We start from the raw sequence: 144,179 nt of genomic DNA on the forward strand, positions 1-144,179 counted from the left end.
ATGCTATATATAAGTATAAGAAACAAATTAATGAAAACCCAAAGTAACATACTTGTTGAACAATAGCCACACGGCTTCCACAACGCTGTACAACAACCATGAAAGATCTTAAACTACTTTCACCAGCAGCAGCAGCAGCTTCTGCCTACATCATTTTCTCAAATATTTTAAACATCTCTAGAGAACCTTTTGTGGGAAAAACAAACAGGGCAAGCATCCTTATGTTTTTTTTGGTGGCATATGTGAAAGTATGAACACAAATGGCAAACACAATGCAATGAAATGCTAATCACCATTTAATTCACCATTCATAAAGTCTTTATATCTATTTTAGATGACATGCTTTGTGCATGACTTGAGCACCTAGTTCCAGAAACAACACCAGTGAAGAGAGCACAAGTCTCTGCAATTCGCCTGTGCAACTTCCATGGACAGATATTCTAAATAAACCAGTTATGCATCATTTCATTAGTTAGCATCTTACAGAATATCAATATATATATATATATATATATATATATATATATATATATATATATATATATATATATATATATATATATATATAATCATGTTATGGAAGCATATTGCAGTTTAATCGCCAAAAACAACTGACAAGCACACCAAATGCATGTTCTTGTAGCTATACAATAAAAAGACTTAACTGAGTTTGATATATTTAACAATATGTTAGTGAAGCGTTCTGATAAGCACATTAGACAAACCCACAAAGTGACAGCCGACAACAAATCAAAACCACCCCAACTTTTGTAATTCCAACAACCTTGAGCGAAAGCACATTAGACGCCGGCGTCCAATATTTGCTTCCATTCAATCACCTCAGATGATGAGTAGAGGGGGAGAGAAAGTAATGGTGGGTTGATAGTACCCGAAAGTGTGTGCAAAAAGGACCAAGGCGCTTTCCCTTTTTCTCTTCTGAGCATCGAAAACGGGGTGAGCGTGTATTTGGGTTTTCTGCAAAAGACGGAAACAAAGGAATTTGATGTCAGGTGAGCATGAGATCGTCAATGAGGAGAAGTGAGCAAGGGCATAGTGAAATCGTTACGCTCTTACCAAAATGCCCAAATAGTGAATTAAATACAGGCGATTAGGGAAGGAAAGATGTGAAGATTAGGGAAGGAAAGATGTGAAAGCGTAAAAGGCAAGACTTAGGGTTCAATGGTGGTGGCGATGGCTTAGGGTTCACAGAGAGAAGGAAGGGAGATACATAGAAGAGAGTGAAGCGGGGTAGTTCAAAATTTTAGAATTTGAGAGGATTTCATTTCCCCCTTTAAAAACGTGCGTTCCAGTAAAAAATTATAAAGCGGCACTTGTAGATGACACACATTTAAGATAAGCGTCTTCCGTGTTTGTATTTTTTTGGACATTAATTTGAGGGCACGCAAAAATGCGTGTCCTCTATCCTTCAAATTTTGCAAACCTGACATTATTTTTTAGGGCACGCACAAATGCGTGTCCTCTATCAGCGCGTGTCATTGTTGCGCGTCATTAAAGGGCTGTTTTCTAGTAGTGTGGGGAAAATTTTTATTGAATCGATAACCATTTTCATGCAATTGTACATTCTATTTATACCCTCAAAATGTTACTAAAAACTTTCATCTATATTGACATTTACATTTATGCCCCTCTTGTAACTAACTTTATAACAACTAGCCATGTATCATACTTTCCCCCCTAAAACATGACTTGCCTACAAGTCATACAGATGCAAGAAAAAAAATCAGGAAATTTATTTTTTTATATGATCTGCAAATTCCCAAGATGCTTCACTCAGAGGGAAATCATTCTACTGTATAAGGTATTGTACAACTGCCTTGTTTTGTCTTTTCACAATTCGTCTATCGAGAATTTTACTTGGCTTGATATCGATATCTGTATTTTGTCCTTTCCACCATGCTGGAATATGAGGAAGGTCAGGTAAACTTCCTTTAAATGTTTTCAGTTGAGACACATGAAACACATTATGCATTTTTTGCAGATTCACGTAGTTGTAATCTATATGCGACTTTCCCGATTTTTGACAGAACTTGGATGGGTCCAAAATACTTAGCACTTGTCTTAAGATTGCTCCGAGATTGCACCGAATTTTGCCTGTAAATTTGCAATTTAAGCAATACCCAATCGCCCTCTTGAAACTGTCTCTCAGATCTTTTCTAGTCGGCTAAAACCTTCATTCTGTTTTGAGCAAATTGTAACTACTTTTTAAATTGCTAATCATGTTTTCTCTTCTTTGAAGTGATCTTTCAACAGCTTCATTGTTGCACTACTAGAAACTTGAGTTTCAGCTACGGATTTTGCTACGGATTTATTCTCTAGCAAAATTTAGACTTATAGCTAGGGAAATACGACAGATCTACCATGTTTTTGATAATTATTTTATTTATTTAACATATGGAATATTAGTGAGGATTTACCGAGGGATCAACTACGGATCTCACAAGTATTTACCGATGCACCACTATTCCTCGCTAATCACTCGAAAAATGAAGGCGCTTAGCTAGGGTTCAACGAGGGATAAAAATTGTGCCATCTGGTACCCGTTTAGCGAGAGAACGACGACGGAAACGATATTTGGGATACGCGCATTTTGTTTTTTCTATTGCCAATCTCTCGCGCTGAAATTGGCACAACCCAGTTCCATCTTCACGAAGGTGGTGTAACTTTCCTTCCCTCCAGCTTTATCATTCTTGACTCTGGAGTAAGTTACCTTCATCTATGTTCCGGTTCTGCTTTATCTCACCATCTCTGTTCGAACAGATGACGACGACGCTACTCACCCGATTCCGGCAACCTCCACATCTTTAAATCTGAAAGTATTCTTAATTTACCTTCGTTAGGGTTTAATTTACCTTCCGGTTCAGGTAAATCTCATCCCTCTTAGGTTAGTTTTAGTTCAATTTCACAATATACTTCGTTAGGGTTTAATTTACCTTGAAACTTTATGGTTATTGTGTTAGGGCTACCATCGATTGCATCTATATAAGAATAGACACTTAGAATTAGAACTTGAGTTAGGGCTTGATTCATCTAGTTTCTCAATTTTCATGCAATTCCGAAGAGCTACAGCAACATCATTCTCCCCAGATTTAATCATCACAACACCAGGACAATCCAACAATTTGATATTTTTGTCTAATTGAACTTCTTGCATTGTTCTTGTTAGACCTGGTGTAGCCCCAACATTGGCAACATGACATCTTTTCAAGCTATTAATTAGACTGCTCTTGCCTACATTAGGCAAGCCAACTACACCCACAGTAATCGACTTTTAATCTGCATCAAATTTGGAGTACGCCATCAGTAAAAAACTTATAAGTTAACATCACATGAAAAAACAAGATAAAAAGGTTGAAATGTCTACATCATGGCTTCTTGAGTAATTCTTGACTTTTTAATCGACTTTAAAAGAGTTTCTGCTCCTAGACAATCACTTGTTTGTAAAAAGATTAGTCGTCTTTCTTTTTTTTTTGCAGCCTTTGAGGATTTCCATCCCAGATTAGATTTCTGCTCTTGAGTGCTACACTTAAAAGCAACTACTGGCAACTCCTCTTTTAGTGACTTTCTTTTGATTTTCCGTTTAATTTTTTGGTGAAGCAAAAAAAGCTATACCTGATTAGTTATTTTTCAACCATCACACATAAAGAGTTCTTTATGTATGATTTTGGTTTTTATTTCCTTTTTCATGCTTAGTTGATTGATGATATTCACCAAAGTATTAATTACTTGTAATTTATTATAATTTTCTTTATGGGTTTCTCTAGACAAAACTAATTATCGGTTTTAGATTTATCATACGCTTTTATATTATGATTCTTTTCTATAGACATTACACTAATTATCAGTTCTTTTCTTGAAGTGATCTCAAAAGGCTATCTTTGGAAGGAATACTCACACCTGAGACGTCTGTAAGTGTCATGTTCTCTCACATAACCATTTTCTAACTTGAATCACTTTTGCCTTTGTTATATTGTCATACTTGTGTTGGTTTTTGGCTTTGTTTCCACTGTGTCATTAGATTTGTCTTGTATTTTAGGTTTTTTTGTGGTTTTTTTTGCAGGTGTTACTCATTGTAGTTGGTTTTTGTGGACTTCTCTTGACTTTTCTTGACTTTGGGGGTCGGCTTCTTTTTCGCTTTTGTTTTAGGCAACTGGCTTTCATTGTTAACAAGATTCACTTCTATCTTGCCATCTTCAACAGGTGAATCTTTCAAAGCAAATGTATCATCTTTTTTAACAACTTTTATAGATTTAGCATATGTTATTCCTCTAACTTCTAATGGCTTCCTATGAGTCAATCTCTTGACTTTTCTTGACTTTGGGGTCGGCTTCTTTTTCCAATGTCTATTGAATGAAAGGAACATTTCTAATCCTCATTTCCTGTTTCCTTATTGTTTTTCATTTTGGTTTTCTGGTATATGTAACTTAGTTTTAAATTGAATTACAAAATGGAACCTGTGCTTTCTAAGATTTACTATGTTTGGCGTTTAGTCCACAATGGATTGTTAAATTAGTGTTGCCTCCATATATACAACACATAGCAGATGTCATATATGAATTTGTCAATCCTCACCATATATGAATTTGTCAATTGTCATGTCACAATATAATTATACACATTCATTTATCATCAATGGCTTCTTTAGTTCTTTAAAAAAAGGATCGTATGATATGACATTAAGCATGATAGTTATATGAGAATATTGAGTCATGTATGTTTTTGAGCTTAGAAATAAGATAAAAAATATTCAAAACTGGGAATAAGTAAAGCTCTCACCTTTCCAGCTGGAGTTGAACAACATCTTTCCCCCTTTAAATCAATGAATGGACACAGTTAGAAGATTTCTTACTTTTCTAGTGTTTATAAATTATGAAGATAATTTAATAAGTATATGGGAAAATAAATTACAAGTTGATAATGAAAATTATTAATAATTGAGTAGATTATTATTATTTATAAAAGAATTGTTAAATAATTAGATGGGTACCTAAATTTGAACTTTAAGGTGTCCTTGAGCCCTTGATGTGTGAAATTTGTATTTGATTTTGGGGATGGGTTTTTGACATGTAAATCACTTAATAATAATGATAATTTTATATTAGAAATTTCATCACTTATGTCTTCCAATTAATATGTGTAGTACCCACAGTTTCAAGCCATTGCAATTCCACTATCAAATCTGAATTTCCCAAGTTAAATGGGTAGAAATTCTTCTAACAATTTAAGACCTTGCATACTTAATCTAACACACCGAGTTCCATTCCTTTAAACAGTGAATGCTCAAGTTTCCTGCCTTTAATCAACAAAGAATCGATTGGGCTCACGATTGTAAGTGTTTTTGCTTCCAGACTTCTATTACTTCCTAAATTTTCCCAAAAGTTGCAATCTTTTAAAAAGCTTTTGCTGATCTTTATGAGTTTTGGACATTTACAGCCTCTTTTTGCTGGTGAAAGTGGTGTAGATCAGCTGGTATGCTCTGCTCTGTTATGTTTTTTTATATCTTTTACTGATCATATAAGAATAGACACTGTTTTTGTATATCTTTTGGTGAATAGACATTGTTTTTATGCTAGTTGAATTTAACAGGTTAATTGAGAATTAGATGATAGTTTGAAACAAAAAGATAGGGCATACCTAATAATAAAGGCCAATTGCACAGAAAAGAAATGCATTTCAGTCAAACTATTGTGCAGGTTATAAGTTTATAATCAGATAAGGGATCACTTCAAAAGAAATATTAAAAAACAATCAAACACTTGTCCAATAACATATAAAAATGCAGATTTTTTTAAGATGTTAACATCTAAAAATAAAGATGTTCAAATGATGCAGTATATTTGAAGAGATTGTAAATGCATTTCAAAGATTCCTCCGATCCCAAAACTTGAAAATGGGAACTTTTTTTTTATTTCATTTTCATGATACGAATATGGGAATTTCATATGCTTTCGTTTCCCTCTCAATCTGTGTTGTTTTGGGTGGTCTCTAAAAGAATTTTGTCCCTGTGCTATATTGTTTTTCAGATATGGTCCCTAAAAGAATTTTGTGTGTTTTTTATCCATATGGCTTCATTTTGCTTTAAATTTGGCCCCTCTGTAATCCTTTTTTTTTTTGTTTTTTTTCTCCCTATGGTTTCATTTTGTTTTGGAATTATATGGTAAAATGACGAATTTGCCCAAAATTTTTTAATAAACCACAATGACAAAGTTTTGTAATATATTTTTGGTCAAATCAAAACTAATAAGTTATACCAAATTAATAATGTATATAGATATTATCATATATTAAACTTAAAAGTAATATACTAAACTGTAATCACAAATGTGCCCTTATCTTCTAAAGTATTTTCTAAACACCACTTACACACAGACAACATTTAGGAAAAAAAAATAAACATGACAAATAACTAAAATTACAAGAATAACTATTATCCATCTCCAACATTTACCTCCACAATACAATAAGCACAATGAATATACTTTGAAATGTTAATGACACAACATTTATTAATAGATTATATAGCATAGTCACTTGTGTAAGCATATTGAAGCTCTATCTTATTCTTTGCTATATGTCTATCACTTAGAATTTATTTGATTACTTTCTCTCCCTTCCAGTTCTTGTTTATTCTAAAGGATTTATTGTAATCCACTTCTTACTTGGTTATAGCTAGACATTATCTAAGTTCTTAATAGTAGTTATATATTTGGTTGTAGCTAGTCATTATGTCAACACGTAGTGATAGAGACCGGATGTACAAAAGGTTAGATCATGGGTATCTTAGCACAACATATCATGCATCAGTCAAAGGATTTATAGATGTTGCTTTTTATAATGAAGCAACCGTTGATGAGGATTATATTAGATGTCCTTGTTCTAAATGCAAGAACAAGTCTTATAAAACAAGAGGTGATGTAGAGCTTCACTTGTTAAAAAACGGTTTCACTCCTAATTACACAACTTGGTGGGCACATGGTGAAAGAAATATGATATCTCAGCATGAGGAAGAATCTTCTAATCCGATGCAAAATCCGATGGAAGATGATGATGATGATGATGTTAATGGGTGTACACAAATGTTGATGGATGTAATGGAGGAACTCCCGAATCCAACTGCCAAGGGGTTCTATGATATGTTAGAAGACGCTGATGAACCTTTGTGGGATGGATGTGAAAATTATTCAAAATTATAAGCTGCAAGAGAGTTGTTGCATTGGAACTCAGAATACAATAGAAAACAATATAACTGAGGCTTCCTATGATCACATACTTCCTATAATTAAGCGGATGCTACCCAAAGGTGAGAAACTAGTTGAGAACTTCTATGAGACGAAGAAGCTTTTGAAAATAATTAGACTCCCAGAAAAAAAGATTCATGCTTGCAAAAGCCATTGCATGATATTCTATGGGGCAGATTCTGATTTGACTAAGTGTCGACTATTTGATCATGATCGGTACAAGAGTGGCGGACTGCCTTATCTGCTTATGAGGTACTTGCCGATGGCTCCTAGACTCCAAAGGTTGTATTTGACAAAAAAGACGGCAAAGCAAATGACATGGCACTATGAACATCAGACAGAACCGGGTTTGATGGTCCGTCCAAGTGATGGTGAGGCTTGGAAGCATTTCGACTCAATGCATCCAGAATTTTCAAGTGAACCACGGAATGTTCGCCTTGGGCTATGCACCGATGGGTTCAGTCCAAATAATTCAAATACAACCCTGTATTCATGTTAGCCTGTTTTCCTTTCAATTTATAACTTGCCTCCTTGGATGTGCTTAAAAGAACCATATGTTCAATTAAGCATAGTTATTCCTGGAAAAAAGAGCCCATGTCAAAATATAGATGTGTTTCTCAAGCCACTAATTGACGAGTTAAAGATGCTATATACAGACGGTGTTGTCTCTTATGATGCTTCGACTAAATGCAGTTTCACAATGAAAGCTATACTTCTTTGGACAGTTAGTGACTTTCCTGCTTATGCAATGTTATCGGGATGGAGCACACATGGCAATTTAGCATGTCCGTATTGTATGGGTGATTCGGGGTCGTTTCGGTTACACCATGGTAGTAAACCATGTTGGTTTGACTGCCATCGAAAATTATTACCTGGACAACACACATATAGGGTTGACAAAACAGGATTTCTGGCTAATAAGGTTGAACGATCTAGCCCCCCACCAATATTAACCGGTGATCAGATTTGGGAGCAAGTACGACACTTTCCAACTGTTTGCGAAGGCAGACCTTTTAGAGCGAAGAATGCAAAATTGCCTGGTTTCGGAATTACTCATAATTGGGTTAAGAGGAGCATCTTTTGGGAGCTACCATATTGGCGGAAGTTGTTGATACGACACCACCTTGATCCCATGCACATTGAGAAAAATGTGTTTGAAAATATTTTCAACACCGTGATGGACACTCCAAAAAGCAAAGACAACATGAATGCAAGAAAAGATATAGAAATGTATTGCAATCGAGTGCAATGGCATACATGGAAGAAGGGAAATAAGGATGTGAGAAAGAGAGCATCGTTTGCTTTGAGCAAAGAACAAGTAACTAAAATATGCCAATGGTTGATTAAACTTAAATTCCAGGATGGATACGCCTCAAACTTGGGGGGGGGGGTGCGTTAATGTAGATGATAATATCTTTTACAAATTCAAGAGTCACGAGTGCCATGTATTTCTTCAAAGAATGTTGCCTATTTCTCTAAGAGGTATGGTGCTAAACTCAACATGAGATGCAATTAGAGAGTTGTGTACATTCTTTCATGTAATATGTTCACAGGTGTTACGCATAGATGACTTACAGCGCTTGCAAACGACAATTGTTGAAACCATTTGCAAGTTGGAAAAAATATTTCAACCTGGATTCTTTGACTCAATGGAGCATCTTGTTATCCACTTAGCTCGAGAAGCTATGCTTGGTGGTCCGGTTCAATATAGGTGGATGTATCTTTATGAAAGGTATATTTTTTACCATAGAAAAGATTTTACCATAAAACCTATGGAATTTCTAATAAGCCTTTTCCAACATCTTTTTAGGAAGTTGGGAAAAGAAAGATAAAAAACCATGCGAATGTTGAGGGGTCCATTGTTGAGGCTTACATGATTGGAGAAATATCGACTTTTTGCTCACAATACTTTTTGCCTACAATCGAAACCCGGTTGAATCGTGAGTCACGTAATTTTGCCCCAGACATTCCTATTTATACAATGGTCGACTCTCGATTAAGCATTTTCAAAGTTCCATCTCGAAGATTATTCGAATAAAGTGGTCAACGGAGCCCTTTGACAGATGATGAGATGCGTATTGCTCATAATTACATCTTGATCAATTGTGTTGAGGTTCTACCATTTTTAAGGTATGTCAAGTTATCTATTTTTCCTGGATGTCGTGAATCTCTAAAATGTTTGCTATTTTTTAAGGTTGTTTGAAAATTATGTGATCTAAAGACAACCTGATATGGATGATGGAGCATTTGAAAGATTTAGGGATCAACATTTTGCTAAGTGGTTTAAAGATCATGTGAGTATGATACGAGCAAAATTTGTATTACCAAAGTGTCTTGCCCTGTGAATTAGTTAACAAATGAATTTATCAATGTAGGTTTTTCAACAATCAAATGATATCAGTCAACATCTGAAATGCCTTGCATGAGGACCATTACGACATGTTAGGTCCTATAAAGGATACTTTGTCAATGGTTACAAGTTTCATACTGAAAAATATGGCGGTGGACGGGTCACACACAATAGTGGGGTATGTGTAAGAGGGACTTGTTACAATGAGACTGAGTGTGACTATTATGGGTTGTTGGATGAGGTCTTGGAAGTAGAATATCAATGCATAAGGCGTTGTGTTGTAGTATTGTTCAAGTGTACATGGTTTAACCCTACTGAAGGGGTACGTGTGGATCGAAAGCATAATTTGGTTGATATTAAATACAAATCAAGGCTAAGAAATGAAGATTCGTTTATCCTAGCGTCACAAGCACAACAAGTGTATTATGCACCATATCCTGCAATGAAGGATTTGAAAGATTGGTGGGCTGTCGTCAAGACGAAGCCAAGGGGTGTATATGATCTACGACAATGTGTTACTGAAGAAGATGATGATGAGGATGAAGAGGACCAATTCTTTCAAGAAAGTGAAGCGACTTTACCTTCTACAAGTAGCGGTGCAAATGAGGTGGCATGACCCCTTTCTCATGTAATTGAAGGAGAAATAGAAGAAGTTAATGACAATGACATTAGAGAGAAGAGGATGAAGAAGTTGATGATAACTTGGATGATTCATCCGAAGATGATATTGAAGATGAAGACAACATATGTGATGATAATTCTGATGATGAGTAATTACTAAAAATGTAGAATGAAACAATGTATTTGGAACTATATATTGCCTAATGGACCTTATTAATAACTTTTTAGCTAAAATGATCGTTTTCTTTTTCTATATACATTGTACTTTCATTTATTTGTGTATTATAGCATGTTACCTTCTCTTACTTCTATAATTTTCTATTATAATACATACTTGTTCTAACCAATAGTTTATTAATTCTTGATTTTAAGGGTTGTTTTTTTGCTAATGGCGTCACGAGGAGCCCGTGGTAGTGGTCGCAGTGGTAGTCACATCGGTGGTCGTGATGTTGGAGATAGAAATGCATCTCAATCACACAATAATGCAGAAAGTCAACCTTCTTCTTCAGTTAGAGGATCAAACATCTTGGAACAAGTTCAAGTAACCCATCAAAAAGGAAGTTCATTGAAGTAGAGTCTGAAAACGAGTACTAATGTTAATTTTACAATTGTTTATGAAAATGAATTTACTTGTTAATGATAATACTAATGCTAATTTTTTAATTATTTATTGTTTGCAAGATTTACGGATCAGATTTCAGTGATCAGAGACATCATATGTATACTAAAGACGATGTTTGACGGCCCATGGACCTCATGGAAGAAGGTTGACAAAGAACATCGTGATGCAATGTGGGAACACTTCAAGGTTTGTACTTATTATTTTTATGATTTATTAAAGTAAACTTGGTGTAAAATGAAAAAGATAATTGTATGCGTGATCTACATGTAGGGTTTGTATGTCTGGCCCGAAGAGACTGATGTTCTTGCTCGCAAGGTATGGGAAGATTGTATGAAGAAACGATTTCCTGACACAACGCGAAGAACACGTGAAGAATCTTTTAAACTTGCCCAAGCTGCAAATGTGAATGCCTCACTAGAAGGCGATTTAAATTTGCTAAAGGACTATCGCCCAAATTGGATAAAAAAAGGAGTATTGGGAAAAAATGATCAATGAAGTGTGGACCATATCCAAATGGAAACGTTTATCCCAATCAGGAAAAAAAAATAGAAATAAATTAGAAGATGGCTCTGTTTCCAAACATACTGGGGTTCTATATCTATTCGTCAACATAAGAAAAGAATGGTAAGATGTTTGCATCTCACCTTAGTTTCCACTTAGACTATTGATTTTTTGTTTTGTTTTTTAATGTATTACTAATGGATTTTGTAGCAAGCAACACTTAAATGCCCTCCTACATGAGTTGAACTTTATGCAAGGTTGCACACTAAACAGCCTACTCAATAGTACATTACACCAAAAGCAGCTAAAGTTCAGGTATTTACAATTCTTTTGTAGGAAACAAAACTTCCTACTACTCGGGTTAATGACTTTGTTAAAGCAACAAATTGACATAAAACAAATCTTTCGTAAGTAGTAATCAACTTACAAAAGAAAAGAAACAAATTATTATCTCTAAATGTTTGATCCTCTGCCTAGTTGTAATTAAGTGTTTTGTAAGTAGTAATCAACTTTATGCAAGGTTTGAGTATTAATTAATAGGAGGCTTTTTAAGTGGTTCATTCCATTCCTTGATTATGATTTTAATTGAATGGAATGAACCATTCGATTCCTTCTTTCATGCTTCTGTTTTTTCATGTTTTTTTGTTATAATAGGAGGCTTATGAAAGTGCTATGGTGGCTAAGTTTGGTTATGATACTAGTTTCCACCCCCTCTTGGATAATGAAACATGGTGTGATGTTTCCGGAGGAGTCAATAAAGGAAGAATATATGGATTCAGATATGTGTCTGATCCAACGAGCTTTTTGGAAGGAACATCTAGTACAATAACATCCAAAGAGGTTAGTTTAATTTTGTACTTTATAAAAATTTCCTATCATAGCATTGTACATACAAAGTTTCATATCATGGCATTGTACTTACAAAGTTTCCTATCATGACATTGTACTTACAAAGTTTCCTATCATGGCATTGTACTTACAAAGTTTCCTATCGTAGCATTGTACTTACAAAGTTCCATATCATGGCATTGTACTTTAGGTTTTCTTGAACGTGTACGAAACGAGATGCGTGGGGAAATGGATGCTAAAGGTGCAGATATGGAAGCTGAACATCAACAAATGCGAGAGGAAATGGATGCCAAAGTTGCAGCGATAGATGCCAAACAACAACAAATTGATGCAAAATATGAAGCAATGGAGAAGATGTATGCAGCCATGCAAAATATGATGGGAAATTGAAAATTAAAGGTAATATGATGTTAACCATTAGTATTTGATGTTTTTGAATGACTTGTTAACCTTTTGTATTTGATGTTTTTGATTGTTTTGAATAATGTTTTATAGGAATGAGAACCGAAGATGATTGGATGAACATGAAATGAAGAGAGCGGCTAAAATGTTATTTTGAAGTTATGTTTTGTGAAAACTCATTTCCCGATGCTTATTTTGAAGGTTAAACTTTTTTATGTTTGTACCTCTTTTGCATACTTTGGATTTCTTGGTGTTAAAATGTTCTCAACCGTTGGGAGTTCGATGTTATGTGGACAGTTTTGTTTTTGGATGTTATTTGAATGATACTTTGGTAACTTTGATAGTTTTTGTATTATAATGTTTGGTTGTATCATTATTTGATGTTTTTTAGTATAATAATTTGATGATTGTAGTATTTTTTTCTTTTAGAATCATAATAAAAAAATGATATTACAAGTTCGCGACGGATTAGTGACAAAAAAAAAATAATGCATGAATTTTGTGAGGGATTAGCTACGGAAAAAAATCATGTCTAAATTTTGCGACGGATCAGCGACGGAAAAAGAAAAAAAAATTAATTTATGAATTTTACAAGGGATTAGCTATGGAAAAAAATCATATCTAAAATTTGCGACAGATCAGGGACGGAAAAAAAATTAGTATATGAACTTTGCAAGGGATTAGCTACGGAAAAAAAACTGATCACAGAAATTTGTGACAGAACAGCGACGAAATGTCTTTAACAAATTTTGTCGCTAATGTCCTGGGTAAATGTATTGAGTGACATTTAGCGACAGATATTCAGTCGCTAAATTTGTCGCAAGGAAAAACCGGTCCGTCGCTAAAATCCTCGCTGAGTCATTAGCCACCTTTTAATTACCTATGGAGTGAATCTGTCGCTGATCCATCGCAAACAATATTTAGCGACGGAATAGCGACGAATTCGTCTGTCGCTAAAACCCCTGTTTCTAGTAGTGAGGGTGCAAAATCCTAAAAATTAGGGTTTCCTTCCCAGCTGCCAACTCGTTGAGTTGAGGCTCCCCAACTCGTCGAGTTGGTTCATTAAACCCTCACGATCCATCCATCTTCAACACGACGAGTTGGTCCCTCCAACTCGTCGAGTTGACTTAGAAATGGGGTTATTCTCAACAATTTCTCTATATATTTCAGATGTTACAGTTACGTTTTTTAAACATAAAATCGGTTACTTGACAATTTTAAGATATTCTAAAAAGTTAATTTTCAAAAAACAGTGATTACCATTTTTAATTAAGGACATTTAAAAAGTGAAGTCACAACTGGTTTTAAAAGAAGTCATACCGAAATATATGATAATTTATATAAAAATAAAATAAAAAATGCTTATTTTGTTAGATGTTCCCTTATTTCTTGTATTTTTTGTGATTTTCTCGATAAGGGATATTTGCAAAAACAGCTATTTGGAATCTTGGAGCATAAGGAAATAACCTAAATTTTCAAGGTTTTACCAAATCCTACCATGTCCGAAATGGGGGCATTTCGAGCTATTTCTAAGTAAATTTATGTTTTACCTAAAAATACTTTTTCTGATCAACAAGTATATTTTTAGAGTCGAATTTCATACTCATATTTCAGGTTTTGGATTCCTAATTGCAGACATAAAAAATAAGTTTCCTGGAATTTCAAGAACACGCCAAATTTTTTGAAACAAATATATTATTTTTTACTAGAATTCAACAAAATGTTAAAGGAATATAGCAAATGGAAAGTGGATACCATACAAGAGAATAAAATGAGATATTCATTGATAAATTGGTGATACTATATATTTTGAAAACTAACCATTTCCAAAAATGGTAGGTAGAGTTTTTGAAATGTGATTGATGCAAACGAGAATAAAAAATACACTATATAGTTATTGAAGGGATAATAAGTTGAGAGGGTAACATATTTTAACTTTTGATCACATTTGGTCACTAAACTTTTTTTTTGTGCTGTATTAACCCTTGAACTTGTTGAAACGTGTAAATGTTACCCTTAAGATTGCTTTTAGCCGGTTCCATAGATTTTGGTTATCCTAGTTGGCAGTTTTATCTGATATGGAAAATGACGTGACATATAGGTCCACTATTATTAAAAGAGGGACGAAGGTGGTTCTTTTTTGTGCCCTAATCGTTCGATAGCTTCCTCCACTATTTCCTCCTCCTTCCATTGATCTACCATGAAATCAAATGTCAATAAAAATAAAAAAAAATTGTAATTGTGGTTCCCTACACGTATTTAAACCTCAACAACACCAAAGAACCCAGGAAGACAATTCATGGTGTGCAATGAGGTAAGTTGTAACGACGTGAATTTTCAAAACAATTTTTCATTCTTAATCATATAATCTTCATAGCACATTTCAGAAAACATCATTCATTTAGTTACATAACATAACTTTGAGTTTAATCAGTTAATAATCCAGGATCCTTGAAACATAATTCTTTCTCAGGTGTGTACAATCAAGCTGGTGCCGTCCCGCGATCTGAGAAAACCTGAAACACATAACATATAACACGGTAAGCATGAAGTTTAGTGAGTTCCCCAAAATACCACACACAAGTAATTAGCCACTCGAGGCTATAGCTCTGTAAGACCTTCCGGTCACTGTGTCTCAGTGGAACCCTCCAGTCCCACAGCTCGTTGGACCCTCTGGTCCGGTCATAGCTCGTTGGACCCTCCGGTCCGGTCTAGCTCGTTGGACCCTCCGGTCCGGTCTGGTTAAGAGCCTTCCGGCCTCATAGTTCGTTGGACCCTCCGGTCCGGTCTATATAGCACATAGCATAAAATCATGCAGACAAAATGCATAACTCAAGCAAGCACATAAGACCCTCTGGTCACACATAATTACCACTCTAGGTAAAGTATAGTGAGAAGACTCACCTCGGGTAAACTCGGATGATCTCGTACTCGAAACACTGATCTAGCCTCCGCCTAATCACATACAGAAATTACCTCTAGTTAATAATGGCTCTCAAAGGCTAGACTATACCCTTCATATGCTCTCTCTCAGAAGGGTAAAAGACCATTCTATCCTTTCCTGACCTCTTACACTCATCTTGACCAAACCCTAAGGTCAACAAAAGTCAACTCCAGTCAATAGTCCAACTTTTGACCAGACTCGTCGAGGGCACTCGGGCGACTCGTCGAGTCCAGTCGATTCATGGCAATCCCAACAAGCTCCAACTCGACGAGCTAACCCCTAACTCATCGGGTCACCACCTGACTCAGTTCATCGGGATAAAACCATGGGCTACTCGCCGAGTCAGCGGCTCGAGTCAGCGAGTCTATTCAGACTCTTTTGCATTCAGCCATTTTAGTGCAAGACACTTTCCCAAACTTCAGATCTATGCACTCAAGGCTCATTAATCACGTAAAGGTTCGACCTTTATGACCATGCATCACTCATCTAGCTCTAATTGACAAAATAACCCTCAAAATGGTGTCTTTGGTTCAATATTCTTATGTAACTGCATAAAGCTGGGTTCTTGGGACTCTCTGGACCTATCAAGGTGCAGATCTGATGTCTAAGCCTCAAAGGGATTTCACATGCTTCATATCTCAACTTAGAAGAGGGTAAAGAAGCCCTAAATTCATGAGATCTACTAATCATATGAAAACATGTATGGATTCATACCTCCAACGGCAGCCTTGGATGAAATAGTGGAAGATCTGAGCCCCTCTAGACAGTCAAGCTTGAACCTTCTCCTTCTTCCTTGCAAGAATGCACCAAAATGAAGCAATTAGCTCCCTCTATCTCCTTAAGCTCTGTGGATCGATTTGGGGTCTCTCAAGGGGAAGTGTGGCCACAAATGAAGGCCATAAGAGCCTTTAAATAGGTCACAAACCCGGGCAATTAGGGTTTTCTTCAGCAGCGCTGACTCGGCGAGTCAGATACCCGACTCGTAGAGTCTATTCATTAAACACGTCACCAAGTCGCGACCCTACTCGACGAGTTGAGGCACCAATTCGTCGAGTCACCCAAGCAAACTCATACTTGCATATAGAAATGTTATACCTCGGAAATCAAGATGTTACATAAGTCCATGTTTGTTTCAGGGTTTCCTGTTTTGATTACTTGTTTTTGTTTGATTCCACCCTCTTTTTTGATTTGTCATCCTTAAAGGTTCCTTACACATATTCTAACATCATTTGTTTTGAAGAATAAATGCAAATTTTGGAAGTGGTTGAATGTCGAACATGTACAGGTTCCTCTAAGGGATGTAGTGGACGAAATGAAATTTGAATAAGAAGCATTGAAGAGGAAAACAAAGGAGATGAAGGAAGACTCGGAAGAAATAAAGAAGATAAAGGTTGTTCATTTTTCATTAAAGACAAAACTGGACAAGGTGAAAGAAGACATGGAACAAATGAAGAAGGAAAAGTATCTTGATGCTATTGCAATGAAGGAAAATTTGTATAAGTTTAACATATGGTTTCTTATTTTGATCGTTATGTATATGATGAAATGATGGAATGAAATGTAACTTAACTTGTTGGAATGGAATGGGATGTAAAGTAACTTGTTTTAATGGAGTGCAATCAGTGAAATTTGTTTGAATGACATTGAAGTAACAATACAATATATATAACAAAGATTAGAAATCATTTAAAATACGTGGTGGTTGGGCTGCAGGTTGTGGTGGTGGAGGTGGTTAGGTTGTAGGTGGTGGTCCTCCTCTGCCCCCTGGATGAACTTGGGCCTACTCCACTACCTCTGGCTGAACTTGGGCCCCTGGTAAATGATGTGCACAAGTATACCTACTCGTTTTAAATTTATAACCTAACCTAACTTAACTGATGATGCACTTATAGGCAGTGTACATAGTCAGTTTATAATATAGAAAAGTAAGTCGGATATCGAACACTAGGAACATTATTAAGCTAATAAAATAACTACTGAAAATTAATCTAAAAACAATAACTAATTAGGGTTTTTTATTTGATTTTGCAAGTTTATATTAACTTAACTACTCAATTATCTAAAATCTAAGCAAACAACTAATTAAAGACGATTGTAATCAGATTATGAAGACACTTTCGTTTAGCTTTGAATCCCCCTTTTTCCTGTGGTTAGTTTCAAAACATGGATTTATTCAGTTGGTTACCAATATAAATATTATTAAGAATCATGATCTTATCTTCTAATGTATAGTGGGTCATGTGTCCTCTTTCGATTATGATATCGGAGAGTGTGGGTTCCGTATTTAAGTGGTGTGCATTAGGTTTTGATGGAGGAGGCACACAAGTCAAGGTTCTCTATTCAACCTGGAGCAACAAAAATGTATATAGACCTATGACTGGATTATTGGTGGCCCTACATGAAGCGGGATATGGCATGGTATGTGGAGAGGTGCTTAACTTGTAAGAAAATCAAGGTCGAGCATCAGCAACCTCACGGCCAGTTGGATCCGTTGGGCATTCCCGTTTGGAAATGGGAAGAGATCACGATGGACTTCATTACGAAGTTACCACGGACAACGCGATAAGTGGATTCGATATGGGTCATCATGGATTGATTGACCAAGAGCGCACACTTTATCCCGATTTAGGAAATCATCTTTATGGAGAAGCTGGCAAACATCAACATCTGGGAGGTTAAGGCAGGACATGGGGTTCCAGTTTCAGTTGTTTCAGATAGGGATGTTTGGTTTACTTCTAGGTTCTTGAAGATATTTCATGAGGAATTTGGTACTCGTCTACACTTCATCACGACTTTCCACCTGCGAACGGATGGTCAGAGTGAGCAGACTATTTGGAATTTGGAGGACATGCTTCGGGCGTGTGTACTGGATTTTGGCAGGAGTTAGGATACGCACCTCTCTTTGGCATAGTTTTCGTATAACAATAGTTATCACGCTAGCATTGATCGACCTCCTTTTGAGATTGTCTATGGGAGGAAGTGTAGGATACCCGATACGTTAGGGTGCGGTCGGTCAGCGGGTCATGGGGAGTATGGAGGTGGTGCTTAAGACGACGAAATTGATTCGGAAGGTTCGCGGGTTGCTTCAAAAGGTTCGCGACCGACTTCAAACAACACAGAGTCGATAGAAGAGTTATGCTAACAGACGCCGGTCAGACTTAGGTGTTGTTTGTTTTTTCGAAGCGAAAATGTTTGAAGTCTGCGGACCACCTCTACAACCCTCTGTAACAGAAAAGGGGGACCAAACAGCTGCAACATGTAATAAAAAGTCTGTTTGTTTTTTAACCTCTGCAGATTGCTGCAAAAAGTTAAAGTAAGGTGTGAAGAGGTTTGAAGCACAGGTCCAGTGCTGCATCACGCAGCACACGCACAACAGTTTTTAAGTCAGAAGTCTTATGAACAACAAACAGCTGTGAATGGCCAAGTGTTACGCGACACAACAATAAGTGGTCAGATGTGGTTTTTTAGAAAAAAACAAACAACACCTTAGATTTCCAGGTTGGGGACATGGGGACTATTATATTGTTTTTTCAATTTATTGCAAGACTAAAGGCGTTTGAAGAATCTTTTATTTATTAAATGGGATTAAAGAAATAAAACATTTATAAAAGAATAAAGAAGGGTAAACTAACCATTTCATAAACAAAATTTTTTAACAAAGTTAGCCAAAAAGACTATCCATGCAAGTTTTTAAAATCACAAAGACTGGTGGCCAGTTTCGTGACGTTTTTTTATATGTGTCCTTAAATTAAGACTTTTTGGAAACCATAAGGACCAGTTTTGAAATTTTATCTGATTTTTATTATGTGTTTTCTAATAAAAAAAAGTGATCCTCTGTAATAAATGAAGGTTTTTTTTACCCACTTGTCAATCTCTCATTTAATTTGTCAAATGTCATTTTGTGGTTATTTTGAATTAATTTCTTTTTCACATGTCATTTTATGGGTTTTTTATTTTAATAGATTCCACATAATACTTTAATATAATAATTACAATAAATGTAGTAATAAATGAATATCAATTTCATTAATGAAATTAGCTTCTTATTTCAAAATTCTCAAATTAAAGCTCATTAGTTTATTTGGTTTTATTTATTTAAATTTAAAAGATAAAAAAGAAAATCAATTTAATAATTATCTATTTTTCTTATTTTCTTATAAATCCAAAGTTCTTAAATATTTAGACATTTATATTTAATTTTTTTTAATTAACCCATATAATACATGGGTCTTACACCTAGTATATTAACAAAGAACAGTTTATGACGGTTTATGGAGAACGCTGCCAATGTGACCCGCTCAACAGAGCACTTCCTCCTAACCACCCAACCTGCTGCTCACTCCGATCGAGATAAAGAATTCCCTTGCTGTACAAAACGAGTCTCTTTAATCTAGTAAGAAATGGTTCCTTCTCCTCACAAACATCATTGATATATTAGGGTTCGGTTTGGGTTATATATAGGTTTGTTTTGATTTCAATGTGGTTAAAATCTAGTTTTAATTTTTCAATTTTCCTAAATAGACGTTCGATTTTAACACTCGGTTTGGGTTATATATAGATTTTGGGTGGGTTTACATATACATTTGCATGTCTTTTAGTAGTAGGTATATATACTTGTTCTATCTCTCATTCCTATGACTCTATGAGTACAAAATGTTCGATAAATTCTTCAACAAGAGTTCTCTTATCTCTATCTTCTTATTCTGGACTTATTTTAGTATTAAAAAAACTACATAAATAGAAGTGAAATCTGGTAATCTGTTCTCCAAAATGGATGCTCCCATCTATTTTTAGACATACAGATAACTTGCAGATGATATTGTTTCCAAGAAGTACTATATGTGTGGTACTCTTCAGTTTCCGTATGTTAAAAATTTAAGCATTGACCACTAGTTTGGCACATAGTCACATGGTTCGCTAAACTGGCCACGAATTACGAACTGGATCGTGGTACAAAAGCGTACCAATCGTCGGCGGTTCGCGATCTGGATCGTGATGGAAGGCGTACCCAATTTTGTACCAATATTCGGTGGGTCGATGTACCGGTTAATTATTTCTCGTTCATGATTTAAATAGTTTGGAAACACAAACTGGCCATCGCGCCTTAGATTCTTGGTTCGATGTATCATTAATTACTAACTTCAATTCTCACCTTTCACATTATATAAATAGTTCCAACTTCAATTTTCAATTTTCACATAGTTCACTTCATACGAAAAGTCATTAGAATTAATTTATTATTTCAAATTTTAGTTTTACACTTTTAGTCACTGTATATACAGACTTCAAAATCCTCGTCAGAACATCCCAAATTCCAGTATTACTTTCTCAATATCGTAGTGGGAAAATTTAGTTGAAGAGGTTGTTGATGATGGGAACGGAAAAAGGCATAGGAAAGACTAATTTTGAGTGGTTATGTGTCTTAATTATTTTTAATTTTTTTTGTCTAATGGGTTATATATGTATTAAAGAATTTTAAATAATATTTAATATTTGATTATTAATATCAATATAATTTTATTGGAATTTGGAGTCTTAGACTTAATGATTTTTTTATGTGGTATATTGTACCACTTTAATTCGTACATCGCACCCATTCGAACCGAAATGAACCTACCCCCCTTCGCTCCAATATCTACTTCATTGTAATTGTAACCCTACCCAAATTAATTGCTAGTCCACCTGTTAGTAGCTTTGCCACGATGGATAGGAGGATGATACTTCAAAATTGGGGATAATTCAAATTGGGGACTAGTTGGTAGATTGTGGTGAAGTATCTAGAAGATGAAGTTACTTTGAACATTAAGTGTTTTCTCCGGTGATCACTTCTATATCTATTTGGTTACAAGCTTGGTTAGTGAGGGTTTAATTGAATTAGCATGTGATCTTTGTGGTTCTCAAGGTGAAACAACAGTTCACATGTTGAGATACTTTATATCTGCAATGTGTTCTGTTTTTCTTATTCATTATTGTCATATCCAATGATTTTAATGGAACTTATAGGGAAATATTCTTTATATTATAAACAAATATAGTTGGATTACTCAGTAATCAATGCTCTTTCATGGATTATATCTAGGGTAATGGAAGAATTTGAAGCATGCATCACAAAATAAAACAGGAATAAGCAGAGCAGGAGGAGCTGAAACATGCATTATGCCATTATGCTTTATTCATTTAAAACTATAGCATGTTTCCATTTCACAACTGGGTATTTAGATTGGTTTGATGGTCAAATTACAGTCTTACCACTTAAAATTCAAATGAATCTAATCTTGGTCAAAAACCTTAGTTGTAATCACTTTATTTCCCAAACCTGAGTATGCTAATTTAATTTTAAAGGTGGAATAAACTCTTTTGCTATGGAGCAACCTTGCTTCATGTAATTTAGAGAAGACTGGGCTACATCAGCACACCCACATACACAGAAACATATGTTGGTAACTAGTGATTGGGATGCTTTAATAATTAAAATGTTTCTGTTACCAAGACATAGTTCTCCTTCCAATAACCTATTACGTTTTCTAAATCTTCCTTTCTGTTGACAAATTAGTAATGGCCAGACATGCTTCCAACAATCGAAGTTTTTATTATTTCAACTGGGAAGCAGGAAATTACTGAATTAAATGTTTAAAGTTGTGTCCATTTGTACATGTACAAATACGGAACTGTTGTTTATTACAAGTGATGTGATGTCTAGATATATAATACGAATTGATCATCTGTAACGTAATACTTATATTCTTTCTTCCTTTTAGGTTTAAAACCACATTTGTTCTACAAGCGCCTAGTCAATGAGCATGCTAAAAAGTTGAAGCCACTCCCATTATATCAAACTCATAATGAAGGATGTGAATGCCTACCTAAGTTGAAACCCACTCTGTTGATTGATGACATGAGCTATACATCTTCAAACACATTGCATCAGCGTAGATGGCTAAAATGGTGTGTCCAAGATTGCATATTTGTTTTTGGTATATAAAGAGAAAAAAAAAATTAAATATGATATCTTTGACACATCCATCTTAGCCATGATGTAGAAGTCAAAGAAGGAAACATCACATCATAACTCACTCATGAATAATCAAACACATTTCAAGAGGTTTGGTGCTTATATATTGCAGTATTACTTGGATGGCCCCTTGGAGTTTTAGTGTCAAGTATAGCCCTTTTATTTTTGTTAATTTAATTGAATAATCAATCGTAACTCATTCAAGTACTTTTATATTATATCGACGCCTAGTCCCACAAACTGAAATAAAAAATGAGGCGAGAATTATATGTAGTTAGGCTAGGGCCCATCCTAGTTGACAATGCAAAAGGTTTTTAATCTATATTTAACAACTACCCACTTATTATGTGATTGTTTGACAAAGTTAAGCCTTCAATTAGTCACATGAAAGATAATAATAATTAGTGGCAGTTTGGAGTTTGAAACTCATTGTCCTTGATGTTTAGCATAAATTTCCTCTTGATATAGTTCATAGAATCATGGTTTCTCTTTTGGGTTTTGATGTTATCCTCTTTCCTGATATGTATAGATATCATCCTCTTACCTTATATGTACAGATAAATTCTGGAATTGATCACTTGACTCGAATGAACTTGTGATAACGTTGATAACCTTGTAAACTATGAATGGAAGAGCACAAGATTTTTGAGGAACTCTTAGTGGTGGAATTAGAAACTATTAGGCAGCTTCTTAGGTGTCTAAGAAAGAGTTGTGTAATGGATACAAGTGCGAGATAATGTGGGGAAGGCTCATTGTATTTATCTTATGGGGGAGGCATCAATTATATTTAAGGTGAAAATGGTTTATGAAGTTATTGGGTGTGGAAAAATGTTCAAACATCGATCCCTGAAAAGTACAAATCGATAAAGTTGTCATCTTAAGTGGTTTTCTTATCCTTCCACCCCTTCGCCAGGTCCCTTGATCCTTTAATTATGGTGAATCTATTGGAATTTTTTAGGTGACTATTAATTGCAGTTATATTGAAATGGTATAAGCTTATGTGAATAGCCTGTTCACATGATTCATTTGTTAAAGATCATCACTAGCCCAATAGAACAAATATTATCTAGAAGACTTTAGCTTGTTCTAGAACGCTCTAGAAGATTCTAGAACATTATGGAAGACTATGGAAGACTCCGGAATATACCGGAAGAGTCTAGAATACTCTAGAACGACATGAAAGACCCTGGAAGGTTATGGATCATTCTAGAAGACACTGGAGCAACCTAGACCTCTCCAGAACATGGTAGAATATTCTAGAAACATATGGAAGCATATAGAGTATGTTAGATAGTTCTAGAGTTATCTAGTAGGTAGTAAGTGTATACTAGTATCTAGAACCTTCCTAAGAGGCCTATAAATAGGTGTGGAGCTCATTTGCTCCAAACCATCCAAGAAAGCCTCAAAGAGAGCAAAGTGTGTAGTAGTCTCACAAAGTGTAAGGTCTTCTTAAGTGTCTTAATAAAAGTCTTTTTGTTTCCCATACAAAGAGTCGTGTTCAACAATCTGGTATCAGAGCAAGGTTTCTTGATAGTGAGAACGAGTGATTCTCGTTGTATCGTGAGTAGTTTGTGACTCTGCAAGTTTAGTGTCGAAACTAGCTTGTTTGGTATTACCGAGGTACTGCCAACACGATGGGTGATCTCCAAGTCGTCGGAGGAATCAAGAAACTCAACAACAACAACTACAAAACATGGGAAACATGTATGAAGTCCTACTTACAAGGACAAGATCTATGGGAGGTCGTTGGCGGAAGCGAAACCACGCCTCCGGAGGAAGATGTTAATGGCGCTCTACGCAAATGGAAAATCAAAGCAGGCAAAGCAATGTTTGCCTTGAAGACCACAATCGAAGAAGAGATGTTGGAGCATATTCGGGACGAGAACACACCGAAAGAAGCTTGGGACACGTTTGTGACGCTTTTCTCAAAGAAGAATGATACAAGACTACAACTTTTGGAGAACGAGCTATTACCAATCTCACAACGTGACATGACGATTGCTCAATATTTCCACAAGGTCAAGTCGATATGTCGGGAGATTACTGAACTAGATCCGCAATCCGTCATTACAGAAGCTCGAATGAAGAGGATCATCATCCATGGACTGAGGCCGGAATATAGAAGCTTCGTTACGGCTGTACAAGGATGGCCCGTTCAACCATCACTTGTAGAGTTTGAGAATTTGTTGGCCAGCCAAGAAGCTATGGCTAAGCAAATGGGAGGCATCACGCTGAAGAGTGAAGAAGAAGCACTCTACACAAGTAAAAGTCGGAGGAATTTCAAGCCACCTTCTAAAGAAGGATACAAAAATGCTGACAAAGGGAAGAGTCAGCCAGGAACCTCACAACCATGGAGATCTCAAAAGACCGACAATAAGAGTTCTCGGGGGAGGAGGTTCGAAGGCAACTGCAACAATTGTGGAAAGTGGGGCCACATGTCCAAAGATTGTTGGTCAAAGAAAAAGTCTGTGGAAAGCAATGTCGTAACTTCCAAAAAGGAAATAGAGGATGAATGGGATGCTGAGGCATTATGCGCCATAGAAGAAAACGAGTTGGCGCTCATGGCAATGATGGGAGAGCGTATCAACTATGAGAATGACTGGATCATTGATTCAGGATGCTTCAATCACATGACTGGTGATCAGAACAAACTACAAGACGTGAAGGAGTACAAAGGGAGTCGCATGGTACTTACAGCCAACAATGCACGACTTCCAATTGCTCAGATTGGCAAAACAACGATCATGCCTGGTAATAAATCTGACATGGTGTCACTACATAATGTCTATCACGTGCCAGGTATGAAGAAGAACTTGTTATCGGTATCGCAACTAACATCATCAGGAAACTACGTCTTGTTTGGCCCACAAGATGTGAAGGTCTATCGAGATCTTAAAATATCAGAAAAGCCAACAATGGAAGGACGGAGAGTGGAGTCCGTCTATGTTCTCTCCGCAGAGTCTGCCTATGTAGATAAGACTCGTAAGAACGAGACAGCAGATCTATGGCATGCACGGCTGGGACATGTTGGTTATCACAAGTTGAAGGTAATAATGGAGAAATCCATGCTCAGTGGCTTACCTCAACTTGAAGTTAAAACAGATGTTGTTTGTGCTGGATGTCAGTATGGTAAAGCTCATTAATTACCATACAAGGAGTCAAATTTTAGAGCAAAGAAGCCACTAGAGTTAATTCACTCGGATGTGTTCGGTCCAGTCAAGCAGACATCAATTAGCGGGATGCGGTACATGGTGACATTCATTGATGATTATTCGAGATATGTGTGGGTTTTCTTCATGAAAGAAAAATCTGAAACATTCTCAAAGTTTCTAGAATTCAAGACAACGGTCGAAGGAGAAGTGAGAAAGAAGATTCGGTGTCTACGCTCAGACAATGGAGGAGAATACACCTCGGAAGAATTCAATAGCTATCTAAAAGAATGTGGTATACGTCATCAATTCACATGTGCCAACACACCTCAACAAAATGGTGTAGCTGAGAGAAAGAATCGACATCTTGCAGAAATTTGTCGAAGCATGCTACACGCGAAGAATGTCCCAGGAAGATTTTGGGCTGAAGCAATGCGAACTGCTGCCCATGTGATCAATAAACTTCCCCAACCAAGGTTAGGTTTCATCTCACCATTTGAGACACTATGGAACATGAAACCTACTGTTAGCTACTTTCGAGTATTTGGTTGTGTCTGCTACGTATTTGTACCTAGTCATTTACGTAGCAAGTTTGACAAGAAAGCAGTCAGGTGTATATTTGTTGGATATGACAATCAAAGAAAAGGATGGAGGTGTTGTGATCCAACAAGCGGAAGATGCTACACTTCAAGAGATGTAGTGTTCGATGAAGCATCTTCATGGTGGTCCTTAGAGAAGAAAGTATTACCAGACTCGGAAAATATTGAAGAAGTTTTAAAACAAAAGATGGGGGAGCAAACTGCACACATTTGGTCAAGTGTTGATACACCTGAAGATCCGAGCGACACTGATGTCATTAAGCAAGAAGTAACTCAAACAAGTAATGCCGGTGAAAGGGAGACGCCGCCTCCACAACTTCGAAGGACGGAAAGAATCCGAAAGCCTAATCCCAAGTATGCTAATGCGGCTATTTTAGAAGACGGTGTTAAAGAGCCGGAGACATATGAAGAAGCAATTAAGAATAAAGCTTGGCAGAAGGCAATGGAAGAAGAAGTTACAGCCTTAAAGCAGAATCAAACGTGGGAACTGGTACCAAGACCAAGAGATATAAAACCCATTTCCTACAAGTGGGTTTATAAATTAAAGCGACGCACAGATGGATCAATTGAAAGATACAAGGCTCGTTTGGTGGCTCGAGGGTTCTCACAACAATATGGACTGGACTATGATGAAACATTTAGTCCAGTGGCGAAGATAACTACTGTACGGGTGCTGCTAGCTCTTGCAGCTAGTAAAGACTGGAAATTATGGCAGATGGATGTGAAGAATGCTTTCCTGCATGGAGAATTAGATCGGGAGATCTACATGAACCAACCAAAGGGATTTGAGGATGCAGTTAATCCCACTCATGTGTGCAAGCTGAGAAAAGCTCTTTACGGATTGAAGCAGGCACCAAGAGCCTGGTATGGTAAGATTGCTGAATTTCTTACCCGAAGTGGTTATTCAGTTGCACATGCAGACTCAAGCCTGTTCGTCAAAGAAAAAGAAGGGAAGTTGGCAATTGTGTTGGTTTATGTAGATGACTTGATCATCACCGGGGATGACGAAAGAGAAATCCATCAAACAAGAGAAAATCTATCGGTGCGATTCCAAATGAAAGAGCTGGGGGAGCTTAAACACTTCTTGGGGTTAGAAGTTGATCGTACAAAGGAAGGGTTGTTCCTCTGCCAACAAAAGTATACAAGAGATATACTTCAAAAGTTTGGCATGTTGGAGTGTAAGCCAGTATCAACACCAATAGAGCCAAATACCAAGATATGTGCTAATGAAGGAAAAGAGTTGGACGATGGAACGATGTATCGACAACTAGTAGGTAGTCTTATCTACCTAACTTTATCTCGGCCTGACATTGCTTATGCAGTTGGAGTTATGAGTCGATACATGCAAAATCCGAAGAAACCTCATTTGGATGCTGCCCGACGGATCTTAAGATATGTCAAAGGTACAATTGACTATGGTCTCTTGTATAAAAAAGGAGAAGACTGCAAGTTGGTTGGATATTGTGATGCTGACTATGCAGGAGACCATGATACCCGAAGATCAACCACTGGGTATGTGTTCAAGCTTGGGTCGGGGCCAATATCATGGTGTAGTAAAAGACAACCAACCGTATCATTGTCAACCACAGAAGCGGAGTACAAAGCAGCGGCCGTAGCAGCTCAAGAAAGTACATGGTTGGTACTCCTAATGGAGGACTTACATAAAAAAGTTGACTATGCGGTACCACTTCACTGCGATAACCAATCTGCAATTCGGCTGGCAGAAAATCCAGTATTTCATGCTAGAACAAAGCATGTGGAAGTGCATTATCACTTTATCAGAGAGAAAGTCTTGATGGAAGAAATTGAGATGCGACAGATCAAGACCGATGACCAAATAGCAGACTTGTTCACCAAAGGACTGAGTATTGGAAAATGTGAAGGTTTTCGTTGTCAGCTTAACATGGTACGAAGAATGAGGGCTAGTGCTGAGGGGGAGTGTTAAAGATCATCACTAGCCCAATAGAACAAATATTATCTAGAAGACTTTAGCTTGTTCTAGAACGCTCTAGAAGATTCTAGAACATTATGGAAGACTATGGAAGACTCCGGAATATACCGGAAGAGTCTAGAATACTCTAGAACGACATGGAAGACCCTAGAAGGTTATGGATCATTCTAGAAGACACTGGAGCAACCTAGACCTCTCCAGAACATGGTAGAATATTCTAGAAACATATGGAAGCATATAGAGTATGTTAGATAGTTCTAGAGTTATCTAGTAGGTAGTAAGTGTATACTAGTATCTAGAACCTTCCTAAGAGGCCTATAAATAGGTGTGGAGCTCATTTGCTCCAAACCATCCAAGAAAGCCTCAAAGAGAGCAAAGTGTGTAGTAGTCTCACAAAGTGTAAGGTCTTCTTAAGTGTCTTAATAAAAGTCTTTTTGTTTCCCATACAAAGAGTCGTGTTCAACATCATTAGTCAAAAAAGCAATGTTTGAAGGCTTACCTTCTGCCTTTAAATTTTTTGATAAATTAAATGAATTCTTCAAATTCACATTTAAACATCATTGATACTCCGCATTAAAAAATAAAAAAATATTTCTCTTGTCCCATATGTCCCAATATCAAAGAGTGGATCACTAAGATTTTAACAAAAGAGTTCTCATGTTTCTGTAATTCTTGTTTCATCATTCTATCTTTTAATTGGTTACTTAAGTTAACCTTTAGGCCCACTCTCCGTAATTGTCCTATGAAAATTTTAGACCAAGTTATACTGATTTGACTTGGTTTAGATCTTGACAGGGATATTAGGTTTTTGTATCTATGCTTTTGGGTGTGTGCATACACACAATCACACAGGCACATGCACACACACAGACATAGTGCATGGGCCTAAAATGTAAACAAAGTATATTTGGTAAAATCATGAAATTCCTCAGTTTAAATAGGTCAATAACCATTTATATACATATGATTTTCCATGGTTTATGTAATATAGTTTGGATATTAATGGTGAATTCACAATTAATGGTGGTTAGAAATTTTTTGGTGATAGTTATTTATATTTCAAAGAATGCCTTGGATACATTTTATTTTGGATCGTAAAGTTTAATTTTAGTTTAGTGATGTTATATTCTTGGGTATGCCATTTCCATCCATACCTAAGCAGGTGAATTCACATCACCATAAAGTTACTTGTGGTTGGGTTAGTGAGACTAACAGTAATTTTTACTTGAAAATCCAGAGTTGAAATTTTTAGTCACACATAATGGTTGCCTGTTGTACCTTGTGTATAACGGGTTGGTGGGTGGGTGTGGATAGAGGTTTCAATAGAAGCATGTGTGGGATAACCAGGAGAAACTAGATACCCCTGCTTATGCTCAGGTAAGTTTGGTTACAACCTTTCTTTCTTTTTATTTATTTTTCATTCTTTTTCCTTTCCTTTTGAAGGAAAGTCAAAACACAAAAATATTCGGTATTGATTAGAAACTAACATGAGTTAGTTACTGATGCTCAAAGTAAGTAAAAGAATCAATGCTTTATATTTCATGTTGGATCACAGGCCCTCAAGTGGTCTCTCAAATAACACACACTCACATGTATATATGTATACAGAAAGCAAATATGGAGAGATGGAAGTATTTTGGACTCAAAGCTGCTGCACACCCCACTAATATTCAGAAAACAAAGGGCTATATATATAGCCTACAAGTACCTAACCGAAGCCAACAAAAACAATCTAAAAACTATCTAACTACTCCTTAAGACTAGGATGCTTTAAAGACCAAGTACATTCACGTGCATTTCCCATGAACTGGTCAACTACCTTTATTCTAAAGCTAAATAAAACAAATACTAAATATTAACCCATATGCATCAAGATTATCCAACATTTCATATATTTAAATCTAATCATCTTTGTCTTGAAAGTATATTGTGAGTACATGTAATTTAGTTCACCAACTGTTTACAACAAAATTGAGGATATAGAAAGTCGCATAGTTATGTCTTGAACAATTGAAAACAACTTTTCACATAAAATGTAAATCAGAGACAATTATTTAAGCCCTATAATTACAAAAATGGAAGATCATAGTTTATATATTCTTATATGTTTCTTGACAAAATAATAGCACAAATTCTAAAAATAAGTTTTATATATTTGTATTTTCTGTAAAAAGTCAACCATCCATTTAAAAAGAATAATTAAAAGAATCTAAAGTCTAAACTTCAAAAATATAGAATGCCACTCAGCTATAGCTATATTTTATATAAGAAAATGAACCAACCAGTAAAAAGGATAAAAATAATCAGTTGTCTAAACTTAAAAAATATGGAATACCACGTGATCAGTGATAGCTGTATTTCTTTAAAAAGTCAACCATTCGATAAAAAAGAAAAAATAAGTGAATCCAATGTCTGAACCTAAAAGATATGGAATAAAACTCAGATGTTAGCTGTTCATATTTAGTTTATTATGTAGGTAATATATTCTTCATCTTTTATTTAGACCAGGTTTAAGTGAGTAGTGATTTTGTTTACGACGTTTCTTTAATTAATTCAACTGTTCACAAAAATTGAATATATAAGAAGTCAACAAAGTTAGGTCAAGAATAGGACAAAACAAATTTCACAAGAAAAATGTAAATCAGAGATCATTATTTGATTCCTATAATTAAAAAGTTGGAAAATCATATATTTGTTTATGTTTCTTGACAAAATAATGACACATTCTAAAAATGAGTTTCATATTATTTTCTCTAACAAGTCAACCAACCATTAAAAAAGAAAAGATAGAAAGAGTCTATTGTCTATACATAAAAAACAGGGAATACAACTCAGCTGATAGCTGCTGTTTATATCTAGTTTATTAGGTAGGTTAAAAAAAATTCATCTTTTATTTTAAACTGGTTTAAGTTGATAGGGATTTTGGTTACCGCCTTTCTTTAATAACTGTCTACATAAAATGAATATATAAGAAGTCTCAAAGTTAGGCGTTGCACATATCAAAATAATTATTCACAAAAAATGTAGATAAGAGACTATTTTCCGAGCCATATAATTACAAAAGATGAAAGATCATAAGTTATATATTCTTTTATGTTTCTTGACAAAGTAATGGCACATATCTTAAAATGAGTTCCATATATATATTTTTTTATAAAAGTCAACCAACCAATTAAAACAGAAGATAGATAGAATCTAATGTCTAAACTTAAAAAATATTGATAGTAATATCCTCACGCAACATATTCTCATTTACATTTCATTTTAAAAGAAAAGTCATGATGGTGGATGATAATCATTAATTAATCAACAATTATATATGTTGACATCACGTCCAATGATTTAGTCAAATTTCATTACATAAACATATTGAGTGAAATGTGTTTTTTGTCCTTTTGCTTATATAAAAATTATGGATTCCGCCCCATAAGGTTTTTATTGTGTGGAGGATCCTTGTACTTTTGGTGTATTATATATTTAACAATATATGAAGACATGTTTTTATTTTTTTTATTTTTTTTAATTATTACTCTTTGGTGGAAATGATCATTTAACAAATGTGAAATTCATAGCAAAGGATAAATTTACACGGTCTCAATAAAATATGTGATCATTTATGTAAAAAATAAAACAATGTTAATTTTATTAAAAAACTTTTTTCTAATTTGGGCATTTTTGTGATCTTTTTGATACTTTAAGGGCTTATGTTGATAGTGTGGAGAAGTGTGATGACTGATAATGAAACGCTGAAACTAGTAAATATACACAGGGATTATAATTACTTTCTTTGTTTGCTTCACTCCCTCGTTAATCGATCTGAAGAATTGAGAGAAAAGAGTCTACAGTGAAGGAAAGGTACCCACCTACTCGAATCAATCCTTGCTGAAAGAAGAAATAAAGGAAGAAATCTTATGGAAATTGAAGTATAAGCTTGCAGAGTAAAGAGCTTAGAAAGTGTGCCTCCTGAGTTTGGTGTTGCTGGGAATCTGAGGTACGTTCCTCAAGCTGATATACTGATTAATTATAAGTACTTACCTAGAAAGAAATGGAAGTGTTAATGAAGTTTTATATAAGTTATTGAATAAATTTATCAAAGAGTTCAAAAAATGTCGATCCGGAATGTGAGAAATCGTATACTGACCTAAATTTGTCAAAGCTGTCAAGTTTTTGAATTAGTGTAGTTAGATGATCAAACTAAGCAATTTGTGAAGTTAATATGTTGTTGTACATGTATGTTATAAACTAATGGGATTTGGAGCAAAATGAGTCTAATGGTGTGTACGTGTTGTGGATCCAAATAAAAAATCTAACAGGGGGACGAGTTGTAATGCCTGGGAATTTCGAAATGCTGATTATTCAAATACAGTGTAAGTTGATAATTGATGAAATTTCGGTGTATAAGTTATTTGACAAATAGCATAACTGATGAAATAAATTTTGGGGTGAGAATGTGCAATATAAGAATAAGAAGTTTGGTGGCTAAATGTTCAGACTCCAAAACTCAAGTAAATTTACTTTTGTTTAGTACATAACAAAAAAACATGTTTAAATAACTCATTCCATTCCTTCGAGCAAATCTAACATGACAATGAAATGGAATCATCTATTCTATTACCTCTTTCATTCTATTCCTTCGAGATTCCATCCATCATACAAACAGACCCTATGGGAAGTATTATACTTTTTCGTTATTTTCACTATGTGGTGAAATAAATCCTGTGGAAATTGGAGTATGAGCTTGCAAAGTAAAGAGTTCGGACAGGGCGTTTGCTTTAGTTCAGTTTTGCTGGAAAATATTCTCCACTTCTTTTAAGAAATATCTCAATCTAGAATATAGAGTAAAACATTACTTTGTATGATGTGATTGTGGAAAAACTAAGTAGCTAACTCACATTGCCTACGTCAATTCATTCCTACCTTTAGAATTGTGAATTGTATTGTACTTTCAAATGAGTTTCTATAACCAAAAAATGAAAAAGAAAATGTGAGGACTAGTTATGAGATTTTCTACATGTTAACCTGTTACTTGAGTAGTGAGTTATGAGTTCTGACATGGTTTTGCTACATGGTAACAGGTTTTATTGGCAACTCACATCTCTTTGTATAAAGTTCTTATCATTGAGGTTCTCAAACCGGTTGTATTCTATCCCAACAAATCAACACATTGATGGCATCTTCATCATCTTCTCCTTCTGTTCCGGCCTTTTCTACTCAACCGTGGAAGTACCATGTTTTTCTTAGCTTTAGAGGCGAAGATACTCGCAGGACTTTTGTGGATCATCTCTACACAGCTCTTGAACAACAAGGGATCTACACTTACAAGGACGACGAAACACTTCCACGGGGCGAATCGATAGGTCCATCCCTTGTGAAGGCTATAGAAGAATCTCAAATTGCTGTCATCATATTCTCAGAGAACTATGCCGACTCTTCATGGTGCTTAGATGAACTTGCATGTATTATCAAATGCAAGGATGTGAAAGGCCAAATCGCTATGCCCATATTCTACGGTGTGGATCCCTCTGAAATACGAAAACAAAAACGAAAAATAGGAGAAGCATTTTCCAATCATGAGCTGGAGAACAAGAGCAAGGTTGATTCTTGGAGAAAAGCACTTGTGGACGTAAGTAACATAGCTGGATGGGAACCCAAGCACGTTGCCAATGGGTGATGCTCTTTTTTATTTTTACACTTATGCCTAGAATATGCATGTTCTACAACACATTTATGCTTGTACCTTGTTAGCTTTTTATTCAAATATAATTCTTCTTGATGATGTTGATGACAGTGATAAAAAAAATACTTGACTAGATCAATTGATAAGTTATGTATAGGCTTAATTAATGTTATGATGGACTTCATTGACTTCTAATTCTAGTTTAATACCTAATGCCTTGCTGATCAAGCTATGAAAAAAAATCCATCTTGCTTTGTTTTTTGCTATTTGAAAATATTCAATGTTTCCCAAGAATATTGCTACTACATTTACTTGTGATATGAACTTTACAAGTCCAATTTTGAATCTGAAATTTCTTGGAGCATGAAACACATTACTCTTTTCTCCATTCAGTTACGTGTTAATTAGCCGTGTATATCCAACATGTAGGCATGAATCAAAGGTTATCAAAGAAATTGCTGACACAATTTCACAGACTTTGAAGCTAGTAACTTCAAGTGCAAACGAGAACCTAGTTGGAATAGTGGCCCGCATGGAAAGTTTGAAATTAGAGTTACAAATTGGGTCCGGAGGTGTGCGCATGATTGGTATATGGGGGGTTGGGGGTGGTGGTAAGACTACACTTGCATCTTCTATTTATGATGAAATCTCTAGCAAGTTTGATGGCTGTTTCTTTGTAAAAAATATCCGGGAGGAATCAAGCAAGAATGGTTTGGTAAGCTTGCAAAAAAAAATTATTTCCGGTGTTTCGAAACAAAAGGAAGTGCAGGGAATAGAGAGAGTTGAGGAAGGAAGACGCATGATAATGGGTAGGCTATGCCATAGAAAGGTCCTCATTGTTCTTGATGATGTCGATCGGCTTGACCAACTAGAAGCCTTAGTTGGATCACATGATTGGTTCGGTGAAGGAAGCCGAATAATAATCACAACTAGAGATGAGCATGTATTAAATGCACACAGAGTCAATGTGACACACAATATTAGCTTGTTAAACAATGATGAGGCTATTAAGCTCTTTTGGAAGCATGCACGCTGGGATTACGCACCCATGGAAGCTTATGAGCAGCTCTCAAAAGAGGTGGTCTCTTATGCCGGTGGGCTTCCATTGGCACTTACAATTCTCGGTTCTTTTCTGTGTGACAAGAACATTAAGGAGTGGAGGAGTGCATTAGCTAGACTGAAAGAGATTCCAAATGATAATATTTTGGAAACGCTAAAAATCAGCTTTGATGGACTTGCAAAGGTTGAGAAAGAGTTGTTCCTTGATATTGCATGTTTCTTTAGGGCGGAAGAGAAAGACAAGGCAATGGAGATACTCGAGGCTTGTGGTTTTCATCCAGTTATAGGAGTGAAGGTGTTGGTGCAAAAGACTCTCATAACCATTTCAGATGGAAGGTTTGATATGCATGATCTGGTGCAAGAAATGGGACACCACATTATTAGAGGAGAACACCCTAATAATCCTGGAAAACATAGTAGAGTTTGGAAGAATGAAGATGTTCTGAAAATATGTGCTATGGATGCAACCATGGTAATGTTTAAGCTAAGCTTTGTATGATATATCCTGTATGTATAAACAAACACTTTTGAATCAATCCTGACACCATTTTGTTCCTCTATCTTAAGGGACTTGACAAGATCAAAGCAATAAATATGAGTTTCCAGTCTGAGACAGAAGAAGAAGAGGAAGATCTTCCTTCGGTTGCTGCAAACATGAAGAACCTACGGTACATGGATTCGAGAGGTGATCCTGCAAAATCATTATTTCATGACCTTCCACCAAGGGAGCTTTGCTGTCTTATATTGTCCTCAGGATTGCAAAAACAACTTTGGGAGGGTTGTAAGGTAATTCATATTGTTTATCACTTTATCTAATTAACAGATGAAAACAAAGTTGATGATGAATTACAGACATGACTAATCCTGAGTAAATTTCAATTGTCTATAGTATTGAAATGCATGTCCATGGACCTTTATTCTGTGAATGTCCTTTGTCTTATTAACTATAATTTTTTCAAAATATAACTAGTTTCTTGACTTATTATTCATTGTAATCCATGTTATTTATGTAAAGCCCATCTTCAATCTAAATATCCTCATGTCTTAACATACATACAAATTTCTTTTTGTTTTTTGCGAAAATAAATACCATGTCTATTTACATGAAATTTTAATCTATTTTTTGTTGATTAAAAAACATTAGATCATTGATATGGGTTTAAAGATCTTTTAGTATCTTGTTTTTCTTAAGTGATATATAGATATTTTATTAAACAGTTGAACTCTTCAAATGATTTCCATTTGTGGATGGAAGGAACTATTATCTCAAGTGAAACCGTGTATATCTGATTATTCATAAAAGATTACAACGATCCTAATATATATATTGAAAGATGCTATTAGCTAAATACAATTAGGTACCCTCTAATATAAAACAATGTATTAAACTAAACTAATTAACTTAGTCTAACATTCCCCCGCAAGCTAAGGGCGGGAAACAACCTGTAGCTTGGATCGCAAGAACAGAAATCTTTGAGAGGGCAACGGCTTTGTAAAAACATCAGCGATCTGATCAGCAGTGGAAATGAACTGAACACGGAGTTGACCGGAAGCAACTCGTTCACGAACAAAGTGAAAATCCACTTCAACATGTTTAGTGCGTGCATGAAATACCGGATTAGCAGAGAGATAAGTAGCACCAAGATTGTCACAGCAAAGAGTGGAACGCAAGAACAGAAATCTTTGAGAGGGCAACGGCTTTGTAAAAACATCAACGATCTGATCAGCAGTGGAAATGAACTGAACACGGAGTTGACCGGAAGCAACTCGTTCACGAACAAAGTGAAAATCCACTTCAACATGTTTAGTGCGTGCATGAAATACCGGATTAGCAGAGAGATAAGTAGCACCAAGATTGTCACACCAAAGAGTGGAACGGAAATCCATTTTATGTCTGTTATAGGGGCGTAGGTGAGGAAAACACTCACAACCAAAAACCCGAAGAAAAGTGTAGTCTGGCTTTCGATTGAATGTATGTTGATAAGGTGATCTGTTTGATGAGGTTCGAGATGGTAGGCGATTTATAAGGTATACTGCTGTCTCAAATGCAAATTGCCAAAAACGTTGGGGAAGATTGGCATGAGCAAGAAGTGTGAGACCAGTTTCAACCACATGACGATGACGTCTCTCAACAAAACCATTTTGCTCGCTAGTATGAGGGCATGACCGACGATGAATGATTCCAAGGGATGAGAAATACGAAGAGAGATTGCGAAATCCCCCTCCCCAATCAGTTTGAACACTTTTGACTTTAGAATTGAATTGTCGTTCAACCATTTTAACAAAATTGATGAAGGTTTGAAAAACATCAGATTTATGTGGTAACGGGTAAAACCACATATAACGAGTGTGATGATCAACACAAAGCATAAAGAAACGACAACCATCAAAAGATAAAGTTGGTGCAGGACCCCAAACATCACAATAAATTAAGTCTAAAATGTTATTACTTCGAAAAGATGAACTAGGTAATGAAAGTTTGGAAGATTTCCCTAATTGACAAGAAGAACATAAATCTAAACATTGTTTTGTGGAAACAGGAAGCGAACAACTAGAAACAATGGTATTAAAAACTTGTTCATGTGGGTGACCAAGGCGGTGATGCCAGACACTTGAAGGAGCTTTAATTGCTGTGAGAGCGATCTTTGGTATTGGCTTCAGACTGGGAAGACACAGAGAGTAGAGACCATTATTACTTGGTCCCGTGAGAAGAGTGGTGCGAGTAAGTTCGTCCTTCACAATAAAGAAAGAAGAGTGAAATTCAAAGAAAACATTGTTGTCATTACAAAATTGTTGGACAGATAAAAGATTTTTCTTAACTTCAGGAACATGAAGGATATTAGAAAGATCAAAGGTTTTATTGGAAGAATAAATTTTTGAAGATCCAATATGAAGAATAGGGAGAGAATTACCATCACCAACATGAAGAGAGTCTGAACCATGATAAAACTCAGAAGTGTCAAGATTGGACAAGTCTGGTGTGGTATGAGAGTTTGCACCTGTATCAGGGAACCAGGTAGTGTTTGAAGTGGCGAAATTGGCTTGTAGGTTCGATCTTGTAGGGTTGCTAGCACCTTGATTATTTGGACACTGAGATGGTAAATGGCCAATGCCACATCGATTGCAATGACCAAACACAGTGTTTTGTGTGGAGGCCCAAGCAAATTGCCTAGAAGAGCTCGAGTTGTTGTTATCACGGGATCGATTTTGGAAATTTCCACGTGAGTTATTTCCACGCGAGTTTCCTCGACGATTGCCTCGATAGTTGTTTGCGGGTCGTGAAGCATAAAACGCTTGAGGAGTGCACTTTGTGGGGCAATCGGGTTAAGTTGGAAGCCAAGTTGGGACGCCATATTATGTAGAGATTGAAGTTGGCTTTGAAGGTTGATTGTGTTCCTGTTGAGGCAGTAAATACATGTGGCTGTGAAGCAGGGACAGCAGCAAGGTTTTTATTGATCATGTAGTCATGATCACTAAGCAAAGCATGCAACTCGATGAAGGTAATAGGTGGGTGACGGGCTAGAAGGGTGGACTTGAGTCCATTGTATTCTTCACGTAGCTCGGATATAACAAGAAGGACCAGATCCTTGTCTTTAACATGCTCACCAATGTTGGCAAGTGCAGTAGCATATTCTTGTGCACGTGCAAGGTAGGTAAGAGGAGTTTCATCACCTTTCATGGCAAGTTTTAGCAACTGAGTTTTCAGAGTGTACTCTCTGGAGGAGTTGTTTGGAGCATAAACACGTTCTAAATGTAACCAGAGATCTCGTGAGGTACTACCTTGGACGTGTTGGAAGGAAGATTCTGATATGGTGGAGATAATGATCATACGAACATGAGCATCGTTAGAGATCCAACGAGGGTAACTAGGGTTGTCTGTAATTGCATCTCCTATGCCGACTTTGGGCTCTGGGCATAGTATTGTACCGTCAACATAACCAAACAGATTGTTGGAGATAAGAAAAGGTTCGATCATAGCCTTCCAATACCCATAATTCGTGGGTGAGAGGGTAAAAGCAAACTTGTGAGAGTTATGAGAGTTTTTCTCTTGTGTAGTGAAGGCAGCTATGGTTGCCATGAAGCTTCTTGATTGACCAGCGATTAGGGTTTAGGCCGTGTCTTGGACTGCAGACGTGAGGGATGGCTGATAATAGCGTTTTAGGTTTACTTGGCTCTGATACCAAGTGAAACCGTGTATATCTGATTATTCATAAAAGATTACAACGATCCTAATATATATATTGAAAGATACTATTAGCTAAATACAATTAGGTACCCTCTAATATAAAACAATGTATTAAACTAAACTAATTAACTTAGTCTAACATCTCATATATAAATAGTGTATAATTGTGTCTGTCTTTTTGTGTGTGTGTGTGTGTGCCATTTTCTTCAAAATCTTGTCACCATGATACATTTTTGACTTGTTTGCACTTGTATTTAACAGTTTCTGCCAAGTCTGAAGTTACTGAAACTTCACTTTATGAATAACCTAATCATGACACCAGATTTTAATGGACTTCCAAATCTTGAAAGATTCAATCTTTACGGATGTTGGTGTTTAAAAGAGATTGATCCATCGATTGGATGCTTGGAAAAGCTTGTTTTCTTATCTATAGAAGATTGTCCTAGTCTTGAGATGTTTCCACCCATTAGTGGAATAAAGAAACTCGAGACCCTTTCATTCTCAGGTCACATCAAACTTGTTAAGTTTCCCAAGATCCAACAACAGAAGATTGGGAGAGAAGTTGCATCCCATAAAAAATCTTGTCTAAACTCTTTTGTTAATTGTTTGAGGTGTAGTTGCAGCAATCTTCCTGGTGTAGAATGTTGTGTAGATGAGCCTGGTTTATGTCACAACATAAGGTTAGGGTTTTTTCACAACTTGCAAGAACTCAGCTTCTTAAGGAAATTGAATCTCAGACACCGCCATTTGGAAGATGAAGACTTAGGCTCTGATGTTTTAGAGTTTCCCAACTTGCAAGAACTCAATCTAGAAGGAAATGACTTTTCACGATTAAGTTTTAGTTGCTTGCGACTTCCTCGGCTCAAATGGCTCAACGTGTCATCTAACGAAGACCTTGTAGAATTGTCAGAGCTGCCACAAACTATAGCTGTTGTTAAGGCGAATTATTGTAGATCACTTGAAACCCTTGGAGACATTTCAAACTGTAAATGGTTGTGGAAAGTCTCACTTCTGGAGGATTACAAAGTAGATCCACTTGTTGGTGAGTTATTATTAGACTGCATGCTCCAGGTTTGGCTCTACGTACCTTTTGAATTTTGATCTTTATCACATTAACGCAAACATACAAATAAATGAATGTGTTTTCCATGGCAGGGGAATGCTATTGAAGATCATTTTATCAGTTTCAGTATTCCACATCAGATTCCAAAGGGGTTTGTAGGTAGCTTCTTTAGGGGAAAAACATTTACAAAGCATCTCCGACATCTTAATTACTACCCCGTGCATAATAAATCTGATGACGACACGTTTAGACTGCATCTTCCAGATGATTGGTGCAATGACTTTTGTGGGTTCTTAATACGCATTATTAGCCAAGGCCTATGTATGTGGATGGATATAAGCATCAAGCAGGATCCAGATGAAGAAGATTCTCGGTTTGAGATTTGGCAGGATCATAATGAATCACCAGAGCATGAATATGGGGGAGATGTAAGGACACACGTGGGATATGTTTCCTTTAGTTCGTTGAGGCAAACCACATCATTGAATTCATCATGCAGTATTATTTCATTTTCCATAAAGGGGTATATAACTTCATTTGCAGCTGAACTTGTTCCTAGAAAAAGTAAAGATAATTTGGTGCAAACAACAAAAGTTGCAACAGATTCCTCAGAATTTTGGGATGGGGAGAAGGATCTTTATAAGGCATTTATGATCCAAGATGATTCAAAATCTTCTATCAATATTATATGGCAATAAAACATCGCAGTCTGAACTTATATATGATTGTGATTACACTGCAACATACATGGAGAAACAAACTGCTAAGGGAGGAGAATGGATGACCTGAAGATGATGTTGCTTTGAACATTAAGTCTCTACTAGAATAAAAGGTATCAGCAACGGATATTTCCCGTAGGTAATTTAGCGACGGAACTACGAGGGTTCAAAAACGAAAATACACATATTTTATTGATTGTAGCCTTTTAGCGAAGGGCTAACGAGAGATTAACGAGGAAATGGCGACAGGTTTGCAATGGGCTTAATCCCTCGCTGAAAGATTTTCAGAAATAAAACCCAGTCGGTCACTGATTTTCATTTCTCTCCTTAGATTTTTCATTCCCCCAAATTTCACACAAAAAATAATTGGTTCCCTCTTAAGTCCACAGACTTCTTCTCCCTCCCAAATTGAGGTTGTCAACACTCACCCTATCGATCAATCGCTTGCTCACCATCACCTAGAAGACCAACTCTATCCTCACCAAGATACGAAAAGGGAAGGTTCATGCTCCATCCCTAACACCGACGATTTCATCACAGGTAAGCCCTCGTTTCCTCTGATTTCTTGGAATTGTTTCGTATAGGGATTTGAAGTTGTTTATTTTATAGATTTGGACCTGATTCTTTTCTACAAAAGAGTTCGATTGAGAATCAGTTTGAAACACATTCCAAGAAAATACTACTGGTTCCACTTCTTTCTTTTTTTTTTTTTTTTTTTTTCATAAAAGCCTATTAATTTGGTTATGTTTGTTAGTAATCAGTTCACCAAATTCTGTTATATGTTTTCACCTCATTGTTTTGTGGTGTATATGGAAAAGCTCACATTTTGTAGCTGGACTTGTGTCCTTTCCCCACTTGTAACTTGTCTCCTTCCCCTTTGTTCTTAGAAAAAACGAATGAGGGCATATAATTTGAACAAAAACACAAGGTTGCTTTAACAACCAATTTCAAAGAATATATATTCAATTTATAAACAGATATCAGGCTTTACCACAAAGTAGGTGTTTATAAAAAATAGGTTTTTCTTCGGATTCTCTGGCTTGATGTTTAGCGTATGTTCAACAAATTATGTATTCTCGGTATGCAAAAGAAGATGTAAAATTGTAAAGGAACCTTATCAAATTTAAAGCATTCCTAAATATGATTAAAATTCATAATATAACTGCTTTTCCAAGAGTATGAAAAAATGTAAAACAATAAACTAAAATGTACATGTTTGCAAAGGTCTTCAAGAAATTCCGAATAAACAAAGGGCTTTACTTCATTGAATTTAGCAATGAAAGAATGTTTGATTAAATCAGTCATTTATTTGCATATGTCAACCACAATGGCATTATGCAACATCAAAAGTTAAAGAAATTCATAATTGAAAAACCATCTAAAATTCAATCCTTTTGAAACTTATCAGAACCAATTTTCCTGTTCAGGGGAAATATGTCCAAATATATAAAACATAAATAAAATACATTATAATTTTGACATACATACAGATACATAAAATATATAACATATATTACATACATGTTTATCTTAATTTTTTAAGAATTCAATGGTTAAGTTCTTGTTCAGGGGCAAATCTGTCTAAAATTAAAGATCATATAAAACATACAAAGAACAAGCCCAAAATGGCAATGTAATTTCAAACCTCAACCCATAATGATAATGTACTTCCATTGCTGGTGAAAAGTAAAAATGATAACAAATGCAGGGGAAAAGAAAAAAAAAAAGCACTGAATAAAGAAACATAAAGAAAAAGCAAACAAGCCATAAAGTCAAACCAATTATACATACAATGAAGACAAAAGTTGAAGACAGATACAAGAGAATATTATCAAAGAAAAGAGTTGACCACTTAAATTGTCCAGTTGCATTTGTTATATTTTTTTTGGCACCTATAAGTTTTGTATTTATGTGTAGTTGCATTTTTTAAGTATTTAAAAGTTACCAAATTGTGCAGATTACCCTTTTTTGTGCAGGTGTAGTCTATGATTTTTTTTTATTTTTTTTTACCATTAATGTATAGATTTCTCATGGTTCAATTCAACAAGAAGAAATAAAGATATTTGGATTTTATTTGAGTTATAAGAGTATTGATGTGCTAATCTAATTAAATATTTAATACCAGAACACAAAAGGGTTGTTATTTTGATAAACCCTGTTAAAAGTTCTTCCAGCTGATCAATAGAGAGGCACATAACAGATTAAACGATGTATAGATAGGAAAACCCATGATGAATGGAAAATCTGACCTTTGTTTTCCATTTTGTGCAGGTATCAAAAGCTGTTATAGCAAGGAAAAGTTGACAACCGAGACATTAGCCAAGGACTACTATCTAGGAGTTGGCATCTAGGTATGTTCATTAACAATTTGGTATTTCATTTAGTTAAAAATCAAATTATGGACTGCTTAGATGCCTGATTTTGATTGTGTTTGTAACATGAAACTTGTATAATGCTTACAAGTATGATTTTACCTATTATTATTTTCTGTTAAGAAATGAAAGTATATTGTTATTCTGAGTAATATATTGTAAATGTGTTTGCTATTCTCGCATAAATAGTTGTAGTATATTTATATCATTTGTCAAAAAATGTAAGTGAGTTGATGTGGTGGGTTATAGAAATATATTATGTTGCATTATGGGTGAAAATGAAGTACAATGCTATATGTGTAGCAAGAGTACGCATGTTGTTAATCTTGTATTTTTTTTTTTTTTTGGTTTAAAGTAATGGGTTATTCCATTGGCCTTTTTTTAGATGGACAAAGTCTTGCTTCTCATTGATGATGTTTTGTACCACAGTGAGTCGTTTTTAATGGTTATGGTTAATTGAAAAACCTTCCTTCATTTCTTTATATTTGAGCATTGTACTTTCATTTCTTTGTATTTGAACATTATTATACTTCCATATCTTTGTATTTAAGCATTGTACCTTTAAAAAACTTACCCATTATAGTGATGTACAAATAAAAATCAATTTCAATGCTATGCTTTGGTATATTTTTAAAGTTTAATGTATTAAGAGGCCATATAAATTTTCTTTTGATGTTGATTCAAGTTGAAAGTATGTTGTTACAAATTGTTTGCTTTGTAGGTTATTGTTGATCGTGTTCATGAGGAGGAGATAAAGAATGAGTTTAAGGTGGAACGTGAAGAAATTGAGGCCAAAAAGCAAGAAATTGTCAAGATGTATGACACTTTGAAATTGAATATTAATCTTCATTTAGCTAGTCAAATATTGTTATTTAATTTAGTAGTTGAATTTTAATTTTAGTTTGATATATACATTGAATTTCATTTTGTAAATTCTTATTATAGATTTGGAACAACAAAACTAATGATATAAATGTCATCAACGACCAAAATGTGACGAAATCCATTGGTTTTCTGAGCTTTCCGACAAGTGATTATGTAGCCAAATAAATCAATAGCGACGGATTAGCGACGGAATAGAGGTTCCCTAAGCAGTTTATGTCATCGCTAATCCGTCGGTAATTCGTCGCTAAAGCCCTCGATAATCCATCGTTGACAATTAGCGACAAGGGTTTTTTCGACTGACCAATTCCGTCGCTGATAAAAAGCTGATAGAAAAAGCTAAGCTTGGGGAGGATGAGGAAAATGTGATTTCTGATACGAAGTTGAAAAAGAAAAATTATAAAAATGAGAAGATTTCCGGAAAGAAAATGAGAAAAAGAGAATAAAAAATCCGAAAAAAAAACTTTTTGTCCGATAAAAATCTAAAGTCTTTTCAGTTTGCTATACAACCATCAGATGCACCCATTATGCCACATCTGAAGGGATATGTAGTGAGGAGAACGAGTTGAACTTCAGAGAAGTCTCAACCACTCCTTGGTTGGACAAAGTCGAGCCAACGACTTTATAAATGGGCGGCGTTCTGGGAGGCAATTCGATGAGTAGTTTATTTTTCTGCTTTCAATAAAGAGATAGTCGCAGTTCCAAGCAAGCTTAGGGAAAGCAGAGAATCGACAGAGTTGCTGAAATTTAATTTTTTTGCTAACATCTTCGTCAAAATCAGAAATTTCTGCAAACTTATCAGGTACATTTTTTCTTTGCTGCACCATTTTGTTTTTATATGCCTTATTAAACTGTTCATTCCTCTCTTTGAACATTGAGGACAATGCATCATTTTAAGCTTGGGGAGAAGGTTAGTGTAAAAATTTGCATTTTTTGTTAAAATTTTTTGAATTTTCTGTTTTTTTAGTAAAATTTTCAATTTTCCTTTTTGCATTTTATTTTCTGTACTGCATTCGCATAAAAAATTTGAAAATTCCAAAAAATGTTTTATTTTTTTATTTTTCTGCATTCATAAAAAAAACCCAAAAAGATATTTTATTTTTTTATTTTTCTGCATTCATAAACAATTGTGTTATTATAAATTTGGTGTTTAACTTGTGCATAATCATTGCTTTGTCATTTATAAATTGGTAGGCCTAGATATTTGATCATAATAGCTAGTAAATTGGTAATCAATATAATCTATCCATTAAAAATCAACCACAGGAGAAGGTGAAATCAGATCTAGGCAGAAGTATTCTTTTAATTTTTGAAGTTATTTTGTTTTAGTTTCTTGCTTACTGGTTAGGTGATATTAAGTTATTCTGATCTTGAAAAAATCAGTAAAAACCCCCCAAATCATAGTTTGTTTCATAGTTTAATTAGAAGTAGTTAATTTAATTAATTGAATTATGTTCTCTGTGATCGACACCCGACTTACCTGAGCTACACTATAATCTGAATAGGTATACTGCCTATAGGTGCATAGTTAGTAAGAGTTTGTTAGGTTATAAATTTAAAACTAAGTAGGTACTTTTGCACCGCATCAATGGGCATTTGATCGCATAAATCATATTGATTAAATACATATAATCACATTTCACTAAGTACACGTGAAAACGAATCTTGTCCGTATATATATATATATATATATATATATATATATATATATATATATATATATATATATATATATATATATATATATATATATATATATATATAGGAAGGATCATTTGAGAACCTATAGTTTCCCGAGAACCCGAGAACTAAAAGTGGAACGTTCGACTAAAATTTTTAATGGCTTAGATTGATTGTGGCGTAATTGTAATTATCACTTGTTTAAATGGTATCTTAGACATTTTATAAATAATCACAAGGGCATATTAGGAATTAAAAATATCATTCATAATAATCAATTTAATAAACTAAAGAAACCCACACTCTCACACACAAAAACACGTCTTTTTTTCCCTTCCTCTCTTATCTCTCAAGTTCTTCACAACAGCCTCCCCACTTCTTCATCTGCCTCCTTCCGATGAATCTCTCCCCGTGGCGATCTCTCCACCTTCGATTTCCGCCAAAAATACTACCATATTGAGGATCAAATCGACGCACAGACTAACGATCACTTCGATTTGGCGAGGATCTCATACGAATCTAAGAATCAACCGATCTGTAATATTAACGCAGTGAACTAGATCGACGAAGCTTTGTTCTTGGTTGCGTTTATAAATGGTCGATTCGTTTGAAAAATCTCTTATTAATTTAAACAAGTCAACTACAATCAATGATATTCTTGTTTGATCTTTCAAATAATCGCAGTCATGATTCCATTATGCTCCGATCGATTCATGCATAACAAGTATTTCTAATTCTAGATTAATCGATGTTGCTCAAATCTATTTGCAATTTTCTCTTTACACACAACTAGTGATTCTCTGTTTATGTATAATTCCCGTTCTTCGTCATCTGTGCACTGTTTTGCCGGATTTTGATGCTACTTCTGGATTAATAAGAATAGGTTTTCTGTTTTAGTTATACTATATTTGAGTTTGATTGGTTATTAAGGTGATTTAGTAGCAATTATATTATTTTCGTGTAGGAATTTGTTTTTTCAATGCTAATTGTGCTATCTAACAGCTTCTGAATAGGAATCACCATCGATTCTTATGTGTTTTATTCGATCATCATCATTGTTGCACCTGCATATCTTAAACGCCTGTTTTCCTGTTTTATTTGACTGGACTGTATTTTTTAATGAAATAATATGAAGTTTTTGAATGATAGCATAGAAATTGCTTTTGTTTCTTACATGAACTAATTAGTGAAATTGTTGGATATCCCAATCCAAATCCAGTTACCCACATTAACCAATCTGAATAGCTTAAATGGTTTGAACTATAAAATTGGTATTTAGGTAATTCAGTTTTCCAAATAAGTAAAAGAATCTTTTTTTTGTGTGTTTACTTAAATCTAATCTACCTATTCAAGGTTTTTGATAGTTGCTGCACAAAGAAAACCAGTGCTTCTTATTGCATCAAATTCATCACCGAGTTCTTCCACCTAATAGTTTCTTAAATCTGTAAAACAATAAGCATGGATTTTTTTCTTGATACATAATGTGGAATTGTCAATAAAACAACCCGTATGAATTATTGCTGCAGCAGTTTGGAATTGTCTTATGAAGTATAAAGCTCTCAAAAACTTCAACTTTCCTCCAACAGAAACCTGCGAGTTGCTCATTCTGGATAGAATAATCGACCAGGTTCATACTTCATACATTATTATATATTCCTATTGCAAATCTGTTGTTTTGAATTTGTCTTGTTTTTTTTTTCTAGATTGCTCATGTTATTCACGAATGGAGATCTGGTGCCACGTGCCATGAGTTACTTAACATGGATAGGAATAAATATGTTCATGAGGTTAGTCTCTGTTTCTAGGCATGGATTGTTCATCGATTTTTTTTACCTTTATTTTATGGTGAGTCATGTTGTATTCTCTTGGCTTCTAATATCTTATTTAAAATTGGTTTATAACTTTGAAAGTATATTTGAATCTTTGATCTCTATTTTCTTTCTTAATACAACTCATGGGCAGTTTTCTTTTTTACTTAATGGGCTTAATGAGTTCAACACTTAAATTTGGACAACTATGGTTGTTTCTTTTTTACTTATCTAAATTTATAAAAAGTTCAACATTGTAATTACATGTGATTCACATGTAAATCACATATGAATTACATGTGATTCACATGTAAATCACATTTAATTCACATGTGATTCAAAAAATACTTGTTTTAAAAAAATCTGAAAATTTGAAAATTTTGCACTTTTTTTAAAAAAAAAATTGAAAAATACTTTTTTTAAAAAAATATGAAAATTTGATTAATTATGTAATTTTTTAGACATTTCTATTAATATTTCCAATAACACAAAAAATTAAACATTAAATGATATTGGTATGATTACGATCATGCCCTCAATGAATTAGTTTTGATCTAACACTCAACTTTTAGTTATCGGGAAACTATGAGTTCTCAACCGATCTCACCCCTATATATATATATATATATATATATATATATATATATATATATATATATATATATATATATATATATATATATATATATATATATATGGGTGAGATCGGTTGAGAACTCATAGTTTCCCGAGAACCCGAGAACTAAAAAGTGGAGCGTTAGATCAAAACTAATTCATTAAGGGCATGATCGTAATCATACCAATATCATTTAATGTTTAATTTTTTGTGTTATTGGAAATATTTATAGAAATGTCTAAAAAATTACATAATTAACCAAATTTTCAAATTTAAAAAAAAAAAAAGTATTTTTCAATTTTTTTTAAAAAGTGCAAATTTTTCAATTCCGGTGTTGGTGGTTGGTGGTGGGTAGTCGGTAGTGGTGGTGGTGGAGGTGATGAGTATTGGATGGTAGATGGTGAATAGTGGTGGTGGTGGGTGGTGGTGATGTCCAATAATGGATGAAGAGGGTGGTGGTTGTGGGTGGTGGGGTATGGGTGGTGGGGTATGGGTGGGTAGTGGGTGGTGGTGGTGGTGGGTGGGAGGTGGTGATGATGAATGGAAGTGGGTGGTGGTAGGGGTGGTGGTAGGGGTGATGGTTGGATGGTGGATGTGGTGGTGGGTGGTAGGTAGTCGGTAGTATTAGGGGTGGTAGATGGATGGTGCATGGGGGTAGTGGTGGTGTTGGGAGGTGGTAGTGGGTGGTGGGGTGGATAGGGGTGGGTAATGGGGATGATAGGGATAGTGGGTGGGTGGTGGGTAGTCGGTAGTGGTGGTGGGACTCGGGTGGTGGTGGTTTTGGTGATAGGTGGTGGTTAGAGGTGGGTGATAGGTTGTAACCCCCGCAGATTCGGGCTATTCATTTTAGAGACAATAAGCATCAAAAATGAGTTTTTGATGGAATATTATTTAGAAGGATTAATCTTAACCAAGTTGTAGTATATGTTACAAGGGTTCCGTACATATAAAGAACGCCGAAATCCGAGTTACAACGAAGAAGTTATGGCCCGTCGAAGTTTCGCGATAAAACCGGCACAGCACTGCACGACGTAAATAGTAAATTTTTGATAAAGGAATTTTTAGCCTTAGCAATCTAAACAAAATTCGTAGTATACGTTAAACCGAGAGCGTGCATAAAAAGAACGCCCAAATCTGACTTCGTATGAGGAAGTTATGATTTTTCTAAGATTTGGCTTAGCAGTGCACAGCCCGAAACCCGAATTTTAGATCGAGCGGTTTTTGGCCAACGTGACCTAAATGAGAGTTGAAGATCTCATTAATAGGAGCTCAACGATAAAAACACAGACAAAAACGGAGTCCGTACGTAGAAGTTATGAATTTTATGCAGCCATTTAACAGTATAATTTTCTCATACTGTTAAATTTAAAATCGGTTGAGAATTAACCGATGGAGTCAAAAGGAAAGTTGTAGATCTTGTCTTTACCTATGCGTGGATATAAAGAACGTCAAAAACGGAGTTCGTATGCGAAAGTTATGAATTTTCAAAGATTGGTTGTTTTACCTAATGTGCTCGGCGCCACGTGTCAGCACCAGGCGAAGCCTTGGAGCCTACGCAAGTTCACGACGTGAGTTGAAGTTGCACGATGCGAATTCGCCACAGACAGCCTATAAATAGAGGGCCGGGGGAAGCTCATTCCTCACACCTTTTACCCTCTCTTTCTCTCTCTATACTCTCTCTCTCTCTCTAACCCCCCAAACCCCCCAACCCCCCCCCCCCCCAAAGCCAAGGGTAACTCCCTAGCACGAGAAGGAAGCCCCGGAGCTCCCGTCGGCTCCGAGAAAAAGAGCTTTTCGGCTCGGAAACGCTGCTCCAGCGAAGCCCGGTTTTTAATAAAAACCCGCTGTAAGTGAGATACGCCTACCATACTTTAAATATAGCTTATATATAAATATAGTATTGTTATTATGAACCTATAAATAAAATTTATCAATGATTCAAACTCGTTATACTGATTGATCTACTTATGGGGATGATGTCTAGGCTGTGATTTAGTGAGGTGTTTAAAATGGGATTTCCAAACAGTATACTCCGTATACCAAACGGACCCTACCTCCGATATGATCCTACCTGATTGTTCCTTACTTGATAGATCATGAAGTAAACTTTGAGTTAATGATGAATCTAGACTAATAATTAGTCGCAATAAAGATTAGACTAAAAATTAGCGATAATAATGCTAGGTTTCGTCGAAGGAAAATAGAATCGTTAAAAGCGAAGCGCTGCCCGAGTTTGGAATCATCACTTTAACAAGTGAGTGCATAGTTACTTTCATCTTACACATAGATATGAAGTATTTTATATAAATTACGTGCTATGTGTGCATATAACCTGTATACTTGCTATCTATGTTGGATGAACGATTTTATACATGTTTAAATAATTTAAACTATATATGTACTTTATATCTACGAATATGTTGGGTAAAACATGGGTAGATGAATGATGAGAGATGAAAGATGATATGAGTGAACATTGGCAGCTATAGACTTAGTGCCTAATAAATAAAATCGGCAGCTATGGACTTTGTGCCTATTGGATAAACGTTGGTAGCTATGGACTTAGTACCTGTTAGATAAACGTTGGTAGCTATGGACTTAGTACCTATTAGATAAACACTGGTAGCTATGGATTTAGTACCCGATGAATGAACTTTAGCAACTATGGCAGCTATGGACTTAGTGCATGTCGTATAAATCGTGGAAGCAATGGACTTTAGATTGAAGGAATGTAGGATAAATAATTCTTAGGGTAGACCCGGAAGAATAAAGAAGATATTGGGGATGGGTAATTGGGTTAATTGTTTGATGATTAAACATAATAATTATATTATTGTGGGTTGAAACCCCTATGTACTCACCAGGTTTCCCAACCTGACCCACTCAAGCTTATTTGTATCACAGGTGACGATATGAAGCTACTTTACACTGAGAGATTTAAAAGAGACATAGATCACTAGTGTAAATGAATGTAAGTTATGTTTATGCTTATGTTTCTGTATTGACGATGACATCCCAAATGTTTTAAAATGAATAAAAATACAATTCTTTGGAAATGCTTTGATAATATATTTATCATGTTTTTCTGGGAACAAATTCCGCAACATTTTTATTAAAAGAGATACTCTGATTTTTATAAAGCATAAATGAAATCGGTCTTTTCTGACCATGAAAATGGGGATGTCACATAGGTGGTGGTGGAGAGTGATGAGTGGGTAGTGGGTGGTGGTTGGTAGATGGTGGATGTGTTGGATTAGTGTCTAAGTCCATAACTATTTGGGTATATACTTGACCCGATTATGAGCATGGTCCTTTTGGGTTGCCTTCACCATAGCAATATGTAGGATGAATTAAGGAGAGAGAGGTTTAATTATGATTTATTAATATATTATAAGAATAATATATTAAAGGAGAAATCATAATGTTTAATTGATATTAGTCAAGAATTAATTAAGAATTAATTTTGTGGCTAAAAGAGATTAATTAAACTTAAGGGGTTTGTTGTGAACCTATAAGATAATTATATAATTGGGCTATGGATCACCTTGGAATAATAGGTTGGACGAATTCTAAGGGGAAGCTCATTAGAAATCGTCCAAGGCATGTTCCAGAAGGGGTCCATGGGCTGCTTAGGGCTTAAGCAGCCATATTAGGGCTTCCTAGTTGTAAACCCTAATAGCCTACATGTATATAAAGGACCCTTAAGCCCCAAAAATGAAAACAAGAGTTCCTCTAGGGTTTCCAGCCATTTTTGGTGCCTCCTCTCTCCTCCCTCTTCATCCAAGTTGCTTAGTGGTGTTTGTGACTCCATTAGAGGTGCAACACTTGAGGCACTAAGCTTTCTGAAGCCAATCAAAGCAAGGATTGATTGTTATTGCTATATAATAATCAAAGGTAATTACTAAACCCTTATTTCAGTTCTTATTTGATAGATCTAGGGTTTGTAAGTCTTGGATTCATTGCATGTACAATAGAGAAACCTAGATCCAAGCATTAGGGTTTGTATGAGCACATAGGATTGTTCTTATGCTTAAAACCCATCAGGATGGTGGTGGGTTGTGGGTTGTGGCAGTGATGTTGGGTGGTCGGTAGTAGTGATGGTGGAGGTGGTGGGTCATAATGGGTGGTGGTGGTGGGTTGTAGATTTTGGTGATGGGTGTTTGGTGGTGGTGGTGGCTGGATGGTGGTGTCGATGGGTTGTAGGTGCTTGATAAGATATTGTTGTGGACGTCTTATGCAAATAAAATTCCACTGCTCGAATGCACTAAAGGATAACACAAGGAAGCAGGTCAAATCCTCAGGGACACAATCATAATGGTTATTGTTTATTTGCATATGGCACATACTAGTCAAAAACAAATAAATATAAAAAGGGGGATTTTGATTATTAATTAAATTTAGAAATTGCAGTGAAATAAAGTGAAAAAAATTCAATAATAAAAAGTGAATTCAGTTCTGCTGTGACTTTGCTAATCATGCAATCAACATTGACCGAGTTATTCAAAATGTGTTCTATCTAAGCTGGTACTGAAAACTACTAACAAGCTTTAGTAAGTTCTCTTTTACTTAGTTAAATTAACCAAAACAAGCTCTTCAGTTAACCCAAACTTTTTACTAACTTACTTAAACAAACTCTTAATTAAATTAAAAAAATAACATTATGATCTGTGTAAAATACTTCTCACAAGCTCGGAAGCATAAAAATATGAAATTTCAGTTTATATCAAAGTTAAATCCCAACACGGAACCAATCTGATACTTGTTACTTATTACTAGTTGATTAGAACAATTACGGATTCCATTAACGAGATTAAGTAGAGTGATTTAATCCTAAATTATGTGATCAAACTAAAAAGAATCAAAATCAAACATTCATTAAGTGCAAAACTGAAATTACTAGATACAATCACAAATCAAAAACCAAGTGTAATGATTGATTACATAAAAAAAGTACTAATCTTGAAGAACTGAAATCTAGGGTTCTAGGCAGACATGGCTAAAATCTAATGAAAACTGATAAAACTAGAAAGCATACGATTAAATCTTACTAAACTAATAGAAAGAGACTGTCGATAGTCTCTAGATCTTCAAAAATTGATGGAAACGGAGAAAAATCACCAAAAATCGTCGGAAAAAGGGTTTCTTTTTGTCTCTGGTCGTCTAGGGTTCAATTGAGAGGATATCTAGTATTTATATAGCAGACTTGGCAGCAAATAAGGGTTCTGGCAAGAAGCACGACCCGTGCTTGGGCTACACAACTTAAAATATCCAAAGTAATGCACTGGTTTGGATCGGGAGGTAGGCACTGTAAACAGGGCAACTAAAATAGATTAGGATAACTTGTTTAACATATCTTTTTTGTAGATAAGATCCAAGATATTAGGATCTATTGTTATCTTTATCTATGTATTCTTGTTCCTATATATATATATATATATATATATATATATATATATATATATATATATATATATATATATAATAGAATGAATCCCAATGGGATCTGTTACGCCTAATACAATCTTCAACTTGGTATTAGAGCCCATCCTAGGGTTCCAATGTTATCACCTTCTCCGGTTTTCTGGTCTTCTTCCAGATACGCCATTACTATGTCTTCCACCATCAACTCTTCTAAGATCGCTACCGCCATCTCCCTTAAGCTAACCAGAACCAATTTTCTGCTTTGGAAGGCACAAGTTGTTCCCATCCTACGAGGTGTACAACTCTTTGGTTATCTTGATGGCACAAAGCGGTCACCACTTGCCAAGCTAACCACTGGAACATGTGCAGATACTAGGGAAAACCCTAACCCTGAGTGTGATGCGTGGGCTGTTCAAGATCAGGCCATCCTCGGTGGTCTTTTGTCCTCTATGACAGAAGATGTGCTTCCCCAGCTTACCCGATGCACAAATACATCCAAGCAATTATGGACCTCTCTCCATACAATGTTTGCTGCTCAACACAGAGGGAATCCAATCCAGATACGCACACAACTTTCAACTACAAAAAAAGGAGACATGAGTGCATCAGAATATTATCAGAAGATGAATAGTTTTGTGGATACCATGGCTAATATTGGTTATCCAATGGCTGATGAAGAGGTAATCAACTATATTTTAGCAGGTTTGGGGCCAGGTCACGATGATTTATTCACTGCTGTCACCGTTTTAAGCAACCAACATGAGGTAACCTTGCCTGAGTTTTACTCTTATCTAGTTGCCCATGAAACACAAGATAGTGCAATTAACAACGTGACAGAATTCACATCCTCAGCCAACAGTGTGAGTTGTCAGGATTCACAAAACCCCCGTCGGAACATCAACAATGCTCCCCATAATAACCACCGAAACAACTATCATGGTGGAGGTGGCAGCCGCAGTCGTGGTCGTGGCCGTTGCAGGAACAATGGTGGCCCACAATGTCAAGTGTGTAGGATTCTCGGTCACACAACTTTAAATTGCCGTAATAGATTTAATCATGCATATCAGGCTGAGGAATACCGTGGGGGTAATAGTGCTATTACAGGAGGAGGTTACAACAATGACACAAACTGGTACATAGATACTGGAGCTACAGACCATCTCACTAGCGATCTTGTCGGCTCTCCGTCCAAGAGCAATATCATGGCAAAGATCAAGTCCAAGTGGCCAATGGAACAGGTTTGCACATTTCTCACATTGGTCATTCAAAAATTTCCAGTTTAGGCAAATCCCTTGCTCTTAAAAACATTTTACATGTCCCTAAAATTAACAAGCATCTTCTTTCCGCTCATAAGTTTGTTTATGATAATAATGTATTCATTGAAATTCACACTGATGCTTTCTTTGTTACGAAAAAAACCACGAAGAAAACTCTTTTATTCGGTAAAAGCAAATGAGGACTTTATCTGGTGCCGCTCAGTCGTCCTCCCTCCAGTACTTCTCGGCTTGTTGCGTCTAGTGTTAAAGTGTCGCCATCTCAATGACATCAACGTCTTGGCCATCCCAGTTCATCAGTTGTTAAGTCTATTTTAAAGACAAATAAGTTAGGTTGTTCTTTTGATGATAAACTTTTTGTTTGTGATGTGTGTCAGTGTGCTAAGAGTCATCAACTTTCTTATAATAATTCTATTCATGTTGATTCTTCTCCACTTAAACTTGTTCACACTGATGTTTGGGGACAACTAAAGTATCTAGTGGTGGTTTTAGATATTATGTTAGTTTTTTGGATGATTATAGTCGTTATACATGGATCTATCTCATCAAAAATGAATCTGATGTTGAACAAATTTTTTATAACTTTCAAAACCATGTTGAACGTCTTCTAAATGCAAAAATTTACATTGTTCAATCCGACTGGGGAGGCGAATACCACAAACTCCACCACTATTTCCAACGTATAGGAATCTCCCATCACGTGTCATGTCCTCATACATCACAACAAAATGGAATGGCTGAATGAAAACATCGCCATATTGTTGAAATTGGTTTAGGTTTACTTGCTCACTCCTCTCTTCCCCTTGGATTTTGGGATGAAGCTTTCTTAACTGCTTGTTATCTCATAAATCGTATGCCCAGTCGTACTATAAATAACTCAACACCCGTCACACATCTTCTCAAAATACAACCCGATTACTCCTTTTTGCGAATTTTTGGTTGTGCTTGTTGGACAAGTCTTCACAAGTACAACTCTCATAAACTTGAATTTCGGTCGAAATTGTGTGTTTTTCTTGGTTACAGCTCAATACATAAAGGGTACAAATGCTTAGATAGAAGTACTGGACGCGTCTATATATCACGAGATTTAATTTTTGATGAATATCGATTCCCATTTGCAACTTCATCCACCTCCACCACACCATCTCTTACTTCCACAGTTGTGTCATTTCCCCAATCTAAACCGACAATTGTAAATGACCATCTGAGAAGTTATGACTTATGTATGTTATTATCTAACAGTTCTTATGCAGCTACAGCACCATTAGCACCTGTTCCTATGTTCTTCACCTCTACCAATGGTGTTTCCAATTCTCCACAGCAACCAACACATGTGACTTTTGCATCGGATCATGACGATAGTCCCACCACTCCTGTTGATGTCACAACCACAGTCACTAGCGAAGTTGGATCCACACCTGTCACCACCACCGAAACCGCGACTACCACTGTTAGCAGTGATGTTCCATCCTCTTCTGTCAACGAAGCCTCACCAAGCATACCTCCCCCACCTCCTTCCACCATCACTGCTCGTGGTCGTGCAGGAAAATCTTTCCCTCGCAAGTTTACTGACGGGACTGTCCCCTATGATCCAAATCGACGAGCCTTTTTCACGGTTCCTACTTTGCATCGGCTTGCTCTCTCTGATCCATCATGGAGGAAAGCAATGGAGGCTAAATTCGCTGCACTTAAGGAAAACTACACCTGGATTCTTGTCCCTTGGCCACCTGGTGTTAATGTGGTGGGTTGTAAATGGATTTTCAAGCTCAAACAACATCCAAATGGTACTATTGATAAACATTAGGCACAACTAGTGGCTCACGGTGTTACTCAACAATATGGTATTAATTATCAGGACACCTTTAGTCCTATTGTGAAACCTGCCACTGTTCGTTTAATTCTCTCATTGGCAGATTCTAAAGGTTGGCATATTCGACAGATTGATGTTAGTAATGCTTTTCTCCATGGCTTATTAAATGAAGAAGTATATATGCAGCAACCCCCAGGTTTTGAAGATTTTTAACGACCTAAATATGTGTGCAAATTAAGGAGGGAAATTTATGGTCTAAAACAATATCCTCGTGCTTGGTTCTCTCGGTTAAGTGATAAATTGCATCAACTTGGCTTTCATTCTTCCAAAGCTGACACTTCCCTTTTCTTATTTCATCATGGAGATATTACAATTTATATGATGGTCTATGTGGATGACATTGTCATTGCGGGTTCTTCTCCACAGGTGGTTGATAAGTTGATTCGTGCTTTATCTTCTTCCTTTCCGATTAAAGATCTTGGTCGGTTAAATTATTTCTTGGGGATTGAAGTTGTTCATAATTCAGGGGGAATCACCTCGATGCAACATAAGTATGCATTATATTTACTTCATCGTGCTAATATGAAGAATTGTAAGAGCGTCTCAACCCCAATGTCTGTCATAGAGAAACTGACTCGAGATCATGGTCAAATTCTTAATGAAGATGACGCTTTTAAATATCGTAGTTTGGTTGGAGGTCTTCAGTATCTAACATTGACACGACCAGATATATCATTCCCTGTAAACAAGGTGTGCCAATACCTTTCCAAACCTACAAATATTCATTGGGAGGCGGTCAAGCGAATTTTAAGATATATAAAGGGAACGATAACCACAGGTCTTCGGATTCGACGATCTAATTCTACGCTCCTAAGCAAATTTTAAGATTTATCTTTGTTTTGTGGTTTAAAAATCTTTTAAGATTTTGTATGTTTTATTTAAATATATTTTTTAATGTTTTTTTTTGACATTTTATTCGTCCAATATAATTATTTAATATTGTTTTTTATGTGTTTTTTCTTTACATCATTCACTTATATATAAGGATGTAAACGAACTGAACGTTCGGTGAACCGTTTGTAAACTATTCGGCGGAAAGTTCATTTATGTTTGTTTATTTAATAAATGGACAAACATGAACAAAAATTATCATTCGTTTAGTTAAACAAAAAAACATGAACAATGGTCTCCTTCGTTCATTTATGTTCGTGAACGTTCGTTTACGTTCATTTATGTTCGTTAGTTTAATTAATTTATATTCAATTTCTTTTATTATATTATCATATTATATGTTCGTTTATGTTCACATATGTGTTTTATGATTTTATGTGTTTTTCATTTACATCATTCATTTATATGTCAGTGCTTCTTCATTTATTGCCTAAATAATTATATTTTTCCGTATAACTATTTCTGAAAAAAAACAAAGTAAACATATATATATATATATATATATATATATATATATATATATATATATATATATATATATATATATATATATATATGTGTTTATTTTGAGAACAAATGAGAACAATTCTTAACCACTAGTTTTTAAATGTCTAAATGTTTAATAAACATATCTTACACTCTTTGTCTCTCTTTCTCTCTCTAGATCTCTCTCACTCGTCAGGTAAGTCTGAAATCTGAACCACCCTAATGATTACCGGACCGCCTTCGGAGCCACTGTAACGTCGTTGGAACCGCCTTCCGACCGCATCTTCACTCTCTAGTCTACGAATCTACTTGTTCGCCTCCTCCTTCTGCCTCCTACCGCCGAAAAACACCTCATCCGCTCCACCTCTTCCTAAACTATCATCGGATCTCATTTCACTGGCCATAAGATCGCGTTTTCAGATCTTGTTTCATCGATTATAAGATCTCATTTACTGATCTTGTTTCACCGGCCACAAGATCGGCTTTCCTGATCTCGAATTAGAGCCTTCCGACCTCCGACCTTCGACAACAGCTCACTAAGAAACACGCTTTCATCTTCGACCTTCTCTCAATTTGGTTCTAGATCTCGTTTCACCGGCCACCTGCCGCCGCGACATTAGAGGTTTCCCGATCTACTTTTTCTTTCCATTGTTACCGTCAACATAGACTTAGATCTGGTTTGCTTTCCTTCGTGTTTGCTTCATGCCTTCTTCTGATTTTGCTTTAATGTGGTGTATAAATATCTTCGTTTCCATGAAATGTAGTTGGTGATGCTGAATCCATGTTATTGGCTTCTTTGGACGGTGACATTTATGGCTTCGGTATCACATACAGTTGATTGTCAAAAACCAAGGTTTTCTGTACTAATAAAGCTTGTAATTAATTACATATATTTAAACTACATTTTTTGTAAATTACGTTATGTCAGTTTTGATATAGTAAAACTAATTAAAATGATAATTGAAAGTAAAAAGACTAAGAAAGGGCGTGTAGCCCAACGGTATCAGGTGGTACCCTCCCTTTTTGAGGTCGAGGGTTCAAGTATCGTCGTGAACTTAGGTGGAATAGGTGTTATTAGCTTAGGAGTATATTAGATTTGCCGGTTAAAAAAAAAAAAAGTAAAAAGACTAAGAAAGAACAATTTAATATGGGAATTAGGGTCATTTCACCGTCATAATTTATTGTTGTGTAATGTCTTATATGTCCGATGATTTGTATTTTTTTCAATTAAATGGTGAATAAGAATTGAAACTAGTTTTTTAAGCTAATTAGTTTTGAATTAAAGTAAAGAATATAATGTGATGAGATATATTTTTACATTGCGATGTAACATTTAATATGTTATGAATTTTTGTAAGAATGTTTTTAATTTGGTCAACAAATGATTCATTCGGTTTATATAATCACATATGATTATATAAATCCAATCACATATCATTTATAGGGACAAAAAAGAATATTGTCTATATAAATCATATGTGATTTGATACATATAATCATGTGTGATTATATAAACGCGAACAACTATTGAATCAAAAACCAAAATACAAATATGTTTTTTATAAATCATATATGATTATATACACGAAACCAACTATTGAATCGAAAACGAAAAAGTGAATGTTTTCCAAATAAATCATATATGATTAAATACATATAATCACATGTGATTATATGTATCTAATCACATATGGTTTATGTGGACAAGTTTCACATGTGATTAAGTATATGATGAAAACTTCTGAACCGATAACATGAAAATAAATCTTGTTTACATAAATCATATGTGATTAAATACACGAGACCAACTATTAAATCGAAAAAGTGAAAATGAATATTGTCAATATAAATCATATATTAGAAAATACATATAATCACATGTGATTATATGTATCTAATCACATATGATTTATGTGGACAATATTCATTTTTGCGTTCTTGCTTCAATAGTTGTTCTTTGTCCACATTAATCATATGTGATTAAATACATATAATCACATATGATTATATGTATCTAATCATATATGATTTATATGGACAATATTCATTTTTGTGTTCTCGATTCAATAGTTATTCTCGTATATTTAATCGTATGTTATTATATGTATCTAATCACATATGATTTGTATGGACAAGATTAACTCGTTTTTGTATATATAAATCATATATGATTAGATACATATAATCACTTGTGATTAAATACATAAGAAAATTTATTGAATTGAAAACTTGAAAATGAATTTTGTCCATATAAATCATATGTGATTAGATATTGAATCACATATGATTTATGTGGACAAGATTCATTATCTTGTTCTCGATTCAATAATTGTTCTTTGTCAACTTTAATCATATGTGATTAAATACATCTAATCACATGTGATTATATGTATCTAAACACATATGATTTATATGGAAAAATCAAATCGTGTCAAATCCAATCACATATCATTATTTGGGCAAGATTTATTTTTGCTATTTCGATTCAATAATTTTTCTCTTGTATTTAATCGCATGTAATTATATGTATTTAATCACATATGATTTATATAGACACGATTTGGTGGTGGTGATTGGTGGTGGGGGTAATGGTGGTAGCGGGTAGTAGGGGTGATAGTGGTGGCGGGTGGTGGGGGTGATGGTGGTGGCGGGTGGTGGGTGGTGGTAGGTGGTGGGTGGGGTGGGTGGTGATGAGTGGTAAATGTGGGGGAGGGTGGTGGGTGATGGTGACGAGTGGTGGTGGTGGTGGTTGGTAGGTGGTGGTGGGTGCTGGTGGTCATGGGTGATAGTTGGTTTGTATTGGTTGTGGGTAGTAGTGGGTGGGTTGGTGGTGGTGGTGTTGATGGGTTGGCGATGGCGATGGCAAGTGGTGGTAATGGGTGGTGGCGGCGTGTGGTGATGTTTGGTGGTGGTAGGTAGTAGGTGGTGGTGGTGGGGGTGACATGTGGGGTGGTGGGTTGTGGTAAGGGTGGTGGTTATAGTAGGTGGTGGGTGGTGGAGGTGAGTGGTAGTGATGAGTGGTGGAGATGAGTGGTGGTTGTAACGCTCGTAGATCCGGGCTAGTCAATTTAAAGATAATAGGGGTCAAAAACGACTTTTAGACAAAATATTATTTAGAATAAATAATATTAACCAAGTTGTAGAACATGTATCAAGGGTTCCGTACATATAAAGAACGCCGAAATTCGAGTTATAACGAAGAAGTTATGGTCGTCGAAGTTTTACGGCAAAACCGACACGACACCGGGAATCGTAAAAAGTGAATTTTTGATAAAATACTTTTTAGCCTTAGTGATCTACACGAAAGTTGTAGTATACGTTAAACCGAGAACATACAAAAAAAGAACGCCCAAATCTGACTTCGTATGAGGAAGTTATGAATTTTCTAAGATTTGGCATAGCAGTGCACGACCCCAAACTCGAATTTTAGTTCGAGCGGTTTTTAGCCTACGCGACCTAAATGAGAGTTGAAGATCTCGTTAATATTAGCGTAACGATAAAAAGACAGACGAAAACGGAGCTCGTATGCGAAAGATATGGACGAAGCTTAGTCTCTACTTTTTGTAAATCCGAGATAGAATGATAATTAGCCAACGGGGTCTAAATGAAAGTTGTATTACTCGTAAATACCAACGCATGGATATAAATAACGTCAAAAACGGAGCTTGTATGCGAAAGATATGGACGAAGCTTAGTCTCTACTCTTCGAGCGCGATAAATACGATACAGTTTTTGTAAATCTGAGATAGAATGAGAATTAGCCGACGGGGTCTAAATGAAAGTTGTAGTACTCGTAAATACCAATGCGTGGATATAAAGAACGTAGAAAACGGAGCTCGTACGCGTAAGATACAGACGAAACTTAGGGACTACTCTACGATAAAACTCCTATAGATAGGAGATGAACTCTTCATATTTTCTTCACACCATAAGCCTTTCTTTCTCTCTCTAACTTTTCTCTAGCCTCCCTAAACCCTCCCAAGTCTATAGAACCTCCCTAGCATGAGAAGTAAGCCCCGGAGCGCCCGACGGCTCCGAGAAGAAAAGCTTTCGGCTCGGAAATGTTGCTCCAGCGAAGCTCGGTTTTTAATAAAAAAAACCGTTGTAAGTGAGCTACGCCTATACTATACTTAATATAGCTTTTATTTAAATATAGTAATGTTATTAGGACCTTATAATAATTATTTGGGCTATTATTATGGGTTATATAAGTGTCGTTATAATATCTTATTAACCACTCGCGGTACGGGGAATCCGGTTTGGAGGGCCGCTTGGGTTGTTGGATTCAAAAGTGTTATATGTCAAAATGATCCTGCCCTCCGGTGTTTCATGTCTGGCCCATGTCTGTACATAGTGGGTGAAGAGTATTGTTTAACGCTTATATAATAGTAATAATAGCTAGACTATTAATTAGTTTCGTTGAAAATTAGACTAAACTCTAGTGGTAATGATACTAGGTTTTGTCAAAGGAATTGTTTTAAGATTAACGAAGTGCTATCCGAGTACCGAGTCACCACCTTATCAGGTGAGTGCATAGTTACTTTCATCTTACACATAGATATGAAGTATTTAATATAAATTACGTGTTATGTGTGTATATTATCCGTGTTCTTGATATCTATGAGGGATGAACGATTTATACATGTTTTAAATTATTTAAACTGTATATGTATTTTATATCTACGAAAATGTTGGGTAAAACATGGGTAGATGAAATAGTTGATGTGTGATAAAATGATGAGAGGCGTCAATGTTTAAGATGATCTAGCCATCTAGCGGAGTATAGATGACGACCACAGACTATTCTAGACAGTCCAGTGGAACACTAACAGGCTCGTAACTTGTAGGTGTTTTTGAACTACGTATTCAGTAGGTATTTTTGAACTAAGTGTTCACAATATGTTTTGAACTAAGTGTTCGCCAGATGTTTTGAACTAAGTGTTCACCAGATGTTTTGAACTGCGTGTTTACCAGATGTACCCTGTTGTATAAACCCTGGCGACTATACGACTTAGTGCCTGTTGTATAAACCCTGACGACTATGCGAATTAGTGCATGTTGAGTAAACCCTGGCAACGATGGATTTTGTGTCGATTCCTTAAGATGATCCTTAGGAATGAATGAACGAGGAATAGCTAATTCTTAGAGTAGATCCTTAAGAGTAAAGAAGATAATGGGGATGGGTAATTGGGTTGATTGTGATGTGAATTTATGAACATGGTTTGGCATGCGGAATTAAAGAATACACAATGAACATGGTGATTTGGGTGTTTAAGAGATGTATTTGAATATGTATGGTGTTACAAAAAGGGATAGTCTACATAAATAACACACACTTACACACTCAACTTTTGCACCTCTCAAGCACACCTCTACAAGTGGTATGAACCTACCTTATATAGAGGTGTTTACATGTCTCTCTCTCACTCTCTATCTCATGAGTTAAAAGGCTAATGCACCACATGCAAGCGGGTCTACAAAAGTCAAACATTTACACAGTCAATCATGAATAACTCTGTACCCCAACATTCTCCCCCTAAAAGTTAGGAATGGATGACCCACTTCAAATCTTCCAAAATCGAGCAACTACGCGATCCGAGCCTCAAGGGTGACACATATCGAAATGAACTTCAAATCTTCAATTCTTCCATGATTCTTCAATTTGGGCTCTAGGATGTGAGACCATACGAACCAAGCATCAACGAATGATCAAGAGCTTCTCAAACTCCAAATAATCACCCAAAAGTTGAGCATAAAAACACACCCCGGAAATCTTCAATAAAACCAAACCCATTTCGAAACGAAATCACTTCCAAACTTCCAATTGCATCATTTCGTGTACTTCAAAAATTCAAGGTCACTTCGGTCTTCAAATCCGCGTAATATGAAAAATTCAAGTTCGAATTTCCATATAAATTTCTCCCCCTTTTTATAATCGAAATTTGATTATAAAACCTTCAAGGAAAGAGAATGTGCTCTATTTAGAATTTTTCGTGTCAAAACTCCCCTTAACATGTGGCATAAAATTTGTGCTTCAATCCGGAAAACCCAAAAAATCTTCAATTTTTAGCTTCGTTCACGTACCGCCTTTGACAAATTTCTCAAAAATGGGTAAAAATTGTCAATTTCAAAATTCTGTAGTGACCTGGTGCGCCCAAAAATGCCAAAAATGCAAAACTCTCCCCCTTTTCTAAAGCTGGGTAGAAAGCGTCAATTTGCACAAACCGCAGGGCGTGAAATGCTTTTTCTTCAATTTCTTAGAAAATCAGTCCATTTTCGAAACTAGGCAAAAACTACCAAATTTCCGAAACTCCAGAGACTGATTTTGAAAGTTCTGCCTTTTGTCCTCCAAATATTCGAAAAATACCCCAATTGTCGAAGTTAGGTATAAGCTGCCAAATTGTCGAAATTTCAGGGACCAAATTCGAAATTCTGCACACTTCTTCAAAACATACGAAATTTTGTGGAACGTACGAAAAAGTGCCAAATTAGTGAAACTTTAAGGTTCATTTACGAAACTTTGCTTTCTTCTTCCCCAATTTTGTTTCCCAGGTAACGTTCCCTTCGTACGAAATCCTCAGCACCATTTTAACGAAAATTTTCTCTTGTTCGTTAGTTTCAATCACCAAACCCATAGCTCCATTTTAACGAAACTTTTTGCTTGAAATGTCGAAAATTTCTGCATAATTCGTTTCGTTAACAATCAACATCGTTATCAAAACTTTCGTTTTCTTCTTCCCCAATTCTTGAAACCTTCGTTAGTGAATCAAACCAAATTTTCGACAGTAAGGCAAAATCTTTGCGATCAAAAATCTTCGTTATCAAAAACCAAACAACCCAATTGAAGTCCTTTGCTTCCCAACACAACCTGTTCGTCAATCGACTCCAACTTTCGCTTTTTCAGAAATCAAAGTTTTTGACTATTTGATTCGTTCCCAAATCAACAATAGATATCAAAAACTTCCCTGTTCGTCAATCGATATCAATTCAATAAACCCACATCGACATCAAAAAGTTGATTTCACCACTTCGTTACCATTCATCCAAAGCGAATCGTCAATCACCATTCCCAAAATAGTCGACTTCCCAAATCCACTTCCCAGTCGAGTTTTCGTTACTTCAAAAATCAACCCTTCATTGTCGACAAACCTAGTCAACAGCGTCAAGCCAAACTTTCGAAACTTCCCAATTGAATCTTCGTTTTCACTATCAAATCTGATTTCAACCATTCGACTTCAACCATATATACTAACAACTTCAAGTATATATCGAATGAACTTTTAAATCGACTCAGACCAACTAACATCGAAATCAAGTTCAACTTTAAACCTAATTTCGTTATCAGTTCTAGTCAAAGGATCCACAATCTAACCACAAATCCAACATCCTTCACATACATATTCGATCCAGGTGTACCACTGATTTCGAATCACAAGTACACATCGATTATAATTCTTGATTTCAACTAATTGACCTTCATTACAATCATCTCCTTCTTCGTTTCCCAAGAACTCAAGTTTTGACTTTTCTTGTTTGACTTTCACTTACGACCCATTTGGCACATACGAACAACAAAACTCAACAAAATCACCATTGATGAAGATTCAATCAACAAATATTATCAAAATCGAGTTTGATTTTAGGCTTCAATGACTCAAGCCAAATCAATTTCATTCAAATCGAAGAACATCTGTAATTCTTTACAGATTTCGATCGTAGAAAGAAGAAAAGAAAATCATGAACAGGTCAACATTTCATTATAAGAAAGCAAAATCAATCAAATCAACATGAATTGAATTGTATATTTGATTCACCGACTGAGATTAATGATAAAACCGAGAAACGAATGTACATGCTCGTGAATGAAACGAACCAGATAGAAATATTGTATTAATCAATTAGAAATAAGATTTGGGCTCACAAAAGTGGATCATGAATAGTAACAGATTTAATGTGTTTAGTTGGGCTTGAATCAATGAACAGTAACCAGATCGATACATTTGGATTTGAATGAATAAAATGAATTAAAACTTTTGATTGGGCTTGATCTTAAAAAAATTTGTTGAATCACCAATGGGGTAAAAACAGATTAGATTCAACGAAACAAATCAATCAAAATTCAAAACGTAACGCACGATTCAATAGGATCAAGAGAGATTATAGAGAGAGACTCACCAAAAATGCTCTAATTGTGACAAATTTGGCCAAACCGAGAATCGTTCTTCAAAAAATCACGTTGATCTTTGAAGACCCGCTCTGATACCAATTGATGTGAATTTATGAACATGGTTTGGCATGAAGAATTAAAGAATACACAATAAACATGGTGATTTGGGTGTTTAAGAGATGTATTCTAATATGTATGGTGTTACAAAAAGGGATCTACATCTAGTCTACATAAATAACACACACTTACACACTCAACTTTTACACCTCTCAATCATACCTCTACAAGTGGTGTGAACCCACCTTATATAGAGGTGTTTACATGTCTCTCTCTCTCACTCTCTATCTCATGAGTCAAAAGGCTAATGCACCACATGCAAGTGGGTTTACAAAAGTCAAACATGAATAACTTTGTACCCCAACAGATTGTTTGATGTTTAACATAATAATTATATTATTGTGGGTTGAAAACCCTATGTACTCACCAGGTTTCCCAACCTGACCCACTCAAGCTTATTTGTATCACAGGTGTCGATATGAAGCTACTTTACACTGAGGGTTTTAAAAGAGATGTAGATCACTAGTGTAAATGAATGTAAGATCTGTTTATGCTTATGTTTCTATATTGACGATGACATCCCAAATGTTTTAAAATGGATAAAAATACATTTCTTCGGAAATGCTTTGATAACGTATTTATCATGTTTTTCTGGGAACAAATTCCGCAACACTTTTATTTAAAATGTTACTCTGATTTTTAAACAAAGCATAAACAAAATCGGTCTTTTCTGGCAGTGAAAATGGGGATGTCACAGTGGTGATAGGTGGTGGTGGTGGGTAGGTGGGTGGTGGTGGTGGTGGTGGTGAATGGTGCTCTTGGTGGGTGATGGGTGATAGAGGTGGGTGGTGGTGGTGGTCGGTGGTGATGATGGTAGGTAGTGGTGGTCTTGGTGAGTAGTGGGTGGGGGTGGTTGTAGCGAGTGGTGGTGATGGTGGTTGTGGTGGGTGGTGATAGGTTGTGGTGGTGGTGTGTGTTGGTGACGAGTGGTGGTGATGGTAATGGGTGGTGATTTTGTTGGGTGATTGATGGGGGTAGTAGTGGTGGGTGGTGGTGATGTGTGGTGGTGGTCGGTGGTGATGGGTGGTGGCCGAGGTTGGCAGTGGCGGGTGGTGATAATGGTGGTGGTTGGGTGTGGTGGTGATGGGTGGTGGTAGTGGTGATGGTGGTAAGTGGTGGTGGTGGTTGTGGCGGGTGGTGGCGATGGGTAATAGAGGTGGGTGGTGGTGGTGGGTGGGTAGTGGTGGTGGTGATGGGTGGTGGTTTTGGTGGGTGGTGGGTGAGGGTGGTGGTGACGGGTGGTAGTGATGGGTGGTGGTGGTCGGTGGTGATGGGTGGAGGTCGTGGTTGGTGGTGGCAGGTGGTGATGATGGTGGTGGGTGGTGGTTTTTGTGGATGGTGGTGATGGGTGGTGGTTTTGTAGATGGTGGTGATGGGTGGTGGAGGTGGGTGGCGGTGACGGGTGGTGGTGGTGGTGGTGGGTGGTGTTCTTTGGGTGGTGGGTGGTGAGTGGTGTAGGTTAATGGGTTTTTTAATTTTTTTCCTTATTTTTTAATTTATATTAGTATTATTTGATGATTTTAATTTAGAAAATTGTGTGGCCCAAATTTGTTCTCAAATGTTCTCGCAATAAGAAATGTTCTCGATTGTATATATATATATATATATATATATATATATATATATATATATATATATATATATATATATATATATATATATATATATATATATAGTTAAAAGAAAAAGAAAAAAAACAAATATTAAATAATTTTAATAGAAGACTGATAGTTATTCGGGTTATTGTTTTAATTTGTTTGTTCGAAAAAAAATGTCAAAAAATCATTATATAATTTAAACGAACAAAACGTCAAAAAAAACAACATTAAAAAATATATTTAAATAAAACGTCAAAAATATTAAAAGATTTTTAAACCACAAAAACAAAGATAAATAAATAAATAATAATAATAATAATATAATTTCATATAAGTTTGATAATTGATTTTAAAAAATAAAAATAATTATATAAATAATCTATATTATTTCTCTTAAAATATAGATAAAAAAACAATTATATATATATATATATATATATATATATATATATATATATATATATATATATATATATATATATATATAGGGCTAGGTTATTTTGTTTCTTACATCTATTTTGTGCTCGTAAGCACAATTCTGGACCAATGGATGAATAAAATCAATGGTCATGATCTGAAGGTCTACGATATTACAATATGGTAACATGTACCATATAATCACACAAATTTCAGCAGAAGGGTGTTTTGGTCAATTAACCTATATTAAAAAAAGGAGATTTCCGGATTTTAAGGGATAATTAATTTCCTTTTTTTTTAATCTGGATTTTTTAAATTAATTCAAATTTAATTGTATTATAATTTCTAATACTAACCGATTTTATTCTGTCTGAATGACAGAGAGTCAAACATACACTAGTAAATATATTTTCGATTTTATTCTTGTAGAATATGGTTCATTCAATATATTTTTTATAATTAACATGCTTAAAGAATTATACAACATATTATCAAGAATAACATTTTCTAAAGAATACATATTTTATTTTTTAAGAATCACTAATTACATTAATTCGTAAAGAATAAGACTAAACAATTATTACATTCATTCTGAAAAAAAAATGATTAATAATGGTTTAAGAATTACATTTATTCTCAAAGATTAAAACTAAGAATGGTTAAAAAAAATAAAAATAAAAACATCAAAATCTAACAAAAACACTAATACATTCTGAAAGAATATTATTGTTAAGAAACACTTTATATATTCTGGCAGAATACATTCTGCTAGAATACTCTTGTTCTCTATGTTTTCTTCTTTTTCCACATCAATGACAGCCTCTTCAAAATCTATATCCACAAAGAAAACATAATCAACTTTAAAATATTAAAACTTTTAATATATTCTAAAAAAATAAAACTATAAATTCTAATAGAATGTGTTAGACATTAAAGACTTTTAATTTATTCTAACAGAATGTAATACTCGAGTCACTTGATAAGTATTCCCCGAGTCACTTGATCCAAATAATCAACTTAATCTAATTACAATGATCCTAGAGCCTACATTGTAGCTAACATAGAGGACAATACGTTGGAAAAAAGGTCATATTATTACAAGCAATAATGTGGGAAATATGACAGTTCAAAGATCACAAAAAATTTCTGAACAAAGTAAAAGTGCTAAAAATATAGCTGTAACATCCAATGTTTGAAGGACTGTAACTCAGCCAATATTAATCCAATTAAAATGACTTCAGAACCTAACTTGTAGCTAACACAAATGAGAACATGCATAAAATTATGAGAGAGATATGGTAGTTCAAAGATTACAAAAAAATTGGATGAAATATTTGATTCGAGCATTTTAGCAAACAATTGGCGGGCAAAATCGGATGCTCAGATCTTTATACTCCATTTGATGAAACATACAACATATGTAATTAATAAATACATGAATGTGACTAAATTTACAATAAAATAGTATATACCTTCAAATACTAACGATTAATTTGAGATTTCATGCCATAAAATCGAGATTCCATTCTGACAGAATTAGAATTTGATCTTCCATTCCGGCAGAATTGCTGTCAGATACACCCATAATAAACAATTTGTGGTAATTATCCAATCAAGACCACTGCATAGTACATAAAAATTATACTTTTAATTTTTCGAATTTCTTGTTGGAGCAAAAGCCTTCAAATTCGTTGTTAGAGAGAAAACTAAAAACATAAACAAAAAAAGAAAGTTCCAACCAGACTATAGGGTTAGAAATTATCCCCATAATCTGGTTTCTTTTTTCCTTCATCCCCAAAGTCGTGTTTAGGGTTAGAAATCAAGTAGAAGAAAGACTAACAATTACTCACCAAATTAGAGGTTCCTGATGAAGAAGGAAGAAGAGTATAGTAATCGTTAAACACAAAAGCCTTTCTTTAATCGAATATGAAATAAAGAGAGATTGCGTTTCTATTTCTGTTCGTTCCTGGTGAAGAAGGAGAATCAAATCAGGGGGAAGATGGTTTATGTGGGGGATTGAGACAAATGGTTTGCAGAATGAAGGAATAGAAGAAATTGGAGGGATTATTGTTCTAGGGAAAGAAGAAGATGGTGTGGTAGCCGTAGGGAAGAAGGAGGGTGGCGGCAGTGGTGGAGTCCTCTGATTTGCGCTAGTGGTGGAGTAAGAAGATGAATCGCAGGGGATCAGCGAGACAACGGAGATATGGAGGAAGAAAATTGAAGACAACAATTGTAGGGTTTTTTCTACAGGTTTTGACTTTGACATCCCATATTTAAAGGGATTATAAACATACTAATTATCTACCATAGTTAAATATGCAAAGATTACTATAATACCCTTAAATGATTTATTTAATGATTTATTATTTCCTCAATTCTCATTGGTGCATACATGCACACAATAGTTGCTAGAAACATTTGAACCTAGCTCTCTCTCTCTCTCTCTATATATATATATATATATATATATATATATATATATATATATATATATATATATATAGGCTTAGGTTATTCTATTCTAACTATATATTGTGCGGATATCATATGCTATGAGAATGATAAAGAAAATATGTTGTTTGATAATATAAATACGTTCAGTCTTACATAACTATTGTCATTAACACACATTCTCACTAATTAAATCGTGTATAAGGTTATTATACACTTATTATTATTATTCTCATTTCTTACAGAATGTTTATTGGGTCGTATTTTGTCAGAATGAAAATGAGTGAAAAACGATGTGTGAGAAGAAAAATAAATAATAATTAGCAAGAATGCATGAAAATGACGATATTTTTGTAAGGTTGAACGTATTCACATTGCTAAACAACTTATTCTCTTAGTAATTCTCATAGCATATGATATCCGTACAATAATTAGTTAGAATACTTGAACCTCTCTCTCTCTCTCTCTCTCTCTCTCTCTATATATATATATATATATATATATATATATATATATATTGTTAAAAGAAAAAGAAAAAAGAAAGAAAGGGTAATTTGGTCATTTTATATGGACTAAGGACATGCAGTGCAATTCTCACAAACCACAGGGATGTAAACTATCAAATTTTAAACTTGGGGACCAAAACTGAGAATTCAACCAAACCATAGGGACCATTTCTGTAATTTACTCTAAACCAAATAAAGGCAAGACAGGTCCAGAGAGACGATCAGTCCTACATATTAGACCAGGCTTTTCTTAGACTGGTTTGACTAGACACCTGACCTAACCAGATTTTTTGGCATTATCAAGTACAACTCTTGACAGAATTTTCATATTGGTACATTTTGGATCACAAAAACAAATTCATTTAAATACATGTATGTTGCCACTGATCTTAATCACAATAACTCAAAAAAAAATTGTTCAGTGTGAGCTACAAGTTGGCATATAGTTCAGAGATCTGTGGGAATGGGTTAGTCAATACCAGTTGAAAGGATGCCATATAATCTTGACAGGGGACTTTGAATCATGTTGGATCCTAAATGTCTTTTCATGTATAGTACGTTCTTTGTCCCAGAATCCTGAGCAATCTGTTGTTTGCACCTCATCTCCTTTACCTTTTCTAGGAATAAGTGCAGCTCCAATGTAACTCTCAACTGCATCCGGATTCCGATACGTTTCTTCTAAGGAAAACGAAATCATATTGTATGATGAATTTGACCATGTGGTGTGCTTCAATGAATTAAACGAAACATATCCTATGGATGTTGTTGTTCCATTAATATATTCAGGATCCATTGCTTCATTAGACTCCTTTAGAGCCTCAAATCTAGAATCTTCATCATCAACCTTCTCCATGATGATTATAGTAACTTTCGGACATTCAATGTCGGTAACAATGTGTACTAAGAACCCACAAAAGTCATTGTACCAATTATCTGGAAGATTCAGTGTAAATGTTTTCCCCCTAACTACTACCCCCTTTGGAATCATCTGATGTTCAAGACTGAGACTGATAAAGTGATCCTCTATAGCATTTCCCTGTCCCCATGGAAAACACATTCTTATGTTAGGATTTATATAAAGATAGAAATTCAAGAGGTGGGGTAATAGTAATACCTGGAGCATGTAGTGTAGTAATATGTCACCATAAAGTTTGTTGTCCCCCAGAAGTGAGACTTTCCACAACCATTTACAGTTTGAAATATTTCCAAAGCTTTCAAGTGAGCTACAACCATCCGCTATAACAACAGCTATACTTGATGGGAGCCCTGACAATTCCGCAAGATTAAAGCAGGCTGCCAGGTTTAGCCATTTGAGCCGAGGAAGTTGCAAGAGACTAAAATTCAATCTTGAAAAATTATTTGCTGCTAGACTGAGTTCTTGTAAGTTGGGTAACTCCCAAACACAAGAGCCAATGTATTCATCTCCCAATTCACAACCACTGAGATTCAACTTACATAAGCCTTTATAAGAAAAACGTAACTCTATGTTGTTGTGAGGTAAACAAGGCTCTTCTAAACAACATTTAACACCAGGAAGATTGCTCAAACCACACCTCCAACAAGTAACCAAAGAGTTTGTAACAGATTCTTTATAGGATCCAACTTCTTTCCCACCATTATCCAATTGAAGATGTGGTATACTGCTATTGTTCTGTTGTTGGAACGCCGACGGCTTAAAATTTTGGAAACAATCTAAAAATATAAGGGTTTCGAGCTTTTTTAATTGGGTAATGTGTGGAAACAACTTAAGGCACGAAGCATCTATTATACATAAGGCAACAAGACTATCCAAGTGCCCAATCGATGGATGAACCTCTTCTAAACAATAACATTCGGTAAGTGTCAATCTTTCAAGATTCGGAAGTCCATCAAAATCTGGAGTCACAATTAGCTTCTCCAAAGCAATAAGTTCCATGTTTTTCAGATTTGGCAGATACTGTTGCATACCAGTGTTTGATTGTTAGTTAAATATCTAAAAATCATTAATAAAATTATTTTGTGAACCCAAATTTATGATATCAATGTTTTACAACAGAAATGTAGTTTTAGGTTGTAAGTTGTAACCTTACCCAAATCATAATATTGTATTTATTTCCAAGAAAACAAGGAAAATGTGTCTGTATTTAGACACACGGGGGTATTTATATGAAATGAGCTTTATATAAATACCACCAATCTGAACCGTTTATCCAGGCTACCAGGATACGGACTTCGAATTTGGATTTTGGTTATTTGGAAAATTGGATTACCTAAATACCAATTCAACAGTTCAAACCATTTAAGTTATCCAACAATTTTATACCAAACCATTATGCCCCTAACTTGGACATGAAGATTCCTACCCTACATAATGATGTTCGTCTTTAACAAGCCTTATATATATATATATATATATATATATATATATATATATATATATAATGTTCATTTAATGGTACACACATAGATGTGAAGTTTATAATTCAAGCATCACATTTATATCTAACAATTTAATCTTCACCAACAAAAAGAAGATTTTTCATACTTAACAGTTGGTTATCTATGAAAATAAAAACAAAATCAGGTTAAACAAACATAAAAAAAAACATCTACAAACTAAAGGTTAATGATGCTTTTGACGTGTTAGCTAGTTATAGAAAAACTACAATCTAATTATATAATGACACTGATAATCAGTGATATAACTTAACTATATGCTGATATACATAATAGAAACTTAAAACTAACTTATTAATTTCATCCAGTAATCAAGTAGAGAAACAATAAAAATTACCTTATAGCCTTCCCAAAGTTGTTTTTGCTTAAGACCTTGCAATCTTAGACAACACAACTCCCTTGGTGGAAAATTTTCTGGCAATGGGCGTGTAGTCTCAATACTCTCTTCAGTCCTCAAACTAATCAACCGAAGTTTTTTCATGTTTGCAGCCACATGAACAAAATGTTGTAATTCCTCATCCGTAGCATCCCAAAATTTTATTGCTTCAATATTGTCAAGTTTCTGTGATAGAGGAATAAAACAGTGTTAGGGTGGCGTTAGAGTGCTTCTGCATGCATGCATATATACATCACGAAAAGCTAGCTTAATCATTACCATCGTTGCATCCATAGCAAATATTCTAAGAACATCCTCCTTCTTCCAAAGTCTACTATGTTTGGCAGGATTGTTAGGGTGTTCCCCTCTAACAATGTAGTGTGCCATTTCTTGTATCAAATCATGCATATCAAATAGTCCATCTGAAATAGTTATAAGAGCTTTTTGTATCAACACCTTTATACCTATAACAGGATGAAAACCGCAAGCATCAAGTTTCTCCATTGTCTTGTCCTTTAACTCCCTCCTAAAAAAACATGCAATATCTAGGAACAATTCTTTCTCTATTGGTTTAAGTCCATCAAAGCTGATTTTTAACTTTTCTACAATATCAGTATCCGGGATCTCTTTTAGTCTGGCTAATGCACTCCTCCACTCATGAATGTCTTTGTCACATAGAAAAGAACCGAGAACTGTAAGTGCTAATGGAAGCCCACCAGCATAAGAAACCACATCTTCTGAAAGCAACTCATAATCTTCTATACATCTATGACCACGGGGTGCATGCTTGCAAAAGAGCTTAATAGCTTCATCATTGTTTAACAAACTAATATTGTGTATCACATTAACTTTGTGTGCAGTTAATATATGCTCATCTCTAGTTGTGATTATTATTCGACTTCCTTCACCAAACCAATCATGTCCTCCAGCCAATGCTTTTAGTTGATCAAGGTGATCAACATCATCAAGAACAATCAAGACCTTTTTATGGCGTAACTTACATATTATCAAACGTCTTCCTTCCTCGACTCTACGTACCTTCAATTTCTTTTGTTTCAAAACAACAGAGAGAATTTCTTCTTGCAATTTTTCCAAACCATTCTTTCTTGATTCCTCGCGTACATTTTCTACAAAGCAACAACCATCAAAATTGCTAGAGATTTCATCATAAATAGAAGATGCAAGAGTAGTCTTACCACCACCCCCAACCCCCCATATTCCAATCATGCGCACACCACCTGACTCAATTTGTAACTCTGATTTCAAACGTTGCATGCGGTTCCCAATCCCAATCAGATTCTCATTTGCACTTGAAGTTACTAGCTGCAACCTTTGTGAAATTGCATCAAGAATTTCTTTGATAACCTTTGATTCATGCCTGCAATACAAGAATAATTAAGAAATCCGCACACAAAAGAGGTAATTTGTTTCATGCTGCATGAAATAAAAAAGGGGGTTCTAAACACCCTTTATATTTCAGATCTAAAATAGAAGCTGTAAAGTTAATATCAAAGTAGTTTGCAACAATTATCCTAGGAAACATCAAATAGTTTCATATAGCAAAAAGTGAAGCAATATGGATTTGTTGTTGTTGTTGCTTGAACGAAGGCGTTATGTATGAAATTAGAATTAGAACTCAAAGAAGTCCATGATAATTTAATTCAATTTGCTAGACTGATCAATTGATCTAGTCAAGCCTCTCTTTATCAAGGTCATCAACATCATCATGAATAATTAAGACATTTGTATAAAAAGCTTATAAGATAAGAATATAAACGTGTTATGTGTAGACCACACATATATTAAACATAGAAAGTAAAAAGCTGGAGAAGACATACCCGTTGGCAATGTGCTTGGGTTCCCATCCAGAAAGGTTACTTGCATCCACAAGTGCTTTTCTCCAAGACTCAACTTTGGTTTCGTTCTCCAACCAATGTTTAACAAATGCTTCTCCATACTTTCGTTTCTGTTTTCGCACTTCAAAGGGATCCACATCATAAAATATGGGCATAACGATTTGGCCTTTTGTATCTTTGCATTTCATAATACATTCAAGTTCATCTAAGCACCATGAAGAATCTGCATAGTTTTCAGAGAATATGATGACAGCAATTTGAGATTCTTCTATAGCTTTCATAAGGGATGGACCAATCGATTCGCCCCGAGGAAGTGTTTCGTTGTCCTTGTAAGTATAGATCCCTTGTTGTTGAAGAGCTGAATAGAGATGATCCACAAAAGTCTTACGAGTATCTTCTCCTCTAAAGCTAAGAAAAACATGGTACTTCCATGATTGAGAAGAAAAGGCCAGAGCAGAAGGAGAAGATGAAGATGCCATGGATGTGTTGATTTGTTGAGATAGAATTTATGTGGTTTGAGCACCTCAACGAAATGAAATTTATAACGAGAGATGTGATTTCCAATAAAACCTGTTATCATGTAGAAAAAATCTTGTCACAACTCATAATTGAAGTAACATGTTCCCATGTAGAAAATCTCATAACTAGTCCTTACATGTTCTTTTTCATTTTTTGGTCGTAAAAATTCCTTTGAAGTCTAATACAAGTGACAATTTTTAAAGATAGGCATGAATTGATTTAGGTCAAGTGAGTTAGATTTTTCAGAATCACATTATACAAACTAATGTTTTACTCTGAATTCTACATTGACATTTTTCTTATAAGATGAGGAAATTTCCCAGAAAAAACAAAATTTAGTTTAGCAGACTCCCTTTCTAAACTCTTTACTTTGCAAGCCTACACTTCGCTTTCCACAAGATCTGTTCCTTAATTTCTTCTTTCTACTTGAATATATTTGAGTATGTGGATACCTTTCCTCCACCATTTGACTATTCTCTCTTTTAGTTCTCTAGATCGGTTAACCACGGAGTGAAAATAATGAAAAGGTATCTATAATTTCCTTGTATATTTACTCAAGTTCTAGGGTTTCAACATGTAGCCACCACACTTCTTACATTGTACATTCTCACCCCAAAATTTGTTTCATCAGTTATGCTATTTGCCAAATAACTTATACCCCCAACTTTCAGCATTTACTCTACATACATATTTACCACTATCTGACATACCCTTCCCCACATTAAATACAGATTTCACCAATTATCAACTTGCGCCATATTTAAATAATTAGCATTTCAAATTCCCAAAATATAAGCCTTCAAGATTTCTAATTTGATGTTAACATCTATCTCTAATAGTACATATATAGCCTTCAAGATTTCTTCACTATATTACAAATTTTACAACAATACCATGTACTTAAACGAGCTCTTTCATCACTAACTCGACTCGATTTGAAGCACCATAATTATTAATCAGTATATGACTAGTTCTTTGATCTAATTATAATGTTATGTACTAATAATGAATTTCCCAAGTATTTGGAGCTTAAACGTAGCAATACACGGATTTAAATAGTGACAGGCATACTTCGATTGCTCAACAAATACACAGCAATGAACAACAGATAAATCCCCCTGTTTGATTTTCTTTTTGTATCCACAACACGTGCATACAGCAGTAGACTCTTTTTACTTCATATTCCATTCTTTTATAACATAAACATCATGTTAACTTCAAATATTGTTTAATTTGATATCTAACTGCACTAATTCCCAAACTTATCAACGTTGACAAAATTAGGTCAAAATGTCTTTCTCACATCCCGGATTGACATTTTTCTTTAATTCACTGATAAATTTTACTCAATAACTTAGCATAAAACTTCATTAACTCTTCCATTTCCTTCGTCATAACATAATTCATTAATTTATTAGTTCGAGGAAAGATACCTCAAATTCCCAGCAACGCCATTCTTTAGCCGACACCCTTTCTAAGTTCTTTACTTTGCAAGCTTATACTTTGATTTCCATAGGATGTATTGCTTAATTTCTTCTTTCGACTTGAATCGATTTGAGTAGGTGGGTACCTTTCCTCGACTGTTTTCTCTCAATTATTCTGATCTGTTACAGTTAACGAGGGAGTGAAAATAACAAGAAACGGACTAGAATCCCCTTATATAGTTAATCATATTTTTCATTATTAGCCATCACACTTCTACACATTATCACCTCAAAACCCTTAACATATGGAGAAAAACATAAAACTAGCATAATGAGGAAAAAGTTTTTAACAAAATAAATATCTTTTTGACATGCTGTATAAATGACCACATACTTGGTTATTGTCATCAAAGCCACAAGATTTATAAATGACCACATACTTGGTTATTGTCATCAAAGCCACAAGATTTATAGCTCCGTTTGCAATTTATCATAACTTTTTTGTTACTCTTTTGCCATTAATTATAGGCTTGAACAACATGGTCTACTTTACCATTCAAATTTTCATCATTCTTCAATCACACACACATACTCTCTCTCTCTCTCTCTCTCTCTCTCTATCTCTCTATCTCTCTCTCTCTCTACCAACCCCCAATAATCAAAATCTTATAAGGGAAGTTGAAGCCACGTACAACTTTAAATTTAAGTGGTAATCACCTTAGTACATTCATCTGTTGAGTTCATTATACTAAGGACTTTCTTCATCTTAGCAACCCATTGGTTCATTATCTTGAACTTTTTGGTCAGCCGCATCTTAAGTTTAATGATCTTCTGTGTGTCGGAACTAACATTCAACATGACATCAAAATTCAACACGAGGATGATGTAGGAAGAGCTAAAGTTTTTCAGGCAACAACCGTGATTAACCTTAAGTCTCCTAAACTCGATCCTCTTCATGAAGTTATCAAACTTTAAGTACCTCTACACTTAGAATTTTGCTTCATATCATATAGATTTTTCTTCTTCTTAAACAGTAGTTTTTTCTTACCAGCTCTAAGAGCACTCTTTAGTTGTGTCTTCCAGATGTCTCTTTCTAGGTTGTCATCAAGGAGATCTGTTGTAACACCCAGTTCAGGTAAGCATTTCATCTAGTTTAAATTTGGAAGTTTCACCCGGCTCACGATTAGAGTAATGTTTGTCACGTCGTGAGGGGAATATTGAAACCCACATCACCTTTGGGTTCACGACGTGAGCACATATGGCTCACGACGTGAGGCTAGTCTGAGAGGAAAACCCTAATTTTGGGGGTTTTAATTCGTATTTAAAGGAAGGGATGGTTAGGGTTAGCCCACCCATAGCCAAGAAGAAGAGGAAGGGCATCTAGTCATCATTTATGAATTCAAGCATCATCATCAATTTTCACACCTTATAGACCTCTGTGAGTTCAAAAGTTCGTTGTTTTATGAGTTTATAGGCTTGGATCTACATTTGTATGCTTTATCCTTCATATTCAAGATGATGTAGTGCTTGGGATCAATAAAGTTGCCAACTTTATGGATCTCCAGTGTCCCTTGAGTAGTATAGATGCTATATCTGGAGTATGGTTGAGTTTTAAGACACTTGCATGAGATTTGGAATCATTTCACCCTTTTGTTCCCTAGTTAGTGTTCGGGACATGCATGTCGAAAAAGCCATGATTTTTATTAAGCTTTTCTGTCCAGATCATCCTCATGACGTGGGCGCTTGGGTGTCACGACGTGAGGATGATGTTCCTCGACCATTTTGTCTTATTAGGTCACAACGTGACCACTAAAGGCTCACGGTGTGACAAGTGGATGTCGGACTTTTGAGTGTGGATTTGACTTTAACCTTTGAGCAAGGATTTAACCAAGTTTGAATCAGGGGTATTTTGGGTAATTTGAGTAGTAAATTGAGTTGGGTCACTGTTATTGTATAGGTAATCAGTAGAGTCGGTATCCGGAGAGGTGATTTCTTCAGCTATCATTTCACACTGTGAGGTGAGTTTTCCTCACTGTACCTGTAGGTCGAAGGCACCAATGTCGGCCCACTAGATTTCCATATCCTGGTATATTGGATTATTGATATGATGAGTATGTGTTAGATTGGTAGATTTGTATGATTACCTGTGTTCACTGAGTATGTGTTAGATTGATAGATCTGCATGATTACTTGTTTGCTATTTGTTGATTTTATGGTATATTTCAACATGTGATGATTGTTGGGTTGAGGCGGTCCTGCTTTGTGTTGAAGGCCGAGATACCCAAGGTGGTTCAGATAGGCTGTAGGCCCTACGTGGCGGTCCAATGAGGCCGAAGGGCCGTAGAACAGTCCAGATAGGCTATAGACCCTACGTGACGGTCTAGTCAGGCTGAAGGCTCATGTATGCATGTGGTTATCTGTTTGGTTGTGTGTGGTACTTGGGCAAACTCGCTAAGAATTGGCTTACAATTTCAGTTTATTGTTTCAGGTACTTCAGGATGATCGTGGGAAAGCGAAGACGTGATCGTGCACACATCCTCTCGATATTATGATAATGGATTTTGGGATACTCTTATTTTTATTACTTCTCTTGGAAACACTATTTTGTAAACAATTATGGTCTATGGTTTGGAAAAAATTGAAATTTTTACTTTGATTTTTTTGGGATGTTACAATTTGGTATCAGAGCCATGGTTTGAGAGAATTGGATGAACATTCATATGAATCCAGACTCAAACTGAGGATCTGCAGAAGTTTTTATATTGTTTCCCAAATGACTTTCAAAATTGTTTTCAAAAGTAACTAAGGAAGGATGAGATGTGTATGATCAACTGAAGCAAGAAAGTATACCCTAAGATACCAACACTATTATTTGTTATTGATGAGTATGATAGTACTGCATGCTAGTGATAGCCTCGGGATCTTCAGGAATTGCATGATAGAATTGTCTGATGTATGATGCATGATAGCCTAAGAGGATTTTTGTATGAAATTGATATCATTATTGTGGTTGCTTAGTGTGTGCATTATAGTTGTACATAATTAAGATTCTATAGTGTGAGAATATTTGACTTAGCCTTATTTCATGTTCTTGTTTGATGAAGGGCTTAGGTTAGGGTCAAGTATTCGACTGTCTATATGATCCAACATTATGTATGATTAGCACACACGAGCGACTACGGGAAGGGTGGAAGTTTCATGAGTGAGAATGTGAGTAGCCGGCCAGATGAGAATTTATTTGCCACTCTCGAGATAGTGAGGATAGGATATATGCATATCTTAGTTGTCAATTTATTATCGGGTAGTTTGTGATGATCCAATGAGACAAGTACGGGTACGTGTGGAAGGTACTATGGACACATACTACTGGAAGCACAGGACCAGTATGCGTAACAAGGGAGTCACGAACCCCGAGGAATCTAGCCTCTCTGTGCTAATTATATTGTATGAATCGTAGAATTTTCTGAAGTATTTTTGGGTTCATTTTCAGTATGGTGTACACGAGAGGATCCGGTTCCGGAGCTGATGGCCATGATACGCCAAGATTGACAAATGACGACATCCGTGATTTGATTGCTACTGAGGTAGTTGTTGCTGTTTGGGGTGCCATCCTCGAGGTCTTCGGGTCTGTCAAGACCATTCTACTTGAGCTATTTGATGAGCGGTATACCTATGTGTTTAAGGCTGCTACTGCTGCAACCACCATAGCCGTTGCCGCTGTGGGAGGTAGAGGAGGAGGTTCATTTTAGTATCGGGACTTTAGTAACACGAAGCCTCCCGGAGTTTGACGGGGTCAAGGACCCGATCATGATGATGAGATGGTTATCTGATGTGGAGGGCTGTTTTTTCACGTGTCCATGCCCAGATGAACAGAAGGTCAAGTGCGCCCTAAACCTTCTCCGATTAGGGGCGAAGGATTAGTGGAATTTGGTGACTAGCTCATACACCCCCAAACAGAGGTTTGCTCTTACCTGGGAGTAGTTCTCGGAGATGTTTCATATGAGTTTTGTTCCCCTGGTGGAGAGGGAAAGATTGACCCATGAGTACCTGGATCTGAGCAGACGACTGAGACGGTGACGGAGATCACCAAGATGTTCATGGAGAGGGCTCTTTTCTACCCTGAGTTTTCAGTTATTGAGCAGGCCCAGATGACCGTACTTGAGCATGCTCAAGATGGATATCCGTCAGTTTGTGTCTACCCAACGACACAACACCCTTGTTGAGCTTCAAGTCACCGCAAGGAGGCGAGTGATTGAGATAGAGACCCATGTGAGGGAGCAGCGTGAGACTTCGATTCAGTCCCAGCCTATAGCGAATCAATTCAAGCCCATTGATTCACGATCAAGAGGCCAGAAGGGCTGCACTTGTGGCAAGTGTGGAAAGGTTCATGATGAAGTATGTCGATCTTCTTCTTTAGGATGCCACAAATGTGGAAATGAGGGGCACTATGCGAGGGAATGTCGCTAGCAGGCCCCATGAGTACCAGGATTTGTTACCATTATGATCATGTGGGCCACGTGAAGGCCCATTGTCCCTTGCTTACTGCCAGGCTGGTGTAGTCTCCAGCCCCGGCTACTTTGAGGACACAGATGGATGTCAGGGTAGGACAGAGCCCTCGACGGCTCGTGGTCGAGTTTGACCCGCTCACAACTGAGGAAGTCAGGGCGGTGTCGGACGTTGTTACTGGTATGTTTTTATTTATTATTTTGTCGATTATTTTTATGGTGTGCTTATATTTATGATTCTTTTAGGTACCTTATTAGTGAACTCATTGCCTGCTATAGTGCTTTTTGACTCGGTTGCGAGTCATTCTTTTGTATCCCAGTCTTTCAGCAATTATTTTAATTAATGAAGCTACTATACATACTGGTAGTAACCAGGGTTTTCACAACAGAACATTTTATACATACTAGTGATAGTCAGGGCTTTCGTACTTGTAGATCATGGTAACAAACTCATACATTAAAAAATCCTGGATTTTCTTGGAAACATATAAACATTTTCACTGATTCATTAACAGGTTTTCATCACAAAAACATGCTTATGAACTCACCATCTTAATGTTGATACTCTTTCAAAACAGCTTGTATTCTCAGGAAATCAATAGGCAGGTACCTCGGCAGACTTTTGAGAAGGTGGAGCGTATAGAGTCACGTCTTTTACATTTTGTTATACTTTTGATGTATATAAATATGAATCAAACAGATGTAAATACTTTATATATATTCAATGTAATGGTTTTTGTTTACTTTGATTACTATGATGCAATTGTTGTGATACTACATATGACGTCATCCACCCCCGAACGTTTCCGTCGTTTCGGTTTGGGGGTGTGACATATAGGGACATTGAGAGGCAAAGGAGGCTGATAGAAATGAGGTCCAAAGGTTATAAGGCCTCTTTTGGTAGCCTCTTAATTTGAAACTTAAGAGGAAGTCTCTTAATTTTTAAGATCGAGGCTATTTGGTAACATCTGAATTTATCACTCTGAATTTGTAAAATTCCTCTTAATTTTTAAGATCTTGGGACATGTCTGAATTAAAAAAAGGACGCGCATTTCAATAAACGTAAAACTGATGAAATCGATACAATCATACGGTTTCCATACTTTTATAAAATATTTGGATATTTTATCCCTTTTTGTATTATGCTGAGCATAAGGGAAGTTTTCAACATAATCGTAGAGTTTTCAATGTAAAACATGAACTGAATACATTAACGAACACATAAACTATAATAGGTATTGTTTATGGAACAATTATCTTATCAATGGACAAAACTTAGATTCAATGCGATCAAACATATAAACTATATAAAGTGTAATTATGAGACATGTAGACAGCAAGTTAAATTCAATGGATTCATTTTATTCTACATCTGATCGTTAGTATAGCATTTTATGAGTGAGCATTCTTTGCGTACTTACTTAAGTACTAACAAAAGTCCTGAGATTATAACCAGAGTCTCCTTGCGGGGGAATGTGAGTTTGTGTATAGATCTATATGGGATTGACAATCCCGCACCATAAATGTTAGCTACAGTTAGGCCGGCAGGCCTGGGTGACAGAGTCATTTCGATTCCGACACCTGAAGAAGGTCGTTCAGGCAATTCAATGGTCAAGTATGGTTATAACAACTCATAAATTTGGTACTAAATAATACGATTAATGTATCAATGGTAATAACTTCAGTTAGTTTTATTTTAATTAATGAAGCTACTATACATACTGGTAGTAACCAGGGTTTTCCCAACAAAACATTTTATACATACTGGTGATAGTCAGGGCTTTCGTACTTGTAGATCATGGTAACAAACTCATACATTAGAAAATACTAGATTTTCTTGGAAACATATAAACATTTTCACTGATTCATTAACAGGTTTTCATCACAAAAACATGCTTATGAACTCACCAGCTTAATGCTGATACTCTTTCAAAACTGCTTGTATTCTCAGGAAATCAATAGGCAGGTACCTCGGCAGACTTTTGAGAAGGCGGAGCGTATAGAGTCACGTATTTTACATTTTGTTATACTTTTGATGTATATAAATATGAATCAAACAGATGTAAATACTTTATATATATTTAATGTAATGGTTGTATTTACTTTGATTACTATGATGCAATTGTTGTGATACTACATATGACGTCATCCACCCCCGAACGTTTCCGCCGTTCCGGTTTGGGGGTGTGACAGATTGGTATCAGAGCTATTGTTTATAGTGAACTAAGTATACTGAACCTTACATGGTATACAACTATAAACACTAAAGGGGCCGAAGTGCTCTGAAACTAAAAGTATACTTTAAAAATACAAGTATTTTTACAAGAAGTATATAAGTATACATACGTAAAAAAATCTATAACATAGTAAGAACTACATAAAAGTATTTAGGACGAGTTGGACACTACGGTTAAACCTGGATAGTTATGTAGTCATATGTGGGGCCAATATAACCTGATCAACTATATTTGTCCAAGATATGACCAACATGTGTTTGGGAGTGACTATCGTATGCGACAAGATTAAAACTCACCAACCCTCATACTAATGAAACATATAGTTAAAATACTATAGGAGTATTTTATGATTCTATAACATTACATAAGTAGTACTAACCCTCACAAATGAAAGAATTGCAATTCCTTGTTTATGTTAGTATCTATCATTGTAAGTCTCTATTATCGTTGTAGGATTAAGATATATCTCACTCGAAATTATTCGATTCATGATCGTATAGGAGGCTTATCGTCATTTTTCCCCTTGTATCTTTTAGAGAAAGATGCCTCCCAAGAAGAGACCCAACAGGAAGACCAATGATCCTCCGCCGCCACCACCTCCTCAGTTCGATCCTGCCATGTTTCAGGCGACAGTTACAGCCGTTATGGCTGTTGCAATGGTACAAATAAATCCTGGTGGTTCCAGCGGATCAGGAGGTGGTACTCATCCCCAAAATCTTGACGGCAGTCAGGGACACCCGAAGGAGTGTTCCTATAAAGATTTCATGAATGCAAAGCCTAAATCTTTCGACGTCAATGGAGGAGTCATTGCCTTAACCCGGTGGTTCGAGAAGATCGAATAGATTTTCGAGATTTGTACTTGTTTTGAGGCCAACAAGGTGAAGTTTTCTGCCTGCACCTTCACCGACAGAGCATTGACTTGGTGGAATGGTCGAGTCAAGTCCTTAACCCTACCAGTAGCAAATACCATGGGTTGGGAGAGTTTAAAGGAACTCATGCTTGCTGAGTACTGACCAAGGGGCGAAATGCAGAAATTGGAGCACGAGCTCTGGAACCTAAAGATGAAGGGTTCCGACATTGCTACCTATACAGCTAGATTCTGCGATCTGACTCTTCTCTGCCCGGGGATGGTTACCCCGGAATGCAAGAAGATAGAGAGGTACATTTGGGGATTGACGCCCCCAATTCAAGGAAATGTCCTGGCTGCTAAACCTTCCACTTTCGACAGCGCCAAATGTTTAGCACAAACTCTTATAGATCACGGGGTTGATCTTGATGCAGTAGCAGTCGTTCCCGAACCACCAAAGGAGAGTGGTGGGAAGAAAAAGTTATGGAACAAGCGTAAAGGCCAGTCTTCACAGGAGCCCTCCAAGAAACAATAAGTAGTGGCAGTTCATGCCGCTACCACTCCTGCTGCTGTTCCCATTACTCCAACAACTCCCAACCGTTATGCTGGAAATCTGCCCTTGTGCAACAAATGCAACTTCCATCATCTGGGAGTTTGTAGAGAGATGCAATGTAACAAGTGTGGCAGAAAGGGGCACACAACACAATTCTGCAAGACACCAGCTCAACCAACCAACCAGGCTACTGAGGCGGGTGTTAGCCAAGCCTGCTATGGCTGTGGGGAGGTCGGACATTTCAAAAGGAAATGTCCCAAGGCAACAACTGCTGGCAACACGAGAAAGGTGCTAGCAATGGGCCAGGAGGAGGCAGTTACTGATCCCACCATCGTTTCGGGTACGTTCCTCCTCGACAACTCTTATGCATGTATTCTTTTCAATTCTGGTGCGGAGAGAAGTTTTGTTAGTCATGCATTTAAACATCTACTCAAGCGTAAATCCCAACATTTAACTGAAACATTCATCGTCGAGATGGCTAACGGAAAGAAAGAGAGTACTAACAACGTATTCATAGGTTGTACCCTTACTCTAAACGACCATTCCTTCCCCATCGACCTTATGCCAGTTTCCATAAAAAGTTTCAATGTCATCATCGGCATGGATTGGTTGAGCCGCAATCATGCTGATATCCTTTGTTATGAAAAATCCATTCGTCTCAATCTGCCCTCGGGCGAAGACCTTATTATTTATGGTGATAAACTCAGCTCAAACCTTCGCATCATTTCATGCATCCAAGCCCAGAAATATCAGCGAAAGGAGTGCCATGCATTCCTAACCCATGTCGTTAACGAAAAGTAGGAAGTTAAAGACCTCGAGAGCATCCCCGAAGTCTGCAACTTTCCTGATGTCATCCCCGAAGATCTTCCTGGAATCCCTCCCGAGTGCCAAGTCGAGTTCCGTATCGACTTAATTCCCGGAGCTACTCCTGTAGCTAAATCCCCATATCGTCTAGCGCCGACAGAAATGCAAGAGTTATCCAGCCAGCTCAATGAGCTACTCAGCAAGGGATTCATTAGACCAAGTTCCTCACCCTGGGAGCCCCGATCTTGTTTGTGAAAAAGAAGGATGGATCCTTTCGGATGTGCATAGATTATCGTGAACTGAACAAACTTACCATCAAAAACCGGTATCCCCTACCCAAAATCGACGACCTCTTCGATCAACTCTAAGGAGCCGGCTATTTCTCAAAGATAGACCTGAGATCAGGGTACCACTAGTTGCTAGTCCATGAGAGTGATGTTCTCACGACAGCATTCTGAACTCGCTATGGTCACTACGAGTTTGTGGTAATGCCCTTTGGTCTAACCAATGCACCCGTAGTATTCATGGATCTGATGAATCGGGTGTGTCGCCCTTTCCTAGACAAGTTCGTGATAGTGTTCATTGATGACATACTTATCTACTCTCGGAGTGAGGAAGATCATAGACAACACTTGAGGCTAGTGTTAGAAACACTAAGTGCGGAGAAACTTTATGCAAAGTTTTCAAAGTGTGAATTCTGGATTAGAAAAGTAACTTTCCTTTGTCACGTGGTTAGCGAGGAAGGCATACACATGGACCCTTCCAAAATCAAAGCGATTGAGAATTAGTCAGCACTGAAGACGCCCACAGAAATCCGTCAATTCTTGGGTCTCGCTGGCTACTATCACAGGTTCATCCAGAATTTCTCCAGGATTGCTAAGCCTTTAACCACCCTGACGCAGAAAGGTGTACCCTTTAGTTGGGGAGAAAAGCAAGACACTGCGTTCCAAACATTGAAGTAGGCTCTATGTAGCGCACCTATCATGTCTCTGCCTGAAGGAACAGAGGAGTTTGTTGTCTACTGCGATGCATCCAATCAGGGCCTAGGTTGTGTGCTCATGCAGCGAGGAAATGTTATTGCCTATGCCTCGAGACAGCTGAAAGCACACGAAGTCAATTATACAACTCACGATTTGGAGTTGGGAGCAGTGGCCTTTGCGTTAAAGATCTGGAGACATTATCTATACGGAACCAAGTGCACTGTCTTCGCTGACCATAAGAACCTACAACATATCTCTGATCAGAAAGAGTTAAACATAAGGCAACGGCGATGGGTAGAGCTACTTAGTGATTATGAGTGTGAAATACGCTATCATCCCGACAAGGCCAATGTGGTAGCGGATGCCCTCAGCCGGAAAGAGTATTCAGGTCGTAAAGTGAAGGCACTGACAATGACCATCCATTCCTATCTGTCCGCTCAAATCAGAGAGGCTCAGCTGGAAGCCTTAAAACCAGAGAACATGTCAGATGAAGCCTTGAGTGGAATGGAAAAGAACTTGGAGATCAGAGGAGACGGAGTTTACTATTTCATGAACTGGATCTGGACCCCAAAATTCGGCGGTTACAGGGAGGTTGTCATGAACGAAGCTCACAAGACTAGATACCCCGTTCACCCAGGTTCGGATAAGATGTACCTGGATCTCAAAAAGCTCTATTAGTGGTCGAACATGAAAGCAGAGATCGCTACCTTCGTTGGCAAGCGCCTGACTTGCGCCAAGGTAAAGGTAGAATATCAAAAGCCCTCAGGTCTACTTTAGTAGCCAGAAATACCTGAGTGGTAGTAGGAAATTATTACGATGGATTTCATCACTAAGTTGCCCAAGTCGCCGAGTGGGTACAATGCCATCTGGGTAATTGTCGACCGATTGACCAAATCCGCCCACTTTCTGCCAATCAAAGAAACATTCAAAATGGAGAGACTGACACGAATCTACATCCAAGAGATAGTTTGTCTGCATGGTGTGTCTGTGTCCATTATCTCCGATCGGGATAGCAGATTCACCTCGAGATTATGGGAATCATTGCAGAAGGCTCTTGGAACTAGGCTGGATATGAGCACCGCTTACCATCCACAGACTGATGGGTAGAGTGAGAGGACCATTCAGACATTGGAGGACATGTTGAGAGCCTGTGTCATCGACTTTGGCAAGTCGTGGGACACCCATTTTCCCTTGGTCGAGTTCTCCTACAACAATAGCTACCATACCAGCATCAAGGTTGCGCCATTTGAATCCCTCTATGGTCGTAAGTGCAGATCCCCTATGTGATGGGCTGAGGTGGGTGACACGCAGCTAGCTAAAGGTCAAGTCCCCGGTAGCACTCTCACAGGCCCAGAAATCATCCGAGAAACTACAGAAAAGATCATACAAATCCGGGAATGACTAAAAGCTTCAAGAGATAGACAAAAGAGTTACGCCGATAAGAGACGAAAACCTTTGGAGTTCTAGGTTGGTGACCATGTTCTTTTGAAGGTCTCACCCTGGAAAGGCATGATACGCTTTCGAAAGCGTAGAAAGTTGAATCTGAGATACATAGGACCATTCGAGATCCTCGCTAGGGTAGGTCCCGTAGCATACAAACTTCGTTTACCCCAAGAGCTTAGCAATATCCATCCCGTCTTCCACGTCTCGAACCTTAAAAAGTGTCTATCCGACGAAACACTTGTGATCCCTCTTGATGAGATCGAGATCAATGAGAACCTTAATTTCGTGGAAGAACCAGCCAAAATCATGGATCGAGAAGTCAAAAGAACAAAACAAAGTTGCATACCGATAGTGAAGGTCCGCTGGAACACCAAGCGGGGACCTGAATTCACTTGGGAGCGCGAAGATTCAATGCAACAGAAGTATCCTCATCTCTTTCCGAGTCCATGATTTGTATTCTATGTTTGAATTTCGGGACGAAATTCCCTCTAACGGGGGGATGATGTGACAACCCGAACCTTTTTCCGTTACCGTTAGCCAATTTCTGTTAATAAAATTTGAATTTTATTTAGTTCCGTCAAATTCTTATGATATGGAAAATCATTTAGGTTATATAATTGAATTTTCTTTTATGAGTCGGAACCAAAATCACGCGAAAACCCGAGTTTCCTTCGAAAATCAGCGAAAATCCGGCCTGACTGGTGTTCACGGCCGTAAACCCATTCTCGGTGGGTGGACCCCACCACCGACCATACACCCAGCCTATAAATACGGGACTCGCACCTTCATTTGAACTTTTCTGGCCGAAAACTTTCCCATTCTCTCTCTAACCTCTCAACCGTAAACACCAAAACAACCTCTTTTCTTCCGAAAATCATCAAGAATCACTTTGGGGTGTTGTTTTGGAGCATATAAAACGCATTTTTCATCGAATCCAACATCATTGTTCTTGAGTTTACGGCCGTACACCCTTCAAATCTTCAAATCTTCAAAGGCCGTAAACCCGTTTACGGCCGTGAACCCTTCAAAGATTCATAATTCCTTCAAGAACACCGTTCACGGCCGTAAACCCTTCAAGGGGCAGTTCACGGCCGGAAACCCTTCACGGCCGCAAACTCCTTCACATCGCGAATCTTGGCCGCAAACCCACTTTTCCACCTTGATCGAGTCTCGGTAACATTCATAAACCAATAACAAGTGTTTTTTTCAACACTATAATAAATGTTTTCGCTAATAAAATACATATATGTATTAATTGTTATTAGGATCCCGTTGAGTGTCGCGTACATCAACTAGAGGGTCTTCATTCCCAGTTTCGTTGTCCGACGTTTTCACGCAACTAACTGTGAGTTCATACCCCTATACCTTTACTGTTTTAACGTTTTCGGGGGGGGGGGGGGGGGGGGAATACAAGCCAAACATAAATGATCTTGTGAAATTATACAAAAAAAACGGATTTCAATAAACGTAAAACTGATGAAATCGATACAATCATACGGTTTCCATACTTTTATAAAATATTTATATATTTTATGCCTTTTTGTATTATGCTGAGCATAAGGGAAGTTTTCAACATAATCTTAGAGTTTTCAATGTAAAACATGAACTGAATACATTAACGAACATATAAACTATAATAACTATAGTTTATGGAACAATTATCTTATCAATGGACAAAACTTAGATTCAATGCGATCAAACATATAAACTATATAGAGTGTAATTATGAGACATGTAGACAACAAGTTAAATTCAATGGATTCATTTTATTCTACATCTGATCGTTAGTATAGCATTTTATGAGTGAGCATTCTTCGCGTATTTACTTAAGTACTAACAAAAGTCCTGAGATTATAACCAGAGTCTCCTTGCAGGGGAACGTGAGTTTGTGTATAGATCTATACGGGATTGACAATCCCACACAATAACTGTTAGCTACAGTTAGGTCGGCAGGCCTGGGTGACAGAGTCATTTCGATTCCGACACCTAAAGAACGACGTTGAGGCAATTCAATGGTCAAGTATGGTTATAACAACTCATAAATTTGGTACTAAATAATACGATTAATGTATGAATGGCAATAACTTCAATTAGTTTTATTTTAATTAATGAAGCTACTATACATACTGGTAGTAACCAGGGTTTTCACAACAGAACATTTTATACATACTAGTGATAGCCAGGGCTTTCGTACTTGTAGATCATGGTAACAAACTCATACATTAAAAAATCCTGGATTTTCTTGGAAACATATAAACATTTTCACTGATTCATTAACAGGTTTTCATCACAAAAACATGCTTATGAACTCACCATCTTAATGTTGATACTCTTTCAAAACAGCTTGTATTCTCAGGAAATCAATAGGCAGGTACCTCGGCAGACTTTTGAGAAGGCGGAGCGTATAGAGTCACGTCTTTTACATTTTGTTATACTTTTGATGTATATAAATATGAATCAAACAGATGTAAATACTTTATATATATTCAATGTAATGGTTTTTGTTTACTTTGATTACTATGATGCAATTGTTGTGATACTACATATGACGTCATCCACCCCCGAACGTTTCCGTCGTTCCGGTTTGGGGGTGTGACATATAGGGACATTGAGAGGCAAAGGAGGCTGATAGAAATGAGGTCCAAAGGTTATAAGGCCTCTTTTGGTAGCCTCTTAATTTGAAACTTAAGAGGAAGTCTCTTAATTTTTAAGATCGAGGCTATTTGGTAACATCTGAATTTATCACTCTGAATTTGTAAAATTCCTTTTAATTTTTAAGATCTTGGGACATGTCTGAATTAAAAAAAGGACGCGCATTCCACATTTGCCCTAGTACACCACTCCTTTCCTTCTTCTCTTTCATTAACAAATGTCGACCCATCCTTCCGCTATCATCGACACATCGTCGGACTTCCGCAAGCCCTCATCGCACACAACACCGTCGTACGCCCCCTTCTCCCTCCCACTCCCTCTCTGATCATCAACTCCCTCTCCGAATATTTCCCCTAACATTAACGTTCCTTCAACTGATTCCATCCTCCGCTAGTGTCGTTGCAGCCTCCGTTTGCTAGTGGCGGCTCCATCCAAATCACGAATATCCCCATCCCAGATCATTCTTCTCCAACAATGACGACGAAATTGTGGATTTTCCCATCGTCTTCCCATAGTGAAATGGGGCTTCAATTTCCCATCTCCAAATCATATCAGGTATATTCTGCTTGATTTTTATGTTTCTACTTATTTCTGATTTGATGATTTTTGCTTCAATTTGGCAATTAGTAAGATGAATCCTTCGAGTTTCTGTCAAAACCAATATTTTGTTCAAACTATCTTCACTTTCTTTGACAATAGTTGATTTGATTTTGAAAAAATTAAAACTCATTGCAGATTTTTACATCTTCAATATTTGGTTCAGATTGTAATTTGTGTGAAGTTTATATGAAGTCTGTTTATTTTTGTTGTTAATAAGGTTGTATGAAGGTATTATAGAAGGTGGATGGATTTATAGGTGAAAGGTCCTAAATCTGCTTTTGTCGGCTGGGGTGGTGCTATTCACCCAACCTGAAGCTCATCTTCCCAGGGAAACAACAACGGCTGGAAATGGCACAAAGATCCCTGATTCATCTGCCTTCACAGGGAAACAACAACGAATGTTTTATTTGAAACGACCAAATACAGATGCAGTCTTGGTTTATGTTCATTGTTTCCTATTGATGATTTACAAATAGTGGTTGATATTATTATTATTATTATTATTATTATTATTATTATTATTATTATTATATCTTTGTTTACATTCTAAAAAAAGTTATTGATTCAATTGTTGGTTCAATTATTTTGCTGGTTTAATTATTTTATAAAACAAAAATGTTGAATTCAACAAAACTTACTACACAAGGGTAAAATGGTCATTTTTATCATTCAGCACAACAATTCAGATGTTCCAACCAAACAACATGTTAAAATTCAGATCTTAAAAGTTCAGACCCTCTTAGAAATTCAGACCTCTTAAAAATTCAGATTTTAAAAATTCAAATCCTGCCAAACAGCCCCTAAGATGGTTTAAATAGGGCACAAGACCACAACTTAGGGTTTTCAAACCAGGCAGCGTACGCCCCTCATACCTCCTCGTACGCCCCACGTATGAGGCTCTGGTGCCCGATGAATGTGCACCCTCGTACGCTAAGTGTACAAGCACATACACCCAGTGTACGAGGGGAGGGTTTTCTTGACAAAAACTTGAATTTAAACAAAAAGAAATATACCTTTGTTTTCAGATGTTACATGATGAAACATGCATTGCAATTTCATCGGTGCTAAATGAAGAAGAAGTAGTGATAGTTTGTTGACGTTCTTCTTGAAGAATCAATGAACATGTAGTAGAAATGTCTGGAAGTGGTTTCATCATAAGAATCTGTCCCCGAAGAACTTTGAAGGAGTCATTCAATCCCATAGGTAATTGGATTAATCTCTGATCTCAAGAAATTTATGAACACCGGATCCAACATCACATGAACATGGCAGAAAATTATGTACAACACGTAATTCGTCCCAGATCTTCATCAAATTGGTGAAGTATGTAGAGAAACCATCAGAATTCTGAGCAACTAAATACAATTGCTATTTAATTTGGTAGATCATTGTGCCATCATATTATTCGTATCTTTGAATTAATTCAGTCCAAATCGCTTGAGTTGTTTGAAGGAAAAGAACGCTTTTTGTGATATTTTTGTGGAGAGAATTAAGAATCCAACTGATTACCATTGAGTTTGCACAAGACCATGTTGAATAGGTTGGAGAAGTAATGGCTGGTGAGGCTATCGATCCATCAACAAATTCGAGTTTGTTCTTGGCAGAGACAAAGATAATCATTGATCGTTTCCAAGCTAAGAAACCAACACCATTGAAGAGGTTGGATGCGAGAATTGTGCTTGGATTATATGAAGATCCAAGACAAAATGGACTCGAAAAATTGATGATCGAAGGATCGAGATGATCAGTCAATATTGTTCCAGACCTTGTGAATGAATTACAGATCAATGAATTCGGAAGAACAATGGATATACCATGTAGAAGTTGAGAAAGAAGATGATGAACATAGTTGAGAGAAACATATTGAATCTTTTATTAATCAAAGATGAACCTTTTTGTTACATACATATACATTCAGATGTCTAAACAAACTTAACAAACTTTCTAACTATCATACTAACTGAATCTCAGCTGATTAAGACAAAGAATTACATAAATGCCCTTGGCATATGAAGACGGATAAAATGGACTCGAAACAAAGATAATCATTGATCGTTTCCAAGCTAAGAAGCCAACACTAGTGAAGAGGTTGGCTACGAGAATTATGCTTGGATTATATGAAGATCCAAGATAAAATGGACTCGAAACAGAGATGATTGTGACAAAGAAATACATAAATACTCTTGGCATATAAAGACGGATTTAGCCTTAAGGCTAACATATTTTATGTCGATGGTTTTTTCCATCATTTCATGAAAATAAAGAATATATCCTTAATTCCTTATTAGAATATATGGATATTCTAGCATAGTTTATTGGAAGTGTATTATAAACTTTATATTGTTTGGATATTTTTTCTAGTTTTAGTATGAGTTTATCATTTATAGTGTCTTCTTTCCATATATAATTTATGTAATCATCATGATGTTTAAACTACTATCGTTTTTGGTATAGAACTCCACTTCGTGATTTTGTTTTTCTAGACAACACGACACAACGGAACTATTAAATTAGTTGTTTTAGGCTTTGTGCAATATTCATTTCATTCCTTTTAAGTCTAAACTATATGAAATCTATCTCTCTTTATGTTAATAGTAGTGTCGAATGTTCACATTTAAAGTAATCTACTGTAAGAGGAAAAACAATTATTTAGTTAACACAATGACATGTCCTCTTATTTCAATGATGACTCGTTTCTTTTACTTTTTCAATCAACGACTTTTTGTCATCTCTTTACTAAAGGGGTGTTTGGTTTGCAAAATGTTTTTTAAAATAATTGGAATTTGTTATGTGTTTGGTTGACATTGAATGAAATCTGTTTTTTGTTTGGTTTATAGATTTGTCTGATGGATTGGAAAGTAGATAATGCAATATGACCAAAACACCCTTTCTTGATTTTTACAACTTATTATGTTTTAATAAAAATGATAATATATTTTTGGGACTTTGGGTTAGGTGTAGTGTATAGGGTAAGGGTGGGGATAGTGATGGGTGCCTGTGTGTGAGAGAATAATACATTTTGATTTGATAAATCTTGGCTAAAATAAAGAGAATGTGAGAGTATTTTTTTCTTTATAATAAAACATAAGAAATTGAATCTAAATTTTTTGCCATTAGCCAAAGAATGACCAATTCCTTTGAAATCCGTGAACCAAACACACTCTAAATTATGTGACGAATTTTGGTTTCATACTAATTTATAAGGTTATATTATTATTGTTATCAAACAAATTTCAATTTATGCAACCAATTTAGTAAAATAGCATCAAAACTAAATTGTACTGTTACTATATGATTAAATAAGAAATACATTTTTTTGCATAAATTATTGAAGTATAACTTGGTATTTACTTTTCCATATACCCAAAAAATAACAATCATAATCATCCCTTTAGCTTTCCAACCCAGAGTTCCTTAACTTTCCTTCCAATTGCCACAAATTAAGGGTATGAATAACAATCGATTTGACTACTAATCTTTATCTCATCAATTTTCATTCCAGTTTTTACTGATGTAGCCCTCTCAACCTTCAAAAACCTTGTTGTTGGCCACATATATGCCCAAATTTAACACCCAAACAATTGTGCGAGTAAACTCATAAAGACACTCCACTCACATGATTCACTTGCCGTATGTGTTATAGATTGAGTTGTCATATGCACTATAGATTGATGATACATATAGAGTCTATATTTAGAGACACGTCAAAAACGATTTGTCTGAAAAGGGATATAAAAATCCAACATTGACAGGGTCATTTTATATGGTTGCCAACGGTTTTTAAAAAATAGCAACACTCTTTTGATAATGATTGTGACAAAATAAATAAATAAAACAATCATTTTTTATATGCTACAATGTCAATATAACGACTTTAAAAACATAAACATATAAACACTATATATATTTTATTGTATATTTTTATGCCAATAAAAAACATGGATGGGTCGAAGAAGGGTAAGCGGCGTCAGGAAAGCAGCAACCTGATTCTGATGTACCTATCTTCCCGATTCATCAGTTCTTCTTTTTTGGGGTTTTTCTTTTAAAATATCAAAATATACGAATTTGGGTATGTGTTCATCGTAAAAATATGTTGTTCTTCATTTAAAGGCTAGTTCTTGAAGCTTGAATTTTGTTCTTAATCTTGAATGTCTCATAGGGTTGCAGGTTTGCTTTGATCCAGTAGAGAGAGATTCGAGGCAGAGGTGTTCTTAAGAAGACTAAGGCAGAGGTATTATTAAAGGCAAATAAAGTTGTATATGAAAATCCATGTGGACACATGTCAGCGCCACGTACAATGTTATCTTGACAAAAATGCCAACCGGATTGCCACGTCACAAGTGTTACCAAACGACTCCTTCGATTTTATGATAACTAGGAAAAGGCCCGTGCGTTGCACGGGTGAAAGTTTAGTGGCAAAAATATAAAGAAGTAAAAATAAAGTGCCAAAATTATAAAGATGAAAAGTTTGTTGAAACTTTAGTGGCAAAATTAGTAAAAATAAAGTACCAAAACTATAAAGAGGAAAAGTTTGTTGAAACTTTAGTGGCAAAATTATAAAAAAGTAAAAATAAAGTGGTAAAGTTATAAAAGAATAAAGAAAAAAGGTTTTAAAGAAGTAAAAGTGAATGTTTAGTAACAAAAATATGAAGAAGTGAAAATAACGGGACAAAATTATAAAAAGGAAAAGTTTGTTGAAACTTTAATGGCAAAATTAAGAAAAAGTAAAAATATAGTATTAAATTAGAAACATGGAAAGTTTCTGTTGAAACTTCCCATATGATTTAATATATATATATATATATATATATATATATATATATATATATATATATATATAATGACTTTTTGAGTCACATTATCACTTAAATAAACATAAAATTACTCGATTCTGTGATTGTCTAGTTGGTTTGAGGACAACTATGAAAAACTCTATGCGTTTGTCCATATGGTTTAAGTTTTTTGTATGGTTGGTCGTTTACGTATATAAAATTACATTTATACCCCTTTAAAATTATTTTATCTTTTTCTTTAATTAGTTTTAATTTTAAATAAAAAGGAAAATAAACCCCCGCCCTATCCCCAATAAAACCCTACTAGATTACAATGTTTATCTCCCTCCCCTCTTCTATCTCTCTATCTCTAACTCTCTAATGTAGGGATGAAAGTGGGTCCAAAACCGGACCGGAAAATCTGGTCCTGGAATTGAAGGATTATAAGAACCGAGAACCAGACCTGTATACGATAGCCGGTTCCGATTCGGTTCCGGGTATCAAACCGGGTATAGTGGGTATGGAACCGGAAAATGATAATTGGAACCAGATCCGTGTATTAAACCTGGAAATAACCGGAAACCAGAAATGAAACCGAATGAAATAAAATGCTACTCTTTGCATTATATATTTTGTGTTTATATTTTTTTGAATCAAAGGAATTTACTAACCATATACTTTTTTAACTACAAGAAAATGTTTAATGTCATTCTGAAAGGAAATAAAGTTTAAATTCAAAAGATCTTTAAAATATTCTTTAAAAATACCAAATAAAAATAGTTATATAAATCAAATTTAAATTAACCCAAACGTTTTACATTTATATAATTTTTATTTATACGCTGTACTTAACATCCCATAAAAATTGTTATACGTACTTCAAAATCTAATATTGAATGAAGTTAATGAATTTTTAGCCATACTAATTACATTTTTAAATATTATTATTAAATAAGATAATTTGTTTGTATGTACACATAATGACTTGTGATTAGGCTACCAAACTATGGTAGACATTTTCTTCTTGTCAAATGGAATGTCATTTGACAAGGTTAATGTCAATTGTCAAATGGGGCAATTTGCTAGAGGTTTACATTATTGAGTCAAGTTTGAGTTGAAATCGGTTGTTCTCAGGTTAGATAAGTCCAAGCCCATATAGCAATCTGGTAAACAAGCACTATAAAGTTTGGTACGTTGTTTCCGGATTAACTTGGATAACAAACTATTTGTCATCGTTTTTATGGATAATGACTTAAAAGGTAATATATTTTTCGATTTATACACATTTGGTCACTGAGTTTTTTTTTCGGTCCACATTTACCCCTTCAACTTGTTAAACTGTACACATTCAGTCCTTATGGCCGGTTACTCCAGGTTAGCCGCGAAAAATGACTTAATACGGTAATATATTTTCTCATTTTGTACACATTTAGTCCTTAATATTTTTGTACAAATTTAGTCCTTATATTTTTTTTGTTTCAAAATAAGTTATTTTTATTTTTGTACTAATTCAGTACTTATGAATGATTTCTTTAAGTTTTTTCTCACGACATCTTACGTGGGACAATCGTTGATGAAGTGTGTGGGGCTGTTGATGTTTATGTGTAACGTCTCATTTTTACAACAAAAAATTTTCATTTTTAAATAAGGCAAAAGTCCCTAATTATAAATCAATTATTAAGAAAAAAACGTTTATTCCAAAATACATTTATCGAAAATCAGTGTAATATAAGAAACGTGGAATCCTCAATACTTTTGATGAGTGTGTACAGTCATGTCTTCGCCTTCCCACGATCAACGATAGAACCTGAAAACATAAACAACTGGATAAGCACAAAGTTTAGTGAGCTTCCCCCAAAATACTCGATACAACAAACGTATTATCATGCATAACGAGCCCACACTCATCAGATTGGAATACCTTTGCCCAATCAGTCATCAGACTGGAATGCCAACATGCAACAGGTCCAATCAGTCATCGGACTGGAATACCTAGGGTTTGTCGGCATGCCGCCTTAACCCAACCGCTCTTCTCGAGCCTCCGTGCCTACAGCTTACAGTCGACCCGCACCAGGATCTTGGCCTACAGCTAGCATATAGCAGGATCACCTCAACCTATCCCACCACCATATGGCTATCCCAAGTAAGATATCGTGAGAAAAAACTAAAGAAATCATTCATAAGTACTGAATGAGTATAAACACAAAAATGATTTATTCTGCAATAAAAAAAATATATTAAGGACTAAATGTGTACAAAAATATTAAGGATTAAATGTGTACATATTGAGAAATATATTACCCTATTAAGTTATTTTTACCGGCTAACCTGGAGTAGCCGGTCATAAGGACTAAATATGTATAGTTTAACAAGTTGAAGGGGTAAATGTAGACGAAAAAAAGTCAGTGACTAAATGTGTATAAATCAAAAAATACATTACCCTTTTAAGTCATTATCCCTTGTTTTTATAATTTTCATAAAATAAACTTGTTTTTTATAAATTCACAACATTTAGTTACGAAACCTGAAATTGATAATTGGAATCGGATTCGTGTATTAGACCCACTAAACCAGTTCTGGTTTTTTTACAAATTCGGCTCCGAAACCCGAAATACCCGGACCCATACCCGGAATCCGGATAAGACTGATTTTTAAACCTAATACCCGGACTATTTAAGCATTTTCCAGTTATACCGGTTTCGGTTTTCAGTTTTATAACTCATCCCTATTCTAATGTACTGAATCATCACCACCGCCGATCATCTTTATAGATCTGGTTCGCCGTCATACTCACTGTCGACGTTAATCTTCATCATTGTTAAATTTTGGGTATATATATATATATATATATATATATATATATATATATATATATATATATATATCAACAATAACTACACTAAAATATGTTGATAACACTATAATCATCAACAATCACCATATCCACATGTGGGTTTAGGGATGTAAACTGGTTCGGAACCAGAAGAACCGAAAACTGATTAAGGAGTAAATGGAGAATCGAGAACCGGACCGAATACTACTAACCAGTTCCAACCGGTTTCGGTTCGGTTCTGCTAGGAAGTGTGTTATGTAAGAAGGTGTTCAGAACCGGAACTGACCCGAAACGGACCGGAACCGAAAATGATGGATTGGGGAAACCGGACCGAATACCACTAATCGGTTCCAAACGGTTCCGCTTCCGATTCCGATTCGTTTTTCCTGTTAAAAAGTACATCCCTATGTGGGTTTACTAATGATGATAATAATATTTGAAAAAAAGAAGTAAAAATCCACATGGACGTTACATCATTGCCATGTTGATCATGGTATGCAACAATTCCATGTGAATCATGACAATGAGGCATGTCACGTAGACCGGTGTGGACGTTACATCATTGCCATGTTGATCATGGTATGCAACAATTCCATGTGAATCATGACAATGGGGCATATCACGTAGACCGGTAGCGCTGTAAGAGTGACAATGGTCAAATGGTGATAAAATCTATCTTCAAGGGTCTATTTAGCAGGTTTTGATTTCACATGGCTGGATCGATAACTCTATGGTCGATTATATATCCAACCCTTTTAAAAAATTAATTACGGAATTTAATCTCTTTTTTTTTCTATTTGAGTAAAATATCAAATTTCCTAAAGTACCGTTTACATGAAACATTTTTACGTAACGGTTTTTTTCCTTTTTAAAAAAGTTATATTATATTTTTTTGTATAATATTTCACCGAAATGTATTTAAAATTACTTTTAAAGTTGGTGGGTAAATTTTAAAAATGTTTAAACTCAAATGCAAACAAATTTTGAAACAAAAGTTGGATGGGTAAACGGTGGTCAAATATGAGTGTATATGACCTTTAAAATTAACGTCTTCAAGTAAAGTTTTTTCAAAGCTGAAGGTTTCGAAGTCATTTGGGGATTTTCATCACAACTTAGTAAGTTTTAACATTCAAAATTCAAGCTTATATGTTCCTATTTTAAGTAATTTTTGTTATTTTTATCATGTGTAGTTGATGTTAGCATATATATTATTATAAGCTCACTTGTTTTGGGCTCCTTTTGTCTTTAGCCCATTATAGTTAGGGTTAGCTTAGTTTGCCTATATATTCCCCGTCCTGTTGTTCTTTTTTTTTCATGCTTTTCAATAACCTTGTAATCTCTCTTTCAATAATCATATGACTCTATTATCATGGAATCAGAGTGGATTACACCATGTTGTGCCACCATGATGGATATTGGGTCATTAGTGTTCATGATGCACCACTTGTATATCATGATGCTCCATTATGGCACAAGGTGGTCCATCATGTGTGTTGTTGATGCTCATGGGTTATATGACATGGAAGAATGTTCCAGAAGACGCTGTATGGCGGAATATGATTGGTTGTCACCTTTCATGGGCCTATGGGCCAATGGGTTTGGCCCATTAGGGTTTTAGGTCTGATCCCTCAAGTATAAATAGGGATGCATGCAGAGTCATTTGAAGTGTCTTGTGTCTTGTATCTTATATCCTTAGTGAGTAGGACGAATCTCCAGTGAATTGTACTTGTAACCTCTATTTGAGAACTATGAAATAAAGAATACTCTCCTCCTGCCCGTTGACGTAGGTCACCTTGACCGAACCACGTAAATACTATGTCTTTGTGTGCTTATAGTTTTGCTTGTTATCCACATTAATTCCTAACAAGGGTCATCAGAACTTGGCAAATGGCATCATATTTGTTCTGAGTCTTGACAAGTATCACCTGTTTTTCCTAACACAAACAATTAAACCTATTGAAGTTTTAAGTAAGAGTCTCACCTTGTTGAGCAAAGAAATGATCGTATCTTCGATTAAGATTGTTGATGGTCGTAGCGTGGACTTCCATGGTGCCTTCATAAGCTACAGCCAGCGTGTCCATCATCTCTTGTGCTGATTCATAATCTTATACGAGATGATACACATGGTATGGAAGAGAGTTTCCAATAGCAACCCTGGCTTTCACATCAAGAGTGAGCAGTCTTTTGTCATCGTCATCATAACTTGTTGCAGGCTTTTGCTTCAGAGGGCCAATGGGAGCGTTGTTTACCATGGGTTGGTACATGGGGACATGGGGACCTTTTTCAATGATATTTTTCATCTCATAGTCAATGGTTTCAAGAACCACCATGGCCTTGGTTTTCCACATGGCGAAGTTGCGTTCATCGAAGGGATGAATTTTGTTGAGACCAAAGGATTTGGAATTTCTTGAAATCGACATTATAACTTGAGTGTATCACAAACTTGCTCTGATACCAATTGAAGGTTTTTATTTGATCAGATACACTTCAAGTATAAACAAGAAAAGGAAAACTAATATAAGCAAAATAATCAACAGAAAGTAAATAACATAAAAGTTCTCAAATTGTTCCTTTCACCAAGAAAACAAGTTTGTCTTCACCAAGAAGATAAGTTTGTCACAAAGACGGTTGACACAAAGCCACGATCACTAATCTACGACTACTACATTAGAGTTTGCCTTAATGTTGTATATATATACTAATCTATACATGTATATCCCCTGGTTGAAGGGATTGCATCTAATCTATACTAATGATCAGATCCATATCACCAAGATTACGGATCTGATATCTATTATATATTTATCTATAATAATTACCTAATATACAAAATATTACAGTCGGACAACTATAATAAAGCTGACGCTGTTGAACTTGAGATGTTGGCGTTGATGACTTGTAGATGCCGACGTTGATAAATCAGCATATCATTTGTTTGACTCATCAGATCGTAAGGTGTGACCTTACAGAGCCCAAAACGCCAAAGGCCCACAGGAAGACGTACGTGCGACGTACCTGGCACGTATGCCCAACGTACGCTGCTAATCCGAAAATTGAGGTGTTGGCCCTATACACGCAGCATACTCATGAGTACGCCCGACGTACTGGTCAGACAACCATTCATTAAGAGTTTGTCTTAACCCATTAAGCTTTTGATGTCCAAAATCAGATCCAAGGTCATTATAGTGTATTAAGCCATAAAGTTTCAAACTTTATGCTTCTGCATGACTTGATGGGACTCAAACCATGGATTAAGCCTTTCTATTTCCCTTAAGTGGTCACCAACTCATGCATGGTTGAGTTCTAACCTCCAAGATACAACTTCTATGACTTCATGCACCCCTAAGAGCCTAAAAGGACAACTCAAATGGTCAGGAGTAGTCTATACTCCAAGAGATCAAGTTATGGGCCAAAAGATGTTAAGTTCTTTTATAAACCTAGATCTAGAATTAGAATGAGCAAGCTTCAGACTTTATACCTCCAATGAGCTAGATATGATAAACAACCCCTGGATCTACAAGCTTCTTCTTGTCCTTTGCTTCTCCTCAAGCCTCCTTCTTCTTCAAGATCACAAAAGGAACACCCAAAACTCTTATTAAGCTCAAGAATGCTCTTTAAGATGGCTAGGGTTTTGAGATTAGCACAAAAGGAAATGGGGATGATAAGGTGAAAGGATTGAGGGGTTTAATGAGCTTAAATAGGGTGCAAACCCTAAAAATTAGGGTTTTCACCTGGCTCGCGTACGCCCTGCGTACGCATCATGGGTATGCACAGCGTACATAGGGGACGCACCATCTTTGAGCATGCATGGGAGTATGTCGTGCGTACCTTGTGTACGCCCAACGTACTCAGGTCTAGTCCATGGGTAAAAGGAGTATAATGCAAGAGTTTTACCTGGAGAATTCGGACATTACAGTCCATATGTATTGTTTACCCTCAGTCGAATAATGATACGTGTGGATTGCACTAGTTCAGGCAAGGAAGTGTACCTATCGATTAGCAGTTTAGTTCAGGCAAGTAGGGTATCGAACACAGGGAACGGTAAAAAATTAAAATTAATACTAATATTATCTAAATAAAACAATATTTAAAAGGAGGTTTCTCTAGTTTTTCAAGACTAGAAACTTAAGCAATTACTAAACACTTAAACAAAGGACAATTAACAACTAAAAGAGAGCAAAATACAACTAGATTCAATAAGATAAAAGACACTTCCGTTTAGATTCGATTCACTTATTCCTATGGTTGATTTCGTGGCAAGTGCAATGGATTAATATACCAATGGTTACCGATTTCTAATATGATTAGGTTCTTGTTCACTACTACTAATCCTTTAGCGAACAAGTTAATTCAAACAATGATCAAGTGATTAAACTAACAAGTTTCCTAGTGTTCAGTTTGAATCAAGTAAGACTTGTAATTATAGTTAACTAAATTGGTTGATTCAATTAACTCATATGTGGTTGGTCATCACACATGCTCACACATTAACTTACTTATTTTCTAGTTAACCCTAGGTTTATGTTCACTAATACTAGGCATACAATCTTTTTTCACAAAACTATAAGATTCAAGCAATCAAGAAGATGTTCATACAACTCAATATACTTGGTTATTAACAGATTATAATTATCATTAATACATAAGGATCTTTTAACAAGCTTAACAAGATAAATAACCAAATCAATATAATCCAAGCCACTTAATCAAACCATATTCATAAGATCCTCCACATTTAAACATAAGTATGGAGTTTTAGCCCATAACTTCAGTAAATAACATCATAAAACCGAAATTCATCAATGTATTCATAATGTAAACAAGAGAATAAAGTAAATTACTAATGATTTTGCCTTTGGATCTCTTCAATTCCAAGCCTCTGGTTGAATCTCGAAAACCACAGCTTCTAAGAACCTCTCTGGCCTCCAAAAGTCGCTAAAAGCCTCCAGCAAAAGTTAGGGTTTCGAGTGAAACGATCTATATATAGATTTTGAAAAACAACTCTACTCGTCGAGTTTTTTACTTAAAACGCATGTACGGCAAGGCACTAATTTGTCGGGAATCTTCATTGAAACTCGTCGAGTTCGTTTGGAATCACCATTTTCTCAAAACACAAAAGTCGTCCAAAATTGTGTGTATTTTTCAGAACATTTTGAATCTCGTCAATTGGAGTTACGAGTCATTAGATATGGCCAAAAAAACTGACGAGGGGTCAAGCTGTCCAAGATCCAAGATCCAAGCTTCCAATCACCAATTCCGCTTCCTTTTTTTTCCGAGCATGTCTTTGTTGCTGATATGAGATTTTAAACTAATTAAGTACCTTTTGTTCATTATTTTAGACAAAAGCAACATAAAATATTAAGATAATGCATGAATTTTATAACTAAATATGCCCATATCAAAATACCCCACACTTAACTTTTGCTTGCCCCCATGCAAAAATGAATTTTAGCACACTAATACCACATAAGACAATCCCAATTGAATACAACCATTATGCCAAGACCGCAATGCATGCATTTGTGTCTAAAATTTTTCCTAAGGACCCCCTAACCCTAAATACTCACAATCTTCATAAACACTAGCCCACTTTTTCCGAACAACGCTCATTTTATGCATGCTTCCGAATCCATCCGCATAAAACTTTATTAACCTCAAGGAATATTTGGTTAAACCCCCAAGCATACATATGTTAAAATAACCTAGAAAATAAAAATACAATAAAATAAAAAACTTGATAACTTTATAACTTTTTGCTTTGAATCTTCAATAATTTGCAGCTTTTCTTCATGATATGTCTTCGTTCTTCATAGCTTTGTAGATTCTTTCAAACATTTCAGCACTCTTTTTTTTTTCTTTTTTTCCTTCCTTTTTTTTTCAAACTCACTTTTTTCACTCAAACTAAAAACCTAGAAAAACATATGCTTAAGCAAGGGGATTTAACTTATCCTTTATTAATTAAGGGCATTAGTCTTATGTGCAATGACTACTAAATTTTTCCTGGATACATTTCTCATACACGATGCTAAACATGTTGTGTCCCTCAAACTAAGCAAGGCTGTGTTTTTGTTTCATGATTTCACTAGAATAAAGGGGGCCACAAATGCACTATAATGTATATAGGCTCAACTAAACATTTAGGTCCTCATAGAATCATCAAATATAATACTAGCATGGAATCCTAATTGCTTTACCAAAATTTTCTAAATTAGCCCTAGCAATTTTTATGCAATAATTTTTTTAAAATTATACCTACGATTCTAATGTCACTGATGTAATCAACCCCCTACCCCACACTTAATTTATGCAATGTCCCCATTGCATGTTAAAACAATTAAAGAACATAAAAGTAAATAGAGAATTGGAACAGACTCCCTTGGGATAGAAGTTGCGAGGTTGATATTCTTCTTTTTAAGCTCCATCTTCAGCTGACTTTGGCATGGGAACAACTCATCCACACCTTGGGTGTCAAACGTCTTATGTGGTACAGCTCCAAATGTAGTGGAAAAAGCTTATTGGAAAACTTCGAAAATGGACTTCAAAAATATAGCCAATGCCCGCTTTGAATGGAATCAAATCGAAAACTCGAAAGAAAATTGACTGAGAAACTCGCCGAGTTGTAAGTGAAGACTCATCGAGTTTGATCGTGACTCGGGCAGAAAAACGTGAATTTCATCTGGAACTCGTCAAGTTCAGATAGGCACTCGACGAGTTTAAGGCTCTGATCGTGTAGTTTCTTCTTTCTGCTTCAGTTCTGATTTTGTGGTCAAAGAGGGTATTAAGGTAATACACCTCCTTATATTCTTCAGCGATGAGACTCCTTTTTAACCATTATAAACATCAGACTCAAAGTATCACTCAAATCTTCAATTCTTCTCGTTAACGACTCGACCCCTCACTTTAATTCCCTAACACTTTAATTATTAGATCAACTCTCACCCTAACTTCTGCAAGATCAAAAACAAAAAAACTACATAATAAAAAGGAAAACAAACATTAATCTAAAATCCTAAATTACCCCTAATTACTAGAAGAAAATTAAAAGAAAAAGAAAAGCAAACTCAAACAACGAGTTGCCTCCCGCAAGCGCTTCTTTTTGTGCGAGTCTTGAGCTGGACTCTCAACTTAATAAACTCCTAATAAACTTGATGTCATTCCATCCATTGTATTGAATATGTTATGTGGACCAATTTGTAAAATTTTGTGCTTTGCTTCTAAAATTGGCCAAACGAGCTTGAATTTATAAAACCCAAGAATCTTGATAAGGGTTGGGACCGGTTAGATACTAATCAAAAATGGATCGTGCTTCAGAACTTTCTCCAAAGTTGGAGTCGTCACCCCATGCTTCAAAACACAAACCGGAAATACAGGGGGCCACATCGTGGTAACGGTTAAACCATGTTATGGTTCCTGCAACTCAGTTTGTTCTTGTTTTTCGTCTGACCCTTCTACCAATAACCTTTCCAACTCCTCCAAATCTCTTTCTGGATTAAATTCTTCATCTTGTAACTTTAGCTCTTGTGACTCAGATTGTTCTTGTTTGTTAGACAAGATGTTATCTAACCATCTTCCATTTTTTTTCAAATCATCATCTGAGTCACACTCCTCCTCTTCTTGCTCAAATTCATGTACTACTTCCTCAAGAAAAGCATCAAGAGCATCGATATGTGGAAAATACATAAATAATAAAATAGAAAACAAAAATTCGTAACTTTATATGAGATAAATCGCACACAAAGGATCTATAACACTAGCAATTAAAATTAACTATTTAGAACCGTTCCTCGGCAATGACGCTAAAAACTTGATACATGTGGATTGCACTAGTTTTATCCTACTAACTTAAACACAAAGTCAAACACACGAAAGGCAGTGTACCTATCGATTAGCAATTTAGTTCAGGCAAGTAGGGTATCGAACATAGGGAACGGCAAACATTTAAAATTAATACTAATATTATCTAAATAAAACAATATTTAAAAGGGGTTTTCTCTAGTTTTGCAAGACTAGAAACTTAAGCAATCAGTAAACACTTAAACAAAGGACAATTAACAACTAAAAGAGAGCAAAAGACAACTAGATTCAATAAGATAAAAGAGACTTCCGATTTCTAATATGATTTCGTGGCAAGTGCAATGGATTAATATATCAATGGTTACCGATTTCTAATATGATTAGGTTCGTGTTCACTATTACTAATCTTTTAGCAAACAAGCTAATTCAAGTAGTGATCAAGTGATTAAACTAACAAGTTTCCTAGTGTTCAGTTCGAATCAAGTAAGACTTGTAATTATAGTTAACTAAATTGGTTGATTCAATTAACTCATATGTGGTTGGTCATCACACATGATCACACATTAATTTACTTATTTTCTAATTAACCCTAGGTTCATGTTCACTAATACTAGGCATACAATCTTTTTTTCACAAAACTATAAGATTCAAGCAATCAAGAAGATGTTCATACAACTCAATACTTGGTTATTAACAGAAAATAATTATCATTAACACATAAGGATCTTTTAACAAGCTTAACAAGATAAATAACCAAATCAATATAATCCAAGCCACTTAGTCAAACCATATTCATAATATCCTCTACATCTAAACAGAAGTATGGAGTTTTAGCCCATAATTTCAGCAAATTACATCATAAAAACGAAATTCATCAATGTATACATAATGTAAACAAGAGAATTAAGTAAATTACTAATGATTTTGCCTTTGGATCTATTCAATTCCAAGCCTCTAGTTGAATCTTGAAAACCACAGCTTCTAAGAACCTCTCTGGCCTCTAAAAGTCGCTAAAAGCCTCCAACAAAAGTTAGGGTTTCGAGTGAAACGATCTATATATAGATTTTGAAAAACAGCTCTACTCGTCGAGCTTTATGACCAAACTCATTGAGTTTTTTACTTAAAACGCATGTTTGGCATAGCACTAATTTGTCGGGAATCTTCATTGAAACTCATCAAGTTGGAGGACCAAAACTCGTCGAGTTCGTTTGGAATCAACATTTTCTCAAAGCACGAAAGTCGTCCGAAATTGTATCTAGTTTTCAGAACATTTTAAATCTCGTCAATCGGAGTTACGAGTCATAAGATATGGCCAAAACACTGACGAGGGGTCAAGCTATCCAACAACATCCTTCTTTCTTCAAAATCCAAGATCCAAGCTTCCAATCACCAATTTTGCTTCCTTTTCCTTCCGAGCATGTCTTTGTTGTTGAAATGAGATTTTAAACTAATTAAGTACCTTTTCTTCATTATTTTAGACAAAAACAACATAAAGTATTAAGATAATGCATGAAGCTTATAACTAAATATGCACATATCAAATAATGTGGCTAAATATGACCATCTGCCACGTATTTGTGTTTGCTTTATGGGAAATAATGTGTAATGGATTCTAATGTAGCTAAAAGGTAATACCTATGGTCATATGAATTGCTTGTATGACCATATGTATCATTTAGCCACATATTAAACCTAACAAATCAAGCAGATGTAAGTAATTTATGATCATGTTATATTATATTATGTGTGGTTAAAAATTAGTATTTGTTGATAAAATAATAAAAGACGTGACTGTAAGTATTTTATGGTGGCGTTTTTATTAATTGTTCGTGTGTCCATATGTATTGTTTACCCACTTACTAAATGTAACAAAAAAGTGACTGTAAGTATATTATGGTGAGCCTTTTTTTTGAATTATCAGTTTGTCCATTTGTATCGTTTAGCTTCAGCCAAATAATGCGACCAAATATGACGATCTGTCACGTGTTTGTGTTTGCTTTATATATGAGAAACAATGTCTAATGGATTTTACATTCTGTTGTATGTCTAAAAGTAAAAAAATGTCATAATAAAAGAACAAAATATGACATTCACTATGTAATGGTCGTTGATTTCTTTATTATGTGTATATAATAGCAAAAAATAAAATTAACGATTATATAAAAACAACGTGAGTATAATTATTTTATTGTCATTTTTAGGGGTTGTTTGGTTGGATCTGAATTTCTAAAATGTTTGAATTTGTAAGAGGGTCTGAATTTTTAAGCTCTGAAATTTTAACATGATGTTTGGTTGGAACCTCTTATTGTGTTGAATGATAAAAATGACCATTTTCCTTTATGTGTTATTTTTTTGTTGAATCCAATGTTTTTATTTTACAAAATAATCAAACCAACTTCTTGAATAATTATAAAAAAATATAAACACCAAATAGAATCCAAATTAAACATAAATCTAAATTAAACACAAATTCAAATCAAACTTCTTGTTGAGTTGTCAATAAAATAACATGTAATCTTTCTTTTAGTCACTTCTAAATTTGAAGCTTTTTCAAATGAAAAGTCATATAAGTTTCAAGGGTTTTTCACAAAATTAAAAACCTAATTAGAATTTACTAATATCTACAAATTATAACTTCACTTCATAGCTATTGATAGAATAACAAGAAATTCATAGATGATAGATGAGTAGGAAAAAAGACATGTTCCATTTGACCATTTTTCCCTTGGCCTTCTCCAAAATCCACCATCATATCAATATACATGTAGTGAGGCTCATTGAAGGGACACAATTTGTCATTTTTATGCTCCTATCAACTGCAAAAGAGTCATGCACATGAAACTTTGATCAATAAAAAGAGCATTTAAAGGATGTGATTATATCAAGATAAGATCGATACATTACAGAACACTAATAACACGATTAATAACAAAATGCATAATGAGAATTCAATCAAACTAGAAACTTCATAATCTGTATATATACACACAACTATACACAAGTTCATCAATCAAATTCACAACAACAAACATATAGGAGCAAATTCAAAGAAAATTAATTTCATAATTTATATATATACACAAATACACACCCGTTCATCAATCAAACTTCAAAATTCATAAAATAATTTATTTCTAGTAATCATAATCATAAGAATATCGCAAGCATTTCATGAAGAAGAGAAGCAATCAATTCGTACATAACAGCCTTTCAAACACTTTTATATATGGAAAGAAAGTTAGGCTTTGGTATCTTGAATTCCAATCTCTTCCTCTAATGGTACACCAGATGTTGAATGTGGTCGACTATAATCAAGACTTAAATCATACATATCATATCACAACACCCAACTGAAGATATGGTTAAAAAATTAAGTATTTAGTATCCTACACCGGCCAATCGAACATTTCAAAAAGAAAAACAAACTATTTATTCATAACTAAATTATAATGCCATAATCATGAACTAACATCTTATCATGAGCTTAATAGTAGTGAAACATACTGGATTGAGAGAACTTGGATCTTTAACGATTGGATGAGCTTTAAGAGATCTATATTAAAAAGAAATATCATAGTAATTTCATTACAATCATGCATACATGAATATCATGGTAAATTTGGGTTCTAGAAGAACAGAATCATGGCTAAATCCGTTTTTGAAGGTTTCAGAAACACTTGCTACAACGAAACTACTCTAACAACCAAAGGCTAAGATGACACTAGTTTAGGGAACATCATTAATCTTTATCCGGCTAGTGCAATCAACTTACTAACTTTTCAGTTTCTTCCAACTAATAAAAGAATACTTTATTGAGTCACTTCGCATGTCAAATTTGTTTTCACATTCATAATGATAAAAGAAAGTTCCATATAACCCATACCATAAAAATGTGGAGTCAAAAAAAATCCCATATGCAAGTTAAAGATTTCACATTTCAGCTTTCAGTTGTGCGTGGAAATCTTTTGATATATTAGTGACTCCGAACTTCAACACTTCTTAATACTTAATTTTGATAACATTGTCATATGATTATAATAAAGAGAAATTACAAGGGTTCACAATGAAAAGCATAAACACTACAAAGAATAAAGTGGATATAAATACTAGCAAGACAAAACCCTAATGGGCAAAAGACTAAAAAGCCCATAAACAAGTGGGCTAATAATATATAGGCTAACATCCCCCCTAAAACTCACAATGCCGCAACAATAAGAATTGAGAGTTTGTCACATAAGAACCGAAATCGAGAAGCCGATAGAGCCTTCGTAAAAATATCTGCAAGCTGCAAGGTTGATGAAACAAACGGAAGCGATATGGTCCCGAGCTACAGGTGATGACGGGTAAAATGACAATCAATCTCAATGTGCTTCGTTGGCTCATGAAAAACAGAATTCTTTGCAATTTGTATCGCACTTTTGTTATCACAATGCAAGGGAGTAGATGAAGAAATATGAACTCCCATATCCGCAAGCAGCCACCATAACCAGATAGGGCTAGGTTATAATGTGGATGGACAATTATTGTGTGGATATGTGGACAGTGCTATTCTATGAGAATTACTAAGAGAATAAGTTCTTTAGTAATGCGAATACGTTAAACCTTACAAAAATATCGTCATTTTCATGCATTCTCAATAATTCTTATTCATTTTTGTTCTCAAACATCGTTTTTCACTCATTTTCATTCTGACAGAATACGACTCAATAAACATTCTGACAGAATAAGAATAATAATAAAAAGTATATAATAACCTCATAGACGATTTAATTAGTGAGAATTCATGTTAATGACATTAGTTATGTAAGATTGAACGTATTCATATTATCAGAAAACTTATTTTCTTTGTCATTCTCACATAATAGCATTGTCCACACGACCACACAATAGATGTCAATCCACATTTAAACCTAGATCTAACCAGATAATCTCACATGTAGTTACAACCATAGCACGATATTCAGCCTCCGTGGAACATCTAGATACAACGTCATGTTTCTTGCTCTTCCATGAAATGAGAGACTCTCCAAGAAATACGCAAAATCCAGTGGTGGACTTACGATCATGGCGATCACCATTCCAATCAGCATCACTATAGGCACGTAACTCAAGAGAAGACGTCGAGGGAAACAAGACGGTCTGAAACTGAGTGCCACGAAGATATCTCATAATGCGGAGAACAGCTCCCTAATGAATAGAGGTAGGGGCAGTAACAAACTGACTGAAAACATGAACAACATGAGCAATATCTGGACGAGTAACTGTGAGATAGATCAAACTTCCCACAACAGTGCGATAAAGGTTCGGATCGGACAAAGGAACACCAGCAGTAGGAGAGTATCATGCATTGGTTTCAAGAGGAGTATCAACAGTCTGATTTTCAAAGAGGCCCTCCCGTGTAAACAAGTCAGATATATATTTAGTCTAAGAAAGAAGATACCCTTTCTTAGACTGAGCTACCTCAATACCCAAGAAATAATGCAGCAATCCCAAATCCTTCATAGTAAATCGATAAGCTAGATCATGCTTCAAATAATCAATACCACCATGGTCATCACCCGTAATAATCATGTCATCCACATATAAGGACAGAAGAATCCGTCCTGCACTCGAGCATCTAATAAACAAAGCATAATCGTGATTACTCTGGACAAATCCAAGAGAAGTAATCACTGTGGAGAATTTCTCAAACCAAGCACGAGGGGCTTGCTTGAGACCATACAAAGCTTTGCAAAGCGGACAAACCTCACCCGGCCAGTGCTGAATTCCTGGGGGAGGAGTCATATAAACCTCTTCATGGAGGTCACCATTCAAAAAAGCATTCTTGACATCCATTTGAAAGATCTTCCACTATCGAATGGATGCAACTGCACTCATAGTACGGACTGTCGTCATCTTTGCAACTGGGGCAAATGTCTCCTCGTAGTCAAAACCAAAGTGTTGGGAATACCCTTTTGCTACAAGTCTGGCCTTGTACTACTCAACAGACCCATCAACTTTTGTTTTTATCTTGTACACCCAAAGACAACCTATCGTATGTTTCCCAGGAGGAAGGGAGACCAAATCCCATGTATGAGTCTGATGAAGAGCAGTGAGTTCCTCAGCCATAACATTCTGCCAAAGAGGATCTAAAACAGCTTCTCTATATGATTTAGGTTCAGACAGATGATGGATACTCGCTATAAATAAAGCAAATGGTCCTGAATATGTAGAGTAAGTAAAATCTAGAAGCTTGGTGGACTTGACAGGACGAGTAGATCTCCTGAGGGGTGGGGGTGGAGGTGGATCCTCAATTTCAACAATCGTAGGATCACGCTCAGGAACAGGGGGAGTCGAGGAACTCTCTGAAGAAGTGGGTGTGTCATGAGCTGAAGGATCAGGTGGTGTAGATGGATCTCGAGCCTCTATCTCTTCATTAAAAGGATCAATATGCAAAAGATCGGACTTCGTTAGATTGTGGGCTATAGCAGGAATCGAGTAGAAAGGAATATGTTCCAAAAAAGTGACATGTCGGGAAACATATAACTTCTTACTCATAGGATCATAACAACGGTATCCTTTCTGTCCAGTACCATACCCCAAAAATACACAAATAGCAGATTTCGGCCCCAACTTGTTCCTCTCAACATGTGGACGAAGAACAAAACAAGTACATCCAAAACTCGAAAGGAAGAGTAGTCTGGTAGATGGCCATATAGCTTCTCATAAAGAGACATTCTTGAATTCAATGAAGTAGGGATACGATTAATCACATACACAGCAGTTAGGAATGCTTCTCCCCAAAATGCACTAGGGACTTGCGCAGACAGGAGCAATGAGCGGGCAGTCTCAACAATATGACAGTATTTTCATTCTGCCACACCGTTTTGCTGAGGTGTGTCAGTACACGAGGATTGGTGTATGGTACCATCAGAATCAAGTAACTGAGTAAAATCAATAGAGGTATATTCACCCCCTAACTCACACATGAAGCACTTAATCACAGCTGAATGTTGAGTTTTAACAAGAGCTCTAAAATTACTGTAAATATCAAAGAAATCAGATTTGTGTTTCATAAGATAAACCCATGTATATTGAGTATAATCATCTATAAAAGATACATAATAGGTTGACCCACCCTTTGTGGATACTGGTGCAGGACCCCATACATCAGAATGAATAATGTCAAAAGGAGCAGTAGAACAAGACATACTTTTATTGAAAGGTAAAGCAGAGAATTTTGCCAGTTTACAACCACTACAATTAGAAATATCACAAGTGTCTAAATGACCCAAAACACCACTAGATGCTAAAAACTCAAATGTGATACAGACACATGTCCCAAACGAGAATGCCAAAGATAAAATTCAGACAACAAAGGACTCAAACAGAAAGAAGATAAATCAATGTTGGAGGCAGCAATAACAGATACTTTGAGAACCTCCAAGACATACAGTTCCCCCACCCTACGGCCGATCCCAATCACCTTCTGGGTGTGTTGATCATGTATAACACAGACAAAATCAGAAAAGAACACCCAATTACCTGACTTACATAACTGACTGGCTGAGGCAAGATTCAAAGTAAGTTTGGGAATGTAATAAACATCAGGGAGAGTGATATGAGAAATAGAGACAGACCCAACACCCTCAACTAGAATAGATGTATCACTAGCAGAATTAACAGAAATAAATGACACTTGCGACAAATAAGTAAATGATGACAAATGAGGAGTCATGTGATGGGTTGCACCAGAATCTAAAATCCACAAAGATGAGGGAATACCTTATGTACCAGATGAAGTAGGACTAGAATGAGACATAGATGCAGACATGGCAGTGGGATTAGAGGCCAAATACTGTCTGAAACTCTCAAACACCTTGGGATCCAATGCAGATGGTGGCCTGTTTCCACCAGAATCTATATCAACTGGTGGTATAGCAGCAACAACAAACTGTGGAGGACGAGGGGTCCATGGAGGAGTACCAGAGGAACATGGCTGAAACTTTTGTTGACCAGACCTATTTTGTTGTCCCGACTGAGGTTGACCAGATTTACCCTTGTTGACTAACAATGGACACTGAGCTTTCCAATGATTTTTTTGTTTGCAGAATGCACACTCATCATAAGCAATCCTTGAAGTTTGTCGAGAATGATTAGAGGAAACAGCAAGCACATCAGGAGCGGGAGTAGGAATAGAGGTTGCTTTAAACCCTTTATCCGCATGAGACTTGATACGAGTCTCTTCTGCAATTAACTCATGGACAACAAAATCAACTGAGGGAAGAGGAGAGCGATGAATAATTGTTCCACATAGACCTTCAAAATCAGAACGCAAGGCCATCAAGAACTCTTTGGATTCAGTAAGAGCCAATTGATCCCACAGATCATATATAGCAACATAGAAATCTTGAATGTTCTTGCCATTTTGTTGAAGAGAATGAATATCATATTCCAACTGGTATTGTTTACAAAAGTTAGACTGAGTATACAACCTTTCCAAGTGATTCCAAACTTCCTTTGTTGTGTCATATTTAGCTAACTGCATACCAATAGACTGAGTGACAGAATTATTAATCCAAGTAATTACCTTGGAGTTATCAGCCTCCCAAGCATCAAGTAACAAATCAAAATTCTCAGTTTGAGGTATTGAGGGTTTAGCTTTAGTCGCAATGACATAGCCCTACATATTCTTCCCACGAAGGAAGTTCTTCATAACGTAACTCCAATACGTATAATTCTTTCCATCCAAACGAGTACTGATTGACTGAAGGGAATCATCCTTTCCAGCCATGTTGACAATGAATAAATAACCACAATGACAGTATAGCAATCTGAGAATGAGAGGAGTAACAAACCAACGGAAGAAATCAATCGGATAACAAGAAATCGAACAACAATAACGAATCAACATCAACAGCAAACGAAATTTACCAACAAAAACACATCAACAACCAATACCAGCAACAACGAATCAACGGCAACCAACAACGAATACCATCTGCTACAGTACCCCTAGAAAAGCATAAAGACTACAAAAAATAAAGAGAAAATACAAGGGTTCACAATGAAAAGCATAAAGACTACAAAGAATAAAGCGGATATAAATACTAGCAAGACAAAACCCTAATGGGCTAAAGACTAAAAAAGCCCATAAACAAGTGGGCTAATAATATATAGGCTAACAAATTTATGCATCAATGGAGCTCCAGAGTATAAATTAATAACATTTAATATTTTGCTGTAGATTTGAATTGTTTAAAAATATATGCCAAGAAAGCTTAATTGAAAATATGTAAAACCCATCTATCAGTTATAACATTATCATCCTGTAAACAAAAATAGAATAAACCAAACCATCCACAAATTAGGACCGGATCTTGTATTCATAAGGTTGTGAGAAATTGAGAGTGACTTACAAATAGATGAATAAAGGGGAAAACACTGATAGGAGGACTAGATTAACAACATGAATAATGGTGTTGTAGCGGAGCGTGGTTGCTCATATGTTGGGGTGGAGCGTGTGGTTGTCGATCAGAAGATTATGGCGACCAGACTAGTGGTGAGGACAATGGTGTTAGGCTAGACGGTGTGGACTTCAGATAGCTCGACATCGAACTCGGCGAACTTGGAAAACACTGCGCCGACCCCTCGGCTTGCCGAGCTCATCTTGGTAACTCGGCTATCTTTCACCGATGAGAGAGGGTGTATTGGGATAAGAAAATGGACCTTGGAGGTGGTCAAATGTGACCGTTTTTTCAAAAACAAAAATTCAAAAAATCCTTCATTTTTACCTTAAATAAATACCAATCTTTCTCCTATTTTATCCCACTTCACAACCTTCAAATTATCACTCAAAGCATTCAATTTTTTGAAAAAAAATGGTTTCCTCCTCCAACCCAATAGATCAAAAAATACCAAACAAAACACTCAAAACCCAAACGTCTCACCTTCTTCACCAACTTTCATCCAAAATCAACACGATCGGCCTATTTGTTCTCCACCGAATCTACATTTTGGTGGTGTTTACTACCCATTTCAAGCCCAAAATCAACCTCAATTCCAAAACCAACCACAATTTCAAAGACAAATCCAATTTCAAAACCAACCACAAATGAACTTCTCATCCCAAATGATGCATGAGTTCAATCCATTTGATGATCTTCCCGAGTCCCCAATGAACCACCAAACCGAATTTCAAACTGAAGCGAAGCCCGAAGTCGTCCCGGAAACATAAGCTGAGCCAGAAGGGAATCCACCACAACCAAAAAAAAAGTGGAAGGTCGCCTCCAAAGCAATGGACATCCGCCGAAGAAAAGATGTTAGCGCGTGCTTGGGTGGATGTTTCTGAAGATCCGGTGATCGGAAACAACCAAGATTGTCCAACTTTTTTCCGAAAAATCACGCACCGGTTTCTGAATGACATGAATCTTGGTGATTACCGGAAAAAAGACCAAGTTTATTCTAAGTGGCAAAATGTTAACAAAGTGGTGACGGAGTTCAATGGGTTGTTTTCAAGTGTGAAACGACAATGACAAAGTGGTGCAAACGACGAAACCATTTTGAAAAAATTTCTTGACATGTACCAGGAACAAAAATGGGCGCCATTCAAAATTTTAAATGTTTGGAACATTGTAAAATTGTCAAATAAAAAAAATGGCAAGATGTGGCATCTTTTCAAACCTTATAGGTGGTTCGTCTAAAAGAACAAAAACGTCTGAAACAACACACAGTCAATCGTCTGATGCGCATATCAGGATTGATCTCAATGAAGAGGAGCCTTTTGAGGTTCCAAGAGCCACTCGTCCCATGGGAAGAGACAATGCCAAACGAAAGGGAATAGCGGCGACAACTACTTCCGAAGAAGTGGAGAAACTATCAACAAAAATGGACGGTTTGAAGTCTTCCTTGGAGCTCTACTTGAACTTTGCACAAGAGAAAGAAAAAACTCGTGCCATGTCCATTTTAACGAGACCCACAAGCGAACTATCCGGACGCGAACGAGAAATGGCTTTAAAAGCCAAAGAGGAGCTTGCAAAAAAATATAACTCCTAATTTAGGTTTTTTAATTTTATTGTCTTCCTTTTTTACATTTGTATGTTTTTTTAAATTTCTAGGTTTGTAATTTGAATTTCTATGTTATTTTTGGTGCGTTTTATTTTTATTTTAAGTTTAATAAATTTTAAGTTTTAAAAAACATGTTATGTTTAAATTATTTATTTTGTATATTAAAAAAATAACATATGAAGTGTGGGAACCCGTACCTAACAAATGACAAGTTTTGGTAAAAATATGGCAAGTGTGATGTGGCGCCTACGTGCACCGTGACAAGTGTGACACCATACCCACTAGTCTTATAGTTGTGCTCGTTTGCCTTTGGAAGTCGTCTGTTGCAATTTGTGACATAGCAGAGAGAGATTACAAAAATGGGAATTAGAACGTTAGAAGGGAAATTAAATTTTATAAAAATTATATTGAGATGATTAAAATTATTTTAAACGGAGGGAATAGTTAAAATTTACATATTAAAACATGATTATTTGTGTTTCTAATTAAAACCATTCAAAAATTTTAATTTATAATTTAATCATTTAAAATTTTATAACTATAACTATTTTAAATTTATATTTAAATGAAATATATTTTATGATATAAATTTAATTAATTTAAAATCCAAATTAAAATCGAATCTTAATTAGGTGTTGTTTGGTTCGAAAAACGTTCCGGCTGTGATGACAATGGCGGTGGGGGTGGGGGCGGTGGCGGTGGTGGTGGTGATATTAACGATCGCAATGGTGGCAGCGGTAGTGGTGATAGCAACAGCAGTGGCGGTGGTTGTAACACTTGGAATCCTGGTATGTTCATTATTGCCCCTTGCGTATTGATAAATTGCATTTTCGTCCTTGTGTTGTACGCGGGGCGTACTACATGGTACGCTTGACCTACAAGCTGCGAAGCGAGTACGCGAGGCGTACCACATGGTACGCTTCGCGTACTCATGCGAGGCTTGGACGGGGTTCCGGACACGTACGCGGGGCGTACATGTGCTTTAATGAAAACCCTAATTTCAGGGTTGGACACTATATAATCATCTTTATGGCTCATGAAACCCTTATTTCTCAGCATCCTCTGACCTTTTAGCCTCATATTCGAAACCCTAAGCCCCTCCTTTGTGTTTTGAGCTGATTGTGTCTATTTTGGTGTGTTTTGGTCCATATTCAAGAAGTAGAAGCTTGGTTCAAGGTGGTGGATCAAGGAAGAGCTTGTCGATCTTGATTATTTGCTTCATTTCCAGCTTGTTTGAGGTAAAAAGCTATGAACTTGTTCATTTATGGCTTAGATCAATTATATATGAGTTTTGGTCCCTTTTTGGCCCAAGAATGAGATCTAGTGGTTGATACTACTCCAGGTGCTATGAGTTGCCACTCTTGGTGTTTCTAAGGTTCAAGGTCTATAAAGTTGGCACCTTTAGGGTTTAGAATCCCCCATGCATGAGATTATGTTCATTTGGTGAAAGTATTATGATATATCTTGAAGTTGGGTCTTTATGGGGCATGCAAAGTCACCAAGTTAGAGACTTTATGGTTCTAGACGTTTATTAGGGTTGAGATATGTGATTTGGACTTCTGCACTTAAGCATTAAGAGCTTAACGCGAATTTTGGCTTAATGGGAAAGTACGTTGGGCGTACAAGTCTGTACGCACAGCGTACAAGTCTTTGGCATGTACGCTTGGCATACAGCTGAGTATGCCCGACGTACTCAGTCAGGTGGAATTTTGCATGTTGGGCTTCGAGTTTGGGCTTTCTTTTGGGCTTGGGTGTTTGAGTTCTTATTTGGCCATCTGAGTGCAAGTGTTTTGGACTAGGAAAATGGTTTGGCCTTAGGGTAAGGCCCATGTAAGGGGTTTGGGCCGAATTTGGAAAATTGGGCCATAATTGGGCCTTGGTTGATTAATTGGCTTTTGGGCCTTTTAGATTGTGAGTTTGGGCCTTAGTCATGGACCAAGCTAGGTTAGGGGTAAAATTGTCTTTTTACCCCAATTATGGATTTATGGTTATGGATTGGAACCAAAATGTTAATTGGGTGTTATTTTGGTATTGATTAGCTCGGGGATTCGTTGGACCAGCAGCCAGGGATTTTCAGTGAGATTCAGCAGTCGAGGTGAGTTTCCCCACTGGGTTTTACGGGTCCAAGCCACCAATGTCGGCCCTTATTGTTTATGTTAGGATGTTAGGAGTCTGTGTGACGCTTGTATGTGTTATGTGCTGCTATGTATATCGGGCGGGGCTCGATGTCGGGCGAGGCCCGATGACTGAAATGTATGTTAATCTTTATGATCGTTGTGTGTGTTAACATGATTATGTGATATATATTGTATGTGTATAGTGGGAGGGCCCGATGTCAGGCAGGGCCTAAGAATAAGAGATTTGTATACCGAGCGGGGCTCGATGCCGGGTAGGGGCCCAGTATGTGATTTATTACGTTTGGTATAGGATAGTGTGGGGAACACACTAAGCTTTGTGCTTACGGTTTTCAATTTATGTTTCAAGTACTTCTGGTTCCAAGGGGTAGAGCTCGGGATGACTGCATCGCACACACCACATGGGTTCCGCTTTTGAGATGTTACTCTAATTGACATGATGTTTTATACACTTATTTTCATTTGGTTTGTATGGATAATGTTTTTGGTAGTGATGGCGACGATTGTGGTGGTGGTGGCGGCGGTGGATGTAGTGGAGGTGGCTGCGGTGGTGGCAGCGTTGATAGTGGTGGTGGATGATGGTAGCAGTGGTGGTGGTGAGTGATGGTAGTGGTGGTGATGATAACAACGGTGGCGGGGGCGGTGATGGTGATAGTGGTGGTGGCAGCGGCGTCGCCGACGATGGTGGAGAGTGATAGTAGTGGTGGTGGTAGCTATATCGTTTACGGTGGTAATGATGGTGGCAACGGTTGTGGAGGTTGCGGCTACAGTGATGGCGGTGGCAGTAGTAGTATTGGCGACGGCAGTGGTGGTGGCAATGATAGCGGTGGTTTAGATAATTGTTGGGTCAAAAATATGGTTTATACTTTACTTTTCTAAGCATTTATTATTTTTAGTCTTGGGCCGAAAATAATATTTAGTTTATTTGTAGCTTGGACCGAAAACCCATGTGTTTTCGGTCTAGCATTGGGTTTGGGCCTTGAGTTTGCGGTCCATATATATATATATATATATATATATATATATATATATATATATATATGTATATATATATATATATATATATATATATATATAAGGGTGAGGAGTCAATAGAGCATTCATTCATAATCATATTGTAGAGAGAGAAAGTTAGAGAGAAGAAAAGTGTGTGTGTGTGTGTGTGTGAATTTTGTGTTGGAGCATCAATCTTATCATCAATACACCATAGATTCATCTTCTTCTTCTTCTCCTTCTCAATTTGATCTTGCATCATCCACTTGATTGGGATTCCGCACCATCAAGTGGATCTGATTGATACATCAAGCCAAACTTTGGGACTTACAATAATAGTTCCGAAATTTTATATTTTACAGGTTTATGAATCTTATAATCTAGTTTTATAATTTAATTTTTAAGATAATAAATTAACTTTTTATTTTCTTCAAATATATTTTAGTGACTTTGAAATATAATTGTATTTATGTGATAATGATAGTAATTTAAGTTAACTTAATTTTCATATATATATATATATATATATATATATATATATATATAGGCTTAGGTTATTTTGTTTTTATTAACTATTGTGTGCCAGAATGCATAGATCTGGACCACCGGATGGAATAGAATCAAATGTCATGATCTGAGGGTCTATGATATTACAATAGGGTAACATGTACCACATAATTACACAAATTTCAGCATAAGGGCATTTTAGTCAATTAACCTATATTAAAAATGGAAAATTTTGAATTTTTAGGGATAATTAATTCCTTTATTTTTAAAAATATGAAGATTTTAAATTAATTCAAATTTAAAAATCCGATTTTATTCTGCCAGAATCACAGAATGCCAACCATAAACTAGTAAATATATTTTCGATTTTATTCTTGCAAAATACATTTCCAATGCAGATATTTGATTTAAGAATTCTAGATATTATTCATATATATCCAAGTTGGGTCTATGATTTTATTCTTAATATACATCTGAAATAAAATACAAATTCATACATATTCCTCCAGACTAATATCCATATATATTTTAATATAGCTGTACATATTCTTACAGAATATCATCAAAAATGAATAAAATTTTTAAAAAAATAGCATTCTTGAATATACAACTATTGAAAAAATACACTTGATCTTCTTCAGTGGTCCATATAATCCACTTGATCTTCGCATATGTACTTGTTGTTGAACTCGATTCCAAATATTTTTCTTGTATGATCAATATTGAATTCTTTTTCCATGCAATTCCAAATATACTTGTTAACAAATATTCTCAAAAGACATTCTAACATAATGCATTTATATAAATAAATTCTAACATAATACATTACAGAATGCACTTAAATCATAGTCTTTTCTTCTATATGTATAAACATTCTAAAGCATGTATAAATGTATTCTGTCAGAATTACTAGCAACACATGTTTTATGTAATATTTATATTCTCATAGAATGAACCTATTCATTCTATGAGAATATAAAATTACATAAAACATGTGTTGCTACTAATTCTAACAGAATGCATACATCATGGTTATATTCTTTAGATTCTCTTTCAAGCATTTCAACAAACACTTGTTAGACATTATCCTAAAACAAGCCAAATGGTAAGTATTGATTTGTTAATCATAAAAGTTACCAAACAAAATAGGTCCTATATAATCAAACGTAAATTAAGTTTTCACATAAGCAAATCAAAAACCTAATATTTTCACATAATCAAATCAAACTAATAGCAACACATCATAAATTGTAATAACTAGTAGTTATTGTGCAATCATTTTTTTATCTTTTAATTAATAATTAAAGCTTTAATTGATTATCTTGCAAATTTCTAAATTGATTGTGGAAAACAATGGCAGCAACCTAATAAACAAACAACAGAAAGTGTTTTTTACACAAAGAAAGCAAGGTAAGATAGTTGCCTTTGAAATCTCCATTTATTACATTAATGTTTTTTTAATTATCTATTCACATTTTTCTTTTAATGGTATGGCTTTTGTTCGACGATTCTTACTCGTTTCACATGGATTTCATTAGAATAACTAGCCATACATGTTAAATACTCAATACAAAGAGAAAATGGAATTTCATAGAATAACAAGCAACACAACAAATCGTTTGATTAATAAACACTTAATTTGACCACCAATCTTAAATACCCAATACAAGGAGAAAAGAGGTTGCCTGTCGGTGAAGGGGACCCACACCAGCTGTTGTTTCTCAACACTATACATCCACCGGTAGAGGAGGGTGGTCGACTTAAGGAGGGTGATCTTTACCTGTAGATACATCTCATAATCTCATTCTCTTTATCATTCACTTTTAATTTGGCGTCTGCAATGGTGGTAATCGGCTGTAATATTGGTAGTCATCACGAAGATGATGAAGGTGTGGAGGCAAGTTTAAATAGGGTAAAGAAGATGAGGCGATTGTTCATCAATTTATCTAGGCGACTTGTCCACGCCCACCGATAATCGAAAATCAAGGAATAGGTGGGTTGCGTTCTGTGATCGATGACCATGAATCTCTCTAATTTCTGACATTCGATGGAGGGGCTTAGGGTTTTGAGACGAGATGATTTTGTGATCGACGACTGACTGATAAAGGGATGTTGGTTTTGTAGGGTTTAACTAACTAAGGAGAGATTAATTGAATTATTTTTTTTTACCATAATTAGATATACTAAGTTTATCATTTTACCCTTTTTTAATTTATTTAATAATTTATTATTTCCTGAATTCTCATTGGTGCATAAATACACACAATAGTTGCTATAAACATTTGAACCTAGCGCTTTCTCTCTCTCTCTCTCTCTCTCTATATATATATATATATATATATATATATATATATATATATATATATATATATATATATATATATATATATATATATATATATATATATATATATATATATATATATATATATATATATATATATATATATAGGTTTATGTTCATGTGAGACGACCTAATTTTGTGAGACCGTGAAACGCAATCGTAGCTATTCATTTTGTAGATAAAAAGAAAACATTTTTAAAATGCAAAATAATTGAAAATTTTCAATTTTTTTTAAAATATTATTTTCGTCATTTATATTTTCCAAAAAAAATAATAAAAAATAAAAATATACAGTTGTTTTGAAATATCTATAAAATATTCTAGTAGAATATTTGAATATTTTACATATCTGACAAATCTAGTAGAATACTAGAATATACTAACATTCTAAAAATCACATTAGAATATATAAGTTATGAAGCCCTTAAAAACTCAACAAAGACATCGTTTCATGCCTCTTTCCGATCTCGTCTTCAACGATTCCGCCTTGTTTTTTACCGTTTTCCATTGCCGGTACGTTATCCGGCGGATTCCTGGTATGAATAATTGCGTTGTTTTGAAGTAAGTATCATTTGAACTTTCGAACCCTAATTTTTAAATTGATTTTCGGTTTTGAGTAATTGATTTTGTGAGCGCCATTTCTAAAAATTGATGTTTGCAATCTGTGTGTGGTCAGACAGCAACAAGAAAAATTGATGTGTGGCTGCGTTTTTAGTCGATAGCAACAAGAAAAAAAATCAAAGACCTACCCCTTCCGAATAACATGTAAGCTTCATCTGACTTATCAATTTTTGCTAGCCCCATCAATTACAATCCATATGTGATTACATCTAGTGGATAACATTTGCCTTCATTTCTTCTAGAAGGTTATATGCCTTGTTGACTTTGCTTGACTTCTTTTAATAATTAATTTGTGATTACATTTAGTAGTTGTATCCGACATACATTCGTGTTTCTTCATATCATGGAATAATTAATTTGTTTATCTTGATAAGATAAATTTTATTAATCTTTGAAATATATCAGTAGCTTCGAGCATCTAGTGGCATATTGTTAACCTTAATTTCTTCAAATGAAGCTCGATCTTTTTTGTGTTTCTTTCCTATGACCGTTTACATATATAAATTTAACAATTCATTGTATATGTCCTGGGAACCATAAAAAGTCGTTTGACTTTTTAGGTTTAATTTAGGGGTTAGCTAAAAAAACACCCTAATAAGTAGTTAATTATAGCTAAAAAAACACCCTAATTTACCATATGGATACCCTAATTAATTTTTGAAATATTTTTATTGGTTGAAATTTTATCGTTTTCCGAAAAAGCTGATTATAAGTAGTTAATTATAGGTTGACTTTTTATAAAAGTGAGAATATGGTGTCTAAGGGGTGTCTTGTTAGCAGCACCCTTAATTTATCTAGTTTCACTGTTTTTAGTGTTCTCCTACAGTTGCTTATGGCTGATAACAAATCATTACCCAATTTTTATTGTGAATTATTGTATCTGTAAATCATTGAAAACGGGTTATATTTCTTATCGTTAGTTATCGGTACTTTGTTTTTTTGACTTGCAAAACTATATAAGTGGCAATCGATTCCATTTATGGCTATTTACATTGAATGTAATTATTACGTTTTTCTTATTCTCATAGATTATAACTGGCATTTCTATTTTTTTTCATTCATTCTTTTTAAAGTAATGGTGTTTTTTGACTCACCAAACTACCAATCATTCTTAAAGCATGTCACATCTTAATATAAATTCAAATTTTTATGTTTTGTAGTTCTGTATAGAATTTGCCAAGAATGCATTTTAATTTCTACTTTGTAAACACTTATGTAATATTATTCCAAGAACCTATTAGTATATATGTTGCATTGTGTGATGATAGTGTGAGTTGCCATCGATTTTAATTTGTTAATGACAATGCTTAATCTTTTTATAATGTAGGAAATAGAAGGAAATTCTTTGGGTACATCAATGCAATTTGATACCTTCGGGTTTACTGCAACAGAATTCACTAGGAAATAGGTTGAGAAGGAACAAAATAAGAAGTAAATCTACTTTTTCTTTTGTAATTCTTTTCCAGAGTTAGTTACATTTGGTATGCATTCTGTCGGAATCACTAAAATTTGTATGGGTATTTTATCATAGGATTTGATAATGTGTATTTTTTTTGTGGAAACAGGGGCATTGCATATGTTAGATAATGAAGATAAATGTATTCTCACAGAATGATATTCTTACAGAATGTAATTTTCACCTGATGTTAGTCTTACGAAATGTCATTTTCATAAGAATGGTTGGAATCAATTCGACTCCTAACCATTGTAGAAGATCAAGTGCATTGTTTTAAGGATTGTATATTTAAGAATGTTATGTTTTTTAAGAATTTATATCATTTGTATGACATTCTGCTAGAATATGTATAATTGTATTAAAATGTATAAGACTATTATTTTATAAGAATATATATGAATCTATATTTACATTAAGATGTCGATGAATATACAAGGATCTTGTTATTTTTCAACTAATAGTTCAAGAATGTTGTATTTCTTCTCTAAGTTCATTTAATTAAAATATGTATTCTGACATTTTTATAGAATACCATTATAATAGAATGTCATCTTGATAGAATAAAATCGGATACAATTAAAAACTACGTTATAATTAAAAATGTATTAATTAAAAAATCAAAGTTTTTTAATCAATATAATTAATTATCCTCAAAAATCAAGAATTTTCCTTTCTTAAATTTATCTCAATAGACTATAATACCCTTATAATGAAATTAGATGTTGTTTTTCTATTATTTTTAATTCAATAATATGTATTAATCACTTTCTTAAAATAGCTAAAATGATTGGTCCACAATCAATCCTACATCCACACAATAGATAGTTAGAATACAATAACCTAAGCATATATATATATATATATATATATATATATATATATATATATAGGCTTAGGTTATTTTGTTTTTATTAACTATTATGTGGCAGAATGCACAGATCTGGACCAACGGATGAAATTAATCAATGGACATGATTTGAGAGTGTATAATATTAAAATGAGATAACATGTATCATATAATCACACATATTTTAGCAAAAGGGTATTTTAGACAATTAACTACATTTATAAAAGGAAATTTTTGGATTTTTAAGGATAACTAATTCTCCTAATTTTAAAAATCTGATTTTTTTAATTAATTCAATTTTAATTCTAACGCAATTTGTAAACATAATCGATTTTATTCTGTCAGAATATTTTTTTGTTAGAATGATGTTCTTTCAGAATTTTATTCTATTAGAATATTATTGAAGAATAACAAAATTCTTGAATCCGAGGTTGAAAAATAACAACATTCTAATATATTCTTATACATTCGAACTTAAATACAAATTCATACATATTCTTACAGACTAAAAGCATTATACATTTTAATATAATTATACGTATTCTAAAAGAATATCAACAAAAATGAATAAAATTCTTAAAAAATAACAATATTCTGCTAGAATACTCTCGTTCTCCTTGTTTTCTTCATTTTCCACATCAATGGCAGGCCCTTCAAAACCTAAATCCAAAAAAAAAAACATAATGAACTTTAAAATATTATAACTTTTAGTAAATTCTAAAAGAATAAAACTATAAATTCTAATAGAATGTGTTAGACATTAAAGAATTTTAATTTAGTCTAACAGAATGTAATACTCGAGTCGCTTGATCAAGTATTTTCCGATTCACTTGATCCAAATAATCGACTTAATCTAATTACAATGATTCTAGAGCCTACATTGTAGCTAACACAGAGGACAGTACTTTAGAAAAATGTCAACTTATTACAAGCTAGAATGTGGTAAATATGACAGTTCAAAGAGCACAAATTTTTCTAAACAAAGTAAAAGTGCAAAGAATACTCGAAGGACTATAACTCAGCCAATATTAATCCAATTAAAATAACTTTCGAACCTAACTTGTAGCTAACACAAAGGAGAATATGCAGAAACAAATTTCAGATCATTCCAAGCTAGTATGAGAGAGATATAATAGTTCAAAGATTACAAAAAAAATTGGCTAAATATCTAATTCAAGCATTTTAACAAACAGTTTGCTAGCAAAATCAGATGAAAAGAATGACTTCAGATTAAGGAATTGTCAAGTAACACCAACCCTATATTTTTATAAATCTTAATTTCCTAATTATTAACTACCAGTTAGGATAGTTCATAAATTGCCACAATTATTAAATATCAATTCGAAGAATAAAATTAAACTCTATAAACAAAGAGGTAAAACAACAATTAACAAATTTCATGTACGACAACGATAAGTAAATTCCAACTATTAACAATATTTAAGATTTTCATTATCTTTGACATTCTATGGTGTTTATATGATTATCTAATTTTATTATGAATGAAAATAAATAAAAAAATAAAGAACTAGCAGAACTCAATGGAGTATTATAATTTTAGAAAACTAGCAATGAACCTGTATCATATGTATGAAAACCTACGAGCCTACAAAGAATCAAATAATTTTAAAATAGTAGAAAAACTCAAAGGAAATATTACAGTTTGATTACATTGGTTGAGTCTTCTTTGGCGGGTGTGAACATGGAATTGTAATAGGTTCATCAATGGTGTTGTATTTATGTGTGTGGTACGGCGGCTATCAGTGAAACAAGATATTGTAGCCGTGTAATTAAAAATCGATCGAAAACCTTTTGCCGCCAACGTTCATCGTGATTGCATCAACAAATCAAATAATTTTGTAGAAGAGGGGGATGTGAACCTTTAAGTACGGTGGGCTAGATTTAGAAGATGGGGATGAGGAATAAAGGGATCTCTCAGTGATTTTGTAGTGTTTATTAACTGAATTTCCATATTTAAAGGTTATTAATGATTTTAATTATTTCCTATATTTATCATAAATAAGATTACTATTATACCCTTTTATGATTTATTATTGATTTTTTTTTCTTAATTCTGATGGGTTGTTAGAGGCACACAATACTTGTTGGAAACATTTGAACCCCTCTCTCTCTCTCTCTATATATATATATATATATATATATATATATATATATATATATATATATATATATATATATATACTAGTCGTTTACCCGCTTCAAGCGACGGGTAGGAGTAGCTTTTTCATAAACATGTCATACTTTCAATAACACTTGGAGAAAAGTTTTATTTTGTCCAAGAGTTTCCTTTGCGAATCATGTGATGTTCCAAAAAAACATTAAATAAATTCGAAAATATCAATTACCCATTATAATGTAAAAATTGTATGAACCGGTTTATTAGACTTTGATAGTTGTATTTCATTCAACCCTTTAAAAACAACTTATTTCCAAAGCAAATTGAACAACTCGATCGATGAGTTTATCCGGAGTGTACCCAACTCGAAGGCCGACAACACACACCACTATCAGACGCGAATTCGATGCACAACGGACACCGGTCCAACCTGTTTTTCTCAAATTAAAGACCAATACTTCTTTATGGCTTTATACATATGTATGTAGGAAAAAAATACATAAAAATTATAGAAACCAGGTTGAACCGACATTCAAACTGGTTGACTAGGAACCGATCAGCAGACCGTTTCAACTAAAAAAAATCAGTTTTTCAAACATTGATTTTAACGTCATATTATATTTAAAGAACACACACAACGACCATGAATGGTTCGCTCTCGAAACATGTTCCAAAGAACTCGCTAGGAATTGGTTTCAAAAAAACTCACAAAAAATCGACAAATATCATTTACGATGAAATAGTTCCATCTTTTTAGATATATGTAGCCATATGTTTTTCTAAAAAGAAAAAATGTATGTAACCTAGAAATTTACCTATTATATATAAAGTATAATAATATAAGAAAAACATACAAAAATAAGATAATGTTTGAAATTGATTTGAATCTTTTAATGAAACTTTAAGTAATAAATAGATAGATGCATTTTAATGTTGATCTTTGTATTTTTTTTCTTTTAGTACTAGTCAATTCCGAAAATAAAAAAAAAAGCTACAGAGTATGCAATTTGAATTTTGATTACATGGTCGTTTAATGAATTTAATATATAAAAATATAATTTAATATATAACTGAACAATAGTTTTAAGTTTAAGTTTTATTTTGTTTTTTTACCATATTTCTCTTTTGAGCATACAACTCATTCCAAAAAGAAAAAATTATCTCTAACACCCTCCAAAAAGTTAATGATAGTTTCGGTTTTCTGTGGCCGTGGTCTTTATTAGAATAATGTAGGAAATAACAACATACTTTATTCATATGTCATTAAAGACAATGTACTTTCATATAGTTATTGACTTCATATAAAGTATTAGGATTTAGTTGCTTTAAATAAGAATAAACTATTGAATTGTTGTCAAATTACACATAAACAACTAAATAATAATACTCCACATATGTTTAATAAACATTTAATATTCAAAATGTTTGAACACTAAACTAAAATGACTTCAAGCTTTGCTGTAAAACATTAATATTCTTAAAAATTGATGTCAAACACCATTAAGCATTAATACTAAAACACTTTGAACTTTTTTTTCAAAGACGGTTAGCATATTGGTTGCCTTGACTTTAGAAAGTTGTTTGGACAAACAATACACCGATAAATCCAAAATGTCAAATGAGTCATGTTGTTGAATGGTCATTATTTAATCATCAAACAAATCATGGGCAACAAAAAAAGATCAAGCTAAAATGGTACTTATAAAACACTTTTTCAGCCATGTGAAATGCACATTATATGCCTAAGATAACATACACAGAGAGATATGATATGAGATACTTGTAACTAAGAATTACCCCCAATGCATTAAAAATAGTAACTTACCCTTTTCCCTCTTTCGATGGAGCAGTTATGACTTCCTCCTACATTCAAGCCAACACAATCATACTACTCAAAAGCATGATTATATTTATTGGTGTTTGGATCCTTATAATTCCATGTTTTGTGTGTATCTCAAGCACTCAAACACTTGAATTACTTCATGCATCTACCATTCAACAACCACCATCAAGAGAAGTACAAAACTATGATACTAAATGTTCATAAGCCTGACATGTCAACATATAGTGGACCATAATGCCATAAATATTGTATGTATATAATATTGTAGAAAACTGTATATTAAAAAGAAAAATATTATTACCTCCCATCATATTTCTTCAAAATAGTATTTTTAGTGCTCAAATATTAAAGCCATCTCTAAGAGTGCCATTGCCATTGATGATTTAGCAAGCACATAGATAGACTACAAAAAACACAAAAAAAAATCTCATAGTAAGACTTTAATAATTTTATAATATAATCACAGATCAATTTTTTTGGGTTTAAATCCAACATTCAATGTTCTCTTCTGAAGGTCATGAAGGAGGCATCAAGAGGATTAAAAATATAACTTTACATGGAGCGTATTGACCAAATCTTTTGCATAATGTTTTATTCCCATTCAAATCCCTTTTCCTCTATACCTTCATAGCTAGGTTCCAGGCATCCAAACACCTCTTTCTGAGAATCGACAAAAACCTGCAAATCACAACATCAAACTTTTTCCGAGTTAGCACTTGGAAAGATGAAATTGTATGGATCATTAAATCATGACCTATATACGAAGAGTTAAAAAACATCAGAAGTCAACATGATTATTAGAAAAGTCAAAACATTTCTCGAAAAAAAAAACTTACACTCCGTGTTTTTGGCTTCTAGGGTGGATAGTGAAAGGTAAGAAGACCAACTTCGTCATGTGTACTGCCATTGAACCAATAATTTTCCTTTCCCATGCTATCGATATTAAGGGATAGAGGACCTTTCCTTCTCTTCAGTCCTGTTTGACAACAAAAATTACATATTGCAAAATGAAGAAAATAAATAACAAATAAAATAATGTAAAGAGGATTTGGTCATGAGATATGAAGTGATATGTTTTTGAGTTTAAAAATTAAAGAATATCCGTTGAATTAAAATCAATTAAAGAGCATCTCCATATACACACAGTCACAAACAATCAAATTTTTTTTAGATTATCTAATTTTCTAAGACTATTTGTGTAGGTAAAGTGTAAACATATTAAAGCAAAAAACATAAGATTCATACCTTCCTGTAACTACTACTTGGTTTTTCTGCTACCAATTCATTCTGCTATTACACCATCATTCAAATTGAACAATAAGGATGGAACGGAAGGTAGATCCTCACCATCTGAAATCAAAGCAGAACAGCTTCGCTGGTACGTGAATCAAGATGAAAACCGGCTGCAATTGGTGAAGGAAATAGATGATTGAAGGTGTTTTAGGATTAGGGAAAAGGAGAGAGCGAAGAACACAAACCTGACTGAGGAAAAGATGGTCCTTTTATCGTTGATTGTTCTACTTTCTTGATCTTGGTAATAGAAATAAAAAACTAATATATTATCTTCAATATTTTTGTAATCGTTAGAGGTTTCCGACATATGAAATATTAAAGCTTTAAATGTAATGTGCAATATATTGAAGCAAGAGTATAAAATAACAGAGATGGCACCTTGATCAGAAGGTCAAGTAGCCAAGGCTTTTTTGGTGGAGGGAATGAAGGAGCGCATCGTGTGTTAGGAGGATCAGATGGCGATTGCATATTTTTTCTAGATAAGAGTCTCAGATATGCAAACGTGAAATCAGGCAAAAGGGATGAGATTGCACTATGTATGTAACATTATTTGAGCTAGGCCCTCTAAGATAGGAGCTATTTTCATGCAGCGACAGAAGAAAGAACATAGATCTGCTTCCCCTCTTCCTATTTTGAGTCCACTAACTCTCCTTAATTCTTCACAGCTTGTATATAGTGGCCTTGTAAAGCCCCAATTTCAGAATAAAAGATGAAGAAAAAAGAATTCAAAATTGAACGTAGAAACCAAATGGCTGATATAAGGGGAAGAGATAGAGGCGGAATTGGTGAAAAGCCTACGACATAAAAAGGGTATCTATGGAGCATGGTGAAGAAGGTGATGGATTTCAGGACCATCCACTCTAGGGTGGTGATTGCGGTGGACATAGTGATTAGTGGGTGTAGATCATGGCGGTGGTTGCAGAAGTCTGTGACAGAGGCGTCGTGGCAGGTGAATTGTGCCGGTGGAGGCTGAGTTTTGGGGGAGAGTATTTTAGGGTTTCTTGAAGACCGACGATTGAAGAAGGATTTATAGGGCATTCCCACTTGACCGATTCAAGTGGCAGGAGGAATATTTGTTCATCTTTTACCGGTTCATTTTTAAGATAAGAACGGAGACCTATTCAAAATGTGTTTAATTGTGTTTATCAGTAATTTTTAATGCATAAATTGATTGTACATATCGCAATAATATTTGTACCTCTTAAAATTCAGCATTTGATGCTAAATGCTTATTAAGGTATAAAGATATATATACACATACACACACACATTATCTATAGTATCTTTGCACAATCGAAACCTCATATCGAAAACATAATTGATTTGAAACATCTCATTTTCACAAACAAAATTTTCATTTAATTTAAGATAAAATATCATTTTCATAAAAACCCAAGTTAAGAAAATTCATTTGTTCCAAAGTACAATTGTTTGAAAATCAGAGTAATAATAAATGCAGAATCTCCAATGTTGATGATGGGTGTGTACAGTCACGTCTTCGCCTTCTCATTATCACCAATGGTACCTCAAAAACATTTAATCCATAACTATAAGCCAAAAGTTAGTGAGTTCCCCCAAAATACTACACACCACAATATACATACAATGCATGCACACATGAGACTTCAGTATGTCTGGCCCACCTCGCAAGGCCTACAAAATGCCAGGACCTCTCCCCTGAGCCTACAGTCTGACTGGACTGCCACACAAGGCTTACAGTACACCTAGACATCTCGCCCATATCATACAACTGATCCACACTTGTCCTACAACACACCGCTAGCCCGCCTAGGTATCGTGGCCTATTGCAAAAGCAGGACCGCCTGAACCCACCAACCAATATGTCAACATATAATAAAACAAGCAAACAACAAGAACGTTAACACATGAAACTGCCAATACTAGTCTACATGTCTAATAGCTCATTACTGTATATCAGGCCTTATACAGTACTCTACATCACTACTTGAAGATCACTATAGAATGCATAGCTATATGTAATCAAAGGAGAAATAGACAGTTGAACAGGTGATCCCACTCTAGAGCCACACCTAAACAAGGAACATGCAAGAAAGCCTAGATCAAGAGTTCTCAGGCTATCCTACATGAGTGCATACAACCCTAGGACACTCAACTAGACAATCATTGACCCATGATACTCTAACCAACATACCACTACTCCTATATCCTAACATATAAGGATATATATTGTAACACATAGTATAGTGAGGTAACTCACCTGAATCGAAGACCCAAGCAAACACAACAACGCCCTCACGCCATCACCCCCTGCACTGATCACTTTCGTGAACCGACTGACACCAAACAAAGATAGATCCTTAATTAATAACCCAGGTCCTTCAAGTTCAAACCAAAGTCAAACAGGTCAAAAGTGAACGATCAATGGTCAACAAAAGTCATGGTCAACCAAATCAATGCTTACCACAATGTGGAGAGCTCTTGGACACGACGTGGGCATGCCAGGACATGAAAGTTGCAATGTAGAGAACCACTAAGTCGTGGCAAGCCCTTTATTGAGAGCTTAATCCTTTAAGCCACTCTTTCATACTTTCAAGGAGTCTTTCTAATACTGAAATACATCATAAAAATTATTGCTTTATGGACATGCGTGTCCAATGCATGTCCCTTCCAAACTAGGTCACTAATGAAAGAAATGAACTCCAAAACTCATGTTTGAGACCAAGGACTTCATAGATCATTATATGTGGAACAACTTCTCCAAGGGGCAACTTCTCCTTCTTCAAGTTGCAATCCAAGGCTTAAACACTTCCAGAACACCACAATCACACCAAGAAGACTCAAATGATCTATTATGGACACGGGTGTTACAATCCCCCTACTTAAATTAGATTTTGTCCTCGAAATCGGTTCTTATAATTACCTCTTATATCTATCACGACCCTCTAACAGGTCCTTCCGATCCCATTACAACTACATTGGCCGACACAAATCACTTGCTATTGTTTGTAGTTTCCACCTCAAGGCCTTCCCGAACAGATGCAAAGTCTATTTTTGGACGAGATGCCTGAAACTCGGTCTCTTATCTGCCGCAACACTGGATTGATGCCCTACCCTGACGACCATTTGCAGAACTATTGTTGTTTTAATATTTTAGCGAAGACATGCATCCCATCGGAGAAACGACAATTAGCCATATTATGAGCAACTAACTCCTTAACCATAATTTGAAGACTCCAAGGTTGTGTCTTGCAATTTAGTTAAAATTTTCATCCTAAAATAAAGCATGCTGAACGAAAATTCACAGATTTGATCTGTCCAAGATCTCCCCAACCTGGCGTCGTTCTACTGAAAAGATGAAATACAGGATCCACGGCCGACCGCCATCGCCGATTACCCCGCATACAAATTTACTAGTGAAATCCTGAACAAAAATACATCGAACATTTACTAAACTAGACTATATACCCACTTGGCTCTACAACCCAGATTTACTAACCACTATCAACTCTCGGGCCTACCCCCGATCCGCCAACCACTAACGATTTTCAGGCTCACTCCCGATCTGCCAACCACTAACGACTCTCGGGCTTACCCCTGATTTGTCACCCATTAACGAATATCAGGCTTACCCCCGATCCGTGAAACACTAATGACTCTCAGGCTTACCCCCGATCGGTCAACCACAAATGAATCTCGGGCTTACCCCCAATCCGTCAACCACTAATGATGCCACTCAGCCATAGGCACACACCAAACCTACGAAACTTAATTATCCTAATCAGGCATTTAGGCCATGATTTGGATCCCTATTCCCAATAAAACAAGAACAGACAAGACGATCCTCATTGCATCCTTCGACCTGAGCTCATAACACCCTAGGACCCTTAAGCACGATGACGCACTACGAAATACTAACACAAACTGCATCTAAGACAATCTGATAGGAATTTGCCAACAGGGAACGACCCCAATGCAGAAACCTGAAGATTAAGTAGTTGCGTGAAAGTCTTGAATTTGAGTAATCTGGCTCAAGAATGCACACTGGTACGAATCTCTCCTGCTACGAAATTTCCACTCCCACCCACTTGGAATATACAAATTATTCGAATGCAACCACTACAAAACTAAAGCTCCAAATCGAACTCACTGGAGTACTACCCCTTCCCGCCCCAAAGAAACAACCGGAAGTGGAGTAAGATAGTCCTTCGAACCATTCAACTCAACCCCCAAACCTTCATCAAACAAGAAAAGGTAGAGAGGTCAATTTGAATGTTTTGGATCTATTTCATCCGAACACTGTGGTCTACCGAGAACCTCGTATCACTTCCAACACAAATGCGTACACAAGACCGCATTCATCCCGAAGGAAACTTTTAAAAGCAAAAACCTATTTTATAAATGCAAAATATAATAAAATGGAAACATACCCGCTGTCGACATATTCGCCACCCCTCGATCCTCTTCAACAATTTGATGAGCTCTTCCTTTAGCACTCGGCGCATCAACCCTCCCCCGTCATCTATCTGGCATCTACTACACTAAAGGTGTAGAGTTCTACACTTCACAAAACTTGAGGAGGGGAAGACGGGCCACGATGTTACCCAGCTGATCATAATGGAAACAAACTCGTGCACTCTGCCTATAGTCCCTGCCAAAATGTCCCTCATTGCCACATCTATGTCATGCAAATGATCGGCACACACCATTATGAAACTTCCCACACTTACCACACCTGTAACTCGTATGCTCTACGACTCCTGATCTCGAGACATCGGAATTGAACCACTTGGCCGCCGACTCTGACTTCTCTGAAATTAGCATCTCATCTCCCTCCTGAATGTAACGTCCCGATTTTTAAAGTCAAGTCTTTCATTTTTGTTTATTTTAAAAAATATATATATTACAGAACATTACCAATCATTACTACATAATTTATTATAAAAGAGTGTTTCAGCGGAAGTTTATAAAACTTTATTGATGCTTCGATGCATATATAGTCATGTGTGAGCCTTTCCACGGTCCGATGAAAAACCTACAAAGCAGTCATTCAACAACTATAAGCCAAGCTTAATGAATTCCCTTAAAATATTTCATACCATAACACATATACAGTGTGTACACATAATGGACTTCAACATATAGTTGGTCTGCCCTTTAGCCTTCAACATAAAACTGATATGCCTTATATATAGCCTTCAACATGTAGCTGGTCCACTTTCATTGGCCTTTAGCTTAAAGCTAGTCAGCCCGGGTCTATTGGTCTTCAGCACAAGGTTGGTCCGCCCTCAACTCCATATATATATATATATATATATATATATATATATATATATATATATATATATATATATATATATATATATATACCTTAATAAGCATTTAGCCTCAAATGCTGAATTTTAAGAGGTACAAAGTTCAATGCGATTTGTACAATGAATTTATGCATTGAAATCTTATCCAATCAAGAAATTCAGAAAGTCAAAGGCTTTTGAATTAGTATTTATCTCGAGTTTTACCTTCCCATATCTCGGTTGCATACCATGAACAGAGGAGATATGGTTAATTTACCGCACAAACAGGAAGAATTATAAATAAAGTGATCTTAAGGGGAGCAACTGACTGCACCACAATCCGTCATCACGAGCACGACCCATCTCCTTTCTCTTTAGAGAACCATGGCCACCACTACGACCATCACAACAGAACACGATCACCACACTATATCTCACCACGGACGCTCTTCTTCTTTTCATCCACCAAGCGCTGCCTTCAACCATCGAATTCATCTAGATAATATTTTTCTAGTACATCTCTCTATGGTTATCTTTTTTACTTCTTTTTGTTATTATCTCTCTTTGCTTCTCCCTCTCTCCAACCCGTAACCACCATTCATAGTCTCCCACACCTAAACTTCACCACCACCGACGCACCTTCACCTAAGAAAACCCTCAAGATCCTACCCTTTCACCTCTGACGACCCTTCATCTAGGGTTTCCACAAGATCTATTAAAATATGTGAATATATTTTTTCAAGTTTTGATTTTTCTTAATATAGTTTGATAGAGTATCGATTATCAAGATGGGGTATGACTATTAATTTAAGCATGAAAGTCCTGCTTATATGGGTTTTTATGTGCTAGAAGATCAAATAGAGAATGCAGAGTAGAAAAAATTCAAAAAGAAAAAGCAGAGATGTTATGAAAAGAAGGTGGAGAAGCAAAGCTAATGGAACAAAAAGGTGTTTGCGAACAAAAGTCTTGACTTTTTTGCATTTGTTTACATGATTTTGTCATTTGTAAGGATCCAAATAAGGGCCATGTCGAAAACCTTACCATTTGACCTTGATTTCATAATTCTAATCTCCGGTACCATTTCTGTATTGTTTCATATAAGGTCGAAATATCATTACTTGACATTGATTTCGTTGTCTTTGCATTTTGATTTTGTATTTAGAAGCTTGATGGCCATTTGCGGTTGATTTAGTTGCCGGTCTTGTTGATGTTGAAGTAACTAGGGCCTGATGTGTCATTCCATCCTGGAACAAACAACTAAAGAAAAAAATTATATATTATAATTTTTATTGGTTTTAAGCATCTTAATCCTCTGCCTTTTGTCTTTTATAATTTGATATTTTTGCCTATTATTATCTTTCTTAAAAAACAGATTGATTACTATATGTACATCCTTTTGACAACATTATGTATGTACTGTATAGTGACTTCAAGATCCTTATATGCACAAAGGATGACACAAGTATGCTTTTGTAGTGAGATTGAAGAACACTCTCCACAACGGGTATAGCCTACCTTTTTATGCTAGAGATATGTGATGAAAGCACCATAAATACATATTTAATTAAGTTCTTTGTTTTTTTTTTTGTTTTTTTTTTTGGTATATTTATTGAAACAAACAAGATATAGTTAGGTTTTACATTAAAAGAAAAAAGTAATGCTTCAGAAAATGGGGTTTTAAGGTTTTAGGGGACAATTATTCAGTTGTGATGTTTGCAATGATTTATAATCCAGTAAAACCATATGCTTTCTACGTAAGTCACAATAGTGTTTTTCATGTTTTTTTTGAACTTTATATGAACTATGTTTCTCTAAAGGCGTCTGGTGTGTATGTTTTTTTTATTTTATTTATCTGTGTGGACATGTATGATCTTGCCTGATGAGTGCTACAACTAAACTGATGATTAAAAGTTTGGAAGCATCACCATTTTGTGAATTTTACATGTGGATCTCCAAACGTTTTGTTATAAACTTCGTAGGGATGTAATTTTGAGGTATTATTGGGAAATTTATCTTGGAAAAATTGCATTTGGGATTTGTGGAGTATTGTATGTATATCTATCTAACTATTCAAACTTTTTGTACCTGTCATTTGGGATCTATCTTAGCCTTTTGAAGGATTAGTATGCAAAAATACATAAGTTGAGGAAATTAATATATTTTCATATATAAAGATCATTTATTGTAATTTTTTTGACGTTTTACTGTTCCAGTGTTACCTTAAAGTTAAAATTCAAATTAAAAAGTAAAATATGTATTCTGTGTACCATTTATGTCTCATGCATATCAATTTGGTTCTGGTACAAGTATTCATCTAAAATTAAATAATTTATAAAAAAATTTGATTAAATGTGGGTATAATTATGAAATAAGTTTATTTCCCCCCTCATTTATGATCATTTTACCCTACATAGTCTTTCCTTTCATAACATACCTCTTCGTGTGCACATTGTAGCTTCAAAACACACAAGTCTGCCCATCTTTAACTCTTTATGAACTGCTTTTCAGATTATTATTTTTTTTGTACTTGAAATGATAATGTTAGTTGGCTTTTTATTTTATTTTTTATACATTGCCCACAAATTGACTTTTTTTTTTCATTTTTGGAATGTCTAGATATACATATATAGACGCCTATTCAAAAATAAACTAAAAATGTTCTGCTTGTTGAACTCGATACACAAAACCCCAAAAAATATGCTATTATTTTCTAGCATTTTGTTTCTTTAATTAAAAGGAATTGAAGGAGTAGTGTTTGGCATCTAACCATGCAAAAAATGGACAAAATGCAAGAAGTAGCAACTTGCTTTTGTTTATTTGTTTATTTCTATTTGATTACTTTAATCGTTAATATTCTTTTTTCGGGAGAGGGGAAGAGGAAGAACAATCTTGTAGTTCATTATCTTATATGTCTGGTAGAAGGACTTGGCTACACTTTCTCCCTTTTTTGTGCGATGATGCATAGTGATGACCATCGAAAGGAGTCAAGATGAAGAAAGGCAACTGAGGATAGTTGAGAAAGGGTGTATTAGTGACATAAAATTTCATTTTACAGGGGCTTAAATGATGTATTAATATTGGCAAAAGAGGTTGGAGTGATTGTTGCTTGACCGCACTTTGTGGTTATCTTTTTGTAACTTCCAAGTCAATTTTCATTCTTATGTTTTTTTAATTTATGTACAAAATTGAAATCAAGACTTTGTTTTTTTATAATTCCCTTGAGATTCCTTTTATATTTTTCCTTTTACGATAAACACAAATCAAATGATGCGAAAACATGTCTCTCAAAGAACGAAAACAAGTAGTAATTAACTATATTTTATGAGCATCTATTGCATTCCAATTATTTTTTCAAAATAATTATAATTTGTTAGAATTCAGATTTTGATTCAACATTGACCATGCCCTATTTTGACCATTAATGTGACATAACTTTAGATTTCAGAAATTATATAAGAACTTTCGATGTAGTTGGTCATTAAAGTATAGTCATGTCATCATTTTGTCCTCTAAATTCAACCCATCGTAATATTAATAATTAATGGGATACCATGTTATCAAACATCAAAGGCTAAGATGGAAGTTTTAGGCAAGTTTCCTTCCACCCCTAAAAGTTGTGTCCCGTCGCATTGCGCGGGTATAAAGAAGTGTTGTGCAATCAATCATGTGTTTATGTACATTTATAAAGAATCTCAACATTTTATTTTTAATTCTTATTGATTTCATTTCTGTTAGCATGCCTCTCATTGGTAATTGTTTAGATGTAGTAAGTAACTATTTGCGCAAAAGAACCAATCGTCTATAGAAACTAATTTATGAGAAAAATATTCACACCCGTCGCTTGGCGCGGGTAAACGGCTAGTATATATATATATATATATATATATATATATATATATATATATATATATATATATATATATATATCAACATACACATAGAAAAAATCCACATAACATGCAACTAAATATCCTACTCTAATTGCCTAAGTGCATAATATAGGGTAACTATATCCTAACATACAAAGGATACATACTGGAGTATACAATATAATGAGAAGAACTCACCTGGATAGTTTCTCAAGGGATAAATAGTTAACCAGACAATTTGACTGATGAGCAACACTCCAACGAGGATTTACCTATATTACTATAGTTTATTAGTTCCTATAGGAATCTGGTAATGTCGAATAGACCTATCACTAATCCCAATGAATATCGATAGTTCTATCAAATAAGGATCAACCAGACAGGACAGTTAGGAGGCATGATCATTTCAGAATATATGTTTTCTGAAATCCAACAACCAATCCAAGGTAACCATTCTAGACACCTTTTCTGTAAGTATATCAATTAGTATTTTGACTTGGAATTACTGATAAATCTTATTTATAGGTCCATAATAACGACTTATGACTATAAAAGTTAGTTACACTTAAAGCAACAAGGGTGTACCTTAACTTATAGAGGTTTTAGAGAAAAACGCGAAAAATACGCCTTTTAGCATTCAGAATAAAGCTTAATGAATTTCATCAAAATATTCCATACCACAACACATATACAATACGTACACATAATGGCCTTCAACATATGTTGGTCCGCCCTTTAGCCTTCAGCATAAAGCTGACCCACCCTATATATAGCCTTCGGCATGTAGTTGGTCCACTCTCATTGGCCTTTAGCTTAAAGCTAGTCAGCCTGAGACTATTGATCTTCAACACAAGGTTGGTCCGCCCTTAAGTCCATATATATATATATATATATATATATATATATATATATATATATATATATATATATATATATATATATATATATATATATATATATATATAGGATATAGATCCGATAAGAAGGAAATTTTTGGTAGGAAGGTAAGAAGTTTTTTTCTATATATTTTTTTGACGAACAAAATAAATGAATCACTAGATGATTCATTTGTAAGATGATCCACAAGAAAAAATTCCCAAAAAAACATCTTTATGATTCATTTTTAAGTAAATTAAGAAAAAATTCACTTTTATGACATTTTTAGTGAATAACAACAAAATCATTGTATAAATGAATCATCGAGATGTTTTTTTGAGAATTTTTTCTTGTAAATCATCTTACAAATGAATCATCTAATGATTCATTTTGTTTGTTCACGAAAAAAATATGTAGAAAAAAAACTTCTTACCTTCCTACCAAAAATTTCCTTCTTATTTGATCTTGACTCTCTCTCTCTCTCTCTATATATATATATATATATATATATATATATATATATATATATACACACACTATCTTATAATGCATTTATCTATGTGGGCCCTAAGAATTTTAAGACTATTGTCTTAAAAATCAAGGAGACTGATTTTGAGCCTTTAGATTTTAATTCAATGGTTTAGATTAATTATGTGGTGATCCAAATAAATAGGTTTAAACCAATCAATGGTTGAGTATGGTAATTGTGGCTAAAAACAAAACACGGGTAAAAATAATTTCACACGGATCGCCATCTTCGTTTACCAGTCGTTGATCCGCTACAATCATCAA

General features: G+C 35.3%; 3 protein-coding genes and 1 long non-coding RNA gene across 8 annotated transcripts; 3 read left to right on the forward strand and 1 right to left on the reverse strand.

Annotated features, from left to right (window-relative positions):
* Positions 1-31,949: 31,949 nt before the first annotated feature.
* Positions 31,950-44,240, forward strand: LOC145133165 (TMV resistance protein N-like). 4 transcript variants are annotated; one of them, XM_079068101.1, is made up of 9 exons: positions 31,950-32,247; positions 32,570-32,623; positions 33,332-33,923; positions 34,363-35,464; positions 35,560-35,778; positions 39,440-40,249; positions 40,334-41,500; positions 43,232-43,311; positions 44,054-44,240. In XM_079068101.1, the coding sequence occupies exons 3-7, from the start codon at positions 33,424-33,426 to the stop codon at positions 40,937-40,939; spliced, it is 3,237 nt and encodes a 1,078-aa protein (XP_078924227.1). In that variant the 5' UTR covers positions 31,950-32,247; positions 32,570-32,623; positions 33,332-33,423; the 3' UTR covers positions 40,940-41,500; positions 43,232-43,311; positions 44,054-44,240. The 4 variants fall into 4 exon arrangements, with proteins under 4 accessions (XP_078924227.1, XP_078924229.1, XP_078924228.1 ...); XM_079068102.1 differs by lacking the exon at positions 32,570-32,623 and adding an exon at positions 41,570-41,645 and having other exon boundaries at positions 31,951-32,247; XM_079068100.1 differs by lacking the exon at positions 32,570-32,623 and having other exon boundaries at positions 31,951-32,247.
* A 9,636-nt stretch (positions 44,241-53,876) lies between these two features.
* On the forward strand, positions 53,877-56,817 carry LOC145130564 (uncharacterized). The gene is made up of 3 exons (XM_079065342.1): positions 53,877-54,977; positions 55,391-55,512; positions 56,256-56,817. The coding sequence occupies exons 1-3, from the start codon at positions 53,877-53,879 to the stop codon at positions 56,815-56,817; spliced, it is 1,785 nt and encodes a 594-aa protein (XP_078921468.1).
* A 1,545-nt stretch (positions 56,818-58,362) lies between these two features.
* LOC145128859 (uncharacterized) lies at positions 58,363-59,174 on the forward strand. The gene is made up of 2 exons (XR_013717144.1): positions 58,363-58,937; positions 59,025-59,174. It is a non-coding gene; the product is annotated as an uncharacterized LOC145128859 (long non-coding RNA).
* A 12,654-nt stretch (positions 59,175-71,828) lies between these two features.
* LOC145132100 (TMV resistance protein N-like) lies at positions 71,829-78,311 on the reverse strand. Of its 2 annotated transcripts, XM_079066751.1 has the most exons (7): positions 78,137-78,311; positions 76,167-76,754; positions 75,525-75,706; positions 74,608-75,455; positions 74,290-74,514; positions 72,631-73,452; positions 71,829-72,552 (listed from the first exon to the last, which is right to left on the reverse strand). In XM_079066751.1, the coding sequence occupies exons 2-7, from the start codon at positions 76,661-76,663 to the stop codon at positions 71,989-71,991; spliced, it is 3,138 nt and encodes a 1,045-aa protein (XP_078922877.1). In that variant the 5' UTR covers positions 76,664-76,754; positions 78,137-78,311; the 3' UTR covers positions 71,829-71,988. The 2 variants fall into 2 exon arrangements, with proteins under 2 accessions (XP_078922877.1, XP_078922876.1); XM_079066750.1 differs by having other exon boundaries at positions 74,608-75,706.
* Positions 78,312-144,179: the final 65,868 nt, after the last annotated feature.

The sequence above is a fragment of the Lactuca virosa genome, chromosome 8 (assembly GCF_052849685.1).
Source record: "Lactuca virosa cultivar CGN04683 chromosome 8, Lactuca_virosa_CGN04683_v6, whole genome shotgun sequence".
Classification (NCBI taxonomy): domain Eukaryota; kingdom Viridiplantae; phylum Streptophyta; class Magnoliopsida; order Asterales; family Asteraceae; genus Lactuca; species Lactuca virosa.

Excerpts from the sequence above, each read along its gene's own strand:
- LOC145133165 (XM_079068101.1), top strand. The coding sequence starts at position 33,424 with ATGGCATCTTCATCATCTTCTCCTTCTGTTCCGGCCTTTTCTACTCAA. Across the intron at positions 33,924-34,362 it reads CCCAAGCACGTTGCCAATGG|GCATGAATCAAAGGTTATCA; the intron begins GTGATGCTCTTT and ends TCCAACATGTAG. Across the intron at positions 35,779-39,439 it reads AACTTTGGGAGGGTTGTAAG|TTTCTGCCAAGTCTGAAGTT; the intron begins GTAATTCATATT and ends TGTATTTAACAG.
- LOC145130564 (XM_079065342.1), top strand. The coding sequence starts at position 53,877 with ATGTTATCACCTTCTCCGGTTTTCTGGTCTTCTTCCAGATACGCCATT. Across the intron at positions 54,978-55,390 it reads CCAAGTGGCCAATGGAACAG|TGTGCTAAGAGTCATCAACT; the intron begins GTTTGCACATTT and ends GATGTGTGTCAG. Across the intron at positions 55,513-56,255 it reads GTGGTGGTTTTAGATATTAT|TTCTTATGCAGCTACAGCAC; the intron begins GTTAGTTTTTTG and ends ATTATCTAACAG.
- LOC145132100 (XM_079066750.1), bottom strand. The coding sequence starts at position 76,663 with ATGGCATCTTCATCTTCTCCTTCTGCTCTGGCCTTTTCTTCTCAATCA. Across the intron at positions 75,707-76,166 it reads CCCAAGCACATTGCCAACGG|GCATGAATCAAAGGTTATCA; the intron begins GTATGTCTTCTC and ends CTTGTATTGCAG. Across the intron at positions 74,515-74,607 it reads TTGCTATGGATGCAACGATG|AAACTTGACAATATTGAAGC; the intron begins GTAATGATTAAG and ends CCTCTATCACAG.